General features: G+C 33.7%; 2 protein-coding genes and 1 long non-coding RNA gene across 3 annotated transcripts; 1 reads left to right on the top strand and 2 right to left on the bottom strand.

Annotated features, from left to right (window-relative positions):
- Nucleotides 1-4,607: 4,607 nt before the first annotated feature.
- Trim9 (E3 ubiquitin-protein ligase Trim9) lies at nt 4,608-93,085 on the top strand. Its single transcript, XM_069052228.1, has 8 exons — nt 4,608-5,402; nt 72,014-72,109; nt 77,384-77,617; nt 81,407-81,560; nt 83,679-83,818; nt 87,576-87,714; nt 90,882-91,106; nt 91,163-93,085. Exons 1-8 carry the CDS (start codon nt 4,653-4,655, stop codon nt 91,453-91,455), a joined length of 2,031 nt encoding a protein of 676 aa, XP_068908329.1. The 5' UTR covers nt 4,608-4,652; the 3' UTR covers nt 91,456-93,085.
- LOC138134138 (uncharacterized) lies at nt 33,708-34,113 on the bottom strand. Its single transcript, XR_011160651.1, has 2 exons — nt 33,972-34,113; nt 33,708-33,920 (listed from the first exon to the last, which is right to left on the bottom strand). It is a non-coding gene; the product is annotated as an uncharacterized lncRNA (long non-coding RNA).
- Nucleotides 93,086-93,578: 493 nt separating the features above from the next.
- On the bottom strand, nt 93,579-100,843 carry me31B (ATP-dependent RNA helicase me31b). Its single transcript, XM_069052229.1, has 7 exons — nt 100,670-100,843; nt 100,180-100,354; nt 99,983-100,064; nt 99,594-99,762; nt 95,632-96,188; nt 95,276-95,471; nt 93,579-95,215 (listed from the first exon to the last, which is right to left on the bottom strand). Exons 2-7 carry the CDS (start codon nt 100,230-100,232, stop codon nt 94,947-94,949), a joined length of 1,326 nt encoding a protein of 441 aa, XP_068908330.1. The 5' UTR covers nt 100,233-100,354; nt 100,670-100,843; the 3' UTR covers nt 93,579-94,946.
- Between the last annotated feature and the right edge of the window lie 3,209 nt (nt 100,844-104,052).

Genomic DNA, 104,052 nt, shown 5'->3' with positions numbered 1-104,052 from the left:
ATTTTTTATTTCATTTTTCTTGAAATTCTTCAAAATAGAGTTAAAATTAAATATACTTAATTTAAACCTTAAATTGATACCCGCTCATGTGTTTACAAATCCATTGATAACGAAGCACAAAGAAAGAATTACTCGAATGAAAAACAGTGAAAACTGTTAGTGTATAACAGTGTATAACAGCGGTCGTTTTTTTTCAAAAAAACTAGTTTTTTTCACGCAAAAACATTTTCACTCACTCTTTCGTTTCAATTGATAATAATTATCCCATGAGCGAAGTGTCGAATTAGGGGTTAGAAAAATGTAAACAAAAATATTCTATAAAAAAATGAATATCTAAAAATGTTTATTTTAAAGAGTTTTATTGATGATTAAATTAATTACGTGGACTTCCATAATATGAGCATTAGAGGATATGTGAACAATCTACATGTTACTTATCTAGAGGTAAACCCTTTGGTCAACAGCTCTGTGGATAAAACCTTCCTCATTCGTAATACTGTTTCAGATATTGAGTAAAAGGAAAATAATCATGGATTTGCCGCACCCATTAATACTCGAGTTAATATTAAAAAAAAATAACATTAATTTCTCACGTAGGGATTGGCAGAGTGGGGTGCAACCAGCAACATGAAAAGATTGCTTTACTGAGAAAGTATCAACAAGAATTTTGTTTGTGGCTAAACAGTGGCGATTATCCTAAAATGTAAGAGAAAAAGAAATGTCTTGGTATGATTGATAAATCAAATCCATAATCGTGGAACGTGGATACTCTAAAATCGCGCAAAAAACGACGAATAGGTCGACGAACTGACCGTAAACTGTTCATTCATGTTTATTATTTTGTAATAAATGTAATAATCTGTCACACTCAAAACAGGAATATGTATTTGCGGCACGTGTATAATAGGGGAAATTATAATACCCACGAAAAATGAATAGCAATACCTTTTAATTAAGCTACAGGATTAGAATACGTTTGATACATTATTATTGATTTTTTCCATGGTTTAACATTCTCATATTCTTATCGTGTACAAATATGTACCAACGAAGATATCAGCGTAATAAATTATTAAAATTCGTTACTATGTATTAATCGTTTGACTTGATTTTGGTATTTTTGCAAATACATATGTATAGGTAGTCAGACTTGAAAATAATGTTTATCGCATGGTAATCCCTAATTGAAACAATTAATTTTTTGTATAGATAAACAAAATAATAATAATTACAGACAAATTACTAATTGTTAATATTCGAATATTTATTTTTTCTCACACCTTTTGATGAATAAACGGGGTAAGGGAAAAATTACGCAAGAAAAGTTATATAAATAACAATTTATTCATAGCAATTCACTCTCAAACTAGTCAAGCCTGCTTCAAATCAAGCGGTCTCCGTCTTGTATTAGGTTAAGAATGCTTGATTCCTGATCTAAGCTGATCTACGGTTACAGAGGGTTGGGATAATGGTTGCAGAGTCTGACCAATATCGTCTCATACATATTCAATGGGGGATAATTCAGGAAGCAACGCAGTCAAATTAATACTCCTCGTCATTAGGTTGCGGGAACCCTGTAGTTACTCAGGAAGTGTGTGGTTTGTAGTTGTCTCATTAGAAAAAAGTAGCTTTGAAGGAAACGACAATTTTAGGATATCAGGGCAGCTTCCTTGTATTAAGAGTTCTCTAAACGAAAATAACAGTACTGTGCTTCGAAACTGAATTATACTTCTTCATAAGTTTGAAAAAAGCAAAAGTATCATATGTTGATCAAAACGCAGCAATTTCTAAAGAGGCACGATATTTGTAAGTGGTCATGTAATTTTTGAGCTCTTGATTATTCTTCCTAAAGAAAAAGCACGAGAAAACAAATACGTCTCTATAGGAGATGGTAATTTAATAAAAAGTACTGCATTTGTCGGTTTGTTGATCTAGCCTCGCACTGATTAAGCATTTTTCAAATGTATTTTGTGATGTTCAAGCCGAACTGTATACAGGCTGTCCTAGAACTACCTACCCAGAGAAAAAAGGGAGTATTTGAGTAAATGTATTAATCTGAATTTTAAAGAAAAAAAGTCCTATCTCAAGCTATAATCGAGAAAAGACGTTTTTAAGTTGATCAATCAGAGTTGAGCACCATCAAGGATGACCGCAATTTTGCCGGCGTTTCGAAGTCAAAATTCCAATTAAACTTTTCGCTGATTATTGCGAGATCAATAATTATTTTTGCTGTCTAGCAACCTGTTCAATTTTTTAGTAAGTAATACTTCTGGAATTGATGAAATCTCTATAAAGCTACAGGAAAATTAATTTTAGTCATCTTGGAGTCTCTTTTGCTGTCGACACATGCCTGTTTTCTATGGGGAGGCAGTTCTGGGACAGGCTGTATAATTGTTGCTGAAAAGGAATCTTCTAACATTTCCTAAATGTATAAACACATTTTTTCCATTACACAAGCAGACAGCTTGTTAGGTAAATTAATGTATAAATAACCATTGCAATTAATCTTCGTATAACTGTTATTCGTGCACTAATTAAACATTAATTATTGTTTTAAAATTTATTAACCAATGCCTGATTGCTTATTTCTTAAATTCAACGTAATAATTATTTCCACGGATTACTGCCTCTATAATTTATATTTCAAAATTCCTGCAATAACAAATTATTCTTGAAATTGTAAATAAAGACTAAAATAACTCATCGAATTTATTATAACGGGTGACTATTAAAATTTTCACTTGGAGTTGGCTTTGAACGAGTTTTTATTTTTTCTGTTACTTTAGACACACGCAAGAACGAACGACAAATGTCAGTCAGTTCAATTGAAACATAACCAAATTAAGAGAAAAAACATTTATTGAAATGTCAAACTTGTCAGTGTCTAAGGTACAACGGAAAACAAAGAATGATCCATAGCCAACCCTAAGTGAAAATTTTAATAGTCACCCGTTATATACTTATTAAAGTTTTTTTTTTTGATAGAAACAATATGTATAACAAAGATATTTTTATATTTATTTTATTAATTTATATTTGTATTTCATTTTTTATGCTTTCTCTTTTTCTCCATTATGATGTTAGCTCAACAACATTACAAATCTACGTTCGTTTGTTATACATATTTCATGAAGGAAATATGGAGGGCCAAGTGGCAACCACCTTTGCACAAGAGAATAAAAATTTACTTAAGGCTGTATGACACGATGCTAAATTTTGTAGAAGATTTGTTAGAAAATGAAAGAGGACCAATGAACGATCAGGATCTGACAAAGACAGACTATGATCCTGATCGTTCATTGGTCCTGATCGAGGGTCTCTCTCATTTTCTAACAAATTTTCTACAAAATTTAGCATCGTGTCAAACAAGCTTTAAACATGAAATGTAGAATCCTAGCTAATGGCGGTCGCCAACATTTTAATCGAATTACAAATGTTTGCTGTTCTACCTATTCTGGTTACTATTGGAAACGGTAATGTTACAAAACAATCTACTCCTATTACATATCTCTAGTGAATCCTATTATCTCTAGTTAACTGAAAATACTTCAAAAGTGATATTCCCTAACTTGGTTTTATCGAGGATAACTAATTTGAAAATAAAACGATCAATTAATTACAATTTATAATCTAGAAAGCGTTTAATCGTTTAAAAGTTCTTAAATTCGCTTTCCAGGCAGGTGGTCATGAAAAACATTTTTTAAGTTGTTTTTACCCTTGGGTGACAGTTCTTTTGAAACAGAGAATGCTCTTAGGAATTTAGCCAGAACATGATTATTTTAATTGTGTCCAGTTAAATCTAGTTTTTGTATTTTTTGTTTGTTTTCACACTATAATGTCACAGGACTCACAGGTCCAACAGCACGCCACTTTTTTTTATCGCATTTGAATAGATTTAGAAACAATGATAAACCATCAACATTAAATGGTTAACTTTCGAAACTCTCGAAAACTGTCAACTGTCATACTTTGCCATGACGACAGCAAATGTATGGTGTCCCATTATAAAAAAAATCTCTCCATAAACTCAGAATGTGAAACCAAACACAATCGAAAAATGACAAGGATCGGAAAAGATGCAATTTTTAAAAATAAGGCTTACCTGTCTAAGGATTACATTCACTCTGTATAGTGCTTACATATTTATACAAAGAACAAAGTTATTAATATTATTTAAAAAATTTACAGATGTACCTAAGTTACTGACAAGAGGATTAATGAGATATTATTCTACAGGTGTAAAAAAGAAATGTTTCGGAAAGTTACGTAAGCACACTTTCAGTTACAAAAACGCGTAATGAAGGTATCGATTAGCCATATACCTACCTAATTTGACCATATTACAGATATATTACAATCATATTACGTACGTCTACTAAAACTATAACGCTGGAGGAGAATAAATCATTTTTATGGCTGTCTAAATCTGGCGAAAACAAAAAACGGATCTAGAAAAAATCGAAAGAAAAAATTATGTCGTCGACCTCAACCCTCAATCCATCTCCATCTGCCGCTAACAATAACTGCAACAAAACAAACCGTCGGCCGCGTTCGTGGTTTTTCGTGTGCCGCTCGCCGCGTGTTTTAAAACAACCGGTGTGCAGTATGAGCGCCGCCGCCTGCGACCAGTAGAGTTTCGTGAGTTGCGTACGATGGAGGAGGAGTTACGCTGTCCGGCTTGTAAACAGTTCTTCAACAACCCCGTCTTGTTACCGTGCTACCACGCTCTGTGCATCAGCTGCGCCGTACATTTGCAACAGCCCGCTCAGAACAATGCAGCCTCGTCGACCAACTCTTCGGAGAACGCCGAGAGCGTGGCTTCTGGAAGTTCAGGCGACTACCAAGAAAGTGACAAGTTGTCTATCTTAAGTGAAACGGACAGTGGCGTGGTCTGCACGTCGCGCCCCAACAGCTACGTCGGCACCCCCAACGGCCTCCTCTTCCCCAGCGCCCTGAGCCTCTCCTGTCCCGTCTGTCACAAGCTGGTGTATTTCGACGAGAACGGCGCCCACAACTTGCCCAAGTACCGTGTCATGCAAGGCATCGTCGAGAAGTACAGCGAGCTCAAGAACCTAACGCTGAAATGTCAAATGTGCGAAACGGAACCGGCCAAAGAGGCGACTGTTATGTGCGAGCAATGTGAGGTCTTGTACTGCGAGACCTGCAGAGAGTCTTGCCATCCTGCGAGAGGTCCTCTGGCCAAGCATGTGCTCGCTGAACCGAAGCGGTGCTCAGGACATATCGTCAGGAGCAAGGATGGCAAATGCGCCGACCATCCAGAAGAGAACTTGAACATGTACTGTTTAGTGTGTAAAATTGGTGTGTGTGCCCTTTGTTTGATGGATTCGAGGCACGCTTCCCACGATGTCCAAGCTCTTGCGATCATGTGCAAGGCTCAAAAGGTAAATTTTAACACAAGCTGGAATGATGTCCTAAACAACTACGGATTCCTACCACTCGGTTGCTAAGTAAAGTTCTTGAAAAGGGCTGCAGGAGCAATTAGCACGTAACCTTCAGACAAATCACTTAAACACACGATTGGGGTTTAGAAGATACAAACCCACATTCTTGACAGTTTTTTTTATCTGTTTTAAAACATTTACTATGGCGGCCAAAAAATTTTAGCCATCACTATCTTGACATTCACGTAAAGTGTAAATAAACCTTTAGGAACCGTAACCCCACTTGCGATTCTTGTCATTTTGACGTGCATATTGTTATTCTGCGAATCAATTTAAACTGCTTAAAGCTCAAATATGTATTCCAAAAATCCGACATGAATGAACAAAATTAGAGCAATCGTACATAGATAACCTGAGGTCAACGTACTGTGTAGTAGAAAATGACAAAATAATTTCAAGTTTTGAAATTTACCACCCAAAAAATGCCAATCATAATCATGACAATAAAGCATGAATTACATTTTTTTTTTTTAATGACAGAAAATGGCTAAAATTTTTTGGCCGCCGTAGTACAACTCCACAAAGTAGTACAGTTGCGGAATTAAAATTTCGGACAGTATTTTTCTGTCACCTCAACAAAATCTCCGTAAACCACCTTTTACTGTCATCATGACTGAGACTGACATTCAAACATTAAACTTTACTGTGTCAGTCACGCAGTCAATTTTGAATTTTGAGTTAATTGCACTGAGTGTAATTAAATCATCGCTTTAATATGTTGCCCACCCGTTATTATGCCACAAATCACAATTTTTGAATGCCAAAAAAAAAAAACAAAAACATACCAAGAGTAAAAAAATGAGGTTATTAACGTAAAGGTTGTTTTAGAGTTTATATCATGACATTGACAATACTGCCCGAAATTTTAATTCCGCAACTGTACATTTTTCTTCAAGACATTACGGTTAATACGCCCCGTACCTATTTACTTTTAAAATTTTGTGAATACACCGGGTTTAAGTTCAAACGAGTTGAAACAATCTTATCCTAATTATATTCGTTGGACTCTCCAGGCAGGTTAATTAACTCATTAAATAAAACTTATTCGCAGAATAGTCTTGCGTACATGGACTGTTTCCATTTTGGTATATCATGTTTGCTTATTATGTGTGATCAGTTGTTACCACACAAAAAAGCTGTCAAAATCTTTTAAAGAACTGTTGACTATAGTTCAACAAAAGTTGGTATATTATTATAAGTATTAGAAAAGTTTACTCTCATTTTGTTTATACTGACAATTTTAAAAAATATATTGAAGAGTAAAAAAAAATAAGATTATTAGGCTAACTTTAAAATATACAGTTAAAATGTCAAATCCAAAGCAGTAACTTGTTTATTGTAACAAGTGTTCAAATATGTATGAATGGTCAAATGTGGTAACAAGTGTTCAAATAAATTTATGGTCAAGCGCCTGCTTGATTTTGTCTGTGTTCCTTTTATTTTTGCATTAGTGTTTTTCATTACCTTATTCGTTTTTTACATGATGTATTTACATATATAAAAATGGCTGGGCTTCATAATAAGACATGTAAAAACATAAAAACGTCACGTTCTTTCAATGAAGTTCCTTTAAATCTGAATTTTGGAAAAAAGGGTTGTAATTTTTTTTTTCAAATTCCGGTAAATAAAATGTTTTATAACGAATTCATAAAAAACTACACGCAAAGGTCCTTCTGTGATTCAGATAAGACTCTCATCTTATGGGGTGTTTTTTAAATTTCACTTTAAAGTTGGCTTTGAAGAGTCGATTGTGAACGTACCACTCGTATAAAAACGTAAGATTTTAACAGCTGGTCCGTCATCCGTAATCCGTAGTGCGTTCATAATCGACTCTCCAATGCCAACTTTAAGGTGAAACTAAAAACACCGATGCATTATAAGGTACAGTTGTGAATTATTGGTTATTATACCATATTATCAATAAATATTTTGATTGTGTTTCACACTTCACGAGTCTTTTAAACGTGCTTGTCATTTTTGACAGTTTCAAATCCGTTCGAAGATCAGCGCCGCAACGGTCAAATTTTGCGTTTTCTCTAAAATGTTTGCATAGCATACACAGGGCTTTATCACTAGGGAGTAGGACATGGTTCGCAATTATTTGAACATAACTATGTACTAGTAAGGTCCCTATAGCACACACCATTTTTTTTATCAAATCTACCTCGTTTTTCAGGTCCCTTTGTTAAAAATTAAAATTCGCCTTTTTTCTCAGTTTTTCTATTGGACCACTTCAGAACACATATGAATACGATTTCCGCCAAACAAATTCACCTTTGAAAATGCTTAAAATTTGCCGTTTTGCCCCTGTTTTTGTTGGGCGACAAAAATGAATACGGTTTTGTCCAAACAAATTCGTACAAGGTCCTTATGAGCGTCCACAAAGTGGACTAGTGCCTAGTGCGTAGCATGCGAAGCGAATTCACAGCCTGTTTTCAAAAATCTATTTAAAAAGCAAACATTTCAATGATTTTGTCCTGGTTTTACGGTCTATGGTAAAACACCCTGTCTCTGTGAAATTGATGTAAAAACTGTATTTATAATGAATAGGATTTTATGCGATTTTACTCAGGTTTTTAAGCATTTTGTCTTGTTTTTAAGGTACATTTAAAAATGAACATTTTGAGAATAAGGATTGTTTTGAGCAAATCTGTTCAATTTTCATATATAATATACCAAGGGACAGATATATTGCCGGAAATTTTTTCGAGCAGTCCTGACACACGAGTGTTTGTAGCAAGAAAATTACACGAGGGCGCCAGCCCGAGGGTAATTTTGAGCGACAAACACGAGTGTTGGACTGCAAGAAAAAATTTCTGGCGATATATATCTGTCCCGAGGTATATTCGGAAGAGAATCGCCTTCAAATGTCACATGATTTATATTGACAAATCACAATTCCGAATTGTTTGAATAGCAACCAATCACAATTTAATTAAGCGGAAATTTTCCCTAGGGAAAAAAATTTTTCGGGCGATTCTTTTCCGAATACACCTCGGGACAGATATATATCGCCAGAAATTTTTTCGTGCAGTCCAATACTCGTGTTTGTCGCTCGGGCTGGCGCCCTCGTGTAATTTTCTTGCTACAAACACTCGTGTGTGAGGACTGCTCGAAAAAATTTCCGGCAATATATCTGTCCCTTGGTATATTATATCTGAGAATCGCCCGAAAAAACTTTTCCCTAGGTAAATTATATCGGAAATTTTCCCTAGGGAAAATTTCCACTTAATTAAATTGTGATTGGTTGCTATTCAAATAATTCGGAGTTGTGATTTATCAATATAAATCATGTGACATTTGAGGGCGATTCTCACCAAAACAAATGCAATAACATTATTTAAAAAAAAATCCTTCAACTGAATATAAAAAGGTACAAATTTGTACATTTTTTTTTCTTGTCGTCTTGTTTTAATTAATATCTCCTATCAGGGTTATCATAGAATCCTAAAAAAAATGTGCATACAATGAGAGTGTACCACTCATTAAATTTAGCACAAAAAATTTTCAAATTATTCTTTAGTTTCTGTTTTATACCACTGACCTGTTTTAGCTGACTCATGCATGCTGTATATAAATGGTGATTTGAAGTTAATAATAAATTATCTGGATGATTTATTGAACATAAGTCTGGTAAATTTGGTTCTAAAGACTTGGTCGAGTTCGCCTTCGGCTCATGAGGATGTGCTGAATCTGGTTGTTCTGTAATTGTCGATATTTTAACAGTTGTTGGTATTAATTCATATTTTAATCGTTTAGGTTTTCCATATAAAAATTGAATTGCCCACAGATGGTCTTGAGTTAATTTATCAATATCACCTTTATAATTATGTATTATATTATAAGGGAATTCTCTAATGTCGCGACCCTGAAGCTTCTGCATATCACCTATGTGAGATCCCGGCTCGAGTATGCTTCCCTTGGTCGGCGATATACTTATTTTGTTCACTCTTCTCTTCTGAAGCGAGTGCAACGCAGATTCCTGAAGAATGTAGTCTTCATGTTGAATGGTGCATATCCGCCTCGTGGGTGTCCGCAAGGTCTTCTGCTCGGTGAGGTTGGTCTGCAGTCTCTGCTCGATAGACGCATGGAGCATTCGGTGATCTTTTTGTTCAAATTGTTCAGAGCGCTGCAGGAATGTCCTCACGTTCTGGAGAGGATCAGTTTGAGGGTTAGCCGGTCGGGATCTAGGGTAAGGAGTGTTTTCTACATCCTCCCCGTGAACCAGGGCGATCCTACTCAGATGAGTGCTCGGTAGCTGTAGCCTGGGTGTTGGGATGCTCTGTGTGTAAGTGCTTATTCACAATGGACATAAGCTTGACATAAGGCATAAGAAATTCATGATACATGCAGTGTGAATACTATTAATTTTTACGTAATCTATGATAAGTGACCTCAGTGAACATTATTGTTGCATACAAAAAGGCATGGAGAATCATATTCGAGTTATATGGACACACAAATTATTTTCCAATTGCCCAAATTTACAAATTATTCTTAGGTATCTCTTATGTATTTCTTATGTCTTATGTCCATTGTGAATAAGCACTAATGGTTGTTGTGTTGTGAATGTGTTTTGTGTATCGTTTTCTTTTTGGCAGGGCTTCTAATTGGGCATCAAGCCTGTTAGCCGTCAACAACAATAATAATAATAATATATTATTATTTTTCGTTGTCATTTACACAAAGTTAAGCCCCCCTCAGTACACAACACTTTTTTATGGGGTCTGTCCTCTTTATAAGGTTTATTAAAAAAATCAAATATTTCAAGAATTTATTAAATTAATTATCAAAAAGTAGCGAGCATTCCGGGGACTACGCCTATTTCTTCTTCGTTGGACGAATTGTTTCATTTGAATTAATTTTTTTATATACTTTACATGTTTTGTATATTGTTGTTGGTTTTTTAGAAAATTATAATAACTATATGAGTACAATATGTATTACATATACAGGGTGTTTCTGAAATAGGTACATTAATTTTAACTGGTAATAGAACTCGTCAAAAAGAACAACTTTTCTATCTACCATTTTGCCGAAAAACGATGTTTAATTCCAAAAAAAAAATTGGAGAGATTTTTCACTAAAATAGCCCTACGCCACTAAATACTGCAATGCCTAATTGAGATCAGCGCTATTATGAAAAAAACATCCATTTTCATCCAGAAAACGTGTTTTAACGCAGAAATCGAAATTCAAAGAAATCTACCCGTATAGCAAAAAATCCACTTCGTAAGAATCTGGTTGTTTCACGTTTTTAGGTAGCTTAGTTGTGGAGATATGAACGGTTTTAGGAAAATCTTTCCGACTTTTTTAAGCCATTACGCAACGTTTTTCGCCAAAATGGCAGAGAGAAAAGTTGTTCCTTTTGATGAGTTCTATTACCAGTTAAAATTAATGTACTTATTTCTATTACACGTTGTATGTATAATAATTTAAAAAAATATATATTTTTTTAATAACATTCGGTTTACATCAAGGGTCAATGAGCGTCATTTGGTATGTTGTTATGAACGTTATCGTCAGACTCATGAGCTGGTGCTATAATTGCAATAATAAAACAATATAAAAAGAAAAACTACTGTTAAACCATTCTTATTCAGGGTCCAAATTTCCTAGTGCTCGTGCGAATTCCGTTCTTTCTTCTGGCGTCGTAAATCTAATTGTGGTACATAAAAAATTATTGATTCGCAATTTTAATCCTGTTTCATTTGTTAATCGTAATGGTTGCCTCGGAAGCGGAAGGTTTATCGATGGGAGGTATACAATCTGGTATTGTTATCTTTCTTGGAGACGCTGTAATTGTTTCATAACTATATTCTTCACCGGCGAACACTTCCGCACGTATAGTAAAAGGCATTTTTAAGCGTTTCTGTTGAAGCGCCAAATGAAATAGTCTCAGTTCTTCTATAAGTGAATTTTTTACACCAAAACGTTTTTGCTCCATTGTACTATCGTAAATGATAAGCAATTATAGAAAAAAAGTTGATTTAAAAGGAGGATAATTAATAATAAATAATTCATAAGCAGCTATGAATGTATTGGTATTGAAATCATTTTCTACATAGCAATCTTTATACTTGTAATCAATTTGTAACATATTTTCATTTAATTCATTGATATGCATATTATCAAGTCTGTTATCTAATAAAATTTCATAAAATCTCTTAATATCTGTAACATACTCTGCTGCGCCCATATTTTGTCTCTGACCAAATTTACCCCATAAGGAATTTAAGCATATTTTTGCAACAGCTCTCTTTCCAGGATTATTTTCTATTTTACCCAATTCAATACCTGGATTTTCTTTTACAGCTTTTCTATATTCTTCTTCTGATTCAAAATCATTTTTCCATTCACTTGTCTCTAACTTTATTTTCATAAATGCTTTTACATATCCTTTAAACAAATAACTCGATTTTTTTTTCAAAATGCCAAACTTCATCAATAGTTATTATTTTGTATCCTTTTTCAATTGCTTTTTCTACCTCATTTGTGCACCAGGTTCCTCTGATAATTCTTTGAGATTCTGTATGAGTACATAATATCGCGTGTTCAAATGAAATCCTGAGCTGAGTAGGCGTTGAAAAATTAAACCGTTTAGGACAGTGTAAAGTTTGAATTTCCCGCCGTTTGACACGAATTATATTTGTTTATGTTTAATCGGGACATAAATGAATATGTTTGTTTTCAGAACAGGGTGCCTTCACATATTTGCTTCGATAATAGGAATCGTTAAGTTATTCTATTTTTAATGTAAAACATTGCAAAGAAGGAAAAAAGAAAGTCTTTTTTGGCTCTAAATTTTAGCTGTCAACATGTTCCAATTAATCTACGCTTTAAAAAGCACAACAATTGACGGTTTCCAACGCCTTCCCACTTCCCAGCCCAGGATTTCATTTGAACGCCCGATATATCTTTTTGATTATTTAATTTTGCACACACTTGACATAATGGAAATGCTAACTTTGCTCCACCAGATTTGGTTTTATTCTTAACAGGTAAAACGGGGTGATACAAACCTTTTGGTGGTAAAATTTCACATTTTATTAATCCATACCATTTTGAAATTATACGTAGGAGGTTTGAATACTTTAGTAGGATGTCCAACTGGATAATCATCATAACATTGTACTGTTGGATATAAACTGCAAATATATACATATTTCATTTTCTTTCCCTTAACTTTCATAAGTCCTTCAATTTCTTTATAGATATTTCTCTTTAAGACCCTTTTGAAGTGAATTGAAGTGCAAATTCTTAAGCATTAATTAGGCTATGCACCTTCAAAACTAACGCAAATAAATGAACTCAACTCCGGCATTATTTAATTTTAATACATGAATAATTATTCTTACAGTGTTAATAACCTCTATTTTATATTAATTACGGAAACGCGGATTTCCGGCGAAACTGACAGATGATCGACAAACACAAACAATGTAATTTTTCACTTACCCGACCGTTACTTATTGTTACCAGCTGAAAAAGAAGTCGCGAACACTTTTGGCGTCGGAGTTGTATTCTACTTTCTTCTGATTGTTTCAAGTTGCCGCATAAATTCCATCAGCATAACGACCTGTTACGGCATCGATCCCAAATGATGAATGCTTTTTAATTAATGTAGTACCGGTTCCTCCGCCTTTTGATTGCATAGATTACGCCGGCAGGCGCTTATTTAATTCTGTTCGGTGCAGAACACACAAAGCATAATGGTATTTCTTCCGGAAGCTAATAATTTCATTTCAAGAATTCTCAAATTTTTAGTTGTGTAAATGACACTTAATAATAAGTAGGTACGTTTCACGGGACTTCTTGACCAGCTTGTTGGCCACATAAAGAACGAATAATATTGTTTTCAGAATATGAAATTCAAACCGGCGGCGGCGTTTTAACTTTCACGGCATCTGTCGGCTGCTTAAAATATTGAAGCCGTTGAGTGTGAAATTTATTAATTTCCTCCAATGCATGACCGATTTATCAGTGCTTTTGCATACACTAATTGTGTAAAAAAATAGGAATAATGACCCCAACAAGAAGCTTTATTAAAATGTGAGTGTGAAATTGCCAAAAACTTTGAAAGAGGAATTGGCTATAGTTCAACAGGAGTCGGTGTATTATTATAAGTACTCGGAAAAGGTCACTCTGATTTATTGTTGTCGGCATTTTGTTTATTTCCTGAATTAAAAATAAGTAAATCACACGATGCCATTTACTTTTTCAGCTTAATTCTTTGTATGAATGTGTCACCTAATCTTAAAGTTCATAGTTGAAAATGGCTGAAGAAATTCCCATAACCTAAAAAAACACAACAGTATTAATTGCTGTCAGAATGTAAAAGGTTAGTTCTGGATTTTTAAGGTTATGTTAAATGAATTTATAAATGTTTATTTATTTTTTTGTGAATTTAGAGGAACCGATAGAAAATAGAACTTTAGAAGTCATCTTCTGCCAGTTTTCACCTCAGACTGGGATGTGAAGCGTTTACTTGTACAAATAGCAAACTATTGTCATTTACGTAGAACAACAGATTTTAATTTATTATGCAAAAGTTTGAGCGAGAAAACTTATCTTTGGAAATAAACTTCTGAAATCGTTTTCCGTTTTCAGTCGGAAAATATTACAGTGTTAAATGTAGCCACGTTCAAGCTGCTCAACCATTCAAATTAAAGATAAACAATAAACCAGTAGTTAATTCATTCATTAATTTATATTATAATATTATTCCTGGGAACCTGGCAGGTGTTCTCTCAAACTAATAATGATTTTAAAATACAGTGCGTGATTGGTTGCGAGTTTTTATTTTTGTAATTTATAAAAACGGCAACAGCAATCAAAGTTTTATAAATAATTTACCGTCTAATATAGTCCATAAACAGAGCAAACATGTTTTTGCCATCGGTTTTGCAGGGTATGGAGATTGGAGAGTGGTTATTATTGCATCAATGAAATTTTCAAACAGACTGCCGTAGGATAAACCATGCAGTTTTACTTTAGCATTCATGTATGATGTTCACCAAATAATGTATGCTCCATTATTAAAAATGCGTATTGATCTGGCGGTGATTCAGTTGCAGTGGCAACATGATGGTTTATAAAATATTTTCTAGTGAGATTGAAAGCGTTTTAATTAATTTTTATTGTATTTTTCATGTTACATAATTATTTATAGAAGAAAAATTTAGCCATGTAATATCCATCAATCACTTCCAGTAGAAATGAAAGTAGTAGGTGAAGGTAACACCTGCTGAGGACACATTGTCTAAGGGAGCAAGATAATTACTGACGTCCTTAATAATTGCGCATGACGCACCTTTTCAGAGAAAAATATTTTCCAAGAAAGACAGAGAAAATATTATACGGATACAAATGTCATTATAGCTTCCTACAGAATTTAGGTTTCATTTTGAGAGAAGATTAAAAAATAATTATCTAAAGTACTATTAAAAAATAAAATATATTTTCACGAGGTATTTTTCAACCACGACCGATGCATGCAGCATAAAATCGTAATTTAAAAAATGAACCGCAACGTATAACGTTTCGGACTTGAGAAACGAAGTGTGGTGTTCCACCGGGATAATGCCCTGTCTTACAAAGGTTCATTTTTATAGCTGCTACCCACAATGCCGATTACACAATCCTTGGAGCAACTCCACCATTCCTGAGATCTAACTGTCAGTGATCTCGGTTTATTTTCAAAATTGAAAAAGCACCTTTGTACTCATTTTGGCAATGATGAAGCAGATGAAGGTGCAAAGAAATGTTTTTTTTTGGCGAGGCATCGAAACACTTTAGTGTCGCTGCCTCACTGTGTTAGTGTCTTGGGTGTCTATATTGACAAATAAAATTCTTTAGATTTTTACAGTCTTGTGCTTTTGGAAAGACAATAAATGTATATTTACCACAGCGGGTACAAGTAAAAGATTTATGAGGCGTAAAGTAAGACTTAATTAAATGTGTGTACAATGCAAGGTCTTTATTTTACTAAAAAGACAATGAATCAACATGCTCAGTTAATTAATTAACCTTAGCGTTCCCAAACAGAGAGATTTTGTTAATCTACCTTACATAATCTCCTTGTAGTTATTGAAACTCAGTTTATTGTCAGCCCCTCAAATAATTTAATAAATAATTGTTGTATTATTTTTGAATGAATTATTGTTTATATCCATGTTGAATTAACACATTCATATGACTTAAAACGTGCTTAGATTGATAAGTAGTGTGTTACAAGATACTGAGTAAGCATATATGGTAGTAAAAGAAGTACATACGTAATATAAAAATCCGCACCATGAGAGTGTGTTCTAAGGTGTAATAGAGCGAAATTTATAGTTTCTTAAACTAAAATATTTCCCTGCTCTGCATCTGGTTTGGAGATTTCTTGTTACATATAACATTCTCGATGTGAGTGGAGGGTGTCACTATATTTTGTAATTTACTCATGAACCTAACGTTTGGAAGGCAAATTCGATTTGAAATTACATTTACGTCGTTTCTACCCTAAGTATTATATAACCCATTAGTTTATTAATGTAGGTGTCGTGATGTCATTACCTCTTGTAATAGGTATGTACATATTTAATTTAACATGAAAATCTGTACGAAGAAATGAAATCAGTTTGAAACCTTTGTTCATTTGAAATATTTTTTTTTCTTCGGTGGGATTTTTTCTTTGAAAGCGCGATCAGGGATCGATGTAATTTCAACATTCTTGTTAGTGAAAACAAATCTACTGGACCGCTTTTTGTGGTCTTAATTAAAAGGGATAATTGTCAAAAGGACGTTGGTTCTCGTAAAATTCACGTGCGCTCCAGCTTTGGTGAATTTTAAGAGCGCATTCAAAATAACACAGAACTCGTGCCGGCATCGTCATTCAAAAGGAGGTATGGTTTTAAACTGCAAAAGGTGCCTGCGGAATTTTAAATATTAATTTATTCAGTACACATTTTCACAGGCTGCGTGATTAACGAACAATTCCCCTTGATCTTTTTTTAACTTAATTTTTCCGGACTTCGTTTGTAACCTGAGAGATACGTCAACGTCCTCGACGCGAATAAGTTCTTTCATTTTTGAATAAATGCATACATATCTGTGCATTCTGCATCTGAACGTTTGTGACATGAATAGTAATTTCGGACATTTTTATCCACTCGAGCATAAAATGTTTTAAAAATTCAGAGTTGTATCTTCAACCTTATCGGATTTAACTTAGTCACTAAAAATGTAAAACTTATTATTCTAAATTTTTCTCAAAATAATTACAGCTCCAGTCATATCTGACCCAACTGAAACAACAAAAATATTTCATTTTTTGTATAAAAATCATAATTTAATATACACTGTATAATTTTTACACATAAGTAGTATCGGGCGTTCAAATGAAATCCTGGGCTGAGTAGGCGTTGGAAAAATTAAACCGTTTAGAACAGTGTAAAGTTTGAATTTCCCGCCGTTTGACACGGATGACATTTGTTTATGTTTAATCGGGACATAATTGAACGTTTGTTTTCAGAATAGGAATCGTTACGTTATTCTATTTTTGACGTAAAACATTGCAAAGAAAAAAAAAAAGAAAAAAATTTTGCGTTTAAATTATAGTTTAGCTGTCAACATGCTCCAATTAATCTACGCTTTAAAAAAGCACAACAATTGCCTTCTCAGCCCAGGATTTCATTTGAACGCGCGATACAACACACTGCATATGTTGTTTTTGTTTACATTTTTCATAAATCTAAGAGTGTCAAATTTTCTAGTTGTAATAAATGCTTTGTCGGTCTCGTTTCATCGTTAACACGAATATTGACCTATTAACCAATAGTGTTGCAATCTTTTTTCTGCAAACATCTGTTAGTTATGAAATGAGCGCTGTAAAGACTAAAAGCATCGAAAGAAAACACTTTCACGAGTTATTTTTCCGGGATAAGTTTTTAATAAATTTTATTAGAACTGGTGAGATACTGACGAACAAAATTTGCAGTCCCTTTATTAAATGACATTACAGACTGAACTCTGATTGCGAATATTGTGATTGATCACTTTTGAAAATATTTTATAGAACTGCCGTTACATTTTTCTTAAAGAAAAAAAAATTAGGGAACTCGCCACAAGATTTCTGTTTTTTCTTGAGTTTGGTGTTAGAGGAAATGTTCATTTAATTTGTATTGTTTTGACAGAGTGGGAGGAATAACCTACGTCACCTAATTAACCTAATTTAAAATTCCTGGTGACACTAATTAAGAAGCTATTTAAAAGATAAAGCTTTTATAACTTTCCAGATAAATTAATCCTCAAATATAATTTGTAATTAATTAGAATGTGACTACTGGGAACTTTTTCGTCTAAACTGTTCTAGGCTAATTTTTATTTAAATACCTAAAAATAGCTAGAGTCGTTGGCCAAAGATTTATTTATGTACCAAATAAATACGCAAAATAATGAACCAGTTGTTTTCAAAAAAAAAAAAAATAGAATATGTATTTTTGTTTTCCGCAACAAGTTACTCTTGGTGTAATTTTTGACTCTGAAGACTCACACTTAAATATTTTTATTGTCTTGTATTACATATTTCTTATTTCTAATAGTGTTGATCTGTCGCTAGTATTATTTTCTATTTTCTTCATTATGCGTTTATTTCTTCTAGAATTTTTTTTCGTATTTTTCCAAGTCGATGTGTCGGCAGTAGATGTGTGGCTTTTGCTCTTTTAAGTACCCGATAAAACAAGTGTTTCGTTTTTGTTGCTTAACTATAACAGAAATATACAGTGGCTTGCTTGTTTACGTATTCTTACATAAAATGTAAGATTATTTTCTTTTCAGAGTGTGAACGAACTGATGCGCTCTACAAAAAGTGCACGTTCGATGCGGGTTATGAGCCATATATTTTTTGATACAATGAACATACAAAGAGGTACACTTGTTGAAAATAAACTTTAAGTAAAATACATCTTTTCATAATGCAACATAAAAACTTGATTCGTGTCAAGTACCGCTTTTTACGATCGCGTAGAAGAGATCAGATATTCTGCAGACATCATTGCTGATGCTTCTGTTGTTTACCAACATGGACTGCAACATTTTATAACTGGGTTTAAACATAATTCAAATTTTAGATGATCCATTGATTAAAAAGAAATTATTAAATTGTGTCTACGTAAAATCGTTTCACGAAATAATTTTCACTTTTAAAGTTTAGGTAGAATTTTGACAGGAACTTTTTGATGAATGATCTGATAATTTTCTCGCACCCTGTTTCATAATTTTCAGAAGTGAGCGAAAACTTTTCAGTGCTAATCTTACCAGTTCTGACAGTTAATATTCAACGGTTCTAATTCGTTTAAATTTATTTTTTCAAATGTCATTGCAATACCTAGAAGGGTGTAATTCATCGAATTATTTTTGACTTATTGCATGCAGTAACCAACACTGAAACAGTGGTAGCTTATTTTTTATATACTAACGATACATATTAGGTATTACATAAAGGGGATGTTTAAGAAGACCGTTACCACACCTAATTTAATTTTTTTTCACATATCTGTTTAAACAAGGAGTACGATATTGATTAGATAAATTATCTTAACGCATCCAATAATGAACGGAATTTACTGATATCGTAAAATTTTGCGTGTTTTTTTTCAATAAAATGAGATAAATTCTGGAGGATTAGTTGTCTATACTTTAAATATTTGTACTAAACAGTGCATATCAAAACTGTCGAAGATTTTTTTTTTCACTTGATATTGTTAAATATATGTATTATTTTTTCTATTTCAAAGTACATTTTGAAGACTATTTAATTTAGCAAATTGAGATATACATGTTATTATGAAAGGATGACAATATGTATTGTGTTGAAATTAAAATTTTGAAGAGCTTGAATTATTTAGTTTGAAGAAAATTTAATTACATATTTTCTTATCTTGTAATGAAATGAAGTCTTGTGACTTACAAGATAACAATTTTAGAAAAAGACCCTAAGATGACAACAAACAAGCTGTTTGAAGATAACACATCGTATTTCATTCATAATTGTCTTAGGCGTGAGATTAGGGAATCGTTAATAGTCGGGGTCAGCGCTTATCGTTGGTTTAGTGTAAAAGTAAAAACAATGTTAACAATTTTGATATTATATCGGGTGTTCATTTAAATTTATCCTTAAACTTGAAGAGTCGATTGTGAACGCACCACTCGTCCATCTGCAGACTAAAAACACAAACAACCCAAAAAATGAGGTTGGATTTAAACAGCTGATCCGTGATCCGTGGTGCGTTCACAATCGCCTTCAACGCCAACTTTGATCGGACAAAAATTCTTGCAGTAAATACATATTCTTCTCTTTTATAAAACTAAATATTCCGAATTCTGTAAAACTTATTTACAAAATTTGACGTAACGAGATGTAAGGAGCAATTATGTAGGTATTACAATTTGGTTTTTATTACTTTTTTTTTAAACTGTAGGTTAACAAATTATCACCCAATTTTTTATAATGTAAGAGACTACAATACCACATAACAAAACACGTGACAAGATGGGATTGAGTAAGTGAATGACATTGTTTATTTTTAGTAATATTTGTTTTCTTACATAAGTTTGTTTAAGATGTATAGATTTTCTAAACACCATCAGCAAGGCGCGTCAAAGTTTCGCAAACTTTAACTGCTTTGTTATTGTACGTGTCCCGAGGAACTTTTTACGTTCCTAATTTATTCCCAATTTTTTTTTTCTTTTAGAGAAAAGCTGTATATGTTTTAGTTACAGCAGGAAATGATCCTGATTTTTTTTAATTATCCATTCTTCATGTTATAATCAGGCATTGTTATAATTAATTAAATAAAACATGGAGAATTATTTAAATCTTAATTTGTACAGTTCGTTTTGAAGTCGAACGGTACTTGTTTTTATTACATTTTGTTTGAGAATTTCCGTGATGATTCTCGTTCACAGCCCAATTGTTTTCTGAAACATTTAATTAATTTCAAAAATTAATGAGTTCCAACTGCAAACCATAACGATGTTAAAGTTTAAAATTTATTATTATTACGTGACAAGAAACAGGAACAGAGGAGAGAAATGTTATCCCTAAATATATGACTTTTTTATAAATGAAATATTATTGAGAAGAGCAAGAGGTGGCAGGTTTTTTAATGAAACTGCTGTTGAATTTATAAATTAATGTTGTAAAAAATCTTTTGAGCCATACTTTGTCGCTAATTGTTTGCCATCACTTTCAAATTAATTTATTTTTTCAATTTTGTTTAAAAAAGGTCTTGTCACAAGTATGTCTTCTTTTTTCTCTGTCTTTTTATGATTATAATTTCATCGTATTATATTCCTGGGATCCTGGGTAATTAAAAATTATATACGTATATACCACATAGTATGTACTATTAAAAGAATGTAATAACTTAAAAACTTAATCATTTCTTCGAAAGTTCTTTATATGTATAAAGATTTGATTATGTCTATTCTAAAGAACTGATATTTAAATGTTTTCTTCATGCTTTTATTTATATTAGCAATACGAATAGTAGTAGTAAAAAATGATTTGATTGACGTCTAGTTAAAAATAAAAAACAAATGTAGAAGCACTCTTTTCTAGATTTATTTTTGCCTTCTTGTTGACTGTCGACGTTATAATTCGTATCTCCAATTATGAGTTTAATAATAATTATTATTTTCTTTAAGTTGTAGAAACAAAATGTACTAATGGAAATCCTAATACATATTGTCAATAACGTCTTTTTTATCGCTGTTTAGTTAGTATGAAGTAACAAATTACTTTAGGTAAACAGCTAGCAAGCGTAATGTCTATAACCTCTGTTGTGAAATGGATTTAGTGCAAAACAATTTGCCCAAATACTTACGTAATATAATATGTACATATTATTTTCGACAGAAATAAACTGAAAGTTGTGTTTATATCGTAACAATTTTAATTATCCTTTATTACAAAAGAATATACATAAATCTAAATCGCTACAAACTATAAATGTCGATAGAAAATGCTTCGAAAAAAAATAACAAAGTATAAAGTTCAACGTGTGTAGGTTTATTTCATTTAACTTTATTATTATAAAATAATATCTTTATGCTCGTAATTAATCAACGCCCAAATTATTTCACATTAGTATCGGGTGTTCATTAAATGTATCCTCAAAGTCAGTGTTGAAGAGTCGATTGTGAACGCACCATGGATTACAGATCACGGATCAGCAATTCAAATGTAACGTCACTTTTTGCGTTGTTTGTATTTTTACTCTGTAGGCGGACGAGTGGTGTGTTCACAATTGACTCTTCAACTTTGAGGATAAATTTAAATGAACACCCGATATTTAAGAACTCACTCCAAATCTTCTCAGTAATTACTGGAGCAAGGCTTTTTAATGTTGAAATTTGCAAAATATTACAGCAGCTTGTTATCAAATTACCGATGTTTTAACATCAACGATGATTTATTAGTGATTATCCAAAATAGTGTGTCTAAAATACATATGTACAGTTTTGTAGCTCTCCATCGTATATTCTTTCGTGTAACACGCACGTGATATTTTTAATAGGTCTACACTCTAGAATGATATTAATTATCATGGAACTATCATAAGTACTTTTTTGTTATTAGTTTAAAATTCGTATTTCCAAAATACAATACTAAATATAATAAAGTCATTGATATATGATTTTTATATTTTCACTCGTAGACATTATGCGTAACGTGAGAATAATGACCGACATCACTACAGAATTGTTAATTATTATTTGGTTCCTAAACTTACTTTGATGTTCCAAAATTAATGGGATGTCCAACAACTTTACAATCTGGTCGTAATTTACACTTTTCTTGTAGTTGTAACATTGTCATGATGATCTGAATAAAAGGTCAGACATGTTAGAACCCGGGCGTAAAGTTATTATTAATTGCTCCTTTCACACGGCTCTAATTGAAATGATTTTTCATTAAGATAATGTTTGTTTGAATATAATCCCAGATGTATATTACATAAATTATGGAATCAAATTAATTTTCTAACAGTTAATAATGTTTCAGGTATGGTACTTTCACGCAACAGTTATTTTCAATCCATACAAGAAGAAAACTTTGTCGTAAGTAAAATAGGTACATTTTTTAATTGTATGCTATGTATTAAATACAATTTTGTATTATAATTGATATAATTTAATGTAACGCGTATAATAAATGGTGGAGATTTCAATCTTGAATCAATAGCCAAGCTATCGAAGAATTTCCTTCTAGTCTCCCAAGCCGTGCATCAGTTTTGAGTAATTATCAAGAGTGCTAAGAAAAGCACCATTTTTTACTTTTACTCTTATTATTCCGCATATTTATCTTTCAGAAAATATTTCAAGTGATAATTGGCGAAAAACGTTTTAATTGTGAAATTTGGATTCTATCTCACATTTTCCGCTTTTACAATTATTAAAACAGGCGACTTTTGTTTAAATTACGTTATTTTTTCCGGTATCGTCCTGTGCAAATCGCATTCTGCAAATCCTTTTCATGGAACTTTTCCATTTCATAATCCGTCGACTAAATTGACTTTTTTCGATTTAGTTGAATTAAAACAACTTTGTAGCATGCGATTTTGCATTCAAATGTTTTAAATGTAGAGAATATCAGAAAAGTTAAATATTTCTAAAACATCTCATTCCATTCCAAGCATTTTTATTAACCGACGAGAATTCATGACGTCCTTTTTTAAATTTTATTGTGGAAGTTTCTAAGTTGCTTTTAATAACTAATGAAAATGACATGAAAAGCAGACCAATTAATACCTGCAATCTATAATCTGTTACTTAGTGTCACATTATTACGTCACGCATACAAGTCACGCACATTTTGTATTATTCTTGAACTAATTTATCGGACAATTTCGTGAGATGCCAGAATATACCACATTAATATTGCACGTTGGAAGGTTTAGGCAATTTTTCTGTTACACTTACAGAAGCACTTTTCAAACGTAATGTATCAGCTTTTTTATTCATTTTGTACAAAATAATAATTTCTTCGAAGAAATTTGTTCAAAAAAGCTGCCCAAGCATTGCTCAATCAGTATCAAGACATGTTTTTGACAATGCAGATATCGAATGGGTACGATTTTATTCCTGCGAAACGAGAAGATAATCGATTTTAACTTAAATTTAGTTATAAAGCTCTCAAACCACAGTCATAAAACTGGCAACAACTTTCAGATTCAAATCGGTTGTAAATTAACTGATTTATGGCTGCAATAAAGTGTTAAACCACCATCTAGAGATTTAATTTAGATGATTTTGCATTAACCGTACATGAAACGTATAAGGTGATTTCTAACGTTTCTGTTTATTAAGAAAATTCTAAAATTCATTTAACTGATATGTATATATACCTAGATGGGTCGGTCTCGATTTATGTGGTAAATGTATCTAAAAATCGTGCGTTAAATTAGCTAGAAATGGAGTTCATAAAGCTGAACTATCGATTTAAAAATGTAAATAAAGCATCGTCACGAATGAAATGAAGACATAATGCGGGTGGTACGACCATACTTTGCGCAAAATTAGTATCCGTGTAAACCGAATATTATTATGTTCGTTGCCTTCATAAGGAAATATGTTAGTAAATATGAAAATAAAATTGACGCATCCATTTGATGTTAAGTTTTATTTCACGATATTCACATAAAATACATTTTAGACAGCGCAGGATATAACTCGAGTTTATTCATGAGTGATACAGATCAGTTTAACATTGTCAAGGAACCTGTTCTTGCCATTCCTCTCGAGAACTTGTGCCTTGTAGAAAATGGTTTCGAGAGGGTCACAGCATCGTAAAAATTAATGGTGAACTACCTGGACTCTAATAAAAAAATATCGAGGGGCAATTCAAATCAAAAGAAATGATTTCGAGCTTTTGACAAAAAATACAGGGTTATTACAGTAGGCGCGTAAAAACTAGAAGTAAAATTTATGGTTGCCGCTCCATATAAAAAACATCAAAATGATGTGAATAAGTGATTACACACCGTTCACACACAGGAGTTAAATTAGGTGCAAAACAACTCACTATTTTTAGAATTGGTTGCAAAACAACTCAATGTTCTTGGATTCAGTCGTTAATTAAAAGAAAATAAATAAAACTCTCATCACCGCACTTTTCACGTAAAAAATGACAGTGACAGCCATAAAAATTGACAGTTCACATGAAAGCGGCAAAACGAGCATGGCCTGCTTCGACTACAGTCATTTATAATAACCCTGTATAATTTTCGTTGTTTCTAATGACAACTTGCTTGTGTCAATTGAAGTACATATATTTTTTACATTTCCAACAAGAAAACTTTAATCCAAGCATTTAATTTATGAAACTGGAAAGTCGTTATTAAATTACCAAAGCTTTTCAAATGGGAATAGTCGCTTATTACGGCTTTCAGGTAAAGAACTTTCTACGGATTAACAACGGATTAAAGTTTATTCCAAGTGAAATTGGAAGTATACATTTTTGGATATAATTTCCTTTCATTTTATAATAACCATTTTTAAATCTAAACGAAATAAAGACCTTCTTTGTTACTTCAGAAGAAGTACCAAAAATCTGCGATCGGGAAAGATAAAAAACCACATACGCTGTCCAAGAACTTTCTGCTTGCAAATTTGTAACTTGCGGGAAGATTATAAATTGGTGTCTTTGATGGCATTATCTTGAGCTTTACGCATTTTTATGTTGTACCTGCGTCCGAATTATACTGTGGTTATTTTGGTAAACTTAATCAGTGTTACGCACTACAAGAATAAATTACGAACATTATGTTACATCAAGGCAAGATTCCTGCTGCATGTTTCCGTGCGATAAGCCAGAAAGACCGATGTAATTTTACAAACGACTTTAGTAACCGGTTTTCTGTCGGGAAAAATATTGAAATACCTACCTCTTCGGTATTGACCTGTATCCGCGACCGTGCAAGAAGTGTGCGCATTGTTGGACAACACGGCACTACATTGTTCATTATTGCACCGATATTTCACTTTTTCCATTTCACGCTGCATTTCTTTCCTTTTGACATTTTATTTATTGCGAGCGGCGGATTGTTGAACATGATGAATAATAATTTATTTTTATGTTTTACCAAAACGTAGGTGGAACGTATAGTGAAATTTTTTTAATAAACAATTGTCAGTGTCAAAATGAAGTAAAAAACCATACTGTACCACCCTAAAATTTGGACATATGAACCAGCTGTATAACAATTTGACACCAAATCATGGTTAAGGTTATGTTCACTTCACTTCCCGTACCTTTCTTCCGTGAATTCATTTTCAAAACAAATTTAATGAGAAATCAGGAGAAACCTTTTCGAATTTGAAATAAACTCTCGCTCGTTAGGGCGCAGGCTCAGTTACTTAAAAAAATGTTGACACTCAATGTGACCAATCGTATTATCATGAAAATCACAGTTTGGCTCATACTAACAAGACAACGTTTTGACAATTGTTTATTAAAAAAATTCAACTATACACCCAGTTTGTTTTTAACAAAACACACCCACGACGGACTTGTAACGATGCCATTTATTCAAAATTGTTTTAATTCTGGAATGTTATTAGCGAAACATTGAAAAATAATCTTGTATTCTTGTTTACATCCATATTTTATGCCGCAACGATTTTATATTTATTTTTTTCGATTAGACGGGCTTATTTATGTTTCCTTGAAACATTGAGTAAAACGAATTACAAAATATCAGAGGGTTACTTTTGTAAACGGTATTTTTCTTCAGGTGGCAATTTTATACCAACTTGAAAATATAACGGTGTACAGGAACATGCCTGAAATATTGAAGCAGTTGCCTCTAGGTTTTGCGTTATTTATTTCTTGCATATAATTAATGCACAGAAGGCAGGTAACGGCTTTTCTGGTTTTGTAGTGATCTTATTTTGCATTACTTAAACAGATGGCTGCTACAGTCGCTCACTAGACTCGTCTACATTCTTAAAAATATTTTTCCAAGATGTTCTGAAAAGAGCTATTGATTCAATACCAAAATTAATTCAGAACGCTGACCTACATTTTGACACATAACTCCTTTATCGGCGATACAATTTGATGATAAATATTTACACTTGATAGAGAAAAAATTAATACCTACCAGAAAATGGACATCTACCAAAAAGTAATTTCATTTTAATGTCACAACAATGTAATGCAAAAGATAAAAATATTAACAACCACAACAATAATTGCAAGAAAGGAAGACAAAAAAAAAGAATCATTTAACTTTACACTACAGAAAATTAAAATGAAATTCGCAATCTTGAAATGTCTTCGTTAATAATTCGTTTACATTCAGGTTAATTAACTGATTGTCGCGTATCGTCTCTCTTTTATCCCAATGCCGGACTTGTCTCGAACATTCCAGGTAGGCCTCAGCGCTTCGTCATGGATCATGACAACTAAAGAGGAACCATGATCATTCGAGAAAGTTTCAAGATTTTTCTGGACGTGTTTTAAACGCTTATGTTTGGTTTCTTGAATTCTATTTATTTATTGACATGGTGGATCTTTTTCGACTTTTCCCATATGTAAAAGTCGATAATGTTAAACCAATGATTCACTAGAATATTTACACAATCAATTACACCATTTAGGTTGTGATGACGTGCTTCACCTCTCGTGACACTAATTTCCAGCGTGATTTCATTTTTATGTAGGTGCCAAAAAATGTGTCCTTAACCTTACTCCATTTGGTTTTTTTATGTGACAAATAGAAACAATTCGAGGGTGTAGATCAACCCGTTGTTGCCCGGTTTATATTTTATGAGGCTTACGCTTATCGTGCGAATCCATTTATCGTCTGCGGAATAATCTTACGAAATGATTTTTTGCGTCAGCATGTCGGTGGCGGAAGACGTTCCCTACGAGGAGAGAAAATCGAATGTCGTAAATTGAACATAATGATGCTGAACCGGCTATTAAGTAACATTATTTAAAACGAAGCCCGGCATCTCTTGTCGATTTTTTCACGCCGGTGCGTTCAGATAACAAAAACAAAAAAATTAAAAATCAAATTTAAAAAATGACATCACTTTACCTTTCCAAGCATAGACGTGTAAAATTCTTGATATTTGGACGAGTTAGAATCGCATCGCGAATCTTTTTACGTACAACATATTCGAGCGACAAATCGAGGCGTCTTATCGAGATGCTATTTTAAAGAATTTTATTTTTTGAAATAAACCGATATTGGAGGAAGATATCTTTCTCGTACGACACAATGGCATTGTTGTTTTGTTGTATGAAGCACTGGGGTCGTCCTCAACTTGTCCCGGGTGTAGTAAGCTTAGGGTAAGCGTTCACTAGACCGCATCACGCATCGGAGAAAAACTCTGCATTCAGGTGTGTTCACTGCATCGTGTCGTAGTCAACGGCTTTGGGTAAATCCCACGAGGCTGCTCAAGAGGGCGACTTTTGCGATTCGTACGATAAACATGAATGCACAGGACGAAATCCGGAACAGTGAACATCGTATTCTCCAAGATAAAATGAACCGAAATTTAATGTAATTCCTGTTTTTATTTAATCTATACATCTATACGTAGGTATCAGATTGGAGTAGCTGTGTGTTATTTCTACATTTTTTAGAATATATCTTTGTTTGTCTATCTGGTTCTTTGTTTGGATTCACTTAACTCAAATACCAGTCGATCGATTTTTTTCAGACAAAGTTTGTTAGAAAGGGACAATTTCTGGATGTGTTCTGCACTTTGTTTCATCACTTTATAGCCTCAGAGTGTTGCGCAATAGCAATAAATATGTGCCGAGGATACGAGTATGTGCTCTCTCATTTGTGTCATATATGGGAAACTGGTTAATTTATTAGATGTAAAAATGTCAAAGCTACTTTAACTTGAAAAATGTTGTACTGCGAATAAGTGAGCGCGTCCCAAAAATGTGTGCGATGTAATCTATCGGGCTTTCAAATAAATATATATTTAGAGTGGGCGTAGGCGACATTCTAATTCTGTTAACAGTGTAAAGTAATTTTTGTAGGTAACCAATTAATTATTTTCCGGAGTTATACAGGTTACATAGTAAGCTTTTTCCCAATTTCATATTGTCATATTCCGTGGAGGGGGAATAGGGAGAATACACTATAAAAATTAAAAATATTTTCTAACCTAATTTTATTTCGTTAAAATGTCAGACGTTTCTTGTGTCATTTTCTACGCTGGAAAAATGTTGCAAACAATTGAATTTCCATAGGTTGCTCTAAATATAAATTTATTTGAAGGCCCGTTACTACCTTCAGGCAGCAGATTTGATGCTTCTACCTCAGTGACATTAATGACCACCCATTTAATGATGTAAATTATATCACTTATATATTTATTAAAACATTTGGGAAAGGAGAAATGTCTAAATCCTATTGGGTAAATTATTTGGTGAAAAGCTTTCTCCTCATCGTTGCCTGCAGAGAGTCCTGAATAGCCACAAAATAATTAATGTTTCATATTCTAATTAAGCAAAGCCGATTTCAAACTCTGACATTTTATACTTTACAGTTCTGTTTAATGAATAGATTTATTCAATTCTTTGTTGATTAATTTGTGGATTTACTTCCGACCATGGGGTTCCAAATGTCATTCATTACGTGACAACAGGGACAAAATTAGGGAAAGGGCAATGTTTACCAATTTCACTGAGCTTTTTAACTCTAATTGTTTAAGTGATTAAATTAAAATATGTAAATGTAATTTGATCTGAAAAATTGTTTAACCATTCAATTTGTACCTCCATAAGACTCTAATCGACGACACCTCATATTGGGTACTTAATGATAATGAGGTGTTCATAAGGATTTATACCCAAGCCAGGAGTATTACTCTAGTAAGTTAATTTCGCCCCTCCACAGCGGTTATTTATCGAAACACTCTAAAAGATCTGATAGTTGTTTATACTAGGTTCATACAAAAATTATGTTTTGTGATCACCCCAAAGTAATTTCCTTAATAGTGTACACCCTCTTGCATCTCGGGCATACTTCAAAGCACAGTGGGAAATCGTTTTCTATAAGGCGTTTAACGATGTGATCGTGTCGTTCCATTAATGTAAAATGAGTCCTTTGCTTTTTCACAAGTTAGAACTTATTATTTTCGGCTAAAAGATGAATTTTACGGTGTGACATTTTCAATTTTAGTTCAACTTCTTTTAACAGCGTTCGTGATTAATCAAATTTTATATGAAAATCAATGAACGTTTGTCGTTACCGAATTTTTATCCCTGGGGGGTTTCGATTTCATTCTTCCAACAGTTTGTCAATAATTTGCATTCGCAACTGGTTAATGCATCTAGCTCGTAATGAATGTGGGGTGACTTCCTCCACATATTTGAAATTGAAAATCAATTGTGCTGTTTCGGTTGTCCATTACAGAAATATAGCTTTGATGTGGTGCTATCTCACCTCGAAATGGGGTTTCATTATTCCGTTGAGTTTTGTATTAAATATGTCGATTAGAGGTCATTCATGTGGCCTGTGCCAACATTATTACTTTAGAAACAACGCATTTTACCAAACATGTTGCTTAAACCGTCATTGTTTGGATTGATGAGTCCGGTCCGAATGCGGGATTGTTTTTATTTTAACAACGCAACCAAACAACGCAGATGTATTATTTTCACAAAGGTTTAAAGCTTGTGAAATTACATCCTATGTTGAACACCAGGAATTTAGGGGAGTTGTATATATAAAGGCTTTTGAAATCAGACATGGGACGTTAATTGAAACAGCAAAATGGTATTTAACCACCATTCGGGAATGGATATTATTAAACAGATATCTTGAAGGAAAAATATTGTTCCACAGTACAATAAACTCTTATCAAAAATAACTGACGCAGGTTCAGTTCTAACTACAAATCGTCAGATTGAAAAGTATTGGGACTCTGAATCACACTTATTTGATTATTAAAGAATAATTATCAAACAACTATAACGATAGTTGGAGTCTGAACACATTATGCCTGTAGCCCAGTTTGTCAAAATATTTTACTGGCTGTTTGGACAAAAATAATGAAAGTAAAAACATAGAGCTTTCCCCGAAAACAAAATTTAAGAGAAATCTTTAAGGAATATTTAGTGTCAAAGCTCGATATGATAGTAATATTTCTGAGGGTAAAGATTTTGAAGAGATTACACACAGCAACGTCTTTGCTGATTTACCCTTTTCTGAATTGTCACCTGTTGAATCTGTAACTATTTTTCCGTCTGTACTTTTATTTTGATGCTTTGTGAAAACTTACATGGCTACAAAAGTAATTATTGCGAAGGTTGCAGCTTAATCTGATAAACTGAACAAGATCTAGAAATTTCAAGAAGTAAAACTAAGCAGAAACATTCAGTGATATTTAACACTTAGGAAGTGCTTTGGTATTATGATAAGTAATGCGAATCGCAAGTACAATGCGACAATATTTGTAGCAATAAATAGTAATATAAAAAACATAGAACAATTTGTTTTACTTAGTTTGATTTAAGTCCTCTTGTCTGTTCTCATCTGGCTTGAAAAGATTTTATTGTCTTAAATATAATTTTCCGGAGGGTTGCTTGCGTTTACACCGCATTAGGACGAGTTTATCTGCTTTTTTGTCGCCCCTCTTTTTTAGAATATAAAGATTCAGTACCATCATTTTTAATTTTGTCTTCTATTTTAAGCCACACACAAAATAGAATCACTTTTAAGTAGTTGATTCGTGTGGTGTTGACAGTGATAAAATTTGTATCGTGTAAAATTAAAAGTGTTCTTTTCATTTGCGATGTTTATTAAGCAGATGTGTGAAATGATTTAGATTATGATATTTTTAGCAATTTAATAACGACCATTCAAATAAAAAAACTCTTCGGGAACTAGTTTAATATGTATTATACCTTAATTACTTCACATAAAATGTATTTCAAGTAGCTTAGCTGTCTGAAGGGTGCATAAATATTTTGTTGGAGGAGAATGAATTAATATATTATTTTAATCTAGCAGCTGATCCAGACACTTTTAAATCGTAATTAACTAACAGACGATTGAAAAACAGTATAGTCGGGCTTGTCAATTCCACTGTTGCTATTGGAATTATTATTACTGGAATTCATTTTGTCGATATTGTCAGTAGGTATTCAAAAATATCGCAAAATGCATCAAATTATAATATAATGGGTGATTCAAAATGGTTGTGAATAAATATGGCAACTATGTTGGAAAATGTATGTGGCAACTCTGTAGGTAGGATAGAGTTGACATTTCTTTGACAGTTCATAGGCACGCAATTTTGAAAATTGTTAAGGCAATTTGCAATGGTATTAAAAAAAATCAAGTGCACGCATATGAAATGTCATACAAATGTCAACTCTACCCCACCCACACGTTGCCACATACATTTTCGTACATAGTTGACATATTTATCCACAACCAATTTGAATCACCCAATATTATGTACATCTAAAGTCCATTCAAAAATCAAAAAACCACCACCTGTTGCTTTAGGTTGGTAAAATTTAAAAAACCCTAGGTAGTTATTTTTTCATACTATGTTGGTAACTATAAATTATGACATTTATTTGATCCAAAATAAAATACACTTGCTTTGAATTTCGTTCAAATTGTTTTATTATTGCTCACACTTAATAAACACTTAACCTCAAAATTACAATTCTCACCACATTTTACATTAGACAGCATTGCCGATAGTAATTATCGAGAAAAATGCGACGTTGATGGTTTTTTGATTTTTGAATGGACTTTCGGAGTTAATACACTTTTAGAGGTGGCTTCAAAAATGTGGCTCCGAAAAGATTTTTTTTGTCCACACACTAGAGGGGTCTTTATGGCTTTCGTAGGCATCAAAACCGACTTACGGTTCAAAATTATGCAATAAGCAATACAATTTGACGGCACTCGTGTCGTAACTGTATTTTTTTCGCATGTTAAGTAACATTTCGTTATTTAGCAACTTTTTGTGTTTCCAATAACGTTATATGTGAATTTATTTTAGAATTCTGCTTCTGTTATAAATTAACTAGGATATAGTGATTCCTATATTTATCAGTTTGCGTCAACAACTTATTTATACAGAAGAATATAGTACAATAATAGAATCAAGATCACCCGTTTTTAACATCTTTCTGTAAAAACACACAATTTTATGAATAGAAAAAGCAAATAAAATGAATCTGTGTTAACTGGAATGTATATTTTTCGTTGCTTCATTCAGCAATTGTAAACAAAAAATGTTTTTATCAATTAAAATTACGAATTTATTTTATTACCTTTGTTCGACTCATAATTGAAATTGTTTTGTACCCCTGGAAAATGAACATTCCGTAGTATTGTCCTCTGTATATTGCTTTTGCTTTGCATGTCGTAATCGGAAAATCAATGATAACAAAATGAATCCGTAGTCAACAGAAACATACATAAAATTAATTCCTTCACATGTTATGCTTTCTATTTGTCTATGCGACAGTCCATTAATCATTGACTAGCTTTGGAGAATATTTATTCTAGAATATTTTTCCACCATTGAAAGTAGTAATATAGGTAAAATGTGCTTTTATAACATATTAGAATCTAATCATGTAGCTATTAGAATTTGTCTTTGAAAAGCTTCTCTCGTGGTAGCCAATCAAGACGCCTTTCTTCATTTTAATTTGAGCAAACCTAAAGTTAGTCCTTCTTTATGTAATGAAAAGATTATTTTTCTCCGTTTGCAAAGAAAATACCCCAATTATGTATATTCCTTTCATTTAGTTAGTTAGAATGTTTTTTTTTCTTGGCTATCATTTCACTACAAATATAAAAATATATAATTTAAACATTCGTTTAAGCAGGATAAATTATTTACGTGAGAAATATTTTATCTTTTATCGATTCAAAATCAAAGAAATTCCTTTTCGAGAGGATTTCCCTTGCTATTCAACGTGGAAACGCTGCAAGCATTCGGGGTACTTCCAGATTCCGCACTATTATCGGAAATGTTTGTATTGTAAACCAAAAATGTTATGTACTTAAGTTGATTAATTATTTTGACAGTTTTATCTTAGTGATAGTGGTTTCACCTGTTATCGGTAAAATTTTTCACTAATGCAAAAGTGCACTACATATATGGAAACTTGAGATCATCTGTTTGCAAATTTTAAGTAATACGTATAAGTGAAATAGTTTCATTGCCAATGAAAGCATTGAATAAAACAGTTCATTTCTTAAGGAATATAGTATATTAAATTTAGAATACAGTACAAATTGGTAAATGTCTTGATAATATTAATAACTTACAAAATGTCTCAGTCTGATTGGGGTTCTCTAATCGTCAAACAACATTCTTTTAGGATAGGGCCTTCTCTTCAGCTTGAGCAACCTAAATTCAAAATTGAAGCTGTTGTTAGCATTCTTGAAGTGATGTATAATCTGCCTGGAAATGTTAATGCAGTTCATTCCCTCCGTACACGACGCCATATAATACATTTTTATCTTCTTCTCTACGGGATGGTGCAAAATCACTTCCTGCTGGTACCTTTTACCTTCTTCCCTTGGCCCAAAGTATTTTGTCACAACCCAAGCCGAACCATCCGGTTTGTTTCCCTGGACACTCCAGAATATTTCTCCAGCAACCTCCGTCCTCCAAAACGTGTACGAGAAAATTTTCCCCGTTCTTTGAATCCGCTTGCCGAAATTGATGTCGTAAGTGTCGCCAGCCGACATTTGTTCGTCGTAATCCGAAAGGAAGTCCATCTTGTTAACGAACTCACCAGTTCTAAATTCCACCACTGACTAGAAGTCGCCACTTGTTCTGCAAAAATACTTGTTTAGATATCAGTTTATCTTGTGTACACGATGATAAAGAGCGGCTGTAATTTTACTGTTTAATTGGGTTTGTTAATCCTGAGGGTTCGAAAAACTTCAAGTGTGTCGTCAGACAGGATTGCTGCGGGCTCAAAAATCGGGGATGTCATTAATGCCTTTCATTCCTGCTAGCAGGGGGGGAAGCGAAAGGCTGGAGTGGAGCACCGTACTCGACGGTTGAAGGCTGAATTGATCGTATGTGAACGTTGAAACTTATCACTCCCTTAGGGCTTTTATCTCCGGTATTTTTGGTGGTTCATATCGACTCTGATTGCAGAGTTTCTGTATTAACTGTTGCCCAACAGGATCAAATATCTGTATATTAGTCTAATTTTGTTTTGCGAAAGTTATTGTGTTTACCACTGACGCACGGATTTTAAGCAAATAATACAATAACAATACATCCCAAAGATGTCATACGCCATTTAGTTTATTTTATCTCTAATTAGTTAATTTAAATTAATTGATCGGCATGATTTTCGATTTTAACCTAAACTGTAATTATATCTGATTTAAAAATGGCCAAAATAATGAATAAATTTTCTTGAAAAAAATATATGCCATAAAACTAGTGTAGATTGAGAGTTCTTGGCATTCAAAGTGTCAATACAGTCTTAGTTTTTCAAAAAAAAAAAACCTCAATTAATTTGCTTTACTTTGGAACATTTTTTTGAACAGGATTCAGATGAGAACAAGAATAGACAAGAACCTTTCTTTGATCTATCGTTGATGTTCCTAAAATTTCATTGCACAACGGAGTGAAAACGTAGCTGTCAGCTATCAATATTTTTAAAAATGTAAGATGTAATATTCTTTTACCTTGAATAGAAACAGTGTTTGTAGTTTTTGGACACGGTGTATAAGCGGAAATAATTGGATAAAATTAACGAAAATTAGAATGAACGAACGCATTTAAGCATTCAAATTCAGTAAATTATTCAGGGTTGATAACATTGTACAGCAGGATTTAATGGAAATATTTTTGGTGACATTCTGAAATGTGTAAAATCAGAGAAAATTACTGAACTGTACAAAATCAATATACTCACTGAAATCCATGATTTTATTAATCTTTCTGTTTTTAAAATTATAATTGCATGCAACTACATTTTTAAACTGCATTTCGTGTAACTCTTACGTTAAGAAAAATATTGCCGAACGAGGATACCTTTAAGTTTTGAATTAACGAAGTGGAAATGTCTTTCTTGCTGGCGGCTCAGTTGCAAATTGTATTAAGTTCCACTGGTGCACATTTTCCATTAAAACTTACAACAGTTATAGTGAGTTGCCTGCGGCTTGTGTAGACCAAAATTCCAGATTCGAACCATTAATGTTTTACTTCTGAAATGCATTAAAATGGGAATGAAAGCTAAGTGCTTAAAAGTTTTTTGATTTTTCTTTCCTTTGTCTTGGACCAAGTACTCGGTTATTATTTCTCTATTTTTATTAGTCTTGGGATAGTCTTGTGATAATTAAAAAAGAACGAATGAATGAACGCGAAAATTTGGCGAGGAAGCTTGTTGCGAAATGGTCTATTTTGGGAATACTTTTAGGACAAAAAAATGTGCAGATTAATTTTATTATCTTGTTTGTCTAATATAGTTAATATCATATAATTATTTAGGGATTACGATAAACCGAGCTCATGACAAATTCCTCTTTTATTCTGATTAATGAAACTATCATATCTGCAACACTCTGCGAAAGCACACGTTTAAACTAGCAATTACAGAAATGTTTTTTCATCATTACGTTTCTAATCTGACATATCTGTTTTAATCTGTTATTAATGGGACTTTCCGGTCTTTTTTGTGTTGCCGCTTGTCTCTGATTAAAAGTGGATGTGTAGGACTGATGGTTCAACGATGATAAACCCTACCTATTTAAATGATTAACTTCACTCAAAATACCTTACGTCATTGTCCGATTTTGTCCGTACAGAATTATTCATCACGTGAATTAAGTCACTCAAGTTATTCGTACTGTTCCTAATTTCGGATTCTGTATCACGTAGCTGTTATAGTCACAATGGGCCTGTTAATTGGAGTCAACTCGAAAAAAACTTTTCAACACTGCAATAACAATTATCGTACGAACACCTAAACTTAACTGATTGAACTAAAAATCTAGATCAGAATGAATGTGTTTGGAGTTGAAAGTTGGCTGCTGTACTAAAGTCTTGGGACAGCGGCCAATACTGTTAACGCATTTCCATCATTTAGTATCATCCGGCTAAAAATAGCGATCGTAGTAAAATCGGTTATTTTTGAAGTTCAAGTTAAATAGTCGGATAAATTTCGATTTTTTTTTTTTGTTAAGTTTTGCAATTTGTTGGACGATTTTAAATGTATCAAGTTCGCGTTGCGAAACATTTTGTTGTATGAATGTTCACGGGACTGTCTAAAAATATTTAAAAGTCCGGAAATTCTAAGCTATTTCCAGACAGTGAGACCAAAACTTTCAATTTTTCACCCTGGTAGATATTAAACAGAACAATAAAAAAAACATGCAAATAATTAAACACCGTTCACGTTGGTTTGGCATAATAGGAGCCATGATTTATTTTTTTAACGTTGGATAGACTGTTTGATTTCCGTCACTAAAGTGCCTGACATGCGGACCTATCAAAATGAACATAACATGTTGCTGAATTTCCCGCGATGTCTGAGTATTCTTATATTGCAAACTTGTAAAACTGACAACAGTGCACTAGACATTGACTCTATTTATAACCTCAAACTTAGAAAACTATAACCTAATTCAACAGACAGCTTGACTACCAAATTAAGTGCATAATTTCCATGGCCTCCCATTATACCAAAACAACGTGAATGCATTTTATGTTTTGAAGAAAGAAGAAATTTTCTGTTTTAAACATTTTCTGCTATTTAAGAAACACAGCTAGTAGTTTTATACAAGAAATTGTCTGAAATGATCAAAGTTTTCTTTTGAATGATGTCTCAATTATTATAAAAATATGCAAGGTAATTGTAATTATTGATCAGATAAGCTCGATCTGGACAAAATCTTTACTAATTGCCGTTTTACACGTCATGCCATTACTACGACCTAAATTCGAGAAACCCTCAGTTTTAAAAGAAAAAATAAATATGTTCACTGGTTCGCCCGAAATTCCCTGTTAATAAATCGTTATTAATTAAATATTTTCCACTTCAACGGTCACGTTTTTCATGATAAATGCGGTCTAAAACTAAACACCACTAGATTAAAACGTAGATTGAATAAAGTTTTATTAAAAGAACGACGAACGCCTTTATTTCACGCAAAAAATTGCGTGTGTCGAAACACAATTCGTTTTATAATTCCAGATATTAATTGTAAAAAAAACGGAACTGGTCGTAATTTCATTTAAAAGTCAAATGTACTTTGTTACTTTGTCCCAACGTAAACACGAGCGCCCGGAAATTAACAATATTTTGTTTGGTATAAATGATTATTGTACCGTGTTTACGCAACCGGTGATGGGTCACTGGTTCATCACTCCCATAATCTTCTGCATTTCACTTTTGTTCGATCTGTTGCATAGCTTTTGATTAAAGCACACATTCAACTCGACGTATTTTGAGTAGATGGGTCTGATGCGATGGCTGTGTTTGTGTTAAATTAGCCACATTTGACGCAAATGGCAATCGAAAAATTTATTATATCGGTTTTGGTGCCCCGGAAAATGGGTAACACGTGCGGTGTGCAGCAGCATATTAATTTGCTGGTAAATATTAGGCAGCTGACATGAAAATTTTCGTGGTAGGTCTGGGGATGCGATAATTTCTGGACGATACTCATCATGAGGTAGTGTTTTAAAAATGCCATTATTTTGTGAAATGTCAGATGTGCCGAATTATTCTGCCAAATTGTAATGTAAAAATTACATACTGCACTAATTTTCCAGGATTAGGTTTATTCTCCTATTTGAAATTATTGATATACAGGGTGTTATTGAAAGTTGTACAGATACTTTAACCACGAGCTACTGGCTTCATGTAGAACTCGGAAAAAATATTTAAAAAATCCTTTGTCAAAAAATAAACTGACATTTATTTTTTGAGCTACAATTTTTTTAAATTGCTTTTAGTTTTCTACGTTGTCAAACAACCTCGTAGGTAAAATTTCGGCACATGTAAAAAAAAACATCCTGTATATCATGTTGTATAAAATGTACGCCAATGCGAAGTAACCAATAGGAAATATGCTTTAAAACAAGGAAACCGCATTGGTGTACGTTTTATAAAATATGATGTACAGGGTGTATTTTTAAAATGTGCCGAAATTTTACCCACGAGGTTGTTTGACAACGTAGAAGTCTAAAACCAATAAAAAAAAATTATAGCTCAAAAAATAAATGTCATTTTATTTTTTGACAGAATTTTTTAGATATTTTTTCCGAGTTCTACATGAAGCCAGTAGCTCGTGGTTAAAATATCTGTACAACTTTCAATAACACCCTGTAGAAAATCTTAAGTTAAAGATAAGGATAAGAATGTCTCGAAATAATCATAAATAAATAAAAGCTGCAAATTCCACCATAAGATGCTTAGAATGAAATGGTCATTCACAATATAGACCTGTTAACAACTCTTATGTCCTGGATCCTGTCATAACGTTATTTACCAAAACGTAAGGGTCGGAGTTTTTACAAGATGTTGTCCTACAAATTATAGCAAGTGTAAGGAGTATTGTGTTGTGTAAGGAACAATAAACTGTGTTTTCCTTTCCACGGAGTCCATTATCTTCACTTAAATAGAACCAAAGTAGCCAACAATAATGGATAAGGAAATCTTGTTTTTATTACGTATTAGTTACTTTATGAGAGATTCATTAAAACTCAACTACGATAAAAATAAAATTTCCTTATTATGCGATAGGTCATTGTTTTACGTTTACTCAGAGTGTGTACTTTGTGTACTTAGAGAACACAATTTATTCCTGATTAACAGTTTACACTAAATGAACGTTAACTTCGTACTACAGAAAATTAAACTGAAATTCGCAACTCCTGCACCAACGCTTGTTAATCACTCGCCAATAATTCGTTATCGCCCATTCCAATTAATTGACTGACTCCTCGTGACGCCCTTTTATCGCGAGGGGGGTCTGTCTCGAACATTCCAGGTAGGCCTCGGCGCCTCGCGGTGAACCATGACTCATCGCTCCATCACCGTTGCGATAAGATGAAGATTTGGGACACTTCTTTGCACGTTTGTTACCCTTGAGTTGAAGTAGTTCGTTACAATGGACAATTTTTTAAAAGCATTTCCAGTTTTTTTAGCTTTTGTAAACTTGAAAGCGTGAATGAGTACATCACACATTATTTCCAGAAAAAAGTTAATTTAGAAGGCTTAAATTTTTCTGTTAAATCAGTCGAATAATGTGTTTTTCATGATCGAATAATATCGCCACTTCATTTGGTTGGAATATTTGAAAATAAACAACGAACTTTTTTTACATGAATGCTAATTTGATGCAACTCCATAATTGAGTCAAATTTAATTACTGGGAAAAGCTGGCATTGTTTATGGCGTGGGCCATGAACATGCATAATTGAAATTTTATTAGGAAAAATATGCAACGTTCATTAAGCACATAGATGTGTACGGGTTTGGAAAACAAAACATAGACAAAATATAGATAATATGTTCGTGTAACTCTGCGGTTACTTTAAAAATACGTTGGCGTGGAGAAACCTCAGGCAAATATTTCCTATTCGTGCACCTTTCGTCTGGAAAGTACGTATTTGAAGAGGGTTAGGCCGCAATTACACAGACTGTTTGTCACGACGTGATTGACTATGTGCGAATTTCAGGCTCGAACAATCTAACATTGCGTTTGATGTATTCGGAAATTCCTCCTGATCCGCTATTACAAACAATGGAACGGTGACCAAATCCCACAAATGCAATTGATTTTTCTTTATAACGAAAGGCAAACCTCCCCTTCAAGACATCCGACCCGTTATTCTCCACGAGGGTCGCATATTTTCCCAATTATGTTTCTTATAAATGGCCTCGTGCTCTTCACGGCATAATATCATTCTTCCCCTCACCATTTCCGCGATCACCACATTTAACAAATTTCGAATGCGATCGCGCCAAAACTCTCGGAAAAACTCGCGGCCAACATTTGCAACCCTTAAATCACACAGAAAAAACTCGTGACAGCTTTGCGGCGGGAATAGTGAAAATAATGGGGCGTCGTCAGGCTCTTACCCTCGTACAATCCAATTAAATTCAACCTCTTCTCCTGCTAGTACACCAGGTCTAAAGGTACCGCCAACAAAACGCGCCTTGCATTTCTTTGACGAATAAACAAGCGAAAGTGTATTATGAAAATTTTATTCAGACTAAGCTGCAGCAGCTTCTGTGTTTGTTCATTGAAACGCGGAGAGTGATTATTTTGGGGTGCTTCACTTGTTTTGGGGTTCTCTAAAGAGGGTGAATGTAGTCTTCACGTGTCGTAAAAAATAATCTCGAGGTCATGAATATGCTTTCCATATACAGTAAGGATTTGTTAGATTTCCAAGTGTTTATCTCTGGGACTAATCTTTATTCTAATGTTTTGACATTAGCTCTAATGCAAGAAGTGTCGGCCTTGTACCAGATTTTCTGCAGTAAACGACTTCGGACCAAGGATTTGCATTTAATGCATAATTCATTACTTAGCCACAACGTGAACACGTAACTTTGCTAATAAACCCTCTAATCGTTGCTATCACTTTTATATATATATTTTTTAAATTAGCACTTAACCCTACCATAAAATATGTGCACGTAACGTTTGTCACTTTATTAGTTTAATATAGTGTCTTGAATATATAAAACATGTTTCTGATTTATGCCCGTGATACTTGCACACCTGTTTCAGCCAGTGGTGCAGGTTGTATCAAGTTTTTCATATGATTGGTTGCCGGGATAGAAACAAACAGAACGACAAAACGGATCTGTCTATAACTCTCAATAGGTTTTCATTTACACCTCGCTCGGATTGCTCTTTTTTGTTCTTTTATTTGCAGGATATTGGAAAAATATCCGGCTCAGTTTTACTGTGCGAGTGAAAACTTGAAAAATGCAAAAGCTGATATCGTTTGCGTTCAACAATCCGTCTCTATTTTCCATGATTTTTTTTACCCTTTGTTTAGGGACGATTCATTGAGAGTTAAATGACAAGCTGCGTAGCAGACAAAGGGTTGTGGGAAAATGGGGAAATTATTGCCTTCGGATTAATTGATGACATTTGTAGGATGGTCAGTTGAGCAAGCATCATCAACCAATTGATTTTAACAGACAAGACTTACTTTATTCTTAATGAAGTTACGGCTGGCAAAAATGAAAAACGAAAATGAAATCCTGGGCAGGCAAGGCGTTGGAAATCGTCAATTGTTTTGCTATTTTAAAGTATAAATTGACAGTTGTAATTAGAGCATGTTGACAGCTAACCTAAAATTTATAAACAAAAAAATCTTTCTGTCTTTCTTTGCAATGTTTTATGTTAAACGATTCCTATTCTCGAAGCAAATATTTAAGGACACCGTTTGCTGAAAACAAACATGTTCAATCATGTGCCGATTAAACATAAAGAAATGTCATTCGTGTCAAACGGCGGGAAATTCAAACTTTACACTGTTCCAAATGCTTTATTTTTTCAACGCCTACTCAGCCCAAGTTTGCATTTCAACGCATTATGTAAGTAGGGATTAAGAATGTATCCATCAGTAAGGTCATCGTTAAGCAGATCTTGCTTGCGATAGTCTAGGATTTACTCCACTGTGAAACACGGTATTGCAGTGGACTAACTGCAAACTGAATTGGCTTTCGCATTTATTTCTTCAATTTCAGGCGGATTAGAAGGAAGTCTAATGTAATCTTATTTAACGTTTGAATTCCGAAAGATAATACGAGCTTATCTTTTACGCTTTGTTAAATGCTACTTCGAAACAACACTGCTTGGCACCGACAGCACGCGAGAACAAAAATATAAAACGATAATAAAAACGCTACTTCTTCGTTTTCCACTACCTTCAAAATCGTGAAATTTAAATAAATTAAGCATGTTTTTCTCTTAAAAACCACTTAATACAGAATTATTACAAATGTTTCTTACATTGGCTGTGAATTTTTCCAGCTATAGTGCAAAGCGTAACTGTACTACCCCAAAGCTAAATTGATATATGATTACTTGGTTGCCTAAAATCAAGGGGTTTTAAAACAAATATTTTAAATGAAATTATTTCACAACAAACTCTGTTTGTTCAATTGATTAAAATTTTGTAAAAAAATAATAAAATACAAAATTGGATATTTGAATTTCTCCTTGTAATAAATTGACTGTATACCTCACATAAATCAGGTGTTCGTAAGGTGGTTCTGTCTTATTAAGGTATTTGCTATTAAAACTTAACTATCGTGCTTCTTAATAATATAGAAGAGTAAATAAGTCGAGCTTAATTGCCACACTTCCTCGTTAACAAGACTCTATTTCACAGAGGAAGCCAAATTTTCTGAAATTAAAAATTTAACCTTTAATTAGGCCGAAGAGCTGTTAGAATGTGGCCGGAACTATCTGTGCATTACCTTGAGCGAGCTTAAAAAGGCAAAATTAACTTAACCGGTGCAACTTTTTCAATTCATCAGCGGATAGATTGGAGTCACGACAGCAAATACGGACGTAGATTGCGACAAGATTGATTTTCCTGCGAATCTAAAATATGATTAAAAAATATAATATCCGGTGCTGTATCTCAATGGAGTCTGACACGTACGTCGTCGCTATAAAACACACATCCGCTACTCCGTCATGGGACAGAGGAACCACGATAAATACCCTTTTGTGTGTCTTACAAAAGTGCACAAGTTAGGGTGACAGGTTTGAATTTTAGTTTATCAGGATTACACATAGTACTCATGGGAACATACTTTCCGCAGCACGTTAGGGGAACCGACTCGGAAGAAACAAGAAACGCCAATAAATGGACTTGTGAAGAGATTCACTAGAATTTCTATTGGGAATAATATTAACGGGTTGCTATGTTTCAGAACTTTTTGATTGGTCTCGAATCTACTAGCTTCGAGTTTTAGTTTGTTCTTGCCGACGAGCATAAATAGAGTTAAAAAGAGCATGATATTCACTTACGTGAATAACCGGGAGGGTAAGTCTGACTCCCTTCCCCATTTGCCGATTTCACGAGAGCCGACATGGAAGTCTATCGTTTCATCTAATTACTAGATTCCTGCATCTCCTTTTAAGAAAGGGGTTGTTAATCCACTGATGCACGAGATTAAACTCCCCCATTTTTACTAATGCAATGCAGGAGCACAAACAAAAAAGGCCAAGTCGAGAATACTTCCAACAATATTAAAAAATAAAAATATTTTTGCCCGCGTTTGCTTCTATTTTTCAGTTGTCTTTATTGTATTTATTTCTGCTGTACTCCAATTATCTAATTAGCTTAACTAGAACTAAATCGTAATGGAGTCGGTCTCCGTGCTTGAAGCAATGTAATTTGATGAGGGTAGTTTTCAACAGGACCGAACCTTGTTTTAATAATTCTGTTAAGTTATCTGGACGTGGAATTCTTCTGCCTAAATTATACAACAGGTTCGGTAGAGATGGTCGAGCTCGGCTGCAGGTAGCGCATTAAGAGGGGTGTGTTAGGGGATCTCGTCTAATGCCCAATTACCCCCTATTCCATTTTACCTTTGTTGTTTTTTCCCGCGAAGACGCCGCAAGCCAACATGCAATTAAACTTTTAAAACGCAAAAAAACTGGCAAGGGAAGCTAAAAGCATCTTTACGGGTGATTTCACCACAGAAAAATTACGACTAGAAACTCCTAGGATTTTTCAATTTTAAAGCAGCAACAAAATAGACTTCCAGTTCTTTCAACAGTATTTGATCTAAACTAATTAATGGCACTAATTAAGAGTAGATCTTCAAGTTTCGACGCACACATTGCAAATTCTGAATTGTTGTAGGAATATGGTTGTCATGCCGATCAGAATACGCAAGATCAAAGGCTTTGCCCTGCTTGTATTGTGAATACTGTAGGTAAAGTTGTATCATGTAAGTAACAGCAACCACGGTGCATTATAATTTATATTTTGTATATGGTAAACTGCCCAACTTCAAAACCTTGCGGTGAGTATGAATTATTTACATCTCCTTATGTTGGTGCAATCTGAATAAATATCGATATCCTGTTTGTGTTATGCTTCGTCAAATCAGCGTGAAATTCGTCGTCGTCGTCGTCTGTACACCCACTTCTATAAAAAGATTCTTATTTCTATCGGTTGCTGCAGCTTTTAAAGCGAAATCAAATCCCCGATTTGTGTTTGACTGAAAGAAGTTCAAAGTTTGTGATAATATCAGAAGAAACACGGCGAAGGCGGATCTTTGCTAGCTTTAGGGGCGGAATCCAGCGACACCTTTTTTCGCGTCATTGTTGTTGCCACCAACTGTTAACAATGAGTGATTCTGTCTTATCTGCGATTAAATGCACTAACTACAAGAGACTGCGAAATCTGTTAATCCGTAAATCACACATTTAGTTTCGTTTACGTGTTGCGATCCTGAAATACCAAATCCAAGCTGAACAGAATTGGTTTTTCTTATTTGATGTTTGCTGTTCTCGGTGTTCGTTGAAGTTTGAAAGACAGGAGGTTGAGATGAAACGTGATAACAGCCAGGGTTGAATTGATTGACACCATTGGTGCACTTCTTTCGTATTGTTTATTTGTTGACTGGCGTTCTTTCTCTTTTTGATGTAATGATGTTACGAAAGTAAAGGTGAAGAAAAAGTACGGTTCGGCGAGTTAAAAATAAGTTAAGTTCAACGATCACTCGGAACAAATTTGTACGTTTTAAGCGTGCTTAGAGTTGTAGAAAAATATGTAATAATAACAGTTTTCAAATAAACTTTCAACTCTTCAGTTACAACTAACAATAATGGTGGTAAAGCGATATTTCTGAAAATGTTCCTTACCCACTTTCTGAAGAGCTACTGTAAACTATTTGCACTAGAAAAGATCGTATTTATTAAAAATGTTATTAAATAATCTTCTCTAAAAAATTTGGTGTTTTTGTTTTGACTGACAGTTTCCCTCTTACAGCTCTGCAAAGAATTTTTCTGCTTAGTTCGCGAGAAACTCTTTTGTGGCTTATTTAAATTCATTATTCGTGGAGGATCGACGAGAGCTGAACTGTTTTTGCAATTTGTGAATAGATTGCGGCTTCGGGCTTAAAGGTGGAATATAGAAAGGGGATTGAGTCTTTCATATACAAAGAACATCGTAGAACAGAGGGGATGTTTTTCACGAACGCAAAAATTATTCATTATCAGATTTATTAACTTTTTGGTCGGAAAATGGATTAAATATCATTTTTGCTCCTCTCCTGCTGGCAAGAGTAGATAATTTTGAGACACCTGAATTTTAAATTCTTCAATTTATGTAAATAGTATTTCTGTTATTTTCAAGAGTTCATAAGAATTTCAAATGTTTAGCCCTAACAAGGGATATTAAGATTTAAGTGTAATCGTGCAAACGTCTTTATCTTGTTTTCGCCACAAGTGTGATTTAAATATCTAATGCAGTCATAACAGATAAACATTTCCAACAAATAATAACGAGCTTTTCTGGTGCAAGTGCGTTGTAAATAAAAGAAAACATCTCGTTTCTTTCAACGCCGTTTTATCAAAAATAGGGCATCCCTTTTTTAATCGAGTATTACTTTGTTCTAAAATTCTTTTGTAAAGACGAGCTTAGGAATTTTAAAATTATTTTGGCTTTATGAGATAACTGCACGTAACAATACCGACGGAATGTACATTTTGCTGCAGTTAAACTGCTTAAATGAAAAATTGTTGTATCGGTTGTTTTAACGTGCCCTAAAAATTAGATAATTTACGAGATACAAATTAAAGCTCACAAATGTTTCAACCTGTTGTCTATATTATAGAAAAATCTAGTCTTGGCTTTATAAACAATTCTAGAACGTAAAAATTATAGGATTGAAAAAATCACAATGATTTTTTTATTTCGATTCCTCCCTGAAAAAAGATTGGACGTAAATATAAAAATATTCTCACCCTCATCTTTTGTCTTGATTTCATATATGTGCAATAAAATTGTTATGACCTGTTATAAAATTCATGAAATTTATGTTTTTATGTTATGGCGAGTAAACTTAGATATATGAAGCATTTTCCCCCTGACCCATAAAATTGGAGTTCGTTCATTTAAAGATATTCTAAACAGAGTAGTTGAATTAGCCACGGCAAGAACTAGTAACGGTTTTGTTAGAAACCGCGCTCATTTCGCCGTTTGACAGTTATCTACCACATCACTATGGTTCGGATAGTGTTTACCACACAATCGCAATAGCTTCGACCAAACAAAATAGGGGCGGTTAACACCCTTACGTGGAAGGCGGGCTGACCCTACGACCAATACACGGTCCAGGTGCCCTAAATTGGAATGTTACGCTGTTGGGAACTGGAACCTAATCGGGAAACATCGAGAAGGTTGAATTGCAAAAGTTTAACAGCCAAAGAAAAATGAACTTTTCTCTTTGATTCTCATGGAAATTAGAATAATAATCGAGTCATTTGCAATCCGTCGAGTTTTAGTAATTTGGTAAAAGTGTCAGGAAGAGTAGAAGAGATCGGTTTTTATGCAGTGTGCAGCTACCTGAAGGTTTATGAAATTATGGAGATGAGCGTTCCATCCAATCAACTAAAATTAAACCAACTTAATAGCTTTGCATAATAGTTTAAACATCTACAAAGTTGCGGCGTTGCACTACACATAGTTCTACTAAATTGAAAATGCTTCGTAATTTGAAGGAAGCATAACAAGAGTCTCGTGTTTTATTTTTGTATTACAGTAGATAAAAATATTGCAGTACTTTGACCCGGTTTGATCATCATTAGCAATAAACGAAGCACATGAGGGTAATGTAATAAGTTTTTCCTAGTGCACGAAGGAAGTACGGGAAAAAGATAGTAATTTTAAAATCGATTTAAAACTTTTTTTTAATTTTCTGTTATGCTTGAAAAAGATAATGGATACTCAATATGTACGATAAATTACAAGGAAAATAGAAGATTGGGAACAAAGTGAAGACGCTTAGCACACAACAATAACGAGGTGCACCTGTAGGAGAAAAAAGTGGGAATATAGATAAAAGCTGGGGTATTTCGAGTGACAAACATAGAAGAATAGAAAAACAATTGCGAGGTGTAGATAAAGTAAAGAGTGAGGACAATGAGAAAATAATTGCCTCGTAAGAAACTCCAGAAGGAGGATAAAGAGCAAAAGAAAGCTAAGGACAAAACAAAACAGTATATTTGTGGTGTCCTTTCACATCTCGCCCTCGGTGTCGATAAATTAGAACATATTGGATGGTGTCACCCATAAATATGTCGGTAAATATTTAACAGATAGCAAAGCACACATAGCAAAAGATTAAACGGGTAATTCCGTGAGGGTAAATTTTATAAATAGCCAGTGGAGCGAATGGTGGTCAATTTATGGTGTGTATGATCGCAACCTCTTGGGGATAACGGTTCAATATATTTAATTATACACCAACGATTGGACGTTCGGAAATTACGAAATAACGGATCAATAGATAAAGCAAACAAAATAAAAGCTTCCATGGTCTTCTGGAGTACTGTTCCACCATTTAATCCGTTTAATAAATACGTGACAGTTGTCGTTATGTGGTAATCACGGATACTGAAGGAAATGACTGAACTTTGTAAATATAAGAAAATCGTCAAAATTTGTGTTTCCTTATTATGCGGATATTTATAATCTGGCACAAAAACCGCTTTCGTAACCCTCAGGATGTCGAGTTTATTTTAATATTGGGCCGATTCCACGTCAATGAAGACCCATTTCTGTTCTGGTAACGTGTCTAGTGGAGCCTTCAGGACGAAATTATAAATAATACTCCTGGAGAAATTTTTTAAAGACGTTCTTGTGGTGTGGTGCCTTGTCCTCAAAGCGTAATTTATGATTTATAGCGTTCTCTGCACGCAATTCCTTTTTTTATGAGACGTTAATGCGGCAGAAGTGATAACAGTAAGAGCCAAACAGCTTTTTAGTTTGAGGAGTTGCGTTTAGAAAGGTCATAACCAGATTTATTACAGGACGTAACGACTCGTCATAGATTATCTAAAATAATTAACGTTCTATTATCGTCGGTGTGCAAAATACACACAAGAAAACCAAAATGCAGTCACGCATTTACACTCGTTTTCTTTTTTCCTTCTCTGTTTTGTTCGTTGACTTGCAGTTCATAAATTATCCACCGGATCGTTCTCTCTTGCACTATTTAAAAGAAAAGCAATAAGTATTTTATTAATGATACGGTCTATTATTAACGCAAAGATACATTAACACGACACGAATTCTTGTTCAACTTGCAAAAGTTTTTTACTAATCTCTTCTTCTTTGTGTTGATCCTTCGATCAACGATTTACGTTAAAAATTGGGAGCTTGTGACGAAAGTATTTTTAATCGAATAATGCGCCATTTTTCTCTTCCACTTGTTTGACATACACTTTAATAATAAATTATAGCGATGACAGTTGACTTCTACAGTCAATCTTCTAACATCTCTGAACAGCACCGAAAGTCCTTTTCTGTCTCAAACAAAAGAAAACATCCTGCTATTTGTTCTTAAAAATTTTACTTCATCGAAGTTATGTTTACGAAAGGGTATTCTTTCAGCACTTCCCACAAGTAGTGTAGAATTGTAGAATTAAACATTTTTATATTTCTTGCGTCTGCGATGAGAATTTTTGATTTATGGAAGGTACAAATGGATACCAAAAGGTGCATGCATAGGTTCACATAACGATCCTTCCTCGCATATCACGATTTCTGTCGGTGTAGGAAGCTCAGCAGTCTTCCATTAATCCAATTTCACAATGGCTTACACCCGCATGATATGAACGTTAATCATTCATACCTGATTAAAATCGACACTAATGGCCTGTCCAGCTATTTCCGTATGTCACCATTTTACAAAATCACGGAAATCGATTTAACACTCTTCATTAAAATTAAAACTTGCATGATTGCTGATTGTTGGAAGTTGCGCAGGTTTTGCGAGGGTGAAATTACCTGTCTAGCTGGTAACGTAACCTAGTTATCACCGTCGGAACGACGAAAGCGTCCGTGGAATGGAAATTACCTGTTAACGAAGCGAGCGAGACTCCTAGACGTGGATGAAAAGCGACACTCGCATTTAAATATATCGTCTTCATGGTGGCTTGGCTACAACAAGAATTTTACATCGACTTTGAGAATTCGAGACCAAGATCAAGAACTAAAATAAGCCGGTTCTGCACGCGTTAAAGGCAAGTATGTAATGGAAAAGGAAGAATGTAATAATACTCATTTACCTATTGAAAAGACTCCATGTTACATTTTTCAAATTATAATGTATTTTTTGCGCGACCTTTGTATGATGGTTATTTTAGTACGTCAAAGGAAGGAGTAAAGTAGCACTTTTTGTAGGATTCCTCATGTAATTATTGCCCTCGCTGCGCTCGTACAAGTTTAGTCTTTTGTCATATACTATTTCTTTTTTAAATGTAGACATTTATATTCTCTTTAACACATTTTCCTTTCGCTTCAATGTGCTTTTACTTTTACTCTTATCCATCTTTCTCATGTTTTCACACTTCTTTATATATGCAAACGGCTCCATTTTCTATTCGGAATCTCTCCTCTATTATTTTCATTTCTGCCCCTCTGAACATTTTCTCTATTTACGTATTTATTAATTGTGAATATTCCTCTAGATAGTAAAATCTCTTTTTCCTATTTGTTTTTTGGTAATATCTTTCTCCCTGATTTGTTATCTTCTAATCTTATTTCCTTTACAAATTCGACATATTACTATTTCATCATTCCATCTGTTTTTGTGTTAGTAAATTCATACCGAAATTTGAGATTATACAGGGCCATTTTAAATTATTGTAGTCCAAGTTGGCTTGAAAACTGAATGTAAAATGTATGGTTGCCGCTCCATATAAAAATGACCAAAAATATGTGAATAAGAATAAATGAATACACACAATTGACTTTATTGACAGTTCACGCCACATTAGAATTATGCATAGAGCGGCAAAAATGTCATAACGTGGGCATGGCTTGCTTCGACTACAATCATTTATAATGACCCTGTATTTCCAACACCTATAATTATTCTTCTTGACAGAATCCATCTCATACATCTCCAACTATTTTATTATTTTGCTAGAATCCTTTTACAGGAACATAGCTATTTTCTTTATGGCGTTTATTTGAGCGTTATTTTACACACTTCCTTTTTCTCATCATCTTTATCCTGTTCCAGCTTTTATTTTTTAATTTATAGTTTCTTTGCCTTCGAAAAATAAAGATGCACATGCTACAGACACCAAAAGATCTATTAGCAAAAACAAGTCAACAAACTGAATACATTTTTATGTCAAAATTAAATCTATAAAAAATGAACCGAAATAAATTGTGATATGATTACATGGGGAAAGTGCACATATGCTTTTACCTAGTGACAGTTAAATTGAGATTAAATTGTACTATAATTTCCTTCAAATGGTAGTAACAAACATTAATTTTGAAAGCCACCCATGGATGCAAAATTACCCTAAACAGTTTTAATGCTGTACTTCTTCTCTTTTTTATGACCAGCAATAAAAGTGTTGTCGGACGAACATTAAAATCCAATAATTTGATACAAGGGAACCTATTTTTAGGGCTTGACAGTGAACAGTGATCAGTGTATTAAGATTTATTGCACAGAATTGTGAAACGAATTAGCTAATACCTAAACAAAGTGTATTTTTAATTCAATTTTAATTTTGATTATGTTGTTACGTAAATTAACGTTGAAATCGATATTACTTATTTTAAATGTTATAAATGGACACACGTAAATGCGATAAGATTTTTTTGTTTATTGCATATTTCTGTCCATAAGGAATTTTCTTTAGAAGTGAGCGGTAGATCCAGCAATCCAATGATATTTCGTAACAGATTTTAAAGTGAAAATGATTTGTTACAATTATTTATAAGAGGCCCCTTTGACTGCTATTTTTGCAGAAATTTAATTTATGAGTTTTGGCAGATGTTGAAAAAGTCTCTTTGTTCTATTGTTTGTTTTAAAGGATGAGTGTAAAAGTCTTACATAAACCAGCCTTGAAAATTTGATTATTTGTTCAATATGAAGCTTTATTAACAATTTATCGGAAAGTAATCATAGTGGTGGCTAAGATTATCTGAACAAATATACAGGGTGTTTCTGAAATAGGTGCATTAATTTTAACTGGTAACAGAACTCATCAAAAGGAACAACTTTTCTCTCTGCGATTTTGGCGAAAAACGTTGCTTAATGGCTTAAAAACGTCGGAAAGATTTTCCTAAAATCGTTCATATCTCCAAAACTAAGCTACCTAAAAACGTGAAACAACCAGATTCTTACGAAGTGGATTTTTTGCTATACGGGTAGATTTCTTTGAATTTCGATTTCGGCGTTAAAACACGTTTTCTGGATGAAAATGGATGTTTTTTTCATATTAGCGCTGATCTCAATTAGCCATTGCAGTATTTAGTGGCGTAGGGCTATTTTAGTGAAAAATCTCTCCAATTTTTTTTTGGAATTAGGTAAACATCGTTTTTCGGCAAAATGGTAGATAGAAAAGTTGTTCCTTTTGACGAGTTCTATTACCAGTTAAAATTAATGCACCTATTTCAGAAACACCCTGTATATGAGACAACTTTGATTCAACAGAACAGTTACCGGTTTAGGTTTAACTGATATCATTGTGCGGTGCAAGCCACGTCTTAGAAGTAAATTATTGGTACAATTATGTAGTACATGAGGAATATAATTGAGATAAAGCACTGTTCTTGTTCAAGCCAAGAACAGCGTTCATAATTTCCTCGCTGAATTCGTGAATTCCATAATTTCATTTATCGTACGGCAATTAGGTGTCTGAAATGCATTACAGCATTTAATTACACGAAATAGAACACTCCCTTTGGGTAGCAGAACTGAAACCCTTTGAGTTCATAGATACCAAAAAATCGGTTAAATTTCATTATCAACCACAGCGCTCCTTAACGCATGCCAGTGATGTTACGGCTCCATCGCAATGCGGCAAAGCTCAGGATGAAAATCAAGTTGGAAGTGCTGAAAATAATATCGTAACTAAATTAAATGCAAATCACGTGCAGTCACATTGTGAATTATGAAATTCCGAAATTTAAAAGTAAGTTTTAAAATTTTTCATTAATGCGTTACCTGGAAGACTGGAAAATCAAGTTTTTAAAGCTTTCTGGTGCAGTTGTCGTTGTCGCAGAAAATTAGTTTTCCAACTACACTGATTTTTAATTCATACATTTGAACTGATTTTTTAAACCGGATGGAACATTTTTTCTGTAACTATTAACAAGATTACATTACGTAGTTACGTAGCAAATATTTCTCTATGTATGACATTATTGATAGTAACAATATTGAAAATGGTACTTTCAGATTTGTAGCGCAAGAAGCTTTTTTCATTTTGTTTGATCACTTTGGGGCATATTTTTTCCGACAACAAAAATGTAGCTCAATTGGTGTTTTATGGAGGAGAACACATATTGAAAAAGAAATGAAAGGGAATGCCGAAGCAAATTTGATATTTGTTCAAAACTCGTATTTCTTTGGGCGACGTTCATCGTAAATATGTTTATAGAATGCTTCATTATAGAAGACAAGCTTTTGCAGAATTCTCAAAATTGTTGGAATGTAAAACCTGAACAACATTATTGAATATTAAGTTCGTCGTTTATAATAATCAGTAACTCATTATGTCTTTGCCAAATCAGTTTCCACTATCATTTATTTAAAATTACAGCGGCACTCAATTTTTATAAAACTCGTTTGATACTTCACACGTCCTTGTATCATGGGAGTTGAAAAAAGCTGATTACTTTTTAAACTGCCACGTCCAATTTATCTTCATTATAGACGAAACCATTTTTCACTTTTAGCTAGAGCGAGGCGTCATTTAAAAATCGACACAACCGAAATATTGCTAAATTGCAGTTATTTTTGAAGCGTCTGTTTTCAGTTAATTTCCAGTTGATTTTGCAACAGAGCAAACGAAATCCGATGTTATCTAGAGAACTTCAAAGGAATGGGGATTGCATACCTGTATTAAAACGACCAGTGAAACACACATAAAAAGGCACCGCTAAAACAACCACAACCTGAGAATTGATCAACTGTCTGCCTCTTTGACTCTTTCAACAATCTGAAATATTCGACTACCAACAAACCACTCCATCATTTTTCATTTCCAATACCGAAAAGTTCTCACCGTGTTTGTTTTCGCGCTGACACTTCTCCTATAATGAAATGAATTTTTCATGTTCGATCTCTTCGCCCACTTTCTTTGTCCACAAATTTGCACAATTAAAAAACTCGACTATTTGTTGTTTTGCAATTTTGCAATTTAGTTAACGTCATCAGTTTTTTCCATAATCTCTTGGATCCTGTTCCAGATTACATCGATCAATCGGTAATGGTAAAGAAATCCGTCATAATCCTCGAGTGTTTTCCTGTTCATCAACACATCATGATTTCGTTCAACACTATAATCGCGTATATCGATTGCGATGTCTGTCCCACAGACGGCAGCGTCGCGGCGCCTGTTCCCTCTCCCCAGACGTCACTTTATTAAAGCAATACATCACTTCCGGCTGGTACTTCCGATACAAGTATGGCCTGTGATGGACAACCAATGAACATCATGAACCTCCTAATTGATTTGCAGCTGTTCTCGGCAATTCCTCCGCTTTTTAACGACGCCTCTCAGATTCAATTTCACTCCTAAAGTATAGATTTTTGTTACCGACGCGTCATTAAAAGTTATAAATGTACCTCTTCCATTAGGAAATGAAAATCTATTGGTACGACGGAACTGGAGCAAAACCAATGAGAAAGTTGATTTCCTAATGAAGACATTAATTTTGACCATACACGGTTTGATTTAAGCACGATCTGTGATGCTTGTCATTCTGGCCATGACCGGGATCGTGCAGACGTTCTGACTGGAATAAGCAAGCGAAGGTATCTTCTTCGTCTTGTGAATCATTCCTACTTCGATTTGATTTATTTTGGAAACAATTAACTGGTCTCGCACTTAACAGCTCTTGGAAATGGATAACTCGAACGAGGTAAACTTCAAGACAACTTTATCAAGGTTTACGTGGAGTTTCCTCATCGCCAGCTGCGAAACTGCTTTATTGAGATACTCGTACTTTGTTTCCCCTTTGAGTGGTTACTCGAAAAGTAGATTTTCCCCAGCACGTTGCTAAAAGTGGATTTACCTAAAATAACCGAATAAATAAATGCTCAACAATCATCGGTAAGCCGTCCTATACATAAAGCCGTTATTTTTCACATCAAGCACTATAATCTTTTAATACCCGCAGGAGATTTAATTAGTTTATTGTTTGCTTTACTTTAGTAATTTGCTGGGATTTTAAAATCCGATTTAATGTTTTTTTACTAACTACGTGTCAGCGAATTATTTCCTTCGAATTACCTAGCTTTCTACTTTTCCAAGCCATCCAAAAACTTTGACGCCAATAACTGGAAAATCAATACACAACACTGGAGGTTCTTTAAGTTGCAGAAGCTCAGTTGCATCAGCGGCAACTTGTATTCTTGCGGCAACCACGTGGAGCTTAATCGTTATTGCCATTTAAAAAGTGTTCGTATTCTGCGGGCACGAAGCTGCTGGGTTTGATTTAGAAAATACAAGAGATGAAATACCACTTAAAACATTTAATTTTTTAATAGAATTCGTGGAGGTGAATTTGATCAAGTGTTTGCGGTTGAATTTGGTCTTTTTGCACGCAACTTCGCCAATATCTATTAGACTAAAGCAATTAAGCAAAGAAAATTAGTGCGGTGTTAATTGCGCCAAAGACCAATTTCATTTGAGATTGCGTAAGCGAGCAAGGTCTCAGTATGTTTGATTTGAACGACACTTTGTAAGTTCCAACGCCTGCAGTTGTAATCTCATAATTGCATTATGTTTTCATTAAAATTAGAAAGCAATCAGCCGAAATTTCGTCACCTTTATCAGCCGTCCTGCTAAGCTCTGGCAACGTTTCAGCTTGTCTGCAAGAAATCGGTTGTGTCTGGTCCACTGCTTTATTAAATTGAGCAGCAAAACGTCACACTTCTCGCTGAACTTGTACAAAATTCGGCTAAATCGTTCTCGGTTATTGAATTTGCATTTCGATTCGAGACGAGGATGAAAGCAAAATTTAATCCGGCGGTTGAGACGTTTTGGAATTTCTCACATTTAATTTCCAATTAAGGCTGAGGGGGTTGTGAAAATAAATGGCAGACGGATTTTGAGTCTAATGCAATTTTAATAATATAAAAGAATCCACGTTGCATATTCCGTTTTTCAGTGATCCTCGGAATGTAGTGCCTGAAACTCGACATTCCGCTCTATATTAGATATGAAATATTTTTGTTTTGTACGGCATGAGCATAAATTAAATTCATTCGCTTTATTAAATTTTATACATTTTCCATTTTGATAATTGCTTTGTTGCACTGTTGCATAATCAGTGCTTCTAACAAGTCGTGTTTTGCATATTTCATGCTTTAATTAATTCCAAATGGAGCAGTCACAAAGTTCATCAGCTGTACATATTGCCTGAAATAAATTACATTTTTCTTTGTTTAGTGTATTTAAAATTATCGAGTACCACCCATAGCTCATATGTACTTTTTTACATATTGGTCATAAAATTCGTATATTTATACAAATTGTGATTGTCATTTTCACAAGCTAACTACGCTTATAATTTGCTGCAACACAAATGAGTTTTGTTGTTGTCATATATATTCTATACATAGTAGATTAAATAATAACGGCAAACATACATATTCGTTAATTTGCTGTAATTGCGGCTTTTAATTAACTCATTAGCATTATCGTGTATGTTTTGTTTTGGATTTCAGGCAAGAGATAATATTTTTGTTTTAACATTACATTTACATACTTATTGGAGAAAATGTTCATGTAGCAATACCTACTTTGAAGATGGCTTTAAAGAGAACATCTGTCTACGCCCTTGCAGGTTATGATAATTATCTAGTTGTTTAAAAAAATTCAAGTGAAAAACAACCAGAATTATTTTTTTTTCAATTTTGTGAGAGTCATGTCATATCTTTGTCCCTCATGCTCTTAACAACTTACAGACTCTATTGTTTGCACTCATCATTATCGATGGTAAAAGCTGGTGAATGGTCATCTGATTCATCTAATTTGTAACGATACCAGTAACATAGCTTGTTAGTGGCACATGTGTAAGTATTCCATTAAGCCACATCGAGAGAGGTTCACCATCTAATTATAAAGTTTCCACGAACTAATAAATTCAACCCCGTTCGAATTTGCATGTATAGCTACGCACAAGATGCATATGCATTTTCATCGTGATTATCACGACGAATATTAAATTCCTATCGTGCTTTGATCAACATAATGTCTTCTACTGAGTTCTGATTACTTATTAGTTATAGTAAATAAATTCGTTTGTATACAGGGTGTATTAAAAATGACGCATAATATTTACGTCACGCGAATCTAGGTTGAAGACCGAACAAAAAATTCTAATTTGAATTTGGTCTTAGACGAATAGTTTTTGAATTATTAATATTATCAAAATTGACATTAATGACAATCCTTGTTACTTTCTGACCCAAGTTCGAAAAATCACACTAGCTTAGATGCGATGTTGCAATAGATTGAAAATTTATGAAAATAAGTGCTGGAATATTTATTTTACTTGTTAAATTATGTGTTATTGATACACTATTGACAGGTTAACAGTAAATTGGTACTAGAGTTTTTTGCTTCTATTTCATCATAGAATCATGTGATATAAATATTATACGCAATTTTTAATACACCCTGTATATTAAAATTAAATTATAAGATTTACAATTGCGGTCTGAAAAACGTCACACTTCAGACTTACATGAAAGTATCGTTTATGACAGACATTAGAAAAAACGTTATCTACAATATTAGTTTTAGAATTACTTGTTGACAATACATATTAGCAAAAGAACGAATAAACTAACAGTAAGGATTAAAAAATATAACTACAACCATTTGATGAATAAAACTGAAAAGAAATTTGTTTGAAATTGCGCTGGCTGAACGAATGTTAGGAATTCAAGTATCTGGATATTACTCAAGAGTTTGGAACAGAAAAGTGCAGATATGTTCAGCTTGATGGAATCAATTCACTGCATTTATTGTGCAGAAAACTTACTGCAATGAGAAATGCATGCAAAAATACTGCACTAATTCCCAACAAGGTTTTTGTATTACGGGCACAGATTTAACAAAACCTAGAATCTCATATTTTGCGACATAATGTCAGGTTTTTGTACTGTTTTTCTTGCGAGAGACTTCTCCGTTAATTGAGAAATTACAGTTACTTCAAGTTTGTAAAGCTTTTGTGACGGATTCATCAAGAGTATTTGTCATTTTATAGAATATAAATAGACACTGCATTTCTGGTCATAACATGCATCCATTACAATTTTATATCAAAAGTCTTACGATTGCAGATCTGTTTTATCATTTTTGCCAATGTGTATAAGACTAAAGTATGCTTTTACTGTAATAATAATATGTATTTTATATTCCAATTTTAGCGAAAATATTTGAAAAGGAAAACCAAACTATGTGTTTCTTAATTCATAATTCATAATTAAAAATGTTTGTTTTGAGAATTGGCTCGAGTTGTGGAGCCGAAAAAATAAATCTCTTAATTGTAGTAATCAGGACTTACTGGCCCCTGTGATAATAATAATAATACTATGTTGGCTGAATCGCCTTGAAAGCACTAATTACTATTCGATTAGAGAAGTTAAGCAACGCTGGGTGCGGTCAATATTGTAATGGGTGGCCGCCGGATAAATCCCGTTTTGTTACATTTGTTGTCATTTCATTGTCATTACTTTATTGCTTGAGAAATATCCGTAAAGATAAATAGATCCAGCCTTGATGCCGTGCCCTCTTTTTTTATATAATAATAATAATAATAATATTGTTACAAATTCGTATACATACCTGTAAATAATCTTTTAATGTGTTAGCTGTTAGCACATTCATGAAGCCTAAAAAATAAAATGAATTTGATTGAATTCAGATTATTTATTCATTGTTATTAACCTAATACATATTTAATTTTTCACCAAAAAGAACATTATCAGAATGTTTATATTATTTTATTGATAGTAAAAAGCGATCAAATTAATTTGTAATCTAGTTATCCATGAATCCGAAATCGTATGTCGTTACTTGAACTCCACGCTGCAATAGACACAGCTTGAAACACAGGTTAGATCTCGACATATCAACCTCAAAAGACATTCGGATTCAAATTAATTTGATCGCTCGATATTAGTACTCATAGTTTGAATTTCGTATAGGTTTTATTACGTTTGTTAATAAAATGGTTGCTACATATTCTAATATGCATAAACTGAGCTTTTACATTCAGTCTTAAAATTCGAAAACGTACAAGAAGAAATGATTTTGAAAGATGTTGAATAAAGAATGAATACCTTAATTACGACTATAAAAATTTTTAACTATTCTATTACTATTAGGCACTGTAGAAATAGTAAATTAATTCTGCTGGTACAATTTGAATGAGACACCTTGTCAACGAAAACGTACTTTGACTATTGTGAATTATAAATCAATCAAGCAGTCACTGCCGTGTTGAGTGCGTGCATTCAAGCAATACCATAAATTTAATTTGGAGTCGAGGGTAAATTTTTGCATTGTATATGCATATAGCGTGTCACGTGTCTGGCTGCATTCAGAGTCGGATGATATTGTCTGGCCTATGCAGCGGTTACTCATTGATTTTAAATAAAATAGAAAAACTAAAAGATAAGCAAAGTTTAGAAGGGAAAAGGACGACAAACGTGCCGAAACGATGGTTGTCATTGTGCACCGAGCTTGGCTTGGTTTGCAATCGCCCCTAGAATTGCTGTAAACCGACAATACTATCATCACGAATACGCTGTCGTACGATTACAGTCACCTGCAGCTGAATACTGCAGGAAATCACGCAATAATGCCCAAATACGAACAGATGTACGAACATTTAAAGCACAGTTGTCATTGAAAGTAGTTCGTTTTGTGGGTGCACCAATTCTGTTTCCTGGTTTTTACTAATCCGATGGGAAAGGCTGCAATGTACACAAACATGTTCGATGCAGCTGTATCAGATTATTTTTTTCTTTAAAACGCACCTATAAATCTGCTACTACACTATGTATTAACGATAAAGAAAGTATTGCGTTGTTATAATATTAAAAGCATGTAAGTAAGATTACACAGTAAAATACATGTTTCGTGCAAATTTAATTTAACAAAATTGAGTAGACCAGCGGGTGTGTTATAGATTCTAACATCATTCCATCCCACTTAAGAAAACTTGCTAATGGGAATTCAGGATCAACTACATAGATTGTATTAGAGAATCTTCTTCTTTTGGGCCATAACCAATAATCGATACTTAATTATATTTAAAAAGGAGACTTCACGTCTATTATCTCGATCACATGTTTGAAAGGCAAGGCAGATCAAATATTGATAATCTTACATCTAATATTTGCCATATTAATATTTGTTGTTTCGAAGAGACAAATACGTTTACAATATTAATTTTTGAAAGGTTGCAGCTGAACGACATAATGTTGGAGTGAATTTTTATTCCAACACATGTTACGAACAGGTGAAAACAATTTAATATTTGTTCAAGGTGTGTTAAAATAACTTCGTGAATACAACTGTTGCGAAACAACGCAAAGAAATTTCCATTGAAACACACTTGGGAGGTAATTTTGAAAATGTTATATGGCCATGCCGAAAAGAATAAACATGAAAAGGAACTCATGCAAATAAAATACATAAAACTATAAAGTTTATTATAAAAATTAATTTCGGTTTTGTTGAAATATTTTCTTTTCTATTCGATTATTATTATTATTATTAGTAAGGTATAGTTGGAAAAAATGAAAGAACTTGTACTCTGTACATTATAAATCTGCATCTAGGAGGCAATGGAAGTGTGATTGCACACTTGCACACCAGAAAAGTTACTAGCCGTTAACAAATGTCAGTAATGAGATGAGGCCGAGCGACTGACCCCCGCTTCTAACCTTAAAATAATACGCTTTTGCTCAAAATTTGTTTATTGTTGATACATTTCACAGAAAATACGAATTAATTGTTATACCATATTTTCAGACTGGATAACATGGTTGGCAACCATAACAAAGCAAACCACGAGATGCAGGTCTTTAGCCAGTGTCGCCAAACTAAAATCAGCTTTCCATAGCCGCCCAAGATGCAAATTTATAATGAATTAAGTATAAATTAGTTAATTATCATCAGGTTGAAATTTGACGGAAACAAATCCATGTACTTAATAGAGACACTAAAACTTGTTTATTGGTTTATTGTATGCGTCCATTTTTCTTTAACAGCAATAAAGTAATTCGATTTTGTAAAATGCAGTTTAATCCAGTTCAACTTCTTGAAAGTGCAAGTACATAATGCGATGAGATACATATAGTCTGTTTTTTTAATCAAAAAACCACCAATGCCGCAATTTACACCCAAAATAGACCTGGCAACATTGTACGCTTTTGACATAGGGTGAAAATTGTGATAATATAAAAATTAAGGTTATGTTGAGATATTAGTAGCGCAGCATATTAATAAAGTTAGTAACAATACATAATTTGAGAGTTTAATAAATGTCTCACTTCGCGAGACAATAATAACACGTTCAAATTTTAAATGCGAGTTTGCGTACTTTCAAGGACATTAAAAATGATAGGCGTTGGTAGCTGTAGCCAATAGACAGCATTAAATTCCCTAAATTATTAAAATTTTATTATTGCAAACCTAAATCAACAGGTCGTGGTTCTTTGATTAAAAAACTTATTTGACTTATTTTATAAAATTGACAGTAGATTCAAAAATTTCCATTTAACGAAAACAACAATACAAAATTCAAAATGCTACTGAAAAATGACGCACTTTTGAACGGGTTTGTTTGGAGGGATGAAGAGGGTTGTACACCACAACGTAAATCCCTGCAGGCTGTGGGTAAGTCGCGAAGAAATACACAGACCGCAGGCTAAAGCAGCTCTCCATCTACGGAAAATGTACATTTGGAACATGAATGAAATTATTCACTTTGAACTATTAGATTATAATCAAACTTTTGCAAAAGAAGTCAATGTAATTTCGTAGCGCGTTCAAACTCTTTCCTACGCCCTGTTTTGTTCAAGACAATACAGAAACTAGACAGAGTGGTAAATTTTCCTTCATGAGAATCCAGACGGAATAAGTTTCTTAATGTTGATGAAATAGTGAAGAAGTTTTTCAAGTCAAAGCTACAAAGTCATTGAATAAGGCGTAGAAAACTAGGGAAAGTACAAAGCGATCAAAAAGAAAACAAATCAGAGCAGGCGTTGCAAATTATCGGTCATGTCGTAGCGGAATCATACACAAATAATAAGCGTAATGGGCGTAGATAATGCTGCTTTATAATAAATCATACTTCATGAATTTTAGACGTTGGAATTAGAATTGCGGATTTTATTATTTATCTGATAATGGCGAATATTTTTAAAATAAGTAAGAGAAACATTTTACATTCGTAAAAATGGGTAGTTTACCAGCTTTATTGCCAAACACGACGCCACTGGTAAGCAGATTTTTCGGTGAAATGTCAAAGAAATGTCAATTTTAAAGCAACGGTGTTGATGTTAACCTTGAAAAAAAGTTTTCGTTTCCTGTAATTGATAGCAACAATTATTATCCCCGAATAAGTGGTAAAATAAGTTTTACCGTTGAAGATAAAGCATTAATTAATTAATAGTAGATTTTTCGAGGGATAGGCAACCAATAAAACGATCGTGTATGTCAAGTATACATATGCGTATCAGTCCATCTAAGACAAGCTGTTCGATAAAACAAAAGAGCACTCTTGATTTGTTTTCTTGTTGATCACATGATTAATTGAAGAATATTTTAGAAAATGTATTATTTATGGAGCGTCTTAGGAGATATACATACTTAATAGCAGTAGGAAGTGCTTTCCTGCACTACAGGAATCCAATGTCAGGTCTGACTTAATAAATTAGTCATAACCTGAAAGCAAATGCTCCCTTCTAATTGTGTGAAATTTAGATGTTTTAATAACAGTTCCTCGTGAAGAAGCCAGCAATAATTCACGTGTAAATCTGCAAGTGTGCGCAATTTAACATTACGCAGAGGGAGTAAACCGTTTTGGTTTATTAACACCTGTAATGATGCCACCCCATACGAACGGCACCGCTGGTATGTAGTAGACAGATAATGAAAACCATCATTACAAAACACAAATTGTGTAGACATGTCGCTGACTTGAAGCACCCACTATAATTATTACCGAAGCACGTTTAATTAAAACGTTATACTACAATAGAATATGAACAGCATGTTTTTCCATCGTCGTCAGTTCCAACCAAATGATGAGTTAACAAAAGAAATTCCAAGTAAACTTTCTCTAGGTTGTTGTTTTGACAGGTTGGCTATCGATTGTTCATGTCGTACCATTTCCATTATAATTATGTAAAAATCCGACGTTTCCTTCGGAATTTATTAAATATGCAACTAACGTCGTTTTGCTTTCGGCACAATTTGAAATGTCCTAACGGGGCTGGGATCCATGTTACGACGGATAATGACGGGATCGCACGGTTAATCTGTAATACGCATGTGACTCTGTTTAAAGACAAAAAGACACTACTGCAGTGCTTGAAGCATTTGTGTAGGTCTTGTGTCGTCATAGAAACACCCCAGCACCGCTCGGAAGGAGACAAATTTATAGCCCAGCAAAAAGTTTCATTTAAAATTTGCTACATCATTTGTAAACCTATTCAGGCAAGCTCTATTTGGGTGAATTGTCGCCAACACTTTGGTTCGATTTGGGGCGGTTAGAGAGAGAACATGGATCTTCACTTAACGGTAATTCAGGTAACAACGCCGTAATTACGGATTATAATAATTATTAATTTATTGGAGTTAACTGAAGGGATACGCCTACTTTTAAATTCGGGATACTGTTTGTACAAACCGGGGTGCCGAAGCTTCCCTTTTTAGAAAGATAATTAACCGATTCTCTCCAGTGCTGCACTTCCGGATAAGAGGATTATAATACTGTAATAATTAATAATATCCTACGCCACCCCAATGTTTTGTCTATTTGGTAGCCGATAATACCCCTTTTCAAACAATGTTACCAGTTTAATCAATAAATGCCAGGCATTAACATGTTTCAACACACAGTTTTGAATTTTTTAATGGAAACGCATGCTCCCCTACATTCTTGCAAAATCGCGGTTTGTTGACTTTGAGAATGGGTTTTATTAAGGACGAAAACGAAAATAGTAAGAGTGAGCTGGATTCGAGTGCAAAATTCGATCAATTTGTGGTGGAAACAGACTAAACATATATTTTTAATTTTCTCGGAAATGTAGCATTTCGTCTGCAAAGTTTAGGCTACACTCACGATTTCCCAACAAAATAAAACAACATAATACCCTAGTACTGCGTAAAACTAGTTTTCAATTATAAATTAACAAGTTGTGTATATTTTTTCCACCAGAAATCCAGGCTTTTGTGGTTTACTAATACGAGGTCCATTTGCCCGTTTCAAACAATGACTACTAAAAACAGTACAACTCCCGTTGTGACCGCAATCAGAAAGTTTTAATCCAAATTACGTAACAAGAGTTTGAGACTGTTATTGTTGTTCTTTAAGAGAATTGGCCAGTGTAATTATTTCTTATTAAAGCACTTTAATAAAAAATATTGTGCTGTTTTTGTGATTTTTTTTCCATAAAGAAAGCTTTCAGGCGTTAATTGTTTCCAGGGTAATTAATATCAGTGGCGGCTGGTAATAAACTGCAGTTGAGAGCAGCAAAACTGAAGACTATTTTTAACACTTATTTGCTCACTTTATCTACACTTCGATATTATCAGGTACGTTAATAAAATCGGATAAAGAGTGTTTTAAAAAATTCTACGAACGCATGTCCAGCATAATATGTTACGTTTAGCCAAGTGACAAACATCTCACCGTTTATGACAGTTTTCGCACTAACGTACAGTTCAATCATATGTTTTAAGCGAACTTGAGTTTGACAATCCACATCTAAAACGTTTTTACTATCATGCTGAGTAGGCGTTGAAAAAAGTAAAGCATTTGGAACAGTGTAAAGTTTGAATTTCCCGCCATTTGGCACGAATGACATTTCTTTATGTTTATTTGACACATGATTGAACATGTTTGTTTTCAGCAAAGAGTGCCCTTAGATATTTGCTTCGAGAATAGGAATCGTTATTGTTATTGTATTTTTAATCTAAAACATTGCAACGAAAGGAAAAACAGAAACATTTTTGTTTATAAGTTTTATTTTAACTGTCAAAATGCTCTAATTACAACTGCCAATTTACACTTTAAAAAAGCAAAACAATTGACGGTTTCCAACACCTTTCCAGCCCAGGATTTCATTTGAACGCCCCATATAAGCACTTAAATCAGATTTTGTACACATGTCAGTTTTTGACTTCTTTAAATTTATTAGAACTTCTGACCAAACAAAATAGAAAAGAAAGACTTCTAAAAGATTTCCCCTTCTGTTATTTTTGGAAATACGTCTTAGAGGAGATGCTAATTATCCCACTCTAAAACGCTTTCAAAAAAATTCTGCTTAATTCGAAGCAAGCATGATAATTATCCCATTACCTACATACTTACTAAGAAACTTGCTTCTGAAGGCCAATCGATTCAACACTTCAGGATTCCTTTCTGCAGTCTTATTTCTAGCCAGTTTCCTCTATCTTGGTCACTGTAGGAAACTGTAGATATTTATAGCATTACAACATTTAATAAAAAATCTTCGTGTATTTTTTGTTTGTTAGCAAGCTGCCACTGCTTTCCGTTGTCAAAAGGAAATCCATGTTTCCAGACGCAAAAAATACATTTGATGAAAAAAGTTACGTAAAGCTTCACGTAGGTGGTTATGTTTTCTATCCTATAATAATTAAGCTTCGTTGGGTCAATACGAGCACAAACTCGATTCGGTTCAGTAGTTAACAGGTTTAACTATCCCATCGTCTAATAATTGGAACAAGCAAATCGGGGACAACTGAATAGATCCAATCTGGTTCGAATTTGAAATGTGGCTCACGGTGAATCCGAAATACAGAACTTAAAACACGCTCGAAACCACTGCAAAGAGTTTTTTTAACTGATGGTTTTAACGAATAAGTAGTTGCGAGTCTGCAACTGATAGTTGTCTACAAGTTATCTAGTGCCTAATACTGAAAGGTTTAGTAACATCGTGTTTCGAGGAGCGATTTAGTTTGCATTATTGTATAGACGTTCTGATGTTGTTAGAAAAAATAAATGCAAATGGGGGAGTCTGTTTATTCCTTTGATGGAAATAGAGTAAACGAAGCAAAAAGTCAACTGTAGGGACTGTCTCTTTGCTCTCGCCGCGTCTGCATTGAGTATTTTAAGTATATTTACACGTCATAAACAGCTGAAATTGCTACAGAAGTACCCTAAACACCACCAGAATTAAACAACTACTTTGACGAGCTCGCGAATAAACATTGACTTTCGGGAGAAACTAAAATGTTGAACAAAAACGCCTCTACAATGCCCTATTTCTCCATTTTAAGCTAAATTTCTCGTTTTACACTTAGCGAAAAGTTAGGAAACTGTTTAAAATGTATTCAGCAAGCAAAGTTTAAAAGCAGCGAATAAAATCCGTATTTAAAGCAGTTTGGAAAGAACGGTCCTGATTTAAATACTTTCGAATTAGTGTGGGAAATTGATGTTTGAGAGATGCAAAACGCGATATGAGAAGAGGAATAAAAAAGACCGGAATGCTTTTTCGTGTTCATGTGACATCCATTTAGACAAATGAGTGCGCTCGACTAAACTTCGTGAATAGCTTGACCCCTACAAAGCTCCATTTGAGGTTTTCGGTCTTTCAACGTTGAACCCACACACATCTCCGAACTGAATGGGAAGTTTGAATCATTTTATTTGATAACGAAATTGCGTTCATAATCGCTTCATCCAATCATTAATTAACATTACCGCCGGTGCTAATAAAAACCGGGGCTCGTTAATGAAATTAATGGACAGATTTTTACATATTCTGCGTGACACGAGGGCACCATTGTATTTAAAAAATCAAATACCAGATGATTTTTTTAATTTTCACATCAAGGCACCTATGACTTTGTTGACAAGACATATTCAGCCAATGCACTAGACATTGACGCTATTTATAACCTCAAATTTAGAAAAACGTAACCTAATTCAACAGACAGCTTTGCTACCAAATTGAGTGCAAAATTTACATGGCCTCCCATTGTACTATTCCGAATACGGAATCTTGGCCACAACTGACATTTAACTGACAAATATGTGCGAACTGGCCTTTGAATATAACTTGATATAACCCAACTTTTGACTCGATAATGCCATTTCCCTGTTTTTTTGATGTCACAAGAAAAACTTCAAAGTGATTTTTAATAATTGTCATTTATTAATGACACTAATGATTGGTTTGCATAATTTTTTTAGAAATGTTTAAAAAATGTTGGCCAAGATTCCGTGTCCGGAATAGTACCAACACAAGGTGGATGCATTTTAATAGTGATAATAAATAATATTCAGTGTTGTGTGTTAAGGCTTTAATAAATTCTTGCATTTCCGTGGAGAACAAGTCCAGTTTAGAATCACTTACTTTGATTTGCCACTCTTCAATTTATAATTGCTTTGATGCACGTGTCAAAACTTCACTAGTTTCTATGACGGCTGTATTATTAGCTAGGCGTTAGTTTCCGGTAATATTTGGAATTGAACGGTACAAGTTATAATTTCCGGATAAATGCCCTAACAGTACCACGCAGCAATCATTTTCCGGAAAGGTAGCTAATGTTTATTGCTTTCTAACATTATTCTCTGACCTCTGACTATTCCCTGATAATATTATTTCTTTCAGGAGGAATTTTTCGGACGTAGGTAGGAGAGATTTTAATCAAACAACAACTTCCAGGCTTTAAAATCTTTGATACTTTCCTCTAAAAAAAAAAAAAAAATTGCAACTCATCAGATTAGAATGATATATGTACCTACTGATATTTAGAAAAGAATATACATAGATATTTTTATTATTTTAAAGCTTTTTCTTTGTAAATATATTTTGTTTTTGTGCTACCTGAATCCTTTTACATAAAAAAATATTAAATATACTTTTCAAAATCAGTTTCTTCAAGTTTCTACTGTCTAAAATTGTTTCAAAACGATCAAAAATATTTCAAACGATGTTAATGTTTTAGTTATTCTACTTTCTGGAATCAGCCCATTTCAGACGTGTTAATTGTATCAAAGGCATCCTTCAAGAAAATCGAATTGGCATTGTTAGACGTACTTGTGCACCTCTTGTACCGTACACTTAAAATGATCAAACCGTCATTATTGCGATGCTACAAAAGCAACAAGGATTTGGAAAAAGGGACAGCTAATTTAATTTAAAACCCACTTCGCCAAACAAACGGCGAAATTGTCATGTCAAGCATGTGGACCCGACCGTTCTATAAAACTAATTCTGCTAATAGAATTTTAACAATAAATCAAAGTTAATTCCGCCATGACGAATGCATTTCGTATTATGTTATCAGACCCGTTCGTTGACAACCCCCGATTTTGATATAGTCCCCTTCCCTTTGCTGTGGCAGCCATATTATCGTAGGTGGAAACAGAAGGGAAATTCTCTTGATACAATTTAATATGGCGGAAGAGCTTTTACTTAACAAAAAATAACAAACAGCTAATCCGATTTATGAATGCATATCTACATAATGGAACAAGTGAATATCGTCAGTGATGCATTTCTAAAAGGCGAAAGAATCAAATAGCAAGTTTGCTCACGTGGATTTACATTAGTGGACTTCATTTAAATTTTAAATAGTTCTTTGAAGTGCACGGACGTTTCGACCATATAACCTTCACCAACTGACGTGGAGTATGCTTTCCCTTACAAAGTGTAATTAAGTTTATGCAAACTCGGAAGTGTACATTGGCCATTTAATATCACCTAAAGCGTTGTAAACCGTACAATGTAGAGAGGGTACTAAATCTTGCCCCCTAATTCATCACTTCTATTAGTTTGCAAATTTATCACACCTGCTGTGATCTTTTTCACAGAATTTTTCTATCAAATATATATATCTAGAACAGCTTTCTCAGAATCAGTACCTAAAGATTTTCAGACGAGCTTTATGATAATTATCGATAATTAAGCTTTCCAAAGCTGTGTATGTTATTTTTTTGTGAATTTCGTGTGGCTCCGAGTAGTAGAAACCATTTCCTGATAAACTTAAGGCAAAGTTCTGAGAGAGATGCCTCAAATTTAATTTGATCAGCGTTGTTGTGTGTAGTTGATACAACTTCAGCTCTAATTTTTCTTCTCCAGATTGCTAAATTCGCCATACCCCGTTCTGCAAAACTTCGCTCTTTAACTAATTAGCTTAACAACGAACCCTTGTTTCTTCCGTCGACTCCCTTAATAAATTCGTGGTTTTATTTTGAGTAAAAACAAGTTAAGCTACGAAAGTTGTGCAGTGAATTTAAGACACCTGTACTACGATCGAATTTATTCCCTGGAAGCATAAAATTAAGCGCCCCTCTTTACTTCCGCCCGTGAAGGACACGTTGGAAACGTTAATTTTATGGCTTTGTTTACCCCAAACATTGTAAAGGACACGATACATGTTTCAGACATAATTTGATACTATCTTTCGGTTTAATAATTTCCCGCTCAACTTGAGCATAATGCACGGCGACGAAGAAAGCCCAATGCTCAAATTAAATGAGGGAGTGAAGGCGTTCGTAATTTAGATGCCACATCTAAAATACTAAGTTTGCGTTTTGGAAGACTCACAGTTAAGCATTCCGGTCGTTTAGTCGTTGAAGTAATTCTGTATTATTTTATAATTTATGGGGATTTGGTAAATAACTTCGTGCTGCGGTTTATGTGTAATCATAAAAACATTCATTACCCTCTTCTGTCTACACGTTCTGCACAGGAGGAAAATTGTGAATATTTATTTTACAGATTTTAACTGACGATGCTTTAATAACTGTAGTAGTTATAAACTATTTTAAGCAAAATTACAAAGACGCATGATTCGTGAACTGATAGAAGGATTATTTTTGCAAATTCGATCTGAAGATGGAATATAAAGATTTTACTTTTCCCTCTCTGTATCTCACCACAAATATAAAATAAAACCAGAATTTTCTAATTTCTAAACCTGGCAACACCCCGACATAACATTCACAAGAACTTAAACAAAACATCTTCTCGTCACTTTTCTACAGCAACTAACCCACACTGATCCTTATCTTCGTACCATTTCTCATTGTCATCCGACACCACTCGATCATGTCCAGACAAGTTTTCTTAACAATGACTACAACTCACGTGATGTGGAGAGCACCACACTTATATCCACAGTCACGATCGCATAGGTAAGAAACTAAGCAAGTTCACTATAAAAACGATCTTACAAAGAAGACCTTAGTTAACTTCCTGTATAAACTCCATCCCCTATCTCCAAAGGGCATCTACAAGTTTTCAAAACGGCAAAGGTATACAATCCGGTTTCTTATCGAATTCAGCAGGAAAGTGGTTATCACATTATCTTTAATGAGATTTTAGTATTGTCTTCATCAGACTTCTACCACAAAAGAAAATTTGTACTGCATCTTCACGATACAGCACAACAAAAGCGTCCAATTCCTTTTTTTATCAAAGCTTTCCCTTCACCTCATTGTCCACGATTTACCAGTCCTGACCACTTCGTCAATTTAAATCCACCAAGCTCAGTGCCGTGTCTTTCACCTCTGACGTGGTTGACTTGAGTTACCTTCTTCTCTTCTGACTTTGAAGTTCTATTACTGTGAAGAAGCTTCTTAGAAGATCAGCGAATCCTCAATAATTAGGTATATCCCATGTTGAACCGCAGATTTGATGTGTTGCTGGAGATTTTTTGTGATTGGTGTTAAAAGTTGCTTCTATTTAGAAAAATGAGTATGGAAATGGTGCTATTTTGCTTAGAGGATACTTTTTTTTAATTTGTGCTAGAACTTGACACATATCTATACTCTGTTTCTGAACCCGATGCCGCAAAGCCATAAAACGACCGAAGCGCTGACAGATTCCAGTGCGTCCAAAACATTTCATCACGGGAAGGCGTAATGCTGCTTATAGAGCATCACAAGCTGCTTTAACATTTTATTCTACGGTGAAAATTTCCCATTGCACCACTGTTGTAGTTCCTAGTGGTTCTCATTTTCCCTAGGCCATTCTACTGGTATTAAAATCTTACAATTCAACTTTTTGGATTTCCTGCTATAAAGTATCTCTTATCTGGCATCATGTTTTTCTCACTCTTACGCCCGCACACAGCTTTCAGAACAAGGATGGCCAGTTTGTTAACGTGAGCCGAGCGCAAATATCTTCCCGACAAAGAACTTGCACGTGCGTGTGTTAAACGGTGATTATTATTGATTTATGACAATTCGGTTTTACGACTTACCGGCATCGAACTCAGAAATGGAGTATACTAACCTCCATCATCAGATATGAGATGCCTCGTGCGTGAAAACATATTGTTGAATGGCTTCAGCCGTAGAAGCCTTCGAAACAAATTTAACTTTCCAATTTTCAGCGTTGAGACTTTGTGTTTTTCTCTTGGTTTATTTGATTTGTAACAACAAATCCAAAAGGTGACAGTTCAAATGAACAAAATTTTAATTTCCTTATTACTTGCATAGAGTGTTACTTTAATATTACTTTTGAAGTCGACTTCAAAGTGGCAAAGCTAATAATTTAGTCGAGTCTTTCACCTTCACATGCGTACATGAACTGGCATCAAGTCATCTCGACGAAAACGTTGTCTAGATCTTACATAAGCCCTTTAAAAACAATCTTTCAAACCGAATGTGACTTTCAATTATTCTCCTTCACTCCGGATCTTCTCCCCTTTGATTTAGTTCAGTCTTTGCATGTCTTCCTTGGGAGTATTTTTATTTTACGTGTTTCGAGCTAAACTATCCGGAACGTTAACATTCGCAATGATACTGTTACACTACATTTCGTAATAACAACATACATTGTTAATAATGTTTATGGAACAGCCCATTTTAGCCGAGTAAGCACGAACCAGAATTGTCGGTTCAATTGGGCGTGAAATCAAACCTATTGCGATATTGTAAATCTGTCTCCGTACTGGACCGCGTTTAATCGAACCGTCCCAAAAGTAATCTCGATTAGATGTCACAGGAGACCAGTTTGCATAGAATTGTCTTTTTATCTACTACGGTGATTTTTGTTTTGATTTTATATGAAAAACTAATCTGCTTTGTTTTTATTTCAGACTGAATTATCTCATAACTTGCAACAGTTGTCTGAAAGAGCCAGATCAACAACTGAATTCATCCAGCGTCTCAAGGGGATGAGCGATAAAGTTAATGTAAGTAACTCCACCCGCTGACCCGTAACTTTACTGTCTAATCTGGAACGGTCTCTTTGTTTTTAGTAAATCTAGCTCTTAGTTTTTATAGGACTTACAGGATGAGAAATTAGCACAGATAGCAACGACCTGCAGAGTCTCACTTGAGACAGTTTCTATCAAATTTTGTAATACATTTTTAACATACCAGCTTAAATGATATACGAGTACATCATAAGATTAAAAAACTGAACAAGAATAATTCATCTATTAAATTCACTTTTCTAACCGTAACATGATATCAAAGAGACCACAATTAGTTTGCTAGATACTGCTTCTTATTAGTGTATGTTGAAAAAAAGCACTGAAGAGAACTTTATCAAATTTAGAGGAATCATAAAAAAATAATTGAATAAACAATCTGTCAAATCTGTTAGAAATTAAATACGGCAACAACAAAAAATTTAAAAAATCTTACTTCTGTTTTTTTTTTGTCTTTTGTAATTTATTTTTTATTTTGTTTAATCAAATTTTCTTCATCAAACATTAATAAATATTATGTCCCGGTAATGTCTACTTATTTAACATTTCTTTGTTAAAATTGTTTGTTGTTAATTTTAATATTGACTAACAAAGTTGCCGCAATAAAAATCCTTGAGAGCGTGGGATTCCTCGAGTCAGAATACGTTCTAAGTTTATATTTTCACCACTTCCTCAAGTATACTTGTCGTGAATTTTGAAGTATGGGTAACCAATAAAAGACTAAATGAGATCCATTAGGTTGCAATAGAAAAGATATTTTAAATTGAAACAGAAGAACAGAAATACGTTTCATAATGAAAAACTGAGTTCTTTGACATTACATGCTGACTATACTAAGGACAACGTAACATTTTATCTGCCCCGCCCATTTCATTTTCTTAGTTACCAATCAAATAGACGATCTGATTTACACAGTAAAAATTTCTGACATTCGAATTGTCTTAATGACATTTTATTTGTTAGAACCTAAAACAATAATTGTGGACTTGACAGCAAAATTCTAACCTTAACTTTTTTACGTGGCAAATGTGATGAAAAGTTGTACAGATTGAATCTGGCTTTGATTCTGATTGGTCAATTTTAGTGGGCGGAGCAGATAAAAAGTTATAACGGCAATACTATAGTAGAAGGTGTTCGTCACATTATCGTCAAAGAGATGAACCAAATTGCTGTCATTCTGATCTTTGATTAAACAACCAATACCTTCTCGTCTTATAAGTTAGAATACTGATATCAAACATTAAACATCTATTATTTTTTCTATTAATCATTTTATCAAAGGATTCTGGATAAATTGATGTATCATTGAAGATGATTTTTGAATCTTTGGGTTTATATTAGAGATATATCTTCAAGTATCTCAGTGTACTATCTATCACATAAGACTAGGAATGAACAAAACATAAAAGTGAAAGTAGAAGAAAAAGTGAAGAAATATCAAACAGTATGACACTGAGGAAGAGGTCCTAGAAGCAATGCAACAAAAAAATAAAGTTGAGAACAACGGAATGATCATATTCCTTAATAGAAATTAGTATCGGGTCTTCATTTAAATTTATCCTCAAAGTTGGCGTTGAAGAGTCGTTTGTAAACGCACCACTTGTCAGTCTGCTGAGTAAAACCACAAACAACGCAAAAAGTGTATCGGTGGTGCGTTCACAATCGACTCTTCATCGCCTACTTTGAGGATAAATTTAAATGAACACCCGATACAACATAAGCATAAGAAAGATAAACACAGAATAAGTAATTCAAACCAGTCAAGTTACCATGATCAATATACAGGGTATTTTACGAGAGATAATGAGCCCGGCGGAATAGAAAATGCAACCCACAATACATCAGGAGACAAAGCCGGATATTTATCGCCTCCATGTCCAGGTTTACATTCCAGTGTATTGTGGGTTGCATTTTCTATTCCGCCGGTGTCATATCACTCGTGAAATACCCTGTAGAGAATGACAGAGACGATGATATAAGCTAGGTTAAATGTGAAAAGTGCTGGTAAAGAAAGGATAAAAAAAATATAGGGTATCTAATACAGAAACTGTAGCTGAATAAAGCTGTTGAATCGGGAAATAAGGATAGAACCTGACGTGGCGAAGATTGAAAGATTTATTTAGTTTTTTATAATTATGCGGACATAACTTATACGAGTATATAAAGATGTAACAAAATAAAGCTTCTTAGACCTCACCCAATTACCGTGGAGCATATGGTAAGACAAACTGAACTGTCTTTTTAGTTGTGCTACCCTCACGCTCACCGGATGCCTCTTTACACGCAAAGCAACAGCAGATTAAATGTAATAACCTCAAAACCATGACAGGTGGTACAGCTGCTGCACGAGAATTACTAACAAATTATTATTATATGGTGGCGTATGTAGTTAACATTGAACCTTCAGATGTGTAATGATATTTTTCTATAAACCAAAAAAAAAAAAGAATCTAAGGTGCGGATAATTATTGCGAACGAAGCCGGTTATCATAGTTTTTAAACTTTACATAGTGACTGATTAAACTGTGAGAAAAGGTTGTGTCACACTATTTAGAATAATTGTTGCGCATGCAGAAAATTGCACACTTTCTTTTCAGAAAGGGTCAATAAAACGAGAGTTGTGTATAGTTTTCCAAAGGCCCTTTGAAAGTGTTTGAATATGCAATCATATTTTTGCCATCGTGGGACGCAATCCATTACATTATATTTCGATGGATACATTCACTGAACACGTTTGTATTCCCACAGTCAATGTAGTTAAAAATGTAAACTTGCGGCAGACAGAAATTGTGCTCCCGTTTTGTAATTTTTCATCACACTGCATCGTTATTTCACCGTCATTTACATTATTTGGTGGCATTATGTAAGGATGAAATTTGAGCGGGTGAAGCCTCAGCTAATAACATTAGACAACATGCATGCAGAGGTACCTACTTAGACCTTAGACAAGTTCCGAGAGCTCTGCTTGTACACGTTTAAGAGGACGTTAGTCCGAAGGGATAGATCTTGCAAAATGTATGATACGTTCTCTTGAATATTATAACAGCAAGTGTGATGTAAGAGGTGATCGATATGACAGGTATCACTAAAGGTGACTGATGTGTTTAACTATGAATGCCATCGACCGTAGAACTTGAGTTGTTTTACTTTTATGCAGTAATAAAAAAATCAATGAAATCTTAAATTGTGATACAAAATCAGAGTGTTTATTTTTTATAGATACCATAGAGTTAGCCAAAAAATGTGTACCTAAAAATAACGCTTTTCTAGGTCTGGAGGCTCACCTTGAGGTCTGGGCCCTCTGCGGCGGTCAGACTCATTTCCACAGAATAAAGTATATATTTTGGGAATCAATGAGTAGTGTATTGCACAAGTTAATTTTTGAGTGGGATATTTTTCACAACTTTCCAATCAGAAGAAAATACTCTACTCGCATGGTTGTTTAAAAAAAAAACAAATTACCCTCATATCTTATTATTAATAATTGATGCTTTTTCTTCACTTTACCACCTATTCTGGGATAATTGTTGCTTACAATTACAGGAAACGTCCGTAAACTTTGCCGAAATTGAGAACTTTTTTCAAGGTCAACAATAAAACTGACGTTTCTTTGACATTTCACCAAAAAATCTGCTTACCAGTGGCGTCGCGTTTGGCAATAAAGTTGGTAAATTACCCATTTTTAGGAATGTAAAATGTTGCTCTTGTTTATTTTATTTATAAATTTTCTCCATTCGCACATAATAATAACAAAATGGACAATTATAATTCCAACGCCTAAAATTCATGGGATATAATTTATTATAAAGTGGCGTTTGAGACCACAAGTTGTCTACGCCCATACATTGAACGCTTATTTGTATAGGATTCCGCTACGACATGATTGATAAATTGATAATAATTTGTAACGCCTGCTCTGATTTGTTTTCTTTTTTATCACTTTGTAAATGTATTATGCAACACTAGCATCTACTTATTTTGGATCAAATGAGGATCGTTTAATCGAAATAAATTTCAGCAAAACGAGTATATCCTCAAGATACAACGTTGGAGCACACTAAACGTTATTGGCAAGTCTTTTTGTTTTCAATGAAGAAGAATTTAATGAATGTAATGTAATATTAAAGTCAATAAAATTTAATGTAAAGGAGTTAAACGATCTAGTAATACAATTGCATTGTCTCTATCCTCGAAACGATTCGTAATGAAATAATTCAGAAATATAACAAAACATATTAAATTTTGTTATTATTTCTTGTTATTTTTCATTCCGTTGTCTATGCTTACGTGCTTTGAAGAAACTTTTAACGTAAGACTGGATTAAGAATTTAAAATGAATATCCTTTTTAAATTAAAAGGTGTCAGGTTTAATTAATCAAGACAGAATCAATTTGAAATTTTACATAATTATTAACATATGGGAATATATACGTAGAATAATAATATCCAGAGTAATAACGTCACAAGTGACCAGAATTTATAATTTAATTAACATGAAATGAAGCTTTGTGCTTTGCGCAAATATTTGGCAAACCTTCCATTTTCTTTGTGTCAGCAAACACACGTTTTTCATTAATGTCAGTCTCCTTTTTTCTCATGTTTTCTCTACACTCGAACGAGACTCTCAAATTTCCATATAATTACAAAAGTTTTAGCTATCATAAGACGACTTTCATCAGACATAGTCCTAGTAAACTTTTCTCGCAGAAACCAAACACACTGGCACACAATCACAAAAACGCCATTCGCATTCTAAAATGACTTTTTTAATACAAAACTCTGATATTGGCAGCACAAACGACGAAAGTTTCACCAGAATTCCAGATCAATAGGGCCTTTAATTAAATATAACTCGTACCGCACTCACAACCAGACTGAGAATATTAATAATCCATGAAGTCTGCAAACATTCTTCTAAAATGCAACAGTTTATTTTCATAAAAACTGAAATTTGTCTCGATTAGATGGTACATGATTGTAGAGAGCTCTTCGCAATTGATTTCGCAGCAAATTCGTCTCTTTCGAGATATTTGGAAAATCAATGGGTGGCAAATTGTGTAAATATTTGAGGAAGAGGATCTGAATCATTGAGTTTACTTGAGAATCATCAAAAATAGGCGCTGCAAGACATGTTTCAATTTGAAAATAAGTCCGTTACAGAATAAACAGTAAACGATGAATTTCATGTAACTTCAATGAAAGTAATGTAGATGTTATCCTTTTTTGTACGTCTTGTATGTTTTATGTTTGCAGGAAAACTGCGAAGAGTTCGAGGCAGTGGTATCAGCTCAATGTGATGCATTAATCGAAGCCATTCACCACAGACGCTCTCAGCTACTTGAGTGCATTAGGCAAGATAAGGAATTGAGGGTTAGAGCTTTAAAGGAACAAGTCGCTACTTGCACCACTAGATTGCAGCAGACGACTGCGTTACTCCAGTTTTGCATCGAAGCACTTAAGGAAACCGACAGCTCTGCTTTCCTGCAGGTAATATAAATAAAAATCCAAACTTACGATCTTGTCTCAGCAGTGTCTATAAAATATACATTACTTGCATGCAGAATTCGTTAAGAGAACTGAATTACGACCCTCTTCATTCCATGGAGAATGTAAGAATTATATAGCCCAAGAAATTCCTGTAGGAGAAAGATGTAACAGGAACAAACTATTTACGACACTCGCGATCCGCATTTTTGCATTGCAAATACAGCTCAGTAAAAATTTTTCATTCGCTGGTACTAAAAGATTCCCGAAATTTACGAGCGCTTTCGATTTAAAATATGTTACACAGGGTTGGGACAGATGGCAGTTTTTCATCAAGTTTCAGGTGGCTTTTAAAAGAAAATTGAACGTGAAACGACCTAAGTTGTGACGCTTCATCAGTATTACGTTAAGAAATTTTAACGAAAACATCGTTCTGTCTATTTTATGTAGGTAGCATTTATATTAATTAATATGCAGAAGTAAATTTTTTCGCTTTAGTGGCAGAGCTTTTAAAACTTTTCAGGTAATTACTACCAGATATGAATTTTCCAGCCAAGTTTTTAGTACAAAATAAGGAAATATTTTATTAAAAATTAGCTTCAAGCTGCAAAATGTTGTAATATCACAAACAATTCCTTTGGTTGTAAAAAGGAGAGTTTTTTTAATTTTTCAACAAAATAATTGTAGGAAAAAAAAAATGTTTTTCTTTTGTACCTAAACCCACTCAATTCACCCCATTATCACAGTTTCGTCGTGCTGTCCAAAAAATAGAACCACGAAGATGTAAACAATAATCACGAAGGCTAAATATGGCTAGATGTGGACAGCAGCAATAAACATGTTGTTCTAGTGAACCGGATCATTGTCGTGACGAAATAACACACCACGTCTCAAATTTGCTTTTTTTTCTTGATACCGTTGCGTAATTTGGAAAACAACGCTCACTGCGTCTACTACATCAAATAATAAAACCACTCCATCAGAGTCCTATTGGCAATTTTTTTTTTCTGACAAATAAGTCAAAATCAAACCAGACCGACTTAACACAGCGAAAAATAGGTGTACGCGATTTCTCTGCATAGCAGTGTACAGTTCAATCATAAGGTTTAAGCGACCTTGAGTTTGACAATTCACATCCAAAACGTTTTTACTTTAAAGGCTGTATGACACGATGCTAAATTTTGTAGAAAATTTGTTAGAAAATGAGAGAGGACCAATGAACGATCAGGATCTGACAAAGACAGACTATGATCCTGATCGTTCATTGGTCCTCTCTCATTTTCTAACAAATTTTCTACAAAATTTAGCATCGTGTCAAACAAGCTTTAGAACAAACTTAACTGAAAAAATCCAAAAATTTGTTATTACCTTCCATAGTCACCTGGTATTATACCAACCGAATTTTATATTATCATATCAATAAATGACAATTTGTTTATAAATAATTTTTGGATTCTTAGTCAACCTCTTTGTGAATGACATACCACTCTTTTAATGATTCAGTGGGTTGGCACTCCCGAATAATTGGTACGCCTACTCATTTGTGAGAGAATTGTCTGTTGACTCGCTTTCTAGGTTAAGATTCAAGAAATAAATACGGTCATATTTAAATTTGACAGTCAATTGCACCAACGTAAAATCGTAAATGTGTTGCCAACTGAACAAAAATAAATTCAATCATTAAAAGTCACCCGGTATAGTCTGTTTCAATTCTAAATTTCCACTAACACTGTATTCTACGTTGGAAATACAACCGGCAACACTGTTTGGTGAAAAATGCGTCAAATTGTATTTGTTAGGTTATCTGTCGTCAATTTCCGTTTTTACAACTCAAAATTTTAGAGTAAAGGAAAAGAAAACCTTTTTTTAAATGCAGTAAGTAAGTATGTAGAAAATCAAATTCTAAAAGCAAAATAACTTATGAACCAATTTTAATGTTTTCGAATCATGTTTATAAAATAATTACATTGCCAACTTTGGTTATAAGAATCCCCAATTTAGAAACATTTTTATTTTGTCAACATAATTCAACAGGTGGTAGCTGCTATTGATAAAATTTATTTTTTCTAATTTTGACATATAAAGTGACACTTTTCAAAATTAATTGACGTTTGGAAACGTCACACTTTTCGTAACTGGTTACGAAAAGTAAAATCTTTCCTAACTGGTTAGGAAAAATTTATTGTATCATCAATTTGACACTGTTATATTTTTTGTTTTTAAGCAAAATAACCGTGCCTACTTACCTACTTGATATTTTAACACGATAATAATTTATTATTAATGAAATTTATTACTTCGTTTAACGTTTGAAGAAACTTTTTTTTTGTCAAAATTAGAAAAAATCTTGTATGTAACACATTAGGAAATGCAATTTTGTGTAACTCGTGTGATTTTGCGGGATCTCGCTGCGGTCGTCCCGCAAATATTCCACTCGTTACACAAAATAACGAATTTCATAACTGGTTACATAAATAGCTATTGGAACATACACTGTTGATAATAAGTTAATAACTATTTTGTAAAAAACATCTTATTTCTTAAATATCTACGAAGTTCATGTTTACATTGTTTCATAAAAGAAAATATCCCGGCGCACCCACCAAAATTCATATTCATTCTTTCAATGAAAATCTGGAAAACAAATATCAATCGTGGTTTTTCAGTTTAATGCGTCTTTCTTTACTGTAATAAATACTTATTTATGAAGGGGCCTAAAGAGTAATAACATATTACCATATAAATAAATGATTAATACGACAGGACATTAGCATTGACCTGTCCCAGCTGACATTTAATTATTATTATCAGTCAATGCAACCAGTGAATTCTAATTGCCATGTAAGAGAATTCAAGAAAAAAATTTGTAATGAATCGAAAAGCTCAGATTCTTTTATTTACTCCTTCCACATCAAACTCTATCAAATTTTCTGTTTCGCTTCATGAACCTGGGTTAAAATTCCCGGTACACATAGTTCTACATATTTATGTATTCGATCCCTCGCTTTGTGGTCCCAAGTTGTTAATAGATAATATCTTGATGTCAGTTGGTGTAATCACGAACAACCAAGTAGCTGATCCATATGTCATTCATTACTCACCTGTCAAATTAGTGTTCCACCTACTTTCAATAAACAGGTATCTGCGGGTGAAAATATGTACCAACTAGGGGTGCGTTTTTTTGCAATCTTCTAGAAGTTGGAGATTCTTCCAAAAGAGAAACTTCCCACAGTCGCTAAATCGGACGTTTTTTTGCTGCATTGTCTTTGACAGTTCACAGACACACATAATCTCATTAGTAATAAGTGTTTACTTTTTTGCCATGAATCATAACAATAACAATATGATATTATACAACATGTTAAACAAAAGGCAGGTGTGATTCTGCGCAGAGGATGTGGCTAAATGAACATTTTTGTCGTTTTGGTTGCATTATTGACTCTTTGCAACCTTGCAACTTTCCTGCTTTCTCTGCCATCTAATTTGATGGCAGAAAAGAGAGATGCTCGGAGAGAATCTTCCGCGACCAATAAAACGACACTTCTGATAGTGGCAGATTCTTCCGTTGAGCAAAAAAACGCACCCTAGATGTTCCAGTTTTGCATTAGCCCAATCTGACCAACTCAATAATGTAAAATTTTGAAACGGTTTTCACGTCGCTTGGATAACTCTACTTTTACAACCCCAATTACTTTATACATTTAAAACTTTTCATTTGGATTACTTCCTAATTATTCATATGATTAAAAATTGTTGGTGATGTGATTATCGTGAGTCTTGCCTTGTTTGCAGGTGGGTTCGATGTTGATAAGCAGAGTTGCCAACACCGATCACTCGTGGCACAAAGAATGGACAGCTCCCCGAGTTTCGCCCCATTTCGATCTCACCTTAGATGATAAATCCGTCCTGAGAGCAATTGATCAGCTCAATTTCATCCAAATGAAACGTAAGTATTCACTTTCAAGAAAGACTTTTTTGTTAAAACCGCGACTTAATTTCTTTACGATTTTATTCTTGTAGATTTGATTTAACCGGATTAAGTACTAACGCTTTTAAGAGACAAAAGCAATTATCATACTTTTTACCTTTTAGCTTGTCCGATAGATTTTATATTCTCTTTTAATTCGTTTTGAAGTTAATAACTGATCATAAAGTGCCCGGCGATTTCAACAAGCGAGTCTCATTTTTGAAGCGAAATCAATTATTTTCAAATATGCGCATTTTTCTACGTTACGTCCTTTTTTAATTAAATGATAAATTTGCATTGTTTGCTCAGCGTACATTGATGGAGAAGAAAGAGTGCCTGCAGGTAAATGCATGAAAAGCATGTTGTTTATTTACTTTTACGTAATGAAATTGGCATGATGTTTTTCATTTATTTTCATTAAAATGTTGGGAAATTTATTTTGTGAAAATAAACCTTTTAGCTCTATTAAATTAATTCTTGCATTCGACAACACAGGACTCCGTTGATGTCGTGTTGTACCTCAAAGAAAACTCAAACAGAACAACGTGCTACTTAAGCAACAAACTCAATTTGTTAATTAATGTGTGGCAGTTGCATTTATTTATGTTTAAAGAAATTTCCTCCTCTGTATGTTACGTACATCATTAAAATTACGACAGTTGACATTACCTGTTTTGCGTAGAAATAGTTTGCCAAAAAGTCGTCTAACTGTAGTAGTAAGAGCAATAAAATTTCGAAAACCGAAAAAAGTTCACCTCGACTGCTGCTACTAAGAAGTGAGTTAGAGGAGTAAGGTTTAAAAACAGTTGCGAAGTCAATATCGGCCGGAAACAGACGTGGCTATGGTTTTGCAGTTAAATTATGACTGCGACTACGGTATAAACCAAACAAAGTGAACAGTTTGATTTATTAAATTATCATCGATCGACTCGTTCATGTTATTATGCAGTAACCACGAGAATTTTTTTTCCCGAGATTTTTTCAGCAAGGACGTGCGAGATTTACAACTCTGTCAAATTTACGATTTCCTACACCAATCAGCGAAATTTTAAACTGATTTGATTGATTTATAACATTTAATTTAAATCCTTAAACAGCAGCTACTGAAATGCTGCAAAAAAAACAAAATTATGAGTTTGAATACTCCTCACAAATACAAAGTGTCTAAAAAAGAACGTATATCAAGAGTCCTGTGGAATTCTAAGACTCTTCATTTTATTGTGTTGAACTACGTCGAGCTGTCAACAGTCAAATGTCAAATTATTAAATCTTGTTGTGAGTTCGACGTCTTAGTTGTTATGCTTGTTATTTTTTTCAGTTTCTCTTGAAAAACCTCTCACTAATGGACTTACATAACCTCTGTTTTTCTATTTGCTATAGAGCGGCAAAAATCAAATATGTATATTCTTTTACAGACACTTTGTGCTGTTGAAGTTTTACAAAAATTCATGCATAAACATTATTTGAATGAAATGCAAAACATCTTAAATACCTTTTGAGAGCTTAAAATAAGGATCTAAAATCAAGTCATTAAAATCTTCTTTTGGTATTACTGCAGTAGGAGGGCTGTAACACGTATTGCTTATAAATGAAATATGTAATAATAAAATGAATACACATACATGGTCAATTTTACGATTTTTACAGCAGAAAATTTCATTTATGTACTAAAAAAAAAATACCTACCTATTAATAACACTGACAGGTTGACAGTAATGAAGCGAACTATGAACTTAACAAAAAAGGGTCGCTCGAAACCACTTCAAGTTAATTTAAATAATTAACACGAAAGCTTTTTTGTTCCATTAAAAATGAAACGCTGTAAAATAGAAATTTCCTAACGCAATATAAAAGTTTTACGTCAGCATCAGCTTCGAAAAAAAATCCAGTTATACATCGATCTGCGACCATCGTAGAATAATAACTGTAAATGAAACAAAACTTTTTTTCATTACGCTTTATAAAATGTCGATTTGATTTTTCAAGAGTTGATAATAATTCAAGTCGACAGATTTAACTACAGTAGCAGCTTTCTTCAGTTTTTAGCCAAATAATATCTTGATGTGATATGTTTCTTGATGCAATTTTTTCATTCAGCACCAACTGCACCCACTATTATACCCGAAGAATGCAGTGCTGAAAATAACTCAGTCACGGTGGCATGGCAACCTCCTGCTCAAAGTCATGTTGAGGGTTATGTCTTGGAACTGGATGACGGAAACGGTGGAGATTTTAGGGTAAGTCTCGAGCTTGTAAAGCATTTACTTGTGGTTTGCGGCTCACGTTAACAAAACAAATACGTTCTTCTTTATTTTTAGCTTTTCATTAAGGGAAAATCAAAGTACATACATATCATTCGCTACGTACCGACTACATGTTTACGACAATTACATATTTATAAAAGCACTTATTGAATAATAAATGAGAAAGATTTTTGATAAAACGAAAGTTTCAAATACCTACATGTTACGATTTTTTATAAGGACAAACGTGAAAAACCTCGTAATGACACTGTAAATTGTTGGAAAATACTAGTTCGATGAACGCGATAACTTCAAACTATTTTCACAATGCGTGACCTAAAGGCAAATTGCTCGTTCTGCTGTGAACTTGACTAATAATTGGACACAAATTATATTGTCTTTGTACTCGAAATAGGTGCACCTATGACCTTTTGCGAATCAGTATCGTAAAAGCATCTAGGTAATTTTCTGACGTCAAGCTGAAACAGAAATTGAATTATCAAATCAAATGTAGGGAAAATGTGTCGAACGTAATTAAGTTAGACATTTAGACACGTCTAAGTGTCTACTTAATGAATGTCATTTATTTTTATTAAAATCGCCTGACTGCGAGTGGCGTGCGTCTTATTCTTCGGATGACATCAGCGGCGGTGGATTTAAGTCAATTATCAGTTCAGTTACTTCAAGGTTTCACGAATTTTCAATCAAATTTGACTTATGAACATATTGTTACCTGGCGGTAATAATTAGGTTCATTCAAATAGGCATACCCTTGTTATAATTGAATTTTCTTCGATTCTTCTCCAAACCATTCATACTGTTTTTGATGGCACCATTGTTTGCGCTCTCCGAATTTTCAGATATTTAGTATTTGTTTGCTTTTCTTTCAGCATAAATTGTCTCATGATTTCATTCCAGCGAGCACTTATGTCAAAGAAATTTCAATTAGATTTAGTTTATTTAAATGTGCCAAACCAGTGAACGCATCCAACCGTTTCACAGCGATTTGTTTTGATGATAATGCCATTGTGTACACAAATATGCACAAGTGAGTTTAAACATGTAACAATTTTCACTCTGTTGAAGTATTGCCAAGTCATATATAATTCTAGCAACAGTTTAATGAGTTTAAAATTAAAACTAGTACCGTTACCAATATCTGCACACCAATGAATCGGAAAAAATACAAAAATTATTATGTTTAAGACATTTTTACGACTCTAATGAGCGACGAAACAATCAAGCTAAAAAATGACATTGCACGTTTGAAATGCAAGTTAAAAATGTGTAAGTCGTTTTCAACGACATCCGTGCTATCATTTTTAACATGTTGTTGCAGATTGTACACACAAATTCATAACCAGTATTCAGAGCATAAGCAAATCCTAGTTAAAAAATTTTCAAACAAGAAATTGAGGTTATGGTAAAAGAAAATTTATATTTCGTGAAACATCAGCAACAAACAATAAAACTCAATCTTCAGCATGGTGTAAAACATGGTTAAACTAAGCCATCCTCGGAATCCTAATCAGACTACATAATATTTTCTTTGATTTGTCGAAAATGATAGATAATAATTTGAATTTGTCAATTTGGCGCGTCAAGGTAAATTACCAAAATTAGGAAATTCAAAATTACTAAAACGAAACAGCAAGTGGATGCCAACTGTCATAGTGACAGCACGGATGTCATTGAAAACGACTACATATTTCTTAAAACTGTCACTCGAAATCAGTTTTTCCCAATCCAATATTTATACGATTTTATTGACAGCAATATACATCTACACCCAGTACTGAAAAATATAGAAACCTTTGAATAAATTTTAATTAAGTAAAAAGTGCATCCTGTAGTACATTCCTGTTTTTAATTAAACTCTGTTGCCTGTCTGAAGTACAAGTCGTCTCTTTTAAGTGAAAATTGCTGTTGCAACACAACTATCCTTGAACATGTTAATGAATTCAATAAATTCCAGACAACTGTCTACAGTGCCCCTCAATGTATTGACTCATCCAATACCTTTCCCCACTTTAGCCCACTATCACTGTCACTAATAAAAATCTACATCAACTAGGGAGCCAGACAAAACAAAGGATTTTAACTTTGCATGTTAGTCACCTTTGAAGGCACCCTACCACATCATTTTAATCATTTTATCAGATATGTTGAGCATTTCCCGCATCCTGATAATGAACACCTACGACTTGATTTTTTTTTAATGAAAGTTATCTACCGCAAAACTCCACCCAAAAAATTGTAAATTATGAAAACTTCCAGTGTTCTCCTTTTGTTCGGTGTGAGTCGTTTTGTAAACGATCCATGTTATCGAATGCGAATCCGGATGGAATCAGTGAGTCAGACAACGCATATGTCCATGGACCATTAATCTTTCACCCGACATGTTGATACCTTCTGCATGAAGCCGGGGTTCCACCCCGACACCTCTCGATCTCTATTATTCGCCAGAGAATGCTCAAGCGGTGACGCCATTGCTACGGAAATAAATTTCATCATCGAAAAATATGGACAAATTAAAGATGTCATATTTTGGAACAACTAGATCTTGTAAGAATAAACTGTGAAAACAGTTTCGTGGAATGATATGTGACATGTGGCAAATAAGCTGTTACACATATGGCAGATTGCGCTTAGCCCTTTTCACTGCAAATGTCAGTATAATACCCCGTTTGTACAAAATGTGATTTGCTTCGAATTACAAATCTGATAATGCAGGGCTAAAAGCAAGACGTGGGGTTAAAACCTGTAAGTCTTTTACAGCTAGAAGATGTCGCGAGAGTGTTGTCTGCAGTGAGTAAACTTAATAATTTGACACCCGTAATGCTAAATAAATAAAAGCGTCACATAAAATAGAATTTTAAAATTTTTGGCGACAAGTTCAAACACGTGTTTTATATTTTTTTGTCACAATAACATTATTCGATATCTCAGAATTCTTGTCATTCCGTCGCGAAGACATGTTAGAGGGGACAGACATCCCCAAGGTATAAATGACGACTATATTATACCGAAACATTAACAAAAGTAGTCGAGGTACGGGAAGATGACCATTACCAACTTATAACTACATTTTCCACTCACTAACAAGTTCTGAAACTGCCATTATAGAGATTGTAATGCTCCATATTGATCTTCCGAGAACGTTACTCAGCATTTTACAAAACATCAGACGCGATATTACCTTTCCATTAACTTGAAATTTTCATAAAGTTAATTTAAACTTGACTTTAAAAAAGAAACATCTTTATTTTCGTAATTCCAAGCAACATTACATTGTGCGTGACGTATTCTGAATAAGACATCATCTCAGTGTTGACTCTTCTGAATTTTGTTATATTACAGAAAATTTGCATATTATTTGTTTTTGATTTAAAAATCAGAAATCTTTGATGTCAGTAGGGGATGAAAACACACAGAGCGCAACTAGTACGTTCAATATTACATATAAAGTGCCCCCAGCACTGAAATTCAATATCCTAGCGGATAACTAATGTATTCCCGCTGCTAGTAAACCATGTTGTCATTAAAAATGTTTACACAATGTTCATCTACCCTTCTTGAATAAGTTAAAGGGGTCGTTTGAAGTGAATGTAAGCATTGGTTTGCATTTTTGAACACCACGACGCTGCACCAAGGAGTGCTCTCATTGGTTTATTTATTGGTAACTTTTTATAACTGTAATAAACATGATGATAATATAGAAGAATTGATTATGATTATGGTTTGTTTTCAGGAGGTTTACTGCGGAATTGAAACAATATGCACCGTCGATGGTCTACATTTTCACTGTATGTACAACGCCAGGGTAAAAGCATTCAATAGTTCCGGCGAAGGAGAGTATAGTGAACTCATAGGTTTACAAACCGCAGAAGGTGAGAATTTATTGTTAGGTAAACATCACTTCGTCAACACTTTGTTGCCATCAACTTGTTATCCACAACGCCCTAAAAATGCGCCTGTTTTTCAACAAATCTCGTTACCTGAACAAGTAAAAAAAAAGTAGATTTCGTTGGATTCAGTGCCGATTGATTCATTGTTACGTAAATGCACCATCAAGAACGAATGAAACTGCGATGTTAAAATCTTTAAAAAAATAGTTTGCGTTAAAACTACACCTTGCATTAAAAGTTGAAAAAAAATTAAACGAAGTTTTTGTTGTGGCAAATTATATAACGCAAATCACAAACTATTTGTTAATACGGTTGTGACAACGTGGAAAATGTACAACGTGATCAAAAATGACTGAGTCTGTTGGTAACAATGAAAATTTGAACGATTTTGGTACCACTGTAATCTAAACGCATTTCCGGTTGTCAGCTTTGACAGGCGAATTTGACGTTTACCATCAAAGGGTCATTTTTGTATTAGCATAAACATACCCGACATAACCTAGTTTTTTTTTAATGTCGTGTCAAGTTAAAACATCCGGTCAGTGCCAATCACGAAACAGAAAAACACCAATATTTTTCAGTTGTTTCATTGCCAACAGACTCAGTCATTGTTGATCACGCTGTAGTTAGTAAATGTAGTACATAGTTACTAAACTTCTGGAATAGTATTCAAGGTTGTCTATTTGAAGAGATATCGATTGAGACACGTTTTAAAATTTAAAATCAATCGTTATTTATTGGTTTAGGGCGAGTAATCTGAGGATATCAAAGGTTGCGTGAATTATTCAACTATCCCACCTCCACCCGGCGGCACGGCAATTTTGCCGGAGTACATACACTATTACGGATATTACTATCAAGTAATAGTGCAGTGCTTATCAACATAATTACCGGCGTCTCGCCTCCGCATTATGACTTTGTTGTGTATTATGTTCTGTGTCAATGTTAAAGAACTTCCTCACGATGTGACATGAGTATAATAATATACCTTTTTGAATTTCAACTACCAATGTGTTATCTAAATCCAGAATTTTTAAATTTTTAAAAAGAGATTGCGGTACTATTCCCGTTGCTGAAATTACAAGTGGTAAAATCGAAATTTTTTCTAAACACCAAAGATTTCTCATAGCAACGGACAGCTCTAAATATTTATTAATTTTTGTGTTATATGTCTGTGTTATATTATGTGAATTTGGAACAGCTATATCTAAAAGATATGCTTGCTTTTGTTGCTTATTCAAAATTATAATGTCTGGTCTGTTATGCTTAATATGAATGTCAGTTAAAATTGTTCTATCAAAATATAACTTGTAACTGTCATTTTCCAAACAACTTTCTGGTGTATAACTATAATGTGGTTGTGTATTCTTTAATAAATTGAATTTAACAGCTAAATTCATGTGTATAATTTTAGCGAATATATCGTGTCGTTTTTTATATTCGCTTTGAGCCAAAACGGTGCAAGAAGAAATAATGTGTTCAATTGTTTCCCCTTCAGTTCCGCAAATCCTACATTTATCAATTATCGATTGTAAACCGCATATGTGTTTTTTATAATTTCTTGTATTTATAACACGATCTTGTATTGCAAATATAAAACCCTCCGTCTCAGGGTGAATATTTGATTTCTTAAGCCATGCATGAGAGGCCTGAATATTAACTTCTGGTTGTTCCAGTTCTTTAAAGTATCTCCCATGTAAAGACTTCTGTTTTATATTTGCTATTGTGTCAGGTATATTTGGCTTAACAATGTCTGAAATTATATTATCACTTAAATTTAAAGGTGTGTAGCCTTATTATGGATTTAGATACCGGCATCAAGTTGGAAATATTTGAGGGAAATCTGAGCTTTATCAGAAAAATATGTAGGGCAGTGTTTAAGATATTTAAATTTTGTTCGACTTAAATAATCATACTGGGATAACTAAAATTATTATATTCGTATTTTACGCAGCTGATACGGCTACATTCCTCGATATAGCCTCATATCTTTTAGAATTTCTCGCTTCAAAAAGTCGGGAACTATTTTCCAAATGTTCACTTATTAATAAATACATATGTCAGTTCAAAAGTCAAAATAGATCAAATTGTTAGTATTTATTTCCAGAATCTTAACCTCGAAAGCGAATCAACAGACAATTCTTTGACAAATGACTAGACGTACCAATTATTCAGGACTGCCAACCCACTATATTTGTCTCAATCATTAAAAGTCACCCGGTATATTCAACGCGTAGTAATCTATTCTGTCAAAGAAAGTTTAAGTGTTAGTCTCAATACTATAGGTACAATTAAAATAAAATATTTACTTTGCCCCATTTAACAAAAATATTGAAATTATTGAAATTATTTTTAAAAATTAACTCCTTGGCTTGTTTTGATTGCAATATGTGACAACATTGACAAGCCATTTTTCAAAACCATAGACTTATAAATATAAGACTATGAAATTTGACAGTTGATAATTTGACAGTTGTCATAGCATTTTTTTAAATGTGCTAGAATTATTATAAATATCTCGTTCTTGATTTTACTTTTTTTTACTAATTCGATTCGTTCATTTTTTGAAATAAAAAAGTTAAGTACAATAACGTTTCTATAATACAAAGGTTTTTGTATTACATATATATTTTTCAATTTCATAAAAAAAGACTACAAAAATACTGGTAATATGGATGCGTAAGTACTACATTTTATTTTAGGAGATATCAAATTATCACGTGCTCCACACCCTTCATGTTTTATGTACCTACAACGGTTGTTAAATAGTAAATGAACCTGACCTACTAAGGGTAGTTTTTAGTGTTGTTTGTACCATAAAACATGCACACATCTTCCTACTTCAAACGCACTGTTTCTGTAAAACTTTTCTGTAAAGGCGTGAAGTGCGAAAACGAAACAACGTTAAAACTTAAACCTACAAACTTGCAAACAAGATCTTCCAGTTTAAAATGATTACGGTACCCATTGTATTGAAATTTGAATTGATCACACTGCGAAACAAAAATATTACTTTCCACCAAAACGTTTTTCTTTTCCTCAAGGCTCATTTATTATCAGATCTCTGTGAGCCCCGCGCGTTTATCAGCCTTTGCAGCGCAATTTTAGGACCGTACCCTTAGACATTTCTTATCTGTTCTTTATTTCAGTTGCATGGTTTACGTTTGATCCAATATTATCTGGCCCGGGTCTGCAATATTCCGAAGACAGTACAACCGTCACAGGCGAAGGGTGGGAACACAGAGTGGCGTTGGGTAGCGTGGGTTTCAGCCGGGGCGTACATTATTGGGAATTTACTATAGATAAATTTGACGCGGACACCGATCCTGCGTTCGGCATCGCCAGAATAGATGTAACCAGAGATAAGATGTTAGGTACGGAAATGTTCGATTAGCATCTTGCAGTTACACTATAGCTTGGATAATTACAGGCAAAGACGATAAAGGATGGGCCATGTACATAGACAGACAAAGATCCTGGTTTCAACACGCCGGAGGTCATGAACAACGAGTCGAAGGGGGGATATCGGCAGGTTCAACAGTAGGAGTACTCTTAGATTTAAACCACCATATTTTAACATTCTTTGTAAACGAAGAACCTCAAGGAGCTGTAGCTTTCAGAGACCTGTACGGGGTGTTTTACCCTGCTGTTAGTATTAATCGCGGAGTAAGCGTCACTTTACACACCGCTCTAGATCCCCCATCCGACTCTGAGGAAACCTAAGAAATTCTAATTGCGCTCGGAGTTACGAGACATGCACACAAAGCACAATAACATCCATATTTTCAATAAATAAAATATGTATAAAATATTAGGCCATTTTAAATAGGAAATTAATGGCGTTGAATATTTTTTGAGAGCAATTCTCTGCCATATTGATCGTTAAACTGCACACTCAAACAACATTTTGCGGGATAACATTTTAAATATTTAATGAACTGTTTTCGACGTAGTACTTATTACACTAAAGGTACTTATGATAACTGTATAATATGAAAATAAATAATTATTCACTCAATATTTACTAAACTTTAATTGTGTTTTTGCTCCCGTCCATTAGTTATTTTTTCGTTCTTGTAGTATTTCACACCGACATCCAGCCGGGGTGACTGCAAGGAAAACAGTCATGCGAAAGTTGTTCATTTTTTATACTCCGAAATTCCATCGTGCAAAATTCACGATGTAAATTCAATTTGTGAATCGTGGAGCAAATTGATATTTCGGGGTGTGAGATCTGATACACTTTTGCTTGTTTCGCATTCTGCAAAGTTATTACTCGTTATTTATTTATGCATTGTCTAAACAACCGTACAGTTGACATGCTTCGTCCAAAAAAATACATTTCTAACCAAACTTAGTACAAAAAAATTCAGTTACATTTTCCTATGTAGTCATTCTGGTGTCACCATGATGCATTTTTTTAATCAATATGTGTTATCGATATCTAAAAGATTATTAAGTAATTTTTACATTTTTGCTGTTGTGTACCTTCCTACATATCATACGTTGTTTTATTACTTTGCCGTAAGATAGTATAGATACCACTCGAATAATGGAGGTTGGTTATCTTTTTGAAGCGAACACCGCTATCTACATCAAGAATTATCCGTTCTATTAAGGCGGCTATTTGTCACACTTTCTTCTTCCTTCCTACAACATTAAACTACATAATAACCTAAAAAAGTTTGCCGAAACGATTTATATTTTACAAAAAATTCTGCATAGTAGTAAACGTAAACAAGAAATCTGATTTGAACTAACTACAGTAATTTCAAGTTTTTGTGAAACCTCCATTATTTCATGTGTCACCCTACGGCCATCATGTTCGATGTAAATAATCCGAATTAACTTATTTACATTTTCCAGTATTTGTAATAACTAATTAAAGGGAAATCCTTGCGTAATATTTCCTGTAAGACTGATATTTGATTGTTTGCAGATGTTCACTGTTAATTTGCACAAACCTAGCAGCGGATACATCTGTGGAAAGTATGTAATTCTCATGTGTTTAATGTTATCACTATCAGTTACATCTAATATTTGTAAATATTTCAAGGGTTTGTTTCAACTTTAAGTTGTAAATTAAGTTCTAGTCTAAATTATATGAAATCTTATACTTTAGAAATTTTAATGCTTTAAATACTTAACAATCTGACTTATTTCCTGCCATATTTCTGTGTTTATTTATATTTTATCGCCATATACATTGTAGTTTAAATGATTATTGCAATTAATATATTCAGTAATTTGTTATAGTTGGTATTTACTAATTATTTAAGAAAAAATATAAAAGTTTATTATGTATGTCAACCACACTTGTATATAAATTTGTACAATAAAAAGGTAAAAACAATTTGTGTTTCTCGCTTTCTTCTACGACGCTAATAAAAGGTCCTTCAAATATCGGGTGTTCATTTAAATTTCTGCTCAAAGTTGGCGCTGAAGAGTCGATTGTGAACGCGTCACAGATTAGCTGTTTAAGTCTAACCTCACTTTTTGCGGTGTTTGTTTTTTACTCTGCAGACTGACAAGTGGTGCTCTCACAATCGACTCTTCAACGCCAACTTCAAGGATAAATTTAAAGGAACACCCGATATAAAATGAACTAATTTAAATAAAAATCCAAGTGCTGCGAAAAAGTAACTGAAAACGAATAATGTAAGCCTAGTTAACTAATACTGGATCTGAAAAAACGAAGTATTCTTCAGGCAACTCATGTTCCTATCCTTTTTTCCATCGTCATCCGTTATCTAATTCTGAAATAAACAACTCGTTATCAGCGTTGGTAGTTCGATAGTTTATTTTATACAAGGTGAAGGGTCAACATTTTCGCAAAAAAGACAGAATTTGTGAAGAGCATTTTAATTATTTAAAAATAGAATTTTACATTTATTACAAATTATTATTACAAGTATAAATAAAATTGCAAACGGATTGATAAACCTTACCACAATAGTTTTATTTTAATTTTTAAAAATGTTACCAGATGCGTGGACATCAACTTGCTATTTAAAAAAATCGTGGAATCAGTAATTTAATAATGGAATAAACTTAATATAACTTTAGCCGAACCAACACTCTCCACATTTTTTTGTTTTTTTTTTTATATTTTTTTTAACAAAATATTTCAATGTTAGATGTATGTAAAAATTTGTTACCCAACTGTAAAAAATAAATAAGACCATAGTATAAAGCAAGGAAAAATTAAATTTCAACATACATCCAACACAATGACGTCATATAAATAACCCCCCTTTAGTAAAAATGGAAAACAATTAAGTCTTTTAAGATCACGTAAAAAAATTCGCTGATGGCGAATCAACAACAGGTTTTTTTTGTAATATTCGTTAAAATACAATGAGATTTTCGTCTTGTTGTTGCGACGTTTTCAATTCACTTTTGTTAAAGATAATTTTTTACATCCACCGAAAAGGAAAAAAAAGTGAATAAAGTAAAAAGTGATCCCAAGAGTTTAAAACTCTCAGGTGCACGCCTTTTTCTAGTACATAATGTAAACATCATAATCCAGAAGGCTAACTGAATTACGGTCAGAATCTCCTACAAATATATTCATTTAAAAAAAATTAATAACGTGGAGCCCTCTTTTAGGAGCTCCTCATTTTTTTTCTCGTTTCCTCCCAAAACCCGAGTCACATTGTTAGCACACTTTGAGTCTGTTGTCTCAGTTTTTGCACTTATTTCAGTATATCACTTTCAACTGTTAACACTGTTCAACTTCGGTTCTCTGCACTGACGAACTCGAACACATCACAGTGTAGCTTTACAAGGCCATCAAATTCGCGGAGATTCAGGTGTTACTTGAGAACGAACATGATGGAGTTGTAAAACTGAAGATACCGCAACTTGTGAGAATTTTGTGGATTTAGAATCGCACGGGTAACAAATTTTGCGAGTCTAAATGCCCTGTAGGCCTGAATGACGGTATATCGTGATCGAATTCGTCTGATTTGCACTCACTATGATGTGTTCAGTATAACAAGCAGGGCTTCTTCCATTTGTGTAGTTTCATTAACGCCGTATATCCATCCCTTTTTCGCCAAAAAACACATTATTCTTTTCACAAATTTTTAGTATAAAAAATGTCTTCAAACGGAAATTTCAACTCTTCGGGAAAAATTAAAAGTACGTTGTTTAATAATATATACAGATTAATCTTGATGTGTGGTTGTTTTTCATTGTATGTTTACACCGCGTTACTTTGCATTTGCTTCGGGAGTATCATCGTCGTCTAGCAATTTGGCCACGTACAACTTGGGATCGATCACTTTCGGGATTGGTTTGATCTCTGTTCCAAGTTCTTGCTCGATACGATGTAGTGCGAATCTATCGTCGTACGTGATCAAGTTGATGGCGATACCCAAATGTCCGAATCTTCCAGATCTGCCGATGCGATGTAAGTATGTCTCCGCCATCTTGGGGAAGTCGAAATTGATCACAACGTTTACTGCTTGCACATCGATACCTAAACAAAAAAAAATTCAATCAAATTTTCTCATCTTCGAAACACGTTTGCGATTTATACCTCTTGTGAAGAGGTCGGAACAGACTAGATTTCGGCAGAGACCAGCTCTAAAATCATGAAATACTCTGTTACGATGTGCCTGCGCCATCTTGGCGTGGATGTAGTAGCAGCAATAACCAAGTTCGGTGATTTTTTTCGCCAACAATTCCACGCGTTGTGTAGAATTGCAAAATATTATGCTTTGGTTTATTTGTAACTGTAAAAAATAACACCAACAATTATAAAGTAACTCATAAAAACGTCCAAGAGATATTGTCGTTTTCAAACAATACATTTTTTCGATTCTACGTTTTATGTAATCGTTTACTGTTCACTTTCAGAGGATAACAAAGTTTAAAATATCATAAACAACTAACCTTTGAGAACAGAGTATTTAAACAGTGTACTTTCTGGCGTTCTTGAACGAACGCATAGTATTGCGTAACACCTTTAAGTGTGAGCTCCTCCATGAGGTTGATCTCGTACGGGTCCCTCAGATGCTTCCTCATGAACTGTTCGACCGTGAGAGGGAACGTGGCGGAGAACAGCAAAATTTGCCTTTCTTGTGGTAAGTTCTTTATCACAGTATCGAGCATCCCCTTGAAGTCTTGCGACAGAAGCTTGTCAGCCTCATCTAAAACTAGTATCTTGCACTGGTCCATTACGGCGACACCTTTTTCCATAAGGTCAAGGATACGGCCAGGAGTTGCTATAATAACTTGTACTTTCTGGTAGATGCGCATAATGTCATCTCTTAAATTCGTACCACCAGTCGTTACCATTACACGCACGTCCAAGTGCTTAGCGAGCTCGATGCATATCTGTGACGTTTGTAATGCAAGCTCTCTTGTGGGCACTATGATCAGTGCTTGTATGCAGTCTTTTTTAGGGTCGATCTGTTCCAGCACGGGAATACTGTATGCACCGGTTTTACCTATCGGAAAAAAACAGAGCACACATCTTAATAGCGGTCTCCCACTCGTCCATAACAATAAAACACAAAACAAGTGTGTATAACACATACCCTAGAAGTGAATGGTCAGTTTTTGTTCAAAAATGAAATAAAAACATTATGCCTTCTTGTGCAAAAAGTCAAGAGGCCCAGTTTTTAACCTATTGTAATAATTACACGAGGGATGAATAGACATTTTAGTCCCATGACATTGTGTATGTTATTTTTTGCATAACCCAATGCATTTGATCATTTAATCGTAAAAGATATGTGTCCATGAAAACAACAAAACAGTATGTATACATTCAATTTATCTTTTCATCATAACATGATTGAATGACAACGTTGACATTATTCAATATTGATGGGTACAATGACTGCAACATGAACGTAAATAACCTGAAATAAATATAGATGTTCATTTTTCTTCCTTTAAATATTTTCTGTTACTTTGACACATTATGTGAACGTGACAATCCCACCATCAATAAATTAACTTGGTCGGCTGTGCTTTTACTCCCGAGGGACTAGAAGTGCTACTTTACTCCCTCTTTTGAGGCACTATAATAACACTTACGAAGGTCGTGAAAAAATATATTTTGACTGTCTTAACACCACCCTTATAAATATGTTTGAAGAATATGGAAATATAATTCTTATTGATGCCAACTTATTAGCAAGTAATATTAACACCGAAGAGGCAAATAATCTGGACAGAAAAAACCCTACCTATCCCGTTTCATTTCGGTAAACAAAATAATAAAGCAAAAAAAAAGTTACTGTCACATTAACGTTACATTGAACACAGTTAGTTAAGAAGCAACAGAAGATCTTCTTGCTTAAATTTTGATAGGACCGAAGTTAGGAAATTTTTTTTGGATGTATCTTTTATTAGTGGAAAACTCCAATCTAGCTGAATTTTCCTTCAATGTTCATTCTGGACAATTTTTTTTATTTAATAAATCGTAAATCGAAAATCCATTTTTTAAATGCCAGGTGGAAAACCCTCTAAATATTAACACGTGATGAACAATCATAATATTACATCGTGAAGGATACTCTGTGCGTCACATCAAACAAAAAGTGGGCGTAAAAAAGTCGACACTATATTTGACCATTCAATGTATTCAAGAAACGGAAAATTTATAAAATGAAAATTATCCAATGTATGTGAACTTAGAAAGAATTGAATTAATCAATAAAACAAATATTAAAATTATGACTAAAGTGACAATCTCTATAAAATAAAAGAATGTCCGCGTACTGCAAAATGTTCACTGAAAAAATCAAATTTAAAGGCTGCAATCTCTCTGTGAAAACTACTCCGATTTTTATTAAATAAAATCAAATCCTTAAAGGGGTAAATTCAAATTGATTGGTAGAAGAAAATTTGTAACACGAATTATATAATTCCTACAACTGCAAATATAGTTTAAAAAAAAAACAAAGAAAATATAAATAACACGATAAGGTCGGGATTAAGGTAAGTTGATAAAAACTGCATTCATAAAGCAAGTGAGATGTCTCATATTAAAAATTACGATCTGTCCACCTGAAAATTCGTTTTCAAATTTTATACCGAATCGAATTTTTACGACAAACTCGTGAAAAATTTAAGAGGAAAATGTCCAACATATAAAACAAGTCAATAAAAGTCTAATACAAGTTAAAATGTTGCATGTTTGACACTACTTCGTAAGTGTCCATACTTGAATAATAAGATATAGTGTATATCTAACAAAAACAGCAACTTTAAAAATTATTGTTACTGTTGTCTGCTTATTATTCAACTTATAGATTTAGTTAACGTGAATAACAAATTTAAAAACACTACACTTCCGCCTTGCCACTGTTGTTTAGCGCAATTTAAGAAATTGCCATGCATTAAACATCATGTGAAGCGAAGATATATGTTTTAAACATTTGGACTGAATTACTCTCCTGAGTTACTTCTAAAAGTTTAAAATAATCTCTTGAAAGCCGAATTTTTTTTGACAGTTTAGTGATCCTACAGGAAAAGTGATCTATATCTCGCTTTGGGTCTGGCTTCTACACTGGACGTAACAAGAACAAAGTTGTGATAGCGCAACTAAGTATGCAACCCAATTAACGCCTCTAGCTTTATATGATTAAACAGATATAAAATAGCTTCGTATGGATGTTTATGGCACGAAAATAATCATTTCTGATTGCACGACTGTAAGAAGTGACATTTCAAACTTAAATAAGCAATTTTATTAGCAGCATTTAACAAAATAAATAAATAAGCATCAAAATTTGCTGCTGACGATTTTTTAACTCATCGATAAAAAAAATTCCATAGGTGTAAACAAATCACACAACGGAATATTCCGTGAAATATGTGGTTATCACTGCGAGTAAACTGCTCTAATTTTGCTGCTCGTGATTTATTATCATGCAATATTTCAGAACACATCCACTACGTAAAAATTGTTTTCCTGTTTCGATAAAAAATCTAATTTTTTTCGTCAATAAATAAAATATAATACTTGTACCATTAAGATTTCTTTTCAAACGGTTTTGACTTTTTTATAAAAAAAAAAAATAGAAGATTAACGACTAAGTGTGAAGGAAAATCAGTCAAACTCTTTTTTTATAATTCTAGTTAGGACAAATGATTGATTAAAAGGCAAACCGAAAAATCTCATCTTGATTTTGTAATTAAAATTAACAATTCAGCGCTACCCCAACCCGTTAAACTAAACTTAAGAAAAGTGGCAAGTGTTATTCAGAGAACAATCAATTCATTTTCAAAAATGTAATATCAACAAAATATGTTGTCATGTACTTAATAATAAATGTTTAATGAATAAATAGTATAGCATAGATTTAAAATCTAAAATGGAGGTCTGTTATTGCAAAACTAATGATAGTCATTTTCTATTTATATAAAAAGATGATTAAAGTTTTTAGACAAAAACAATCTACTTCAGGTGTAAAGTCGGCTCTTATCAAAAAAAAATATCTATGAGATGAGCTGACAATCTTTCAAATTATTTTTATACAAACTGCTGATAATCCAACATGATTAGATCCATAACAAAAGAGATGCATTTAGGTTTATCTATAAAAAAAAAAATAACAAGATACATACTGCTTGTTACAGTCAAGCAACAGTAACTGTTGGAACTGTTATTAGCAACCACCGTCAATTACATACTTTCATAGTTTTCACAATAATTTGAAACAACTGAATAAGTATACTGTATTTGACCTCATTAAAATCATATTTATTCAACAAAAATATGACTCACTCTGAATGAAAATCAAGCCAATAGTTTAGCATACTTGTCCCCCCATTCTATTATTAAATAATAGAGCAGGCATATTAAATATGCTACACAACTTATTAAAAAAAAAAATTACCTGTGCCATTTTTTGCCCTGGCAAGAATATCCTTGCCGGATAAAGCAATTGGAATTGAAGCTTCTTGAATGGGGGATGGTTTCTCCCAACCTTTTTCAAAAATACCCATCAGTAACTCTCTTTTCAAGCAGAATTCTTCAAACTCATTTCCTCTTGTGTCAGTTACATCCTGCAAAAATGACATGATCCACACTTTAGCGGAAAAATCCACTAGGACATGATTGACACATTATGATCAAGATCAGGCAAACTATTATCATTTACTTGTTAGAAATGAAGGGGAATCCAAAGAATCATCATAGTAATGTACCGAACCCTGTGTTACATGAAAACATGCAAAGCACCAGTCCCCATGGATTATTATGAAGTTGCAAAGAAATATTACTTACACTGGTCTGTATTCTTCTGTCCTTGGGTGGAATCTTCAATTTTGCCTTCCAACCCATGTCATCCATTTTGGTGTCAATATCACTGGAAAGTGTGAACGTTTTATTTATGGTCAGCGATAAGATAACAGCGAGTCAACAATCACACAAACGTCGTTTTACAAACAGAAAAAGGTAGGAAGTGTAACAAGACTACTTACACTTTGCCTGACAAAGCCATGACATGGTTAGAATTCAACGTATCCGTCATCATGATTGTAGAAAATACAATTACGAGTGTATTAAAAATAGGGTTTATAAAACCCAAATCTTATTTCTCTACAATGTGTAGGATAGGTACTGTTCCTGCGATTCCTTACAGGAACAATAGTGTATCTGAAAGAAAAGGTCAGTTATAGCTCTCGTTAACTGTTAACAAGTTATGACGCAAAAAATGTAAGGTCAATATTGAATGTATCACGGAATCGGTCGAAGCGCAAAAATAGAACATCCTGTTTATTGTTGCAGTATCAATAATAACTACACTATCAAGATGGGCAGACAAAACGCAAAATAACGTCCGAAAACCGTACGATTGCCGTAGGATCGTGTCAAATAACCAAGATTGAAAATTATAATTAAAATGGCTACTGAATGTTATTCTACACAATCAAAGATAAATTTATTACTCGCACAGCCACACAAATTTACCTGAATCTGGACAGTAGATTTAGGAAATACCGTCGAGACACTTTGGAAAATACTCAAACATTTCTCATCTCGATGTAAATTTTTGCATTGAACCTGTTTTTTATTAACTTTTGCCTCTGATATGGACGCTTTACACACCAAAAGGAAAATGACTTTCAGCAATGGCCGCGATAACTGTAAATACACGGGCGCACTCTGTGAGATTTTTATAAAACTAACGCTCGGGGTAAAAAAACGAAGATGTTTCAACAATTATTTTTTTCTTACCAGTGTTTATTTCTTTATAGGGAATATTCCCACAACACAGCGATGTATTTAAACTTTCAATTCCGTCAGAGAGCTGTGCCCCAAGTGGACAACTTCTCTTTGACGCTGATATTGTTATTGATTTTTTAATTTTTTAAGAATTCGGCGGTTCTTTCTGATGTTAACGGCAATCAAAACACTTTATTTTCCGACCAACAAACACGTCATTGACTTTACTTGAAGATATTTAATACCACGATAAAAGTTGAATGCTCTGTGCGTCCCAATGCAATGAGTAATCAAACTATTAGTCAAATGCATAAACAGTGGCCGAATGCTTGTTTTCACTTTTCCACAAAGAATACTGCGTCACAAACATCTTTCCAGCAAATCAATATATTATTTTTTATAATCATTATTTTATTGCGTTTCATATTTATTGTAATTGGCGAAGGTCAATTTTTTAATTTTTAAATGAAAATTTCTGCTTGACACGCTCAAGCCATAAATATTCTAACTTACAGTAGAAATTGACCAAAAATGTAGTCGAAAGATGATTTCTCCAGCTGGAAAAACATGTTTGTTGGCCTAGTTGCCTAGAAAATCATTTATATTGTAATTCAGGGGAACATGGAGAAATCGAGAAATGAGAACGGTGGGTAAGAAAATATAAGTTTTCAGGAGTCAAGACACAGATGCAATCAATCAATAGATAAGATTGTCAATTACCTAGAGCTAGAGAAATTAGAATTTTGTATTTAAGGTTTATACGTGGCTATCTGTTAAGTCCCGACAAGAACGGTAGATCGGTAGATTATAAGCACCTCCAGCGGCGGCCCTAGCCCTTTATCAGGGTAAGGCGAGATTGTCTTTCGGTGCCCTTTAATCGACAACTTCTAATCAATTACGATTTAGTTTCTGGGAATAAAATACAAACATTTTCTAAAATGGGATTTTGGCGCCCCTTCCCATCTGCCGCTCCTCTCGCTGTACCCCAGGGCCGCCACTGAGCACCTCCATAACTGACTTCTAATTCAAATTTAGATTATCATTGTCATTGATTGGATGAAAGATTTGTTACGATGGACGAAACTTGAATTCATCCAAATTTATTCAGAGTCAATACGCGACGATTTTAAGATATACTACTTTTTCGAACATTTTGTTGACAGGAAAAATTAAGGAAAGTTTTTTGGGACTTTGGAGGACGCTTTTGGCTCTATTGGCGGAGGAAAAAAGGAGAAAATTGAAGCAAATTGACATTGACGAGTCCACCATTTGCCAGATTTTATTTTCAGTCGTTGCTATATAATATTTATTATCAAAATGAAAACAGCTTCATGATGTTCGTTGTCCCGACACAGTGATGACAGAAATAAACAATAAGTCTCTAAAAGCATAACAAAAGGATTCTTTCTAACAATATTTTGCATTTCAGCATTGTTGCAGCAAGTGTAGTGTATTATTGTTTATGATTTATAAATTTTATTATTATGAAATAAAATTGTTGGAATTTCCTTAGTTTTTTACTCGCATGTTATAAATTAACAGTTTTTTATTTTATCTGGTTTCATTAATCAACATCGTTAACAATGTGACATTTTCTTAACTTTAAAGTAATTAGAGAATTTTACAAAGTAATTGTTATCATTTCTTAATCATTGAGGAGTAATCTGCACATAGTCAGACGATAATAGCACAGGTAGGTATGCCTATTCATTAATAACCCTTCGTTATCCGTTAACCATTTTATTGTTGTGGTTATATTTTAAATGGATTGACCTGACCTGACCCGTTTTGGTGTGTTTTACATTATCGCATGTAATCTGTTTTTATCGTCTGTTGCAGTTTGCTTTAAAACTAATCCCTTGTGTTTCAAAAATAAAAATCAGACGCCATCCATTAAATTTGTAACAGCTGACATCGTATTTTGTCGAACGATAGATTTTCAGTGACAGATCTGTTCAAGAACAACAAAATTGTATGTACCATTTTTCCGAAATATAATTTTCCTTTCAGTATTTTACCCCCTTATAAATTAACGAGCTGTCTATTTTCTAGTTATTTAACCCAATAACAGTGACCGTGAAATAATAGGTAGTTTTTGTAAAATCTGCGCAAAACATTGTGTTTTTAGAATAAAGTTTTTTCGCTCTGCGGCCGAGGTAGACATAAGCGGATTAAATTTTTAGTTAGTTTTATACCACTCCGAAAGGCAGGTGTTTGTGTTAATTCTGTGATTTGGGCTAAAATTTTGTGAAAATTGCGCGTTTATTTTCGAATAGTGAATGCACAGATATTGTGTAGTGTATGGTAAAGCGTGCGGGAGTGCTCCTCGAGCCCAGAGAATTTCCGTGCGAATTCTTGTGGGGGTACATGAAGGACTTGGTATATTACAGGTGGGAAATGCTGTCACAACAATTCGCAATAACAGAGGAATGCTGCCTTCATTATTGTAACAATAACGGCGGTCCCTTTGAACACTTATTGTAATGATTAGTGATTATTCTGATTACTTCATGAGTATTTTTACGGATTACTACACTAATTTTAGGAGACATTTTGGCATTATCTTTGATAGGGGCGATTCATTAGGGTCAGTTTAAAATATTTACTATTAAAATTGTTTTCAGTTTATATCTACATCTACCATATGATTCTCTTTTTTCTCCCCCATCCTTATCATTATAGGTCACGTCACAACAACGGGCGCAGCAGTTAGCCGCTGTTAGTTGCAAAAAACAAGTGAAAGTTTTCTTGCATTAGTTTTTTTGTTCTTCGCTTATCGGCATCAGCGAAACAAATAATCCTACGAAATGTGTGCCAAATCTTTCAATAATTTTAATTGGATAAGATTTAGGAAAAAACTACATTTAAACATATTGGTTGCTATTATAACGAGTTCCTTTACCAGTTAAAATTAATGTACTTATTTCTGAGACACGTTGTATACAGGTGTCCCCAAAAAAGAAGACGAGTCCATAACTCCGTTATTTATCGGAAGATTTTAATTATCTGTACACCAAATTAAATGGTTGTTAATAGGCTACAAAATGGCTTAATAAATTCAAGTATAGCCCCATGAGCTTCAAGGGTAAACTGTCAAAATATTTTTTTCAAATGGGATTACATATATT

Source organism: Tenebrio molitor, chromosome 6 (genome assembly GCF_963966145.1).
Source record: "Tenebrio molitor chromosome 6, icTenMoli1.1, whole genome shotgun sequence".
NCBI lineage: Eukaryota > Metazoa > Arthropoda > Insecta > Coleoptera > Tenebrionidae > Tenebrio > Tenebrio molitor.
Note: the sequence above shows the minus strand (reverse complement) of the source record. Positions and strands in the feature narration are given on the sequence as shown.

Bases quoted from the DNA above. Each gene is read 5' to 3' on its own strand.
- Trim9 (XM_069052228.1), top strand. From the start codon at position 4,653: ATGGAGGAGGAGTTACGCTGTCCGGCTTGTAAACAGTTCTTCAACAAC. The intron at 77,618-81,406 runs GTAATATAAATA...CCTTGTTTGCAG, and splicing joins ACAGCTCTGCTTTCCTGCAG to GTGGGTTCGATGTTGATAAG. The intron at 87,715-90,881 runs GTGAGAATTTAT...TCTTTATTTCAG, and splicing joins AGGTTTACAAACCGCAGAAG to TTGCATGGTTTACGTTTGAT.
- me31B (XM_069052229.1), bottom strand. From the start codon at position 100,232: ATGATGACGGATACGTTGAATTCTAACCATGTCATGGCTTTGTCAGGC. The intron at 100,065-100,179 runs GTAAGTAGTCTT...CACACTTTCCAG, and splicing joins ATGGCTTTGTCAGGCAAAGT to TGATATTGACACCAAAATGG. The intron at 95,216-95,275 runs GTATAAATCGCA...TTTTTTGTTTAG, and splicing joins TTCCGACCTCTTCACAAGAG to GTATCGATGTGCAAGCAGTA.